The 144,179-nt window shown below is 46.6% G+C and overlaps 2 protein-coding genes and 2 long non-coding RNA genes across 7 annotated transcripts; 3 read left to right on the plus strand and 1 right to left on the minus strand.

Annotated features, from left to right (window-relative positions):
* The first annotated feature begins 8,231 nt into the window (after positions 1-8,231).
* Positions 8,232-20,895, plus strand: LOC144095220 (migration and invasion enhancer 1). The gene is made up of 5 exons (XM_077629006.1): positions 8,232-8,244; positions 10,405-10,491; positions 11,600-11,676; positions 17,932-18,065; positions 20,565-20,895. The coding sequence occupies exons 1-4, from the start codon at positions 8,232-8,234 to the stop codon at positions 17,998-18,000; spliced, it is 246 nt and encodes an 81-aa protein (XP_077485132.1). The 3' UTR covers positions 18,001-18,065; positions 20,565-20,895.
* Positions 20,896-27,706: 6,811 nt separating this feature from the next.
* On the plus strand, positions 27,707-35,987 carry LOC144136655 (uncharacterized). Its single transcript, XR_013315652.1, has 5 exons — positions 27,707-27,933; positions 29,439-29,536; positions 31,866-31,942; positions 33,281-33,353; positions 35,676-35,987. It is a non-coding gene; the product is annotated as an uncharacterized LOC144136655 (long non-coding RNA).
* A 5,689-nt stretch (positions 35,988-41,676) lies between these two features.
* On the plus strand, positions 41,677-49,028 carry LOC144136659 (uncharacterized). Its single transcript, XR_013315653.1, has 5 exons — positions 41,677-41,815; positions 43,620-43,717; positions 45,092-45,168; positions 47,836-47,908; positions 48,722-49,028. It is a non-coding gene; the product is annotated as an uncharacterized LOC144136659 (long non-coding RNA).
* Positions 49,029-55,754: 6,726 nt separating this feature from the next.
* LOC144136656 (CTD small phosphatase-like protein 2) lies at positions 55,755-100,444 on the minus strand. 4 transcript variants are annotated; one of them, XM_077669176.1, is made up of 13 exons: positions 100,293-100,433; positions 81,696-81,887; positions 78,946-79,017; positions 73,531-73,690; positions 71,405-71,482; positions 70,893-70,982; positions 67,982-68,135; positions 67,068-67,179; positions 65,760-65,846; positions 65,518-65,660; positions 63,630-63,756; positions 62,956-63,051; positions 55,755-62,819 (listed from the first exon to the last, which is right to left on the minus strand). In XM_077669176.1, exons 2-13 carry the CDS (start codon positions 81,867-81,869, stop codon positions 62,754-62,756), a joined length of 1,359 nt encoding a protein of 452 aa, XP_077525302.1. In that variant the 5' UTR covers positions 81,870-81,887; positions 100,293-100,433; the 3' UTR covers positions 55,755-62,753. The 4 variants fall into 4 exon arrangements, with proteins under 4 accessions (XP_077525302.1, XP_077525301.1, XP_077525304.1 ...); XM_077669175.1 differs by lacking the exon at positions 100,293-100,433 and adding an exon at positions 82,338-82,841 and having other exon boundaries at positions 56,472-62,819; XM_077669178.1 differs by lacking the exon at positions 78,946-79,017 and having other exon boundaries at positions 56,472-62,819; positions 100,293-100,444.
* Between the last annotated feature and the right edge of the window lie 43,735 nt (positions 100,445-144,179).

Below are 144,179 nucleotides of genomic sequence, written 5' to 3' on the forward strand. Positions count from 1 at the left end.
CAAACGGTATACAAATAGCTGCATGATATACAGGGTGTCTTACCTACGACTTTACACAATTTTAGAAACAAGTTTTTTTAGTTAGAAGAGCGCTTTTTTTCGGGCTAGAAATGTCAGTGGTGTAGTCCATCAAAATACAGATAAGATGTGCTAACTAGAAGGCCGGTTAAATAATATTGAATAGTTAACTTTTTAACTATTAATGTTAGGCTCTTTAACTATTGAAAGGCGTGTAGCCCACCATAAGAATTATCCGCACCAGTTTTTAGAATTTCGAAAACACGGTTACCCTCGGCTCTGTGTCCCTACAAATTTTGGCTACATCGCGCCAAAATGCATGCGCTTTCGAGAAGGTAAAGCAACCTCTCCACTGCACGGAACTCGATGAACTGTGTCCCTACAAATTTTGGCTACATCGCGCCAAAATACATGCGCTTTCGAGAAGGCAAAGCAACCTCTCCACTGCACGGAACTCGATGAACTAGCCGAATTTTGTTGGGCCACAGCATCGAGGGTAACCGCGTTTTCGATATTGTAAAAAATGATATCAATATTACAGTGGGCTACACGCCTGGCAGTAAATCAGGAGCATAACAGTAATAGTTAAAAAGGGAACTATTCAATATTAGTTAACCAGCCAGCTAGTTAGCACGTCTCAGCCATATTCCAATGTACCACACCGCTGACAATGCTATACCAAAAAAAAAAAACGCTCTTCTAACTCAAAAAGTCTATTTTTAAAAATCGTGTTAAGTCTTAGGTAAAACAACTTATAGACCTCACCGGAACCTATGCTCGACATAGCCTATGTACGCAGGCAACGTTAAGGTGCACTTTCGCCAGTTAAGGCTGTCGTAGCTCTTCGTCTTCGAGCAGAGAGTCGAATTTGGAGACCCGCGCGTTTAACGAACTTCACAAACTGCAGCACTTCGATCACCTGAAAGAGGAGCCAACAGCGGTGCAAGGGTGCGGCAGAGCGGGTATTAAGTGCCCTAAAGGCCCTGCCTACCGCGGTAGACGTGGTTCGCGACCTCTACATTCGCTGGAGCGTGATCCATTACACGACGCAACGCTATTTTAATGACGTGCGCAAGGCAGCAATTTCCGAAGACTGCCGTCCATTAGCAGCGGGCCCTGATCGGTTGAAACTCCCAGAGCGTGCAGCACGTGCCGATGGTTTGTCGGTGCGCCCGCCGACAAGTGTAACGTCAGCAATTATGTGTCCGCCCTTACAAATTTTTTTTCGAAAGTCTATAAACTATCCATAGACTTTTTGTCTACAAAGTCTATAGACTGTCTATAGACAAATCTTAGGGAACAGTCTACAGGCAATACAAATGCTACACACAGTTATGGACAATCTGTAGATTTATGGCCATACACTCTTAGTAAACTTCTGTCTATAGACAGTCTATAGACTATGAATAGACAAAAATAAATATATATAGGAAGTCAATAGAGTCTGTACGAAGTCTGCAGACTGTCTATAGACCATTTTTATAAGGGCGTGGAAACTTTCTTTTTTTTTCTAAGAGTATTTTCCGCATTGTTGGGAGATAAGCTACCTCCAATTATAGGTAATGTACCTGCATTAACTATTGCTGAAGTTTCTTACTAAAGTGTTTTCTTCAGTGCTGGCTTGAGTACAGCGCTGAGGATGGAATAACGAACAAAAGCATTGGAGGACTGCTATGCTGCGCTTATGAGTTGACGCGATAGCGCACGCCGTTTGGTGCGTCATCTGATGCTGATGCGACTCTGAAGAATTTTTCTTTTACAGGATTCTTTTATTAGGACGACGATATACACTGATACTTAGCATCAGCAAACATTGGCGTTCCATTCTGAGCAGTTTGACACCTTTGAAAGCAGTTTTAATTTTTTCACTTGTTTCAATGTTCAACGTGGCAGGTCCCTTGTCATCAGATTCTTGGCAGTTGGGGTGTGCTCATACTTCGCGTACGATGACATCATCAGTGTATCAGTTTGCGACGCCGGCGTCATGATGCGCATCTCACGAAGTTGTCCCAGGCGAAATCATGTCCAACCAGCCGCGCATCAACAGCGCGCTGTTACGAATCTACCTGTGTCTAACCACGTGGGTGTTCAACAGCGTTTACGGTCGTTTCTTTCCCCATTAACCATGTTTTGCGGAAGCAATTTTTGATGCACTTCGCTGACAGTCCCATCCTCACTGCCTTAATCATTTCCACGGCGGCGAACAAAGATATCCGAACTGGAAAGTCGCTACCTGTTGTGTTAATCCCTATCAGCATGCGCTGTATGCAGCGCCGATGCTATAGCTCTCAAGATGTCCTATACGACATCTTGAGCGCGTGAATGAAGCTTATGTCCAGTGGATGAATCGTACACTTAGCATTTGGTTGCGAGAAGAGCATTTTCACCGCCGTCAGAGAACGCAACGCGTGGTACGTCGCAAAGTTGTCAAGCGCGAGCAGGAACTTCTATTTCTTTCGCTATGTCATGGCTGAACTCAACAAGCTACTCGACGAGAAAATCACCCATCGCTTTTTGAAACTTACGCCTGATTGCACGCTCCTCGAATAACAACACAAAGTGAGGCATTATGCAGGCCTTTTTGGTAGGCCTGTAGCGTACGAAGGCGAAGCTTCCAAAGTACCCCAGTTTGCAAAATTTGCCGATGACAGAGGACAGCCGCCGGTTGCAGCCGTTCATCCTCGTGCACAGAATCATCCTAATAAGCACTAGAACTTTCTTGGACATCCTGCGGACGTTCAGTACGTCCACAGGACGTCCTTAGGAGTTTTAATGTCCATTGGGATGTTAACGTGAAAGTTTGCGACCAGCGCAGGTGTCATCTTTCAAGGCATTCGTTTTCGACGACAACATTTGGTAAAACTGAGCCGTGGCACTGTTTCGCATTTACTAATGTATTTTTAGATCTCCACATTCTTTCCGAGGGCGGGTGTCACGGGGGTTCGGAGGCGCTCTTCAAACTCCGCGCTCACCGGACGCGGATTTTTCGACTGCGGGACAGAATTTACGGAGCCTCTTCGTTCGTTTTAACCGTCTTACGCCGCCGCTCTTGTTCATTTTGTCGGAGACGCAGTTTCATTGCCCTAATGCATATTTTGACGGTAGCACCGCCCTCGTTCGTAATGAGCGAGCGTTCGTCATAACTGTGACCGTTATAAGTGGGCTCGACTTTTCGTTTGTGACTACGCCACGATGATTTGACTCACTGGTTGGTCATGCGTCTACTATAGATAACGATGGTACTGCAGCCTTGCCGCATTTTAAGCCATCCTTGATTGTGTCGAAGCGTTTTTGTGAAACTCACATCACAAAGATAGCGCGTGGCTTATCGAAAAGCGCCGTTCGCAACTAATCAGCTTCATTTTCTTGCTTCATTTCGAGCTTAGCCCCAGTAAACTCCGAATCCCAAAATCTAACCAATTCTCTGTTATTTATTGTTTTTTGTTTCGAGTACAGAAAAAAAAAAGCGCCTTGTCAAATGCAAAAACCGCGCTCTTGATCTGGATGGATGGATGGATGGATGGATACGGCTGAACCCTTTACATCGGGCGGTGGCTCAAGCCACCTAGCCATGTCTTGTGAAATTTTACTCCTGTCTTGCTTTTAGCCACCAATCAGATAACCTTCGCTTGGTTACTTCTAACCTCTTAAAATCCACTTTCCCTTCACTATCCCTAAACCCCAATGCCTTGGGTAAGTCAGCCCCGCTGCCTTCCACTGTAGGGTGAAGCCCTTTACAGAAAAGTATCAAGTGTTCAGCCGTTTCCTCCTCCTCTCCGCACGCAATGCACAAAGTGTCTATCCCCTGGTACCTGACTCTATACTTCTTAGTCCGCAAAACTCCAGTCCTGGCCTCAAACAACAAATAACTTCCCCTACAATTATCATAGATATTTTCTTTGACAATTTCCTGTTTAAAGGTCCGGTATGTTTCTAGTGCCGATTTCGTCAGCATCCCTGTTTTCCACAAAGCTCTCTCTGTTCCTTTAACCTTTTTCTTAACCGATAATTGCTGATTTGCCCCCTTACTGCTGTCCAGATATTTGCTTGTCGATTTTCTAGTTCGCTTTCTCCATTTCGTGTCAACATTCCTTATATACAGGTATCTGAAAACTTTCCTAGCCCACCGCTTTTCCTCCATCCTTCTCAATCGTTCCTCAAATGCTATCTTACTGCTAGCCTCTCTGCTCTCGAAAGACGCCCATCCCATATCACCCTGTACCCCCTGATTTGGTGTATTGCCATGTGCTCCCAAAGCTAACCTCCCTACTCCCCGTTGCCTAATTTCCAGCCTTGCTTGAACATCTGGCCTCATACACAGGACCGCATTCCCGAAGGTCAGGCTAGGGACCATCACCCCTTTCCAGATCCCTCTTACCACCTCATACCTATTGTAATTCCACAGTGCCCTATTTTTCATGACAGCTGCATTCCTACTAGCTTTATTCATTACATATTTTTCATGCTCTGTCAGATACTCAACACTGTTATTTATCCACGCCCCAAGATACTTGTACTCATTCACTACCTTTAGCACGAACTCCTGTATTCTATGCTCGCCGCCCTCTTCATTAAATGTCATGACTGCAGATTTTTCCTTACTATACTTGAAGCCTAATCTATCTCCCTCTGTACTGCATATGTCTAACAACTTCTGCAGGTCTTCCTTGTTGTCAGCCATTATCACTATATCGTCCGCATATATTAGTCCCGGTAATGTCTGTTTAATCAATTCCCCTTGCTTGAAAAAAGATAGGTTGAAACCTAGTCCGCTCCCCTCTAGCTTGGCCTCCAAACCTTGCAGGTACAACATGAACAACAAAGGGGACAGAGGACATCCTTGTCTAAGCCCCCGCTGTATCTCTACAGGCCCTGATACATTTTTTTCCCATTTTATGAGCACTCTGTTACCTCTATATATATCTTTTAAAAGATTAATTACTCCATTTTCCACATCCAATGTGCCCAATATGTCCCACAAATGCTCCTGAGTAACGTTGTCATAGGCTCCCCTAATATCCAGAAATGCTAGCAATAAGGGCCTATGTTCCTTTTCCGCAATTTCTATACACTGTGTCAATGAAAATAGATTGTCCTCCAACCTCCTTTGTTTCCGGAACCCATTCTGTAGTTCCCTAGCACCCCCTCGTTCTCCACCCAAGCCTGCAGTCTATCCTTTATAATTTGCATCACCACCCTGTAAACCACAGACGTCACTGTTATGGGGCGATAGTTACTTACGTCTGCTTTGTCCCCCTTTCCCTTATATATCATGTTCATTCTACTTAATCGCCATTCATCGGGGACTTTCTCATCCACTATCATTTTGTTCACTACCTGTATTAATGTTTGCTTGGATTTTGGTCCTAACTTCTTTATCAACATAATCGGGATACCATCTGGTCCTGTTGATGTGCCACTAGGAACCTTCTTCTCTGCCCTTTCCCACTCTCCTTGCTCAAGTGAAGCTATTGCTGTAACCGGTCTATCCTCCTTCGATAAATTATGTACCACGTGCTTTGCTGAAAATTTTTCCGTCATCCTTGTTCCTATGTGTTTTATTGCTTCATCCCCTTCTAGTCGAATACCCTCATCTGTAACAATAAACCTTTGTTCTAGCCTAGTTTTATTACTCATTGCATTTAGATGTTTCCAGAATTTTTGGGCTGCTTTTCTATCCTTTTTATTTACTTTTGACATCCATTGGGCACCCTTTCTTCTAATTTTCTCATTAATCAAATAGGATGCGTCCCTTCTACACTTTATGAAGGTATCCCATTTTCTGTCTACTTCGGGTTTTGGTTCCCCCCTCTTCTTGGAATATCTGTGTTCCCTGGATGCTTCCTTGCGCTTTTCTATTGCCCTCTTGACCTCCTCATCCCACCAACTCTTGGGTTTGCATCTTTTCCCTTTTAGCTTTACTCCCACCTTAGCTAGCTCTAGCTCCAGTAATCGAGTTAATTTGGTATAAGTCCATTCTGTTTCACTATCCTCAAAAATTACTTTCTCGATTTGTTTGGCTGCTACTTCCAATTGCTTTTCTGAGTAAAAATTTCCCCCTGATTGTTTATCTTGATTCAGTCCTACATTGCTTTTTCTTCTGAAGCTCAACTTGATACGCTTGTGGTCACTACCTAGACTTCTGGAACCATCTTCATCTATGCTCATTACCCCTAATCTGTTATACATCCTCTGTGACATTAGTGCATAATCTATCGTCGAGTGCAGACTCCCCGCCTCCCATGTTATGAGCCCTTCACACTTCTCGGTGCTGTTGCATACAACTAAATCATGCCTGTCACACATGTCCTGCAGCATGCTTCCTGTCGAATCCGTGTACCCATCCAGGTCTTCTATGTGTGCATTCATGTCGCCTAATATAATTATCTCGCCCTGTCCTCCTAGCTCATCAATGTCGCTTGCAATACATTCTAACATTTTCCTGTTTTCCTCTTTGGCATTAACCCCTGTCCACAGGTATACAAAGCCAAGGAGTGTTTGCTTGCCTGCCACTGTTCCTTTTAGCCATAAATGTTCCCTGCATCCCAGTCTAACCCTTTGAAAATTCATACTTTTATGAATGAATGCCCCAATTCCACCTCCCTTTCTGCTGCCCTCTGTTCTATTGCAATATTCCCATGCGTAGTCTGGGTTACAGGGTGGTTGCTCCACGTCTCTAAGATGTGTTTCCGCTAAACCATATACCATTAATTCCTCCTGTCTTAACTGTTCTTCTATTTCCTCCCATTTCAGTCTATTCCTGCCACCTTGCATGTTAATGAAACCTATCTCTGAATTAACTTGGCCCTGGCGCTTGCGTCTCTTTCTTCCCCTATGGTTCCAATGTCCGTTTGATCTTAATTCTTCCTTCTCTACACTGGTTCCTTCAGAGCTCTGGGTCCCCCCAAAAAAGCTGTTGCCTGGCGACCTATCCTACTACCCACCTTCTTGCCAGTGGCACCACCGTAGTGGATGCCATCCTGTGCAAAAGGGTGGGGCCTAACCTCTGACATTCGCATAGAGCGCCACGTAGCGGAATCAACGCGTGGTAGTGCCGCGCCGCGGTGACACTCGCTTCTACACACTAAATTTAGCTCTCATCTTTCATCTTTCATTCCATCGCACGCTCTCGCGGCTCCCGCGCCCTCGCAGTTTTTTCACGTTCCATCATTCCTCAGAGATCACTACCAGCGCCACCCGCCCTGCCGCTGTGCTGCGCGTGTTGGCATTCGGTAGCGTGAGCGAGCTGACGTAGAGGTAAGGCTGCCCTGGTTCGTGTTTTCAGACAGGGAACCAATATCTAATGTTCCTGATTATTACTTTCTTCTCTACAGGTATTCCTCAGTGAACTTACTAATTCTGATCGAGAATGGCAGCAGGAGCTACACCAGTTAAAGTGGTTGTTGAGTACTGGTGAGTGCCGTCCAACGTTTGTGGCGTCGCGTTCTTTTTCATAGCGAAGCGTACCCTAAAATTAACTTGCTGGCCATTCGACTGAGTTGATTGGTACCCTGAAGCAGGATTAATGGTTGCTCACGGAGTGTGCGTTTACTTGAAGTCCTACAACGCTGCACGCAGCGGCTCGGCTCCTATTGCAATGTAATTCACGCGCCCTTGTGCCTCAAGCCAACGCCTTGAATTGTGTGAGGCGTGAGGTAGCACTTTATGAGTCGTGGTTCAGCTTTTGTTTTCTAACTTCCGGCTATTCACTATGCCGCTTGAGGAAAACAGGTGCCCTAAAAGACGAGGATAAGGAAAAAAGACGTCGTATTTGTTATGTTTCTTTTCGTGTTCATTTCTTGGCACTATTCTTGTTGCTGTTCTATGTGCTGGCATGTTTCCAACTCCTCTGATAGCTGAGGGTACAGTTGCCCTCATTCTCTTATCGAATCCCCTGAGCAGGCTCACGTTGCTAGATTTCTGCAGAACCTAGGAGAGCAGGATAAAAGAAATGCTGCCACCCTGCTTAATGCTGGGCATGTTTTCAACGCCTCTAATAGCCTGAGAATAGAGATGTTCTCGTTTTCTTAGTCATGGACTCCCCTGGACAAGGACCGGTACTGCGTTGAAAATATTTTGCTGCGCACTTCTAGTCGTGCATTGATTTCTAGTCCTGCATTACTTCAAATTTGACTGCACTTCTCATAAGGGGTAGAAAATGTGGCTCTACCGTAGAGGAAGCTACGCATTACACAGCGGGGTGGCCTGCTATAATGAATATAGCCTGTGAGGTCTGAAATATTGGTTAGAGCACTCTCTAGCTCATATAAATGAAGGGGTTCATTGGATTTAGAACACTTATCTGAAAGCTGCAGTAAAAAAATAATGCAAGTTTTTGTGTTCGTGGTAAAGCAGTGTTGGCTATTGATTGGCTTTTTTTTTATTGGATTTTAATGTCCTGGCTTGCAGAATATGTGGTTTCATTCTGTGCACATTTTGAGTGTTTGTCACTGGAATTGGGGCTAACATCTGAAATTTTTTGAGGTATTGATGAAGTGGCATGCTAGTATTGAGAGAACAAACAAAACACATCCTTCATGGCTGTCTGCCTTGAAGGGAAACTGTAAATGGAGGTGTCAGCATAAAGTCTACAGACCACATGGCAAGAGCAGTGCTGCTCAGTTGAACAGATGGGATGGGGCTTTAGCACACAGCTTACAAGGTGAACCTTGGTTTGGTTTGATTTGGTTTGTTATGGGGTTTAACTCCCAAAGTGACTCGGGCTGTGAAGGACACCGTAGTGGAGGGCTCCAGGTAATTTCAGCCACCTAAGATTCTTAAACATGCACTTACAGCACACGGGCCTCTAGAATTTTGCCTCTATCGAAACGAGACCGCCGTGGCCGGGATCCAACCCGCATCTTTCGGTTCAGCAGTCGAACACCAGCGGTAGAGTGCGGCGGCAGATGAACCTATGTCTCCCATCCATGTGGATTCATGGCCCAGAATACCAAAATTTGGTGGTTGTCTTCTGTTTTTTATGTCTTTATGGTTTATTGGGGTCATATTCAGGGACATTGCTTTGGGTGCATAATTTCAGCCTGCACTATTTAGTCAAGACAGTGGAACCAAATGCCGGGAAAGAGATCTGCGGGCAAGCAGACACCACGTTCAAGATGTGAATGCTTGTAAATTGCAGATCATGACATCAGTGACACTCTCATTACTGCTGCCGCTCATATGACAAATCTGCAGAAATGTTCCAGGCCATGCTCTGCCACAATGTATGCAAGAAAACACACAGTATTCATTGTGTCTGATGTAACACACTATCAGAAATGCTGTCACATGGCTGGACACTTTTCATCTTTTCATTTGGTAAGGTACTGCACTCTGTGTCATGCCTTGTGAAAATTCAGGTTTCACTTAAAGTTGCTGTGCGAGAATTTTTGGCCCCCGCAAGCAGCTCTCTGTTCTCACATCTGTGCTTACGTGCTTTCAGACCCATTATTTTTCATTTGTAATACCTCTTCTTACTGTAGAAAAGTGGCAGCAAATGATGGGGAAGGTTTTTATGCACCAAAGCAATACGGCATCAAAATTTGGTCGCTATAGCTACCCTTTTCTATGTCTTTACTAATCTGATTTACGTGTACTGGGGTCATATTCAGGGATTATTACTTTTGGTGTATACTTTCAGCCTGCGCTATTTGGTCAAAGCAGTAGGGGCGTATGCACCGAAATCTTAGTGCGTACGCATTTCTGCACATTATCAAAAAAACCTGCCACAGCTAGGAACAAACCTGCAAACTGATGTGAAGTGGCCTGTCGGCTGTAGTCACTGTGGTGGGTGAGTGTTGCCTTGTGAAGGTGCAAGAGCATAACAGCTTGTTTCTCATAAGTCACATGAGCATTCGCAGTGACGGTTGCGTGTACTCTGTGAAACGTTAATCAGTCACACTGCTAAATACTGTGTCCAGGCATCTTATTACATATTCTAAGGGAAGGTGAATTTATCTTCATCTGAAATGTATTCAAAAGAAATATTTGTTAGAACTAGCCTGTTCAACCATGTCATTTTACGTTTTCTCATTCCTATACAAGGCTTTGGAATAGATTGGAATAAGATATTGTAAACACTTTTGCACATGGTTTGTGACATGCCTATGAAATTAGCTTTAAGTTTTAAGCTCTGGCAAGGTGACCGTAATATTTGTGCAGTGTTTACATGAAGTCCATATGTGGCTCATAGCAGTAAAGCACCCTTATATACCAGTTGACATTCTGCTTGGTTCCAGCGGGTTTACAATTAGGTTTCATTGTTTACTTTCTAGAACCCTTGTCATCAGCATAATTTTTCACCGGTACTTGTATATTTTTCCTTTATGTATGCACAGCTTTTAATTTAATGGCTATTTCCTCATTTCTTTTCCAGCGGTGGATGAGGGTACGCCCCCAGGTTTGAGGAGTTGAAACGGCAAATCCTCGCCACATTGCCAAATGCCACCGTAACTGGCAGCGTGGGGCGTACATGTACGTATGTGGCTAAACTGGCTGCTGATATTTTGATTACCCTCACCAGATGAGAGTGCAAAGCTACTTTCCAGTGCAGTTCAAATGGCTTGCACCTCCCAGTCCCCTGTGCGGGCCATGTCCTTTCACTAGCAGCTGGAATTTTTTTATGAGGTTTGTGCAGCATCAAGAAAACTAACATTAATTCTTGTAAACGTGCGAGGCTGGGAAACTGGTGCTGCCTGTGTTTATTTCATGTTGCCATTGTCTCGTATGAAAGCTACTGAGCTTCAAACGTTGGTCTCATCTACCCTCTGTCCTCAGTTGCTTTTGCCATGGCAAATTTTTGTTTTATGCACGCTGGTGTATTGGTCGTACAGCAAGCTTCAAATTGTCTATGTTGAAGGGAAAATGTTGGGGAATTGTGTACTGTTTCCTTCCCAAGTTAAACTTGGTTTGTTTTTCACAGAGCCGCTCTATTACAAAGCTGACAGTTGTTTCTTGCTTTCTGTTTGTCTTCTATCAGTGTACACAAGGGGCATTAAAAAGGAGAGATCAGCATAGAAGTAGCATGTAGGGAACAAGAGGAAAACAAATTTTGGGCACATTTGCATTTACAGGTGTCCACAAAAGTTTTTGGAACACGAAAATTACAAAAATGCATATTTTCCAGGGTTGCCTAAGAAAGCAGCCAAGAGCTGAAGGCTGTATTTTCCACTTCCCTGTGTGACATGCACAATGCAGCGCTTAATACCTGGCCATACCGCAGAGCAATGAAGAAATACATCTTTTTAGTGGATTCTGTGGTCCGAAAACATCTGTGAGCACCTGTACCTGCATTGTACTGCCAAGACGACATCAATACTCGTGGTATCATTTCAGGCTGCTATGCAGGCATGTGTGCATGGAGTTCTGTTAGACAAAGGTTTATTGTCAACCTCTTTTTATCTGTGGTTATACTGTTGCGTTACTGTTAAGAAGCTTTCAATTGAGCGTGCATATTTAACTTAGCCGCTTTTAGTGCCATCACCTTGCATTGAACATTATGAATGTATACCAGCTCTATTACAAGCTCTAGAATTCTGGAATTGTCTAAGAGTGCACTAACTGTGATGCATCCTTGTTGCAGCGTCCTTTGAAGTGGAGATCAATGGTGTCAAGGTATATTCCAAGCTTGAAAAGGGTGCCTTTCCTGACTTCACAGAGGTGAGTAAAATTTGCGTTCATGTCCACTTTGAAGGCTACAAGCATAGAGCTGCCTTGAATGCACCATATGTCGATACTGCTGTGATCATTTCGAGATACTACCTTTCCTCGTGGCATTGCCGGTACACATTAGTACACCATTGGTACATTGGTACACTTGTCTTTCTGTGCCTCTCAAGTGAAGAATGCTTATTATTTCCATTGTGAGCAGTTTCTGGTGGGGGATGTACATATATTCAACAAAAGTCTCTGGAATATAATCTCTCCAGATAAGAATGATCCAGTGAGGGGAATTTTTATATATTTTTATGAGGATCCTGCCAAGGTTGAGTCCGGCATTTTGCCAGGCTAGTTGGTGTAATTCTTCAGACGTGGTAAAGTATTGAAAAAAAAAAAAAACATGCACAAGACAGGACACAGGACGAGTGCAACACTGTCAACTGATTTTATTGGAAGTTTGCAAGTACATATTTGAAGGAAAAAAAGATATAAAATGAGCATGCGCAGCAAGATGATAGGTAACACTTCAAAGACAATGAGGCAGTATCTTATAGTCTTGTTTAGGAATGCCACCTCACTCTTGTAATGCAGAGCTGAATTGTAGCTGATGCAGTCGTGCACTCTTTTCTTTATAAAAGTACACCTGCATCAGTTCCCGCACGATGGTATCTCAGCTTTTGCCTAGAATTTTAATCCTATTCAGACATGGCCGACACGTTTTGCAAGCCCGGCAATGCTTGGGCAAAAGGAATGGCTTTAGCAGACTTTAACAGGCTTTACCGCACAAGGCTGATTTTGGTTTCCATCAAGGGAGGGATGAGGTTGACCAAAGGCCCTTTTCCAACCATTTTGCTCCAGAATGGCCAAGTACCAGGCCAGACAGAATGTTGTACCCATTAGAAAACCTGTGGGGGCTTAGCAGCGTTGGGGATCTTAGCAGCGTTGGGAGGCGAATGCTTTAGCACAAAAAAAGGGCAACAGTGGGCTTTACTGCACAATGCAGATTTTAGTCCCTCGCAGATAGATTTTTCATCAAGGGAGAATGAGATGCAAAACTTTGCTGAAGCGACTGCACCTTGAAGTACTAAGCACACACAGCTGACACAGAAATGCCAGTCACACAGTACGCACTGCGAGCATTGAGCAATGATGCGTAGCTGTAAATAAATCCCGTCAGCCGTGAACGATCTGCATGAGTGCATTTCCCGTGCTTCCGCATAAGGATTTTGCTCGTTTTGCATGATACAAACATTTTTCTCGACCCCCTGGGATTTATACTGTCAAGATTCTGCTGTATAAGCATCTGCTATTTGTAGCACATTACCCCCCAGCTGTAACCAAAACCAAACAAGTTATGTGCACATATGGGGGCACTGTCAACAATGTAGATAAAGAAAGTATAATGCCAGGAGCTTTTGTCTTGTAATGTCTCTACATTAGATTTTAATGGTTTACTCTATCTTGCTGTTCTTGGCTGTAAAATGCGGTGCATATTTTTTATTTTTGAAGAGCATTCAGTGACAGTGCTTTTCTCTTCACCCATACAGCAATGCTGTTCTGTACTGTTTTGTGTTCAGTGATGGCAACAAAACCCACATTGGCATAGCTGAAGCTTTGAAAAGTAGTGAGAGATTGAACGAAATGCTGGTTGGAGCAAGTACTGTGTCTCACAACCCCATCAGACAGTGGCACTTGCTTCTTTAGGCCTAACCTTGCAGGACACCTGGATTGAAAATGGAAGTTAGCTGGTATTGCTGGTCAAAATATGTAGTTCATGTCGTGGCCATGATTTTGGTAGGGCACTGGGTGCCCAATGGTTTTACAGAAGTGTCTCATGGTACAGTTTCAGTTTACAGCCGAGTACCTTCAACGTTCTCGATCGCAGTCAAACTCAAAAGGGTTCGGCCTGTGCTACACAGCAAAATAGATTGTCTTCAACAGGTTTCATAAGCTTGCAGCAAGCACTTATGGTGCTTCTGTTATCACCAATGATTTCACATGTATGCACAGTCAGCTTTCAAGGCGAACTTAAAAAGTTAAAGAGCAATGTGTTTATTTTTTATGACTGTAGCAATCTCTTTTGAAATCACTTACATCGTTCTGGACACACTTGTGCAATACTGTCACACTTTTTAGCAAGCAGTTGTCCGGCCTTTGTATGACCCAGCAGAGTTGATGTTCTTCTTGCTGAAGTGTTATTGTTGACAGTATATTTTTTTAGTTTCGTAAAGCATGGCGCATTTCAAAGTTGATTATCTTTTGAGTGGCTGTGCTGCTGTCTTTTTATTTCTCAGCTTTTAGCAGAAAATTCCCAGCGTCCAAGAGTACTAACTGCTTCCTCTTAAGTGTTTTCAAAATGTACTGCTCTCTTGACTAAATAGACTACTGACTGTTTGCTTGCTTGTTGGAGTCACCACTAAGAGCAATGCTTAGGTGGCCATTTGGTCAGTATACTGTTAGTTCAAGCTATTTATTTGATACTACCAGTTATACTCCTGCGACACGAGTGTAACTCCCTTATTTGCTTTCCATATGTCTGTCGGGCTGGTTACTCTACATGAATTGTATGTGCTGCAAAAACCCATCCTTGGAAATTTAATAGGAACGGGCCATGTTGGAAACGCATTATTTATCTGGAAAGGGTATTTTTCGAGTAGTTTCACTTTTTGGTGTGCCAGCATGCGCTCGTGGATTTCATACTGCTTTGCTTAGATAACTAGCAGCATTTTTTTTTCCTGCACATACACCCTTAACCTACTGCCTCCTGCTATACCTATTGCTTTCTGCTTCTCAGTATGCCCACTGTAGTTCCAAGCATCAAAGTATAAAATAGCCTTCAAAAATATTTATGGGACATCTACACCACCATGCATGGTGTACAAATGTGGCAGCTGTGGTGTTTCATTGCAAAGCAAAGCCATGCCTGTGCCAAGCTAGGCAGCCGCACTTGATCATGATGAAGCACAAAGAATGGCAACAACACATAATGATCATCCACGCGCAAGAGAGAAAGAAATGCTGGTTGGGGCGAGCACTGTGTCTCACAACCCCGTCAGACAACGGTACTTACTTCTTTAGGACTTACCTTGCAGGACGCCTGGATTGAAAATGGAAGTTAGCTGGTATTGCTGGTCAAAATATGTAGTTCATGTCGTGGCCGTGATTTTGGTAGGGCACTGGGCACCCAACGGTTTTGGTGAAGCACCACTCTAAATGCAAAGTTTCTGTTTATTTTCTGGTGTGCTAACAAATGGTGGTTAATGACTTGTTGCTAAATTACACCGAGAGCAGTTTTGTACATGTTACAGAAAAGTAGTAACCAATTACAACAGCATTTACTTTATCTGAGGAGGTGGAGGGGAGAAGGAAGAGTTGTATGCAGTGTAACTGATTTCAGTGGTCAGTTACAACATCCAAGAAGAGCAATTACAAAAGAGTCATCGATTTCTATTGCATTATTTTCCTTCCCACTTTTATAAGCATAAGGGGAATATGCACAGACTGAAATGAGCCAGCACAGCTTCTTTGATCTGTTACCCACTGCAATTCATACATATGCCGTTAATTTTCACCAGCAGTTGTTTTTCTAAGTTTTTATCAATATTTTTTCCATGTTTCCTTGTGAAAACATTGGCAGAGACATTGAAGGCTCCCTCCGTATGCGCGCTGAAGGGAAGGGAGGAGTTGTAACATATGAGGACCTTGCGCGCCAGCTCGTTGTTATGCAAAGCACTATGCTTCATTGTTTGCGCTCTGAGGGGTGAAGCTCAAGCTCACTAAACTTGACATTTCTGTAGTGCTGTCGTGAAAAAATGCGAACTGCGGAACATGGGGCTAGTCATTAGACTAGCCCCATGTTCCGCAGTTCGCAGGCTGCTCGGGCTGTTGTGTGCAAACATCTTTGAGAGCATGCCTTTTTCGCCGCACAACAGTTGTCTCCCTATCGTGGAGGAATATTCTGCGCATACAAGTGTTTTCCGAGCTCAGGTTCTCAAAGTTATACCAGAGGTTGAAACTTGTTTGTCGAATATAAGGTAATTCATTGCTAGTAATCGATGACTGAAAAAATAACTGGATTACTGAAAATGTTACCCCTTCCAAAGAGTATTCAGTGCATTACAAAGTTTGTAGAAAATATAATTTATTACAAGTAATCAACTGCTTGTAACGGGTTACATTCAACTCTGACTGAGAGTGGCTCATGTTCTCATGTTGTGCATGTTCAAAAAATTAGCTGCAGTTCAACTACTGCTGAAACTGGTTGGAAAGCGAAAGCTGGGGTGCATCGGGCAAGTACACGTGGCTTGGTTTCTATGACGTTGAGTGCGTTCTGCATACTTGATAGGCAACGCGCCCACCCTGCCAGGTCTCGGTTAAATTAATGGTTGATTGCGAGTGGTTGGTCACTCAATGAATGCTGTTTTTAATGGTTGTTTTTAATAATAATTGGTCTTTGGGGAAAGGAAGTGGCGCAGTATCTGTCTCATATATTGTTGGACACCTCACTGTAATGAAAGGGATAAAGGAGGGAGTGAAAGAAGAAAGGAACAAAGTGGTGCCGTAGTGGAGGGTTCCTGAATAATTTTGACCACCTGGGGATCTTTAACATGCACTGACATCAGCATGTGCCTCCATAAAAACGCAGCCGCCACGGCCCAGGAACTCCGGGAACTCCAGATCAGTAGCCGAGCGCCCTAATTGGTTGTTTCTAAAATTGGTTTAGAAGAAATGAAATGGCGCAGTAGCTGTCTCACATATATAGGGGGACACCGAACCGGTTTTGAGGAAAGGAAATGGCGTAGTAACTGTCTCACATATATTGGTGGACAAAGGAACTGTGTCTTAAGGGGTTTGACCTCTGGCTCACTTGAAGGTCAAAACCACAAGCACCGTGAAATCCTTATGAGGTAGGGCCTAGTGAAGCTTTCTCTTCAAAAAAATTACGGAGGGCACTAAAGACTACTCACATGCTTTGAATGCAGTAGCATTGTTTTATTTATTTTTGTTTTTGTTCCTCATCCTTTTTAATGACACACCTACTCATTAGCAAACAGACGTAATGCATTGGATATACTAGGTTCACCTTTGTTCACCAAGAAGCAAGGTGGATTTGGTGGCCTATGGGTTGCATGCTCGTCTCACAGTGTAAAAGTCCTGGGTTCAATTCCTTGCACCTTTGGAAATTTTATTTCTCTTTGATACCACGGCGACGTCATCTGGGATTTATTGTGACCACTTTTGCGGTCAACAACACTGAGTTTCGTTGCCAATGAGCAACATCATGCTTGCTCATTAATAATCAGCTTGTCTAATGTCAAGTCCCCCTACAACATTTGCTGTCATGCTCACTTTGTCTAGTAGACTGTAGGTTAGGCATTGGCCTTGTTGGGCAGTTCCCAAGAACATTACCTCTATGGGAACATTGGTTGTCAAGCCTGTCAGGCTGTACTGGCCCAAAGCATGCGTAAGCAGTCTTTGTTGCCTCTCTCAGTTAAAGTGCCATTTTGATCTGTGTTCCTTAACGCTACTCGTGGAGATGCAAGATCTCTTCATCAAGTGACATGCACTGAAGTGTGGTGCTTCCAGCAGCCAGGTGTAGACTTAGCCAGGGAACCTCAGCTGCCATTCAGTGCACAGTCCTTGAGATGCAGCAGCAACATATTGTTGGCATCACACGACAATGTATCTTTCAAGGGCACTGTGATCAGAGGCAGGTATCATATTAACAGCTGTCACCCTATTAATGGTGTCTTTTTAGGTGCAGCAGTGCCTGTGCTGATTCTCCAGATTAGAGTTGTTATATTTGTGTCACTGAGTGTAGTATGGACATTTTTGTGCTTTTTAGCGGTTGTCAATACCGTCAGTTCCACATGACTATGTCTTATCAACTTGTGGCACTGTGGAGCTTAGAGTAATATGCACACATAATTGCATGCTTTTCAGACAAAAGGGAATGACAAAGCAAACTAATATTTTGCAAGGCGAATAAACGTCTATTTTGTGCAAAGGATATTAGCTGTAGTTGTCGCCGTGTTATTGGTTTATATATTAAGCAGCACTTTACCACATGAGGTGCACACAGTTATAGTTGCATGATGTTAACCAGTCTGACAGGGATACTTACTGTTCATTCTTTGTTTGGTAACAAATGCCATTGCTTGTGGCCATGTGATGCTTTGAAATTGGCACAGTACGCCACTCATCTGTTTGTAGAGGCAAAGCCTTGTCCGCTGCTCTGATTGCTTTGCCAATTAGGTTGTCAATCGAGCTCTGGAGGCCAGCCAAGGGAAAACTGTACAGAAGGTTACTGGTGCACAGAAGTGACCTAAGGCGAAGTAGGCCCTTTCTGGGCCTACCACATGCACCTTGGCTTTGCTGTCTTGCATGCCGTGAGTGCCCAGCAGCATGCTTCTGACTTGCTCCTTTTTCTTTTTCTGTCTTTCTTTTTTGCATGGTGCATGCCTCTTTTCTTTTTGTTTGCATGTCATTTCTCATGGCTGTCTGTGTCACTCTCTCGGTATGTTGGTGCCTTATTCTTACATGCTAATTTGTGGCGCTAGTAATGACACTAATACTGGAAAATTTGACTAGAATACAAACTGAAGCAGCTAATTGGTAGGTGGTATGCATTGATTTACAATTGGCAGCGAGAGCCTAGAAATAGTGACGGAATACGTCTACTTAGGGCAGGTAGTGACAGCTGATCCGGATCATGAGAGGGAGATAACTAGAAGGATAAGAATGGGGTGGAGCGCATATGGCAAATTCTCGCAGATCATGAGTGGCAGTTTACCAATTTCCCTCAAGAGGAAAGTGTACAACAGCATAATCTTACCGGTACTCACCTACGGGGCAGAAACGTGGAGGCTAATGAAAAGAGTTCAGCTTAAGTTAAGGACAACGCAGCGAGCCATGGAAAGAAAAACGATAGGTGTAACGTTAAGAGATCGGAAGCGGGCAGAGTGGGTGAGGGAACAAACACGGGTTAATGACATCCTAATCGAAATCAAGAGAAAGAAATGGGCTTGGACAGGGCATGTAATGCGAAGGCAAGATAACCGCTGGTCCTTAAGGGTAACGGAGTGGATTCCAAGAGAAAGTAAGCGTAGCAGGGGGCGGCAGAAAGTTAGGTGGGCGGATGAGATTAAGAAGTTTGCAGGCAAAGGGTGGATGCAGCTGGCAAAGGATAGGGTTAATTGGAGAGACATGGGAGAGGCCTTTGCCCTGCAGTGGGTGTAGTAAGGATGATGATGATGATGATGCATTGATGACTGATGTCTTGTTTACGACTTCAAATATGTTTGCAGGATTTCAAATGGACCTGAAGTACCCTTTGAGCTTTTTCCTACATTGCTTTCTGTTCCTCACCTTTATTCTTGGTTTCTTTTATGTCTGTGTCAGGGTGGCTCTGTTTCCCCAAAAATGGATTTGCCAGCGTTGTCCTGTCTGCTTGTATAAAACGGGGGAAGGGAGTTTCCATGCACACATCATTTTCCTTTTGCGGCCTGCACTTGAGTTTAGCTATCAAAGGCCTTTTTTGTGCTGGTTGCTCTGTAGGCATAGCTTCTCTTCATTCACCTCCTGTCCAGCTTAAAGCCTCAAACAGAGCACACTGCAGTACAATGAGAAACGAAATTGCGCTATCTCTACCTCAGGCAGCATGTGACAACAGGTTGTGATGTTCTCGTGAAGGTGCAGCCTTTCGTAGGGTTGGGTATGTTCCAGTGGTGCTAAGCTGTTGGCATACACTTTACCTTTCCTAGAAACATTTAGTACTTCTTTTAGAAAGTTTTAAAAGATTTTAGAATGCCTAACCGTGTTTGCAAGTTTTTCTGATGCATTGGCAATGCTGCTGTCATCCTGCATGTTCAGCTGCTGTTAGCTTCTCCGAGATGCCTTCCGTGTGTATACAGCATCATTATATATAAACAGCTATTGAATGCCATGAAAACCAAAAGGTGAAACAAGCAAGGCTCGTTATCAATACTTTTTTTTTGTTTGATGCCCATTTCCATGCACAGCATTGTGCCTATGTAGTTGAATTGGTTGAACTGTGGTTGCAGCAGCTATTTTGATGGCATGCAGGATGACTTTGTTTATTGGAAGTTTTGTTGCTGGGATGTCAGGAAGACAAGGCAGTGGCAGTTGGAACCTTGTAGCGCATGAGAAAGCACTGTGTTTCAAAAGTTAGTCGGTCATGTTTTTTTAACAGAAGCACCGTTTTGCAGTTTTCACATAATAGAGATCAGTGGGTCCTGAAGCCTTTTTTTCCTGCATAGCAAGGGCGCATTTGGCTTGGGAGTGGGGGCCATCATTGGAGCATGTAACTCAGTGCAACACTGATGCCTCTCTCACTATGGTATTATGCTAAAAGGGAAACTGAAGACAAATTGAAGTTGGCCTGTGATAATTATTTCATTGTAATGACAAAAAGGATACTTTCACTGAAAAGAAAGCTTCACTACAGGTGTCACTACAGTCGGCCATTTTCACAAAAAAACTCTGGTGACATCAGCTTTTGTTTTTTTATTTTTCCCCGGATCTCTCTGAGGCTATTTAGGCCACACTGCTATTTGCCTTGAGCTCGTGATTTGGAGACCTTTTCATCATTGACGTCACAAGTTTTAACCAAGTGGTGGGAAAACGTATTTTGAAATCCCATTTTGTCAGCAATAAGTGCATCTTTTCTGCCGAACTTGGGTCAACATAGCCACAAAGAGCCAAAGAATCGGTTACTAAAAAACAAAAATGGGATGTAGTTATGTATGCACTTGTAGTGTCTGCTTTAAGGGGCCATACTGCCATAGCATTTGCAAGCTTCATTTTGCAACAGTTGGTCCAGGAGTTGGCGATTTTGACGTTTTTTCTCTTCTCTTCTTTTTCATTAGGTTGTCCACATAGCCATCGATGCTAACAACGGCATGGAGGTGAAGCCTTGTGCTAAAATCGGATCGAGAGACTGGTGCCTTCTGTTGTAGCATGGCGCCGTGGTGGACATTTTCTCTCCACCACATTTGCTCTTTTTGCTGACCCTGCGTTCAGTGTTTGGGACTGTAGCTGAAAGGCCTGGAAGGCACGCCCAAATGATGGCCTGACTCGAAATCCTTGAAAGGGTCTCGCCTGAAGAACAGCGGGCTTCCACCTGAGGCTACTTGCTCTCTGGACACTGTTCTTATGCGCGGTCAGTGTGGAAGTAAATGCACCTTGTCTGTTTTTGCACTTGGTGTGCTTATTTGTAAGCAGCACTTCTTGTGCATACCACTACACACTCACAAAGTTAAAGCAGCCCAAGTAAGATCTATCACTGCACTGTGCAGAGTGTGTTCTGCATTCTCCACGATAGCACGGGGCAATTAAGCTTTCTAAATAGTGCCCTTGCAAAGATCACTTGTGCTGAAGCAGTAAGGAACTGTTGCTTTGTTCTTGACAAGTTGCTTCATATAATCATTTTGTCCTCGATGTATTAAACAGCTGATGATCACCTTTTCCAGCACACGTGCATAATGTAAGGTCCTGGCCAAACGCCTGCTCTGCCGCCGCCAGGTAATGAGGCAAGCCTAGGATGGGAGCACCAATCGTCGCAATTGGGCCTCAAGCAAGACAACAGTGCCCTGCGGCGGCCGGCTGCGAAGCTCGTGTCGCTTTCTGTACCGCGATTTTGTGGAGCATGCACCAGTCCCACGGGGACGTTTGGCTCGAGGGAGCGGGGAGGCGGAGGAGGGGAGTTTACCAAAAGCGAATGTGCTGCCAACTAATCGCGTGCATCATCGCTTATCACGCGGAGCTTGCGTGCGGGGGGGGGGGGGGGGGGGGGGGGGGGGGGGGGGGGGGGGGGATCATGTGAGCTCCGTTGTGATAAACATCCGACCCCGTAGCGCTCGCCTGATGACGCGCTGAAACCGGTCTCCATCGGCGGGAACCGGTTTTTCGGGGGGGGGGGGGGGGGGGGTGCTTTATTGGGACTTTTGGATCAGGAATGCTTGCATGGAGGAAGCGGTGCGGTCTGCCTGGAGGTAGGTCAAGCACAACGCGGCGTTTAGTTGACCGCTTCCACTAAAACCACTGGCGCAGCGCATTTACGCACGTGTCTGTCGACGTTGCGCATTCCCAGCAGCGGTAAAAACAGCCTTCGTCGCGCCCACCTGTTTCCAGACTATTGGAAACAAAATGTGCAAGAGCTATTCAGGGAACGTCGCATGTGCTGCGTCCGACGCCGCAGCGTGCTTGGCACGGTGTCTGTTTGCAAACGAGTCGCACCGTCCTTGACGCTCCGGAAGTAGTGCTGCTACATCGGAGCAGCCCATATGAATCCGAACTGCAATATCTGTTATATCAGACAATGGGCTGCTTGTTTCCTCACCGCCGTAAATTCTACCCTGCCTGCGTCGATGTTCATCCCTTCGATATGAATGATGTAAACGTATTTGACTTCAGCGCGCTTCATGCATCGGTGGGGCTTCTGATGGGTCCCTCTTTTTCAGCGAAATTCGCCAGTAATTTTTAAAAGATTTTTGAGGTAAAGATATATCCGTAGCGCCATAATAGATGCTCAGTGGCATGTGCGGCTTAAAACCGTCCCGCAGCGGTACACACATGCATGGGCTATGAGGGACGCTATAGTGGAGTGCTCCGGATAAATTTTAGACCGCCTGAGGCTCTCTAACGTGCGCGGATTTTGCCTACATCGAAGTTCGTTCGCCGAAACGGATTCGTCCCGCGGCATTGTCGAACGTCACCGCGGTGGATTTTTGCGACCTAGTATAATACAATGTAATCTAGAGGCCCGTGTATTGTGCGACGTCAGTGCGCGTTAAGTAACTCCAGGTGGTCAAAATTCCCGAGCCCTTCACTACGGCGTCTCATAGTCTGAGTCGCTTTGGGACGTTAAACCGGCATAAACCAAACGATAATGCAGCATAACGCGATACGCCTCCGCGGGTAGTCAATGCGCATGCGCAGATCGCCCAGGGAGCGCCAGGTGCCTGCAAACTGCGAGCCCGCCGGCAGCGTCGAGACCAATCTGCGCGTACGCACTGACGACGCGTGGTAGCGATCGGCTATGCTATGACCTGTCATTGGTGGCGGAACTAGTTTTATGGTTGCCTAAATGTTAATAGTTGCCTTTCTAACTGTTACAGTTAGGCGCCTGGCTGTAATTGATTTGTAGCTCGTCGCAGCTCGCAAGTAATAGTAATAATTGGTTTTTTGGGGAAAGGAAATGGCGCAGTATCTCATATATCGTTGGACACCTGAACCGCGCCGTAAGGGAAGGGATAAAGGAGGGAATGAATGAAGAGGTGCCGTAGTGGAGGGCTCCGGATGAATTTCGACCACCTGGCGATCTTTAACGTGCACTGGCATCGCACAGCACACGGGCGCAAGTAATAGCCGCATCAGTTTTCAGACTTACGAAGAATGAATACTCTGCGCTGTGACCATCCCGCGCGTAGTTCGAAAAGCGCGTGACTGTGGCGCGCACACGGTGACGCCCACGTGACCCCTGTCCCGTCCGTCGCTGCTCTGGCTCGAGTGAGACGGATAAGCACGTGACGCTTTCGCCACACTAATACAGCACTCAAAGGCCACCATTCCTCTTTCAAATTTAACTACTGCAAAATGTCACCATTTTATAGACGTGGCTATCGTACATGAGATAAGCCTCGATCGTTGTTTCGCGAAGAATTTGCAGCAATGGCTCCGTGCCCTATACACAAAAAGCCGCAGTCGTACATTGTATTGTGCTAGAAAACTGCACCGTACAAATCGGATATGAGCATTCCTTCAGGCAGACTCAAGGCGCCGACCTTTGGGGAGCACGTGCGCTTTTATTGCGGCTGACCGTTAAAATTTAGTCTCACAGGCGTCGAACATGAACGGTGCGTCGCGGGAGTGCCTTTCAGAATGTTGGGAGTGTTTGTGGCGTTTAAAAATTCACTTGAATAAAAAGGCAGTTTCTTCAGAGCGAGTCAGCGATGGCGGACATTTAAAAATAGTATCCATCATGTCATCAGCCCAGCTGCGTCCGTCCACCACACTACATGATAAGGGTCTCTTCCATCGATCTCCAATTAAAACTGCCCTACGCCAGCTGTGATCACCCTGTCACTTCGCTCCAAGAGTAAACACCCAGCCAAGTGCCAACGGAGGTGTGTGTGTGTGTGTGTGTGTGTGTGTGTGTGTGTGTGTGTGTGTGTGTGTGTGTGTGTGTGTGTGTGTGTGTGTGTGTGTGTGTGTGTGTGTGTGTGTGTGTGTGTGTGTGTGTGTGTGTGTGTGTGTGTGTGTGTGTGTGTGTGTGTGTGTGTGTGTGTGTGTGTGTGTGCTGCGCTCCCCAAGGGACTTCCCCTGCTAAGCCTGCCTCCTTAATTGGCAGGATGTAACCTGCACTTCCTTGACCTTTTTACACTGGACCATTTCTCTCCCTGGGCCCGCCCCATTCTGATGAATGGCTTCAATCTCCTAGGTATTTCATGCTCATGGTCCGGGTCTACGCTGACTATGCGGCAGGAACTAGAGAACCCGAGCTAGGGTAGGGAAATGTTTTTCTCCCGGGTACCGACCGATGATACAATAAGTACAAGTTTCCCCTGGCCTGGTGCTCGGCTTAAGACGGTGAAATGCTTGGGAAATGGGTCTTTGTCCCCACCTTGAGCCAACGAAAATACCTTGTGTCATGGCGCTCTTAGGCCGCAGATGCCCTTGCGCCATAAACATTCACTATCATCATCATCAAATGTTTTTCTCCCTCTGTCTTTCGAGAATGCTGTGGCAAATGCCCGTCAAAGGAAGCCCTTCGGTCCATGACGACCGATTCTCGTGACGTGGTCAATCCCCTTCCACTTTCCAAAGCACCTGCGATGTCACTCAAGTTGGTGACGTCGATCAGATTGATCTCTCCACCTTGCGACGCCTAATGTAGTGTTTAAAAATAACCGTTCGATTTGTCTCATCTGTTTTCTAATTTCCGCCTCCCAGAACTATGTCGAAGATTAAAGGGGCTGTAATAAAGTTGTGTTATGCCCGGGATGTTAAAGGACCCCGCTTCACGAATATCCTCCAGCAAGAATTCTACAGCGCAGTAGCAGTACTAGGCGCTTTTTTTTTTATTTCGGGCGTACGCGTGCATACAGTGCTTTGTGGCAGGCGGCCCTCCTGCCCATCGGGTTGCGGGCAGCCTGCAGGCCTTCACTTGGGTGAAGACTTTTAAGGTAAAACTTTCATGGTAAGACCTTAGGTGAAAGGATGCTTCGCATTCACAGCACGTAAGTACCTAAGTGCCCACCGTAACTAACGCTGTTCCGCGATATTCTGCACTTGGCCATGCTAAAGCGTCTGCTAATTTCACTGACACCACAAATTAGACGGAGTTGGCCATCCCTTTGAAGGGACCCTGAACGAGCATCTTATAGTCACGGCAAGAGTGTTGGAGACCAGATCTCATGATCAATTTCATCCCAAAAGAATTTCAGCTCAAAGTGTGGCAAGAATGGCAGAATTAAATTGCACAGCATATAGCTTTTCCCATCTCGCTCATCCTGACTCCTCCCTTGCCCTCAACGTCCACCATCACCGTGCTAGCGAGCGCCGAAGGTGGCGCAGTTATTTGGCCATAGCAACGCGCCACCTAACACTGTCATGGTTGGTGGTGCTGGTTTGTGCAAGCACTGATCCCAACGCCAGCCCCGCCGCGGTGGCTCAGTGGTTAGGGCGCTCGACTACTGATCCGGAGTTCCCGGGTTCGAAGCCGACCGCGGCGGCTGCGCTTTTATGGAGGAAAAACGCTAAGGCGCCCGTGTGCTGTGCGATGTCAGTGCACGTTAAAGATCCCCAGGTGGTCGAAATTATGCCGGAGCCCTCCACTACGGCACCTGTTTCTTCTTTCACTATCTCCTTTATCCCTTCCCTTACGGCGCGGTTCAGGTGTCCAACGATATATGAGACAGATACTGCGCCATTTCCTTTCCCCCAAAACCAATTAAATTAAAAAGCTGCAGTATCATGTCACGATTACGGAGCCTAGAGAAACGAAGAAGACTTTTGTGCTCTGTGAGCACTGTGCGCTGCGCAGGACTACCTCTTGCATGCGATAGCTCGCCAGGCTGAGCTCTGGCGCGGATCCTTTTAACCGTTTGTTGGATGTGCATTATAATAGGGGTCGCACCATGGTATTTTTTTTTTGAAAATTCGGTGGTCTAATTCTTAGGATGCTTATTTCAGAACACAGTTTTCGTTTTTTTTTTGTTAATTTTCGTATCAAAATTATGTCGCAACCGTGCGTCGTGCATCCTTCCGGGTGTTGTCATACGAGTTCTCGTTGCACAAAGCAAAGTTTGAGTCTAGCTCGCGACAGGTATTCGAACTGAGTGCCCGAGTGTTTCGATCGGGCTTTTGTGGAACCAGCGCTCAGAGGCGCGTCTTCCGTTTCATTTCTCAGTGCACAACCTGCGTCGAGCTCGATCACTCGTGATGACTCGTACACCAATGCTTTGTCCTCTTATTTTTTTTTCTTTTTCGGCAACAACGTCGTATTCATGTGCGGGCCACTTATAATTTATCTTGGCTTCTCAGCATTAAATTTGCCTGTAATTAACGCACAAATTGTCGTAATTACTGGTAAATTGCTTATATATATATATATATATATATATATATATATATATATATATATATATATATATATATATATATATATATATATATATATATATATGTACTTGCAGAAGGAAATGCTATCGCCAGATAGATAAAGAGAGGAGGGAAAGGCAGGGATGTTAACCAGAAAGGGGTTCCGGTTGGCTATATCGCCAGTTAAAAGAAAAAAGGTAACGAAAGGTAAATGATGGACTTACGTTGAACAAAAGCGCAAGTTGATGGTAATTTCTAAAAGATTGGTTACGTGTTATCGGGGTTGCTGTGCTAGGTTGGGCGGGGGCCATTGAGTTTCTAAGAAACAAAACGGAGCATAGGGGACATCACGTGGTCTGCGTGCTAACGACAGCGATATGGAAATGCCGCTCAGCCGTTGCAGCCAGAACATGGCACTTTTTCGTAACACTTCTGCGCAGTTTCGAGTGGCCTCGCATGCAGCGAAAGCAAGTGATGACGGCGTGGCGACAAGGCACGCTACTCCAACACTGACTTCCGCGCTTTGTTCCTCCGATTCGATAGCCTGCTAGCTGCGCCGTATATGCCAAATATTTACTGACCTTTTTCGATTAAAACCGAATACTGAATTGGCGTATTTTCTTCGTTCTTTTTTTTTTTTTGGTTCAATCCGACCAGTTCAACCCGTGCGCGGATTCGAGTCTGCCGACGATGTAGTATGTTTATGGCTGGGAAGCGCAGGCAGGACTTGCAAACTAAGCTCTGCCTATCAAAATGGCGTGTGTGACGCGCTCCATATGGTGCAACCGTCACTGCTGCCACCCTCTGTGCAGAAACATTGTCTCGTACTACGTATGTGCGTACGAGATACAACTGGAAGTCGAAAGGACACGGTGACCAGAGCACGAAAAACATTTCAAAAGCGACACCGTTTTTGAGCTCGTGCTGAAGTTCGCATATGTGCTCGCTTGACATATGCGCTTGTAATACGCGCTGCTTATCGTTTTGGCTGGCGCTCTTCCGAGTCCCAACTGCGCGGCTAGGTCTGCTTTTCATAGAGGGGAGGGGGGTTAGATTAAAGGCGCAGGATCACTCACGGTGGGCGTCTATGACTGAGCTCCTGCGACTATACAACGCGCCACAATTAAGCGTTTTCGTGCTTTCTCATTTCGCCTTTATCGAAACGCGGCCGCCTGGACCTCGATCGTGCCCAGCAGCCGAACGCAGTGACCGCCGCTGGCTGGACTTTGAAAATTATTTTCCTGCGAGTCAGGTTCTCTGGAGCTAATTATACTTTGTATTCGTTGCTCTAGTTACGTGTTCTGTTCGGATTCGACGAATCGCCGCGGACACGCCCTATGTACGCCCTCCGAGGAAGCAGCGGTAGCACCGACACGCCGTGCTTGTTGGCTTGGCCCGCGACCGCAGGCTGGCTGATCAGAGGAGGAAAGGGAGAGGAGGTTAACTTGGCGGCACGCCCGCCCGCCCGCGCTGCCGGCACCAGTCCGCTAGCAGCAGCAGCAGCATTCTTTAACCTTCCTGCATCGGCGGCGGACGTTGGGAAGCTTGCTTTCACCTCATAGGTTCTGCAAGAAGCCTCCTATCTAAATCCAGAATGGCAGGACAGGCGCCAGTGAAAGTGCATGTTGAGTACTGGTAAGTGCGTGCGCCTTTGTTTTTGTCAGCGCGGCACACAAGAGTGTCGACACTTGTTTCAGGCCGTCCTAGCTATGCTTCTAGCCGAGCGAAATGGTCAGGAAGAGAGTTTCGAATGATCAAGCTTGTACTACGCATGCATTTCTATCAGTGCAAGAATCGCGTGCACGATCACGCGTTTTCTGAATGGGCGTGTTTATACGGACCTTCCGTGCAGCCGTTCGGTCGCGCAAGGTGATCGATTATTAATTTTCGGCGAATATTAGTTGATATAGTCGCTTAGCTTCCAGATGACTCAGCCAACGACCGTGCGCATTTCGGCATACGGTTAGTCGAAAGTCGAATTCCATCACATGGCCATAAAAGTCGACCGGAAAGAAACAGAAGCAAGCGCGCGCAGGTGGGAAAACGATACGCGCGTGCCGGTCGGAGCGCGGCTTTCTGCCAAGGTTTGCAAGTGCGCAGCTGCTGAGTTGTTGAAAAGAGCGATGCATCTGGCGAGAAGTAGACACTAACTATATGATTCCGCTGCCGAAGCGCGTGTTAATACCGTCACCTTGTGGAATTTAATTGTTATAGGTACGAATAGAACAACCATTCGGAGCGGCCTAATTTTTTTTCTCGCAGTACCCATAGGGTAGCCAACTTATCCGACTAATAACGCATCTCCAGGCGTACCTAGCGGCAACACAATGGCTGATTTCCCCTAAAGTGTACATGCCTGTTCCGCAGCATGTCGTTGTGCCACTTATGATGAGCACTGAACGCAAATGATTACATAACGTACACTATTCTTCATCACAAGTTGCATCAGCTACATCTAACTACAAGTTTTAAGGCTGTTCTGTTGAAACATGGACTGCAAGGTTTTGGATGGACTGCACATTCAGTGCACAGAGATTCCGTGAATAAAGCTATTCACGTAAAGAAAAAGTGCACCTCAGATAGCACTAAGCAATTATGAATGTTGCTAACAAGTGAAAAATGCTATGAAAGACAATAACATATATGTATAGCATAATGCCCAGAAAACTATATATTACATCGTTCGCAATTTCCCAAGACCACTTTGACTAGGTTAGTTGAGTAAAAGTAGGCTGAGGCAATTGTGCAGTGCATACAGTCTTTCCAGGCTCTTTGCTCAGCATATTTGTTATTGTTGCCCTTTATAGCATTGTTCTTTTGTTAGCAACATTCTGGATTGCTCAGTTCTGTGCACAAAGTGTTGTCTTCCATCCTTTCATGACACTGTTCTATTTCCTGTGTCAAGCATTTACAAGTTTCCCGAAAGTTGTTGGTCACTTAATACACTTGATAAACAGGCCACCTTATAGGGTGCAAAAGTTCTTTCAAGTTTGATAATTAATGTTTAGGACATTCTTATGTTGTCTTCTTGCTCACTGGTTCTCCCTTGTATTGTAGCCATGTGTGACATAGTTGCACATAACTGTCAGTGCTTTATATGGGAATCAACAAAACTGGTTGTCCACTTTTTTGCTTCCTAGTGGTGGATGAGGTTACGCCCCCCGTTTTGAGGACCTGAAACGGCGGATCCTCGCAAAAGTACCCCATGCCACTGTGACAGGTGCCACAGGGCGTACAAGTGAGTGCACGTTTGTTGTCAGTGCATGTTTGCAAACTTGCGGCTTTTTAATTGGCTGTCCTAACTCCTCTGTTAATTATAAAAAGTTCAGTTGTATCTACAGCTACAGCTACAAATACTATGTGCTGCATAGCTGGCCCCTTTTCAGTACTTGGGCATTGGGTGCAAGAAGTTGTATGTATATTCCAGATTCTTACAATTCAATTCTGCCACGGGCACATGCAACCATGTTTTTCCATCTGTGTCGCCATTTTGTCATTACAGTACATTGGTCATGACAAAAGTACACCATGGAGGAAGGAAGGGAGTGGCAGAAATGGAGGAGTAACTTAGCTTCGTTTTGAGCCCAATCAGTGAAGTTAAGGGGACATGCCTTACAACAAATATGTTTTGTTAATATTTGTGCCAGGCGACTGAAAAATTCACAGTTGATAAATTTCTGTCCTATCTTTTCAATTAGAACATCTGTTGTCAATTTTGGCCGCTCTTGCTTGGTTCAATTTTTGAAAGTCATTCATTTGAAATATAGGGATATTTTTGTGCACCCATTTGGCGTCACTATAGACATACGACAGCACTGAAAAATATCTCGTTTTACTTGCTGTGATTCCTTTTATGCAGTGAGGGAAAGTGCGCCATGTTCAGAATTTTTTAATTAAAAAAATTATTCTGTTTAAAATCTCTTTGATGGGGCTGCAATGGTTGTAAAAAAATTGGGAATTCCTTTTGCTATCAGAAATTGAAATAAAATAGTATAACTGTATTCTGCATATAATAAAGTAAATTTGTACCAAATTTCATTGTAATGCGACAAGCACAAGTGGAGGAATGTCATACACAAGCACTGATGTTGCATATGAAAATATGAAAATGATAACAAAGAAAATGCGTACCAAGTGATTTAAAAAGACAGTGGTCATGAGGCTTCTGGGGGCATGAAAAACACTAACACTAGTGTCCAATTTCTGTTTTGAGGTATGAAACTGGCTGTGGACGCTTCCAAAACAAGACGGTTTTCTCTACTTGCCTGCAGTGTCGCAGTGACAGGAGGCACGGCTTTTCAAATTTGTTGCCGTCATGAAAGTAGCTCAATGCTGCTCATTTTAGGTCACTTGGTGTGTTTACATCACAGTTTATAGCAATTTCTTGCCTATAGTCGACTGTGGACATGAAACAGGAAGGCTTACATATAAGAAAACAAGCAAAAAGATACCATTTTTCACCCGCGTGTCCCCCTTTAAGAACATTGCTGCCATGATGCATGATTCGCAGTTCATGTAGTGCTCACCGACGGAGTGATGCTTCTCAGCAATTAATTTAGAGGCCACAGCAGTTAAAAATGAAGTATTGCTGAAAAATGAAGTGTTGAATGGGTTGTGAACCAGCGCGTGCAGGTGAACAGAGATCCTGGCATTAAAATTTTGGGTAGATTCATGTGTTTAATGAAGGAAGAGGGCACAAAACTACCGTTGGGAAAAAATTCTTTACCATGGTACCCACGCTGCAGATCAATCTGCATTAACACAAATTTTTTACTTTTGTATATGGGGAGGGGGGGGGGGGGGAAATCTTGGCTTTCAGATCCTGTGAAGTACTATGGAGTGTAACTGAGTACACAAAGCTTGCATTGCCTAAAGCAGGTATTTGTTTTAATACCTCAGAACATAACATTTTGACCTTACTGAAATGATAGGATAGCATATTCTGAAAGCTGAAGCTTAGTGTGCAAATAGCAAATAACGGCCTGATCAAAATGCATAACCTTGTTTTTCTTGCTTTTTTGCATTGTGCAACCATGTGCAGGTAATTGAGGAACATTGTTTCTGCAAACCATTGAAAATTACTTTTAATAATCAGTAGGTGATCATGCTGCAGAGATCATTGCTTGTAGAGCATGGTGAGAGAGAGAGAGAGAGGATAAAGAGGAAGGAAGGCAGGGATGTTAACCAGAAGGGTGTTTCTTTTGGCTACCCTCCACTGGGTAGGAGGTGTGAGGGGATTGAGAAGAGAAGGGGTGAAAAGCACAGTCAATGTCACTCAAGCCAGTCGCTCTCAGAAATGGCGTAGTAGGCCTTGAGGGCAGTTGACTGCTGTAGCCACAGTCCGAGGACCTTATCCTCTGTTAATGAACAGCATGGTGAAAAGTTGCAGTAAAAGTGGCTTGAATGCTTCGTGACAATGCACTCTGAGCAGGTGCAGTGAAGATGATCCGAAAGCACAACAAGCACTGATGCAATCTGAACCGCAGTTTTGTCCTGCACAGATAAGCTGAGTGCAGATGTCATTGTCCGCAAAATGAGTTTTACTGTGTGCATTGTCACCATTGCAGGGTCCTTTGAAGTTCAGATCAATGGTGTCGCGGTTTACTCCAAGCTCAAAAATGACCGCTTCCCAGACTTCGAGGAGGTGAGTCTTCATATTTACATTTCACATTCACAAAGCAGCGTGCAAAGAAATGCTCGCGTGCACCTTCATACTTGCAAGTGCCTACCATTTTGTGAAAAACTGATTTGTTTGTTTGGAAACCGAAATATAATCTCTGTGTTGATAAGCAGCTTTAAATGCCAGTCACAATATTGTGTGGTTTGTTTTAAATACTGATATGTGAAGGCTATATATGGATTATAATATATTTTACTCTGAATCTCAAACTTTGTAGTGGCTGTTTGCTGCAGTAGACCAGTAGTCAAAGCAAACAAATTGCAGTTTCAGTTTTTATTCTAAAGGTCTCTAATATTTGGGCAAACTTTCATTTAAAGCAATAAAGTTAAGCAACGTTTTTGCCATTGCACATTTAACATGGTCTAATCTTCAAGGACCGAGAGCACAGGCTTCATAGTGTCTCTTTATTGCCTGTATACACGGACACACTTTATTGTTAGAGATAAATTTAAATTGCCTGTATACACGGACACACTTTATTGTTAGAGATAAATTTAAATCTCTGTAAAGTAAGTTTCAAGGTAATCACCATTCTTGCTTGAACTGAAACTTGCATATATTCTTGGGACAGTGCTTGTTGTAGAGGCTACAACAGTGTTTATTGTAGAAGCTACAACAGTGTTTATTGTAGAAGCTACAGAATCCACATTCTGCTTGAAGAGGGGTTCACTTTCAAATGTGGCTGACAGGAAATAGGGATTTTTGTTGTGACCTTAAAGCATGCAACCTTATTTTGTTTCAAATGGTAGCAACCACTAAAGTGAAAACTGGGATAATTTTTGAGAATACATGATTGATTTCACTGTAAAGACACATACCTGAAGGAGGCGATGGAAACTTTCATGCCTGTGCTCAGTATTCCGTGTCCTTATTATGTCGTGTTATTGCCAAAATCAGTGATGCTCATTGAAATCACCATCACCACACTGTTTTTTATAGATGCTAAGAAATTAGGACATATTTTTTTGTTGTGTCTTGGAGGAATGTAAAGAGCAGAATCAGTGTCATCATAGCATTTTTTTTGCCCTTGCAAGTTGCATAATACTTTGCATGCCTATCAGCTGCACCATGCAAAACATTTAGCACTCAGAAATAGAAAGCCAGCGGTGGAAATTCTGCTACATTTACTGGACACACGTAAGTCTACTCTTGCTTTAGTTCCATTGTGGGTGCATCATTCGCATGGAGAAAAAAGAAAAGTTTCATCACCACACCTTCAAGTTAATGCTTCTGCAGAGAGTCTAAACATGTCTAAAAACTCAATGACAGTTTTTCTGCCATTTGTTTATTTTGTGTGACCAGGTCGTCATTCGAGTTCTGGAGGCCAGCGAAGGGAAGCCTGTGCAGCCTGTCACCGGCACACAGTAGTAGCCAGGTCAGAACGCCCTGCTTTCATTATACCTTGTGCATGTGAATAGCCAGCCAGCGGCAAGTTGCTTCGGTTGCTGCTGGCTTTTACCCATTACAAATCTCCAAATGCAGATTTGACTAGTGCTGCAGCGCAACCCATGACTTATCCATCTATCTCTTTGTTTCATTGGTTCCACTATAAGAACTGTGATGAGACAAAAATGTCCCCCTCATGAGTGGTGCACTATGAGAAATGTCATTTATATGTCAGTCATGAAGCAGAGCATATGTTATCTTTGAAACCCAATGCCAGGTTGCCTTAATGCTAGGGGGCTAGATATGCTGCTGGCACACAATGCTGATTGTGCTTCCTGCTTCTAGATATACTTGCAGATAATGCCTATCAGCACTCTGTTTTAAGTAAGCAGATAGTTGTACTTTTTTCGTTATGTCTGTAAACGCTTTGTCTAATAGTGGCTTTGCTGGCTTTTAGCCTTTGGTTTTCTAATACTGCAGGCAGCAGTTGTGCAAATCCGTGCAGTTACTGGCCTTCCCCATGTGCAACCAGTGACAAAACAAGGCAGGGCATGCAACAGGCGGCAAAGTCCAGCAAAACTGCATTACTGCACCATCTGAGGTTGCTGTTCTTGTGTTGAGACCTCGGTGTATGCACGTACTGCCCTTCGTGCTCACAGCCGTACCTCTTTCCACGGTTCCGATGTGAAAGCTGGTGAAATGCAGTGCTAGACTCGAGACATTGCTGTTTTTTACGCATGCATTACAGTGGTGCATAACGGGCCTGAAGCGTGTGCGGTTTGCTCTGCAGTGATTAGGCAGATAACCTTCCTCACCTGTTGCGACGAAGAGCTGGCTCAGTGTGCATTATAGCCTCCCTTCATTGCTGTTTTCGTGGGTTTAAGGGGAACATCTTATCTGCAAATGAGAACAAGCATGCCGAAAAGATGCATTGAGTCAAACATCTTTAGTGCGAAAGCACTACACCACAAGGTCTAACCAGCTCACAGAGTTTTTGTGAAGCTTGGCCTTGAGGGTGACCTTGGCTCATGGAGAAATAAAATAAATATAAATAAACATCGCTACGACTGGGCTTCGAACCGGCAGCGATGCAAACAGATCAGATTTGCTAGCCATATCAGGAAAGCACTATGCTATTGCTGCAGCCGGTCACGCCGTGTGTTAAACTGCAAGACACCCTCGCGCTGTGCATCGCACATCATCATCTTCATCAACTTCCATCTGCGGCGTGAACAGATCAGATCAGCTTACCATGATTGGAGCTTAACCTGGGTCTAATATCGTCACCAGACGTGCTGATGACCCAGCAAAGCAAAACCATTCGCCAGCCAGGATAAACACATTCTTTTGCACATCTACTTGGTTTAAGTATGTTAAAACCCTACCACTTCTTTCTTTTTGCGAATAGTCCCATACATTGTTTTATGTGTCACTTGTAGTCACGACTCCTCCAAGCAGTCCAGCCACATCTGACAAAAGTGAAATTGTAATGCGCCCTGCCTGATAAACAAAAATATGACAGTGTGTGAGCCTTGATAAATGCAAGAACGTTGAAAAAAGAAAACTTGCAGGAGGGTTACCAGTTAATGTAAGTGTGCAGCATTAGCTAGCATCACGTTATAGCTGGCATGGAGGAAGGGTGGAATGTCAGAAAACAGGGTTCAGTCTTGGTGGGGGATGTGGGGGGAGAGGGCGGGCGTTGGGTAGTTGGGTAGTGTGTTCGATGTCCTTGAATAATTCACAGCTGTCGCGATCAGTAACTCTCGACATACAAAGACTGCTTCTACTGGGAAATGTGGGGTTCCTGGCTGGATGGGCTGAGTTTATCTGCAGACTACCTGCACCATAAAACTCGAGTAAGATAAGCTGACAGGTGATGCTGTGAAACATAGGAAAGTGTCACGACAAAGCTAACATTGCACGCTTCATTTCCCTTTGTGCGCTGCCGAATTACGCGCGCTACATGGCGGTTAAAAAGATGCGACCCCTCGTGCCTAGTGCAACTTGTCACCAGCTTGTAATACTCAAGTTTAGGAAAAAGGCGTGGTTGTGAGTACGAAAAGGAGGTACATACGTACAACAAGATCTCAACACCAGAAGTGCATCATCTGATGGCCTGGCAGTGCAGTCCTGCCGGATTTTGCCTCCTGTCGCATGCCTCTGGCTATTTTGTCTCTGGTTATACATATACCGCCACAGCAACTGCCAACAAATGTGATCAGTTCGATGTATATTTACATCAAGATTCGTAGTCGTGCATTTATTCCTAGTAAAATAACCACACTGTACTTCTTTCTTCCCGGTCTCCTAGGTTTTAAAGCGAGCTCTTGGCACCAGCAACGACTGCTAAGTGAAGCCTTGTAAAAAGGTTTTGCTCTAGCAGTATGGGCTGTCTGTCATGAAGCTGCGCTCCCTGCTGGGCATTTGCTCTGCTAGTCGACTGCATGGCTGGTGTTTCTAGACGGGAGCCAAAGGCTGTGGAAGGCGCACCAATGATGGCTCGGCCCCAAATTCCGACAAAGGGCCTTGCTTAAAGACCCTGCGTGTCCCAACCTGTGACTGTCTGCTCTTTTGATGCCATTTTCGTGTGGTCCTGGAAGAAGTAAATGGATTTTTTATTGCATCATGGGTCATGGTTCTTTACTAGGTGAAGGCTATTTGGTGAAGCATATTTAGAGGCACACAATGTGCGAGAAACAACGGTTGAAAAAGCACTTGCTCTGTTTCGTTTTTGTTCACTTCTCTCGCGTTGTGCACCTCAGTGAAGATTTTCTTTACAAGTGACTCATATTAGTCTGAAATCGCCTGCTGTGAGGGCTCAGTTGCTGTGGAATTCGGCTGCTCAACTCTGTCACAGGATCTAATCCCAGCCACAGCAAGTGTTTCGATGAAGGCAAAATGTAAAAATGCCAAATTACTGCGCAAGGCTGGTGCCGTTTAAAGAGGTTGGTTCAAATAAATCCAGTGCTTTCCACTATTGGTTCTTTCATACGACTTTCTCTAATGCAACATTGGGATATTAAGCCACCTACTGTGAAATAAGGCTGGAGAGTCTGCCATGTATTGCAGACATGTTGACAAGTATTGGACGTGTTGTAAGAGACTGTACATGGGCTGAAAGCATATGCGCTGCAGAAATTACTTGCAGACTGCCACCTTGCGAGCAAAAGCCTCGTGAAAAAAAGTTCTTAGGTTCTTAGGCGATCCTCGATGGATCGTTTGTATGTGTTGGAATTATCTGTTGTAGCTCTGCCTTAGGGGTATGACGCAATAGCGTTAATGCCCATATATGCAGAATTGGTCATTCACTACTTGACGTCCATAGATCGCTGGTAGTTCACATGCCAAGGCAAGGGGCATAGAGAGAAAGCTGGCAGCACTGCACTTCATCCACCACAGATAGGTGCAGGAATGCCGGGAAGACGAGGATTCTTACTTGCCTTGGTTAAGGCTGTGCGTAAATCGTAGATGCAGCTGTTAAAATAAGACTCGAAGAAGTGCTGCGAAAGTTTTTGCACCAGCCTAACGACAAACTTTCATTTGCGTTAAATCTATTAAAGAAATAGCTTAATCTGGGCGCAAAGGAGAGCATCACGGCTCAACTAGCCATATTGAGGTACAATCTATGCTTTCGGCCTAACACTAGCCAAGCCAAGCACAAAATCTTGTCTTCCCGGCATTCCCGCGGTGGATGAAAAGAAACTCGCATAGACAGTGGCGCTAGCTTTCCCTCTGGGTAATATTTAGAAACTATTATGTTTTGGGGGACAGAAGTGCGCGATTCTATTAGAACGGACGGTCGTCTGATAATGTCCCTGGAACATTGCTCCAATCTTGGGTTGATACGCGAAGAAAAGCTCCAGCCGCCCGCAACTGGCAAAATCCGAAAAGAAAAAATTGCCGGCGCTTTATCAAAGTGGCGGCATATACGCCGCTAAGCACCCCAACTTGCCGACTCGTCGTACTTCCAGACGAGCACCTCTTGGCGCGCGAAAATAGATGCGCCACTCTGGTGACGCATGCGCAGTGAGCGGCTGCGCGTCCTGTGGCCGAATTACGACAGTCGCAAAACAGTCTCAGAGCCCGCTCCTATTGGTCGGCACCTGACCACATGGTCAGGGTGTGGCCGGGTCGACTAATAAGAGCAGATAAATGGAGGGAGGGGACATTTAGGCTCCGCCTGACAAAATAGCGTAATGGGTCAATTCCCATATTGCAGAATAATTGGTCGTTCTCTACTTTACATTCATATATCCATGGGAGTCGTCATAACCCTCCTGGCGCAGTGGTGCAGTGGTTAAGCGATGCGTTACTGCCCTGTGACGGCAGGTGCTGCCATCGGTGGGCCTTCTGAGACCCAGATTGCTCCTCCCGAGCAACCACTCGACCAATCATTAAACTGCCACGTGCAGTGGTGGACAGTTCGCTCACAATCCGGTGGGCAGGTTGCGATGACGTCGCAAGGTAACGTGACCTTGGTGGTCCGCCTGCCTTCTAGGTTGCTTCTCAGGATTTTTCGTGAATTTTTCGCTTACGGTCAACGGTTCCGGCGTCGCTGACACCCGATTTTCTACGATACGAGCTCCTTAACGCTATCGCGTTAATAGAGAGTTATAGCATAGTGCGAACCGCTACCGTGATCCGCTTCTGCGAGGCGCCACTGCGCATGCGCAGATCGTCCTGGGGACGACAGATGGCGCCACGTGCCCGTCAGCTGCGTGCGCGCCAGCCGCGTCGGGACCAATCAGCGTGTACCTAGCGGTATCGGATCACGCTATGCTATAACTCTCTAAATAAAAACCTTTATAGCATACCGTGTTACCGTTGCAGCTACCGCAGCACCGAAGCACGCCAAACGCCGGTGAGCGCGCTCTGATTGGTCCCGATGCTGCAGACGCGCTCAGCTGCCGGGTACCTGTTGCCGTCAAGGTGATTTGCGCATGCGCATTGGCTGCGCGCTGACTCCCAGTATTCTGGTAGCGGTAACACGGTAGACTGTCTTATGTCCGTGATAGCGATGCCTTTGCCGTGGCTGCTCTTACCCTCTGCAGGAACAATTTTTCTCGGGACGAGGTAATATAAAGGAATACCGAGAGACACGATGAAAAGGAGAGCACCATAAACAATGTGACAGGTACATACCGCTCTTGAGCATGTGCTGAGGGCTTAACAGAGCTGCACGTGGCGTAGTCAGAAAAGTTCTTCGGGAAGTGCTCAAGCCAAATGACGACCGGGGGATGGGGGAATATCGCAGAAAAAAAGTTTTACCAAAAATGAAAAAGAAAAGGTAGGGAAACGTAGTAAGAAGATTCTCTGGTTTCCGCGGTAAAGCACACAGGAACTCCTCCGAGTTCCTACCTACTCTAACGATCTCGCGCTTTTTACAAACCATGGGACGTCAAGCGGCATATCAAGGGCGGGACGAAAATCTGGATTAGTTGGCCAGCGCGCTTTCCAGTCCGGTCTCTGCGGGACAGCATGGAGCTATCTGACGTCGTCATCGGCGTCGTTGTCTGTGAGCGAAAAATCCCCAGAGAAGCAATCTAGGAGGCCAGAATTTCCCGGCTGCCACTAAATTTTATTATCAGTACCTCAAATGCCCCGGGAAATTGGGTATTAGATGAGGGATGGGCTGATTGATCATTTGAACAATGATCCGATGGTGGCCTTGAATTGAGATGGATTGGAGTGGCGCACAGAATCGAATGGCAGATTATTCCAGTCCCGAGCAGTTTTGACGAGCGAAGATGAGTTGTAGTCTGTGCTGAAGGAAGGCAGACGACTTTGTGGTGGCTGATATGTCTTGATAAGCGATGAGCTGGTAAGATGGCTGAAACATCAAGTGATGAATGATAAAATTTGTGAAAAAAGGCAGAGCCTAAAGATGCAACGTTTCAATTCGAGATTAGTAAGGTGTGCCTGAGATTTAAGAGCAGTAGGCTTGAGTGATAAGAGTAATCTGGAAGAATAAATCTGGCTGCGCGATTTTGAACTGATTCCAGAATTTTGCAAAGGTTAGATTTGTGAGGGTGCCAGACTGAGCACGCGTATTCTAGCCTAGGCCGAACAAATGTAAGATAAGTTACATTTTTAACAGAGGCAGGGACGAGGCGCAAGCGTCTACGCATGTAGCCAAGGGTGCGATCGGCATCTTTACATGTTCGTTACATGTGCCAAGCGAGTAGAAAAGGTGACGCCAAGGTATATGATATAACAGAAAAAATTTCGGAGACACAGATGACATACCTGGAGGGCTGATAGTGCTGGCTCTTTGCATGGTTTGCAAACACGCTTTCGCGCGTGAACAGCGCATTCCACCCAAGGACGGCGCCAGATCTTCATAGCGGGTTCGGGAGACGTGATGCCGCTGTGGCATTGCTGCTCACAAATATAGAAAAATAAAAAATGCATAAAATGCAGCGGCTACAGCTTCACACACATGCTGATCGGCGAGGGAGCCTAATGAGGGCTGAAGGAAGCGCTCGGCATTTTTTTATAAAGTTCCCCAAATTTTTGGAGTGGGTGACGCCAGCCCTCGGCTCCCCTTGGCGTCGTCACTGATTCCACCGCGTAGCGACTCAACTGCACTTAAGAAAAGTGCAGTTAACTTTCGCTGACAAAAACTAATCCACAGCAGTACGCAGCAAACACCTGCATTTTATAACACCAGACTACGCCGGTGCCTCAATACATCATTTAACTGTTACGTGGGCTAGGAGAGATCATCGAGGGTTCAAGACTGGTTCGGTGTCATCTGCTGCGCGGGTGTACGCGTTCGGGAGTGCCCCCACTGTGATGGTTTCGCGTGTAGCTCGTAGGCGCCTCTATCTAAAAAAGAAAAAAAAAACGTTTTTTTTTTCAGCGTCGTTCGGTGCTGCGTGCAGCTTCGCATTTCTGGACACCATTTTTGTGTTGTGGAAGTCTTTCCGGGAACCTTTGCGTATTGCTGATTCACTTGATAAACCACTCCTTAGCCTTTTCTTTCGGGTGCCAATTTTCAAAGCTGAAAATGACCCTGCTTTCTCTGCGTTCTAATCCATTTCACACATGCATAAAGTAGCCACGTGCAGCTTAAGGGCAAACGAGTACGGTGTCCATTAAAAATGAGGGGGGAGAGGGGGGGGGGGGCAGCCGGACCATAGCATAGCCATATAGTGTGATGTGTGACTCTAAACCATAGCGAATGAGCGAAATCCTGCCGGGTGCTCGACGCCACAAATAAAACTGGTGGCCTAGCTATTCCACTTGATGTCCGGGATCAAGGCATGGCTGCTGCTTCTCTTTTTCTTTTTGTGGCTCTGCAGTGGAAAGTGTTTTCATTATAGCGAACTAGAGTTTACTAGTTCACTACAGTTTTCAAAAAGAAGTCGATGGGCCCCGCCATAGTGGACATTAGTGTAATTCAGAGACAGAATTTCGATACTTGAAATTTCCTGTCAAATTGCGACTGTCAGTTTTAACAATACCAGCTACGCCACCTCCTCTTGTCTCTCTATCCACGCAGTAAATTTTGCAGACGAATGGGATCAGATCTTCGATCCATTGTTTCCTCATGAGCATTACTCAGGCCGACATTTTGATGGGGGGAGGGTGGGCTCGAGACCCAAAAAGAGCCCCCCTCCCACCCCTTTCGGATGCGCTCCTGCTTAACATGCATACAAACTAGCAGCATTTATTCTTCGAGCAAAGGTCTTCGCCCTGGCAGCCGTTTCTGCGGCCCGCACAGCTGGCTTCTGCGTTTCTCGTGCTGCTTGGTCACTCTTGAATTGCGCTCCTAGCTCCGACTGCACGCGCTTGTATACATACTTGGCCTCACGAGCTGGGGGAGGACGGATACTCTCTTAATACCCTCGCAGTGGACATTTATGAAGGAGCTCCTAGAGCTTTGACAGAGCACTAAGACGCTTTTGTGTTTTCGCATTTCGCTGCCATCGAAATGCGGCCGCCACGGCCGGGATATTCGATCCCGCGACCACGCCCAAGACCTTGTGCGGCAGCCGAACACAGTGACCGCTTAACCGCCGTTAAGAAAAAAAAAATTTGCCTGCGAGCTCGCTGGCACTAGTTCAGTTTTCGTTGTTTTGTTCTGTTCCGATTCGACGAATCACCGCGAACGTAGTACGTACACCCTCCGGCGCTCCGTCACTGGCCGGCACCGCGCGGCTATCAGAGGGGGAAACGGAGAGGAGGCAAACTTGTCGGCGCCTCGAAGCTGCTGCAGCGGAAGTTCCTGTGGTGGTGGCAAGGCCAGCGGCAGATCCAACGCATTCCCGCTTAGCTGCGTTGTTGTCGGCGGTCATTTGAGGTGAGGGCAGCGCAGCGCCCTTATGATTTAAGAAACGGGCTGGAAAGTTTGCTTTCTCTCATTTACAGGCTTCCACAGGTACCGAGGCACTTATCTTAGTCCAGAATGGCAGGACTGGAGCCAGTGAAAGTGCATGTTGAGCACTGGTAAGTGCACGCGCCATTATTTTTGTCAGCGCGTTCAAGAGTGCCGGCATTTGTTTCGGGCCGTCCTATGCTTCTAGACGAGCGAAGTGGTTGGGAAGAGAGTTCGAATGAACGAGCCGTACTGCCAATGTGATTTCGATGAGTGCAAGAATCGCGTACACAAAGTTCGTCGGAAACAGTTTGGGGAAATTGACATGCGTGGGGACCTTCAGTAGAGCCGTACGTCAGGATGGCGCTCGCGCCGAGTGCGCACTTCTCGGTGCTTTTAGTTGAATTCCATCACGTGCCCATAAAAGTCAACCGGAAGCGGACGCCGGGAAGCGATACGCGCGTGCTGGTCGGCGCTTTGTTTTTTGCCAAGGTGTCGCGTAAAAACACTAATATCGCATTTGCATCTGCGCGCGCGCGCGCAAAAGCGGTCAGCTCGAGCCTACAGGGCTGGGCAACCTTGGCTAGGTTGCACGACTTGGCAAGTTTGTTGTCGGAAAAAGTTGGGAAAACCAGTCGGCGCGACCTAATTTTAGGGCGCAGATTATAACCGCCCGTTCGTGGATTGAGCCGCGTCGCCGCCGTCGGTGTAACCGTGCCAAACCATAAATAAATGAAAATAAACATTGCCGCAACTGGGATACGAACCCGCGGCGCCGCGAACAGATCAGATTCGCTGGCCTCTGCACGACAGCACTAGGCTATCGCCGCAGCCGATCACGCCTTGTGTTAAAGTGAAACATTCTCGTGCTGTGCTTTGCACATTGTCGTCTTCTTTTGCTAATACTGTTATGAAACTAATATACACGTTCTTACGCACTATGCATTGCCCATAGTCATCTTCAACAACTAATTCTAGTATCGAACTAATATTGTCGCCAGATGTGCCGGCGACAAAGCAAAGCAAAACAGTGAACTTACAGAGCACGAGACACCAACAGAGCTGTGCACAAATTTCACATTAGGGAGAATCGTTATTGTCAATTTTTTTTTCTCCTAGTATCCCTCTGTAAGCCAACACATCAGTGGCATTTTAACAATATAGTGCTACCACAGTTGCCGGTAACCCTTGAGTGAACGTGCATATGCTAATAATTGGTATGAGCACTCAGTGCAAGGGATTATGTCTACTTACATTTTTATTTGTCACAGATTGCATGAACTAGAACTGTAATAGTTCGGTGGGCATTCTACTGAGGCAAGCTTGCTGAGCAGCATGTGTTGCAAGGATTTGGATCGACTGTGTGCTCATCCAGTGCAGAAATATTCATGTTGAAAAAGTGCGTCTCAGATAGCTCAGACAGCACTTGTTGCTAAAAAAAATGAGAAATGCTATGAAAGACTATTGCATGTATTTCACTATACTTTCACTCTGCTAACAACTAAGTGAAACTGGTATCATAGGGAATTTGCAGCTCATGTATCTTTCCGGCATCTTTCCTAAGCATATATATTGCTATCTTTCGTAGCATTTTTTTGTCAGCAACATTCTGAATTACTCGGTGCTCTATAATATGAAGTTCTTCCTCCCTTTCTTTAACTCTGTTGTTTCTTAACTCTGGCAGGCACATACAAGCATCCTGAAAATTGTTGGTCACTTAATTGACATGGTAAATGGGTCACCTTTTTTATTTTCTGTGGTTAGCTGAGGCTCAAGGTTCTAAGTTCGGTATTTGTTATTGGGCATTCTTCTCACATTACTTCTTTGCTCATTGGTTCTCTCTGGTATTGTGGCTATTCATGGCATAGTTGTGCATATTTGCCAGTGCCTCATGAAGGGATCAACAAAGCTGGTTATCTGTTTTTTGCTTCCTAGTTCTGGATGAGGTTACGGTCGCCGTTTCGAGGACTTGAAACGGCGGATCCTTGAAAAAGTGCCCGATGCCACTGTGACAAGAGTAAAAGGGCGCAAAAGTGAGTGCATTTTCCTTGTAAACATGTGTTTATGTACTTATAGATTTTTAATTGGCTTGCCTGACAAAAACTCGGTTATTTATCAAAGGTTCGAATGAAACTACTGCTGTGGTGCCCTAAATACCAAAAGCTGGTCCACTTTCAGTGCCTTTGCATGGATAAAGGAAGTTGCATGTATACTCCAAGTTTTTCCAATTCCATTCCACCATGGACAGATGCAGCCATGTTTTGGCCATTTTGTCAGTATAAGGCATCGGTCACGGCCAAAGGTCACCATAAATGAAGGAAGGGAGTGGTGGAAATGGTGTGTCATACTGCCTCTTTTTGAACCCTACTGTCCTTGTTTGTAGCCATTAAGCCAAGCAGGAGGTTTGCCAGCAGTGAAGTTAAAGAACATAGCTGCTGTGATGAATGGTTCTCATCAGAAATCGGGGGAATAATTTTTCTTTCAAAGATGCACATTGATGCCGGAAATGAGAAAAAAAATTTGATTTTATTACTGGTGGCGATATGTGCATAAAAATGGTGGTCGGCATGCTTACTAGATTGCTGTTTTGTAAAATATTATTTACTGTGTTTGCTATATGGCATGAATAACCAACCTATTTGTGACGTGAACTATGCTAACTTCATCTGAGACAACTTGGAAAAAAGCTGTGAATTTGCAGTGTACACATTTGTGTACAAAGATGCCTTAAAGGGTTAAATAATTCAGGTCAATTTCTGCGTACCATGTTTTCCATGCTGTGGATCAGCCTGCATTTGCTAAATTTTTGTTGGGACAAAATATAGTTTACTTTTTCAATATAAATTTCTTGCTTTTGCAAATAATGGGGGATCTTTGCTTTCAGAGTATGTGAAGCACTGTTGAGTGCAACTAAGTACGCAAATCTTACATTGCTTGAAGCGAGCTTTTGTGTCTATACCTCGGAACATATAATTTTATTCAGTTGAAATGGCAGGATAGCATATTCTGAAAGCTTAAGCTTAATGTGCAAATAGCAGATAATTTCCAAATTAAAAGACATAACTTCATGTTGCTTGTTCTTCGTATTGTGCAACCATGTGCAGATGATCCATGGACCTATTTCTGCAAACCATGGAAAATTACCTTTAATAACCAGTTGATTTATATACTGCAGAAATTATTGTACGCTTTGTGCAAGAAATTGGTTGTAGTGTGGTGGGAAGAAGCACTACAAGTGGCTTGAATACTACTTTGCGGCAACATAGACTGAACAAATGCAAAGAATGCGATTAGAATTATTGATGCAGTCTGATGGAAATCTGATGCAATCTGAATGGCAGCATTGCTGGTTGCAGTTGCCACTGTCTGCCAAATGAGGTTCACTGTGTGTATTGTCACCACTGCAGAGTCCTTTGAAGTTGAGATCAATGGCGTCTCTGTGTACTCCAAGCTCAAGATTGACAGCTTCCCTGACTTTGAGGAGGTGAGTTAAGACTACTTCACATTTACAAACCAGCCTGCAGAGTAATGCTGGCATGCACCATCAAGCCTCTGAGTGCCTACCACTTTGCAAAAGCCAGTGTGACTAAAATCCAAAAAAATAAACGATGTTGGCCCTAAGGCACCAACCTTGGCTTTATGTGGCTTTGCTGGCATGCACCATCAAGCCTCTGAGTGCCTACCACTTTGCAAAAGCCGGTGTGACTAAAATAAAAAAAAATAAACGATGTTGGCCCTAAGGCGCCAACCTTGGCTTTATGTGACTTCTGCTGATATCATGAAATCTGAACTGCGACACCTTTACTCTGAATCTGAAGATGTGTAGTGGCTGCTTACTGTAGCAGACCAGTAGTCCGAGCAAACAAATTGGCATTTGCAATTTTTATTCAAAATTTTCTGCTACAACAAAAAAAGTTGAGGGGGGATCTGGCACTTAAAGACTATTTCCATTATTTATGCATGGAATGCTACTAGATTTGACTCAAACATGTAACCTTTCATACACATTTCAGAATTGCATTTTATATTTAGCTTGCTGTTACGTTACAGTTGCTGAGTAATTACATTTGTAAAGTCATCCCTGCGGCACTCAGTTATTAAGAAAAAATGTGCATAAATTTTTCATGTCAGATGTTTACAAAGCCCATTTCTGTGCAATAAAGCTATTGGTTCTTTTTTTAGGTGCCCAGTACTCGTGAAAATAAGTTACTTTAGCATGCATATTTACACGAAGATGTTTCGTACAAAAATGGCATTCTAAAACTAATGCATGTATGCATAGAAAGATCAAGAGCTTTATTGCGCTTGTTAATGTCTTGGGATTCATTTGCGAAAAACCTCATCATTCTACTATCATTTGTTATGGAATGCTGAAGGAATGAGTGATAGCAATCACAGAAAAAGTGAAAGCTGAGAAAATCAACCTTCAAGTTTTATTCCCTTGCTAGCCTCATTTATTGCTTTGTGGCATTGCAGCCAGCGGTAACTATGATCTCACCTTTTCATTGTGGTACTGAGATGGGTGCTCTGTCGTTCGAAACCCGTGGGATCATCCATGCTCTGGGACCACAAGGAGCACGATGCGCTCACAATTTTTGACAACCACAAATTTAAAAAAATTGTTTTTTGAATTTCTTTTTCAAAGTCTGGATAATTTTTCGTTGCGAGACAGATGGAGACCTGAGGATCATTGAAAATAAATTTAGGTATTGAAAATTTTGACCAAATTGGCCATTATATTGGCTGTCTCCGTTCAGGAACATTCTTGCCACTGCACTTTTAACAAGGTCTACTTATCTAACACTGATAGCAGAAACAATGTCGTGGCTTTTCCTTGCATGTGTAGATGCTTGCACTTTGTCATTCAGAGTTAAATTTAAAACTCCCTGTATGAATCGAGTTTTGAGGTAGTCACTATTCTTGCTTGGACTGAAACTTCCATATAGGTATTCGCCCTCATGACTGTGCTGGTTTTCTTTACGTAGCTTAGCTTGTAACTTCATATAAAAACTTTGTGCAGAATAACACAGGACGGGAGGGAGAAACACGCACACACACACACAAGCGCACTGTAACTTCAGGTGCATTCAGCTTTAAACCAGTCATTGCACAGTTCTGTTTATTGTTGCAGAAGCTACAGTATACATGTTCTGATTGGAGAGGGAATGCTACCTTGAAATGTGGCCAACAGAAACTGGTTAAGAGGTGTTTTGCCATGTTTGAAGCATGCAACACTGTTTTGTTTCAAATGGTAGTGACCACCGCAGAGAAAACCAGGCTAGTTCGTGAAAGTGCATGACTGTTTTTCACAGATGCTAAGCAAGTACGACAAATTTTTTTTTGTGGTAGCTTGCAGAAAAAAGCAAGGAACAACCTTAGATTAGTGTCATCACAGAATTTTTTTTTTGCCCTCACTAATTGCATCCTACTTAGCGCACCTATCAACTGCACCATAAGAAGCTTTTTAGCGTTACTCAACCCACGTAAGCGTGCTCTTGTACACACTGTTGCCTTCCTTCGTATGTCTCGTAAAAATTCCCTCTCGGGTTTCACACAGGGGTGGCTTTTGGCGGTAATTTTTGTTTTATACTGTGTTTGGGTCAGGTATTTGCCTGATTTAGTGGGAATGATTGGGAAGTTGGTATTACATGCGGCAATGCCAGACCAGAAAGACTCCTTCACCACAGCTGTACAGACATTTCTTTGTTGGCGGGGGAATAATAAAACCAGATGAATAGAAGATGTGATACAGAGTGCTCCCCAACCCTCCAGGGGCGAGGAATGGCGCTACTGGCAGAGCTGTTGCAAAAATGTCTTTTGTTTTGTTATTGCTGCAGGTGATGTGGAAATCTGGTAAATTCTCATAGAATTTCTTATGTACCCAGGAAGAATGTAGTATAAAACAAATATTAACCCCAAATGTCACCTCTGCATAAAATCTGAGCATGCACTTTAGGAATGCAACAGAGTGCTGTGAGCGGGCACTTTGAGCACTTCAACAGTCTGTAGTTCTATTGTGGGTGCATTGCTTATTTGGTGAAAGAAAAAAGTTTTATCCACATCTTAACGCTAACACTTCTGCAGACAGTCGAAACATGTCTGAAAACTTTAGCATCTCATTTTCTGCCGTTTGTTTATTTTGTATGACCAGGTCGTCGCTCGAGTTCTGGAAGCCAGCGAAGGGAAGCCTGTGAAGCCTGTCACCGGCACACAGTAATAGCCAGGTCTGGACACTCTGCTTTCATCATACCTTGTGCATGTGAATAACCGGTGGCAAGTAGCTTCAGCTGCTTTTGGTTTTTACCCATTACAGATCTCCAAATGTAAATTTGAAGTGTACTGCAGTGCAACCTGCGATTTGTCTGTTTGTTTCATTGGTTACATTGGAAGAACTGGAATGAGACAACTCATGAGCAAAGCACTATGAGAAACATCGTTTATGTATCAGCCATGAAGTAAAGTACATGCATCTTTGAAACCAGATGCCAGGTTGCCTTATTGCTAGGGGGCAAGGTATGCTGCTAGCGCATAATGCTGATTTTGCTTCTTGCCGCTAAATAAACTTGATAACTCCTATCAGCACTCTGTTTTAAGTATGCAGATAGTTATACTTTTTTTTATGTCTGCAATTGCTTTGTCTAGTAATGGCACTGCTGGCTTGTAGCCTTCAGTTTTCTAGAACTGCAGGTGGCAGTTGTGCAAATCCATGTAGTTGCAAGCCTTCACTGTGTACTGTCGGGCACAAAAGTCTCCAGTATGTGCAACTAGCAATCTAGCCACACAGGTGCCACTTCGTCCAACTACCACCTGTAAGCCCAACTTGTACCTCCATAAGTATGGCCTCAAGCCACCTGCCAATAACAGCTATTTGCTCTTGGTGCCACTCTTTTGTTCCTGATGTACATAAATTGCCACAGCACCTCTCAACAAATCTGTCTAATTGAACTTACATTTACATCAAAATTCGTAGTCATGCTTTTATGCCAATCAAAGAATTAAAGTGACCGCATTGTATTTCTCTCTTCCTGGTCTCCTAGGTTTTAAAGCGAGCTCTCGGCAACAGCAATGACTGCCAAGTGAAGCTTTGTCAAAAGTTTTTGCAAAAGCAGTTACACTGTGTCGTGAAGCGGCGCTCCCTGCTGGGCATTTGCTCTGCTAGTCGACTGCATGGCTGGTGTTTTTAGACGGGAGCCAAAGGCTGTGGAAGGCGCACCAATGATGGCTCGGCCCCAAATTTCAAAAGGGCCCTGCTTGAAGATCCAGCGTGTCCCGACCTGCGACTGTCTGCTCTTTTGATGCCATTCTCGTGTGGTCCTGGCAGAAGTAAATGGATTTTTTATTGCATTGTGTGTCATTGTTCTTTAATAGGGTAGCAGCTTGGGCTCTTTGGTGAAGCATATTTAGAGGTCCATAGTGTGTGAGAAATGACTTATCAAAAAGCGCTTGCCGAGTGTTAAAATTTCCTTCGTTTTTGTCGCATTGTGCATTGCAATATTTTTTGTTTGTGAGTGACTCATAAGTCTGAAATCGCCTGCCATGAGGGCTAAGTGGCTTTGGCATTCGGCTGCTGAACCCACAGTCATAGGACCCAATCCCGGCTACAGAAACTGTTTTCATGAAGGAAAAATGACCAACTGTTGCGCAATGCTGGGTGCAGTTAATGCTGTTCAGGTGGTCCAAATGAATCCAGAGCTTTCCACTGCGTTTTTTCTCATACGACTCCACCTACAGTGAAATAAGGCTGAAGAGGCAGACGTATTGCAAACACGTTGACAGGTATTGGACATGTAAAAGGCTCTTTTTGGGCTCAAGAGATAAGGTGCTCTGCAGAAATGACTAGCAGACTGCCGCTTCAAGAGTGAAAGCCTCATGTAATAACTAATTTTATGGAAGCGAGAGGTGTGGATTCATTCATCACAATACTTCGTTCATTTTGTTCCCATGATTGATGTAGCTTTCCATTGTAGTCACTTCGGTTTAAGTTTCCAGAGCTCTTTTCATGGTCTAGGTGCATCTGTGACTCCCTTCCTTTTCAGGATCTGCATCGTTTCACACATCTTCTATGTGCCATTTCACATCGTTGCCTTTTTTTTTTCATACAGTATGGCACATACCAGACAGAGACAGGTGTTTCTCTTCATAGGTTTTTCTCACCTGACGCTATCATCATTGGTAGGTCACCTTTACCAGTCTACTTTTACTCGAGTGCAGAAAACAATGAAAAAGAGATGACCACCATGGTGGTTTAATTACTTGCTTGTTTGGCTGGTAAGCACAAATTTGCTGGTTTTAACTTGGCTGTGGCAGCCACATTTCATTGCCAGTGAAATGCAAACAAATCTGTATTGAGATTTGGTGGAGGTGTTGAACTCTTTGTGGTCAGAATGGATAGTCTTATAATACGGCATGCCTCACAGCGTTCTTTTGGCATGTAAAGGCCTATCAACTGGAAAAACATTGCTTTTAAGGATGTTTGAATTTTTTTGCATTGATTGCAGATGTAGAAATGAGGTCTGGCTTTTATCTGATCTGCTGTAACAAATTGTAGTACCCCAATTTCACAAGGCAACTTAGTAGTTGCTGTACACTGTGCAAGTTTTTCTCGGCACCAAAGACCTACAAAGAAATCATTTAAATTTTCATTAGGGATGCTTCTTGAAAGAGAACAGTGCCATAATATTACAATGTTTCATTTATTCAGTTGACTGAATGAAAGACAGCATAATAAAAGCGTGATCATGTCTTTAATTACATGGAAACGGTAGCAGGGGCATAGAAATATACACAGCTGGTTTATTGACAAAGTGAACTGCAACAGTGCAGTCGCCACGAAGCATGTGAAGTAACAATAAGATGCGAGAGAGGAACAGCTTGAAAAATCTTAAGCTTTGTGTTTTGAAAAAGCATGAACAGTTGCTTTTCTCATTAATGATGCTCTTGCATCATGTATACGGATTCAGACAGATGTATAGATTTGTCTTCCAGCGTACAACCACTACTGCTGTAATGGGGATATGGGCAAACATTTTTGCACTGGCCACGGAAACGTCCTGTGCATGGTTTGAAATTTGCATGTGGTATGGTACAATCCAATCGCAGAGCTTCAAAAAATGGTGCAAAAGCAGCCACAACTTTTGTTTTCAGCAGCTAAGAATGTTCAAGACATGCTTAGCTTGTATCGCCTAAGCCTGAAAAATTTGACTGGCAGGCAGTTATAGTGTTGAATTCTATGACAAGATCAACTGTTCAGAGACATTTGTTTAGTACCCCATAGACTTCGTGCGAGGTGAAATCTAACACGAATCCAACTCGTGCACAATGGTCAACACAACCCCTAGCAGTATTGTACCGACTGCCATTTCGCAACAACAAGTGACCAATGCGTTTTTATGGCCGAGTTGACGTGTAATAGAAGAAAGCGAAACAGAGAACAATGACAAAATTGAGAGCATTAATTGAAGAGGTCCATGCATGCAGGCGCCCCAGCCTGGCAAGAGAAATGGTGAATTGCCACTGGCCCTTCACATGACATGAAGTTGGACACATTCTGCTTAGCCTGACAAGTTTTTCTGGAGCATGAAATCTGTAACTGCTTGCTAGGAGCATTTGGCAGATTCCTCTGCACAACAAAACATGAGTTGATAAAACCCACTTCAACTGAATGGTTCACTAAATGTGCTGTCAGGATTTTCGAAAATATTTTTTTTAATGTGCTCATCGTTTCCTTGCAAACTCCTTGACACAGACACTTGTTTCATTACTGATTTACTCCTAGTGCTTGAATTCTCTTGTAAAACACACTTCTGCTATGCTGAGCAGACTGGCAATGTCCTGTCTTGAAGGGAGTCTTGCTGCGTCTACCAGTGCAAGACAGCAAAGAAGAAGTGTTTCAACAGTATTCAAGAAGGGATGTGGCAATTGAAACTTTTGATTATTTGTGGGCAGAATTCAGCCATATCTTTAACACACATGTAGCTAGCTGTGCCTCGATCTGAACAAGTTTAACTGTAGGGTGGCTCACCATAACGGTACTTAGACTATAAACCCAACTGTGAAAGTTGCTTGCGATCTTTATGTTGATGCGTTCATATTATTCAATGCAACCTTTTCGTTCTTCAGCCTCTGATGAAATACAGGTGAAAAAAAATTTTTTCAATGTTGGTTTCTACGCAAGTGAATATCAAATGTTCTTTCAAGATATTTTTGGGTACTCCAGAAAGTCCTAGGACCTACTTGCAATAAAAAAGACAGACTCTGCTTGTAAATATTCAATAGTTCAAAAATAGTGGAGGACTGAGTGACTACAGTGAAAGAAGACATGAATGTGGAGAAAAGTGACGTCAAGTGGTTACGGTAAGCCACTTTTAAGCTGTTCTCAGCCCATACTATAAGGTGTTAAGCTGCAATATTTTGCAAAGATTATCATGATTGGCCGACTTGAGTGTCCATCGCAGGCCAAAGGCCTCTTTTAATGACTTCTAGTATCTCCTGCTTCCTCTAATTATGCTTTGCAATTTCGTAGCTTAAAAGTCAAAGGTCGAGAGGTATTATAAGAAAAACATTCAGATGCATTTGGCCACTTTTTTTTCGCCACATCCCACCTTAGTGAAGCAAGCACAGTAGTGCAACTGCAGTACATAAAGCAAGTGGAGCACAACTGGAGTGCAACATTTGGGTGCTCCTACCATGCTATGCTTTGAACCAATTTAGATTTCCACAGGCTTAATCCTCCACTTGTGCATGGGTGGCAAAACTTCTTCTGAAGCGTGGCGCACAGCAGCTTGCCTTAGGATATCTCATTTGTGCTTTCAATTACCCCTTTCAGATGCCACGTACGCGACCACGTACAAAGCGGATTTGCAGTTTTTTCCGACTGTGTGTTACACCCGGCAGTGATTTCTGTTTCAAACACATTCGGCACTTTTCACATTCTACTGGGGTTCTTTTTATATCGGCTATTGAGCACGGCCAACATTATTCCTCAAAACAGTGAGCATAGCAATTTATAACCCATAACATGTTTTAATTCTAAATTTCTAGAATTATGTGCTCAATAATAATAATAATAATAAAGAAAATTTATTGCATGATCTCTTGAGCACTCGTTTAACAAATCCTGGTGTTCCGAATGTAAAAATTTCCTACCAATTTGATGCTTTGTACACAATTAACAGCTGCTGTTACGTGTCACAAAACTGATAGACAGCTTAGGTGGAAAAAAAATTTCCTGAAATGGCAAGTGTCATCAAAAAGGGTCAAGCGCAGCTGCCACAAAATGCGCCAACAGATTGATGCAGCGTGAATGTGAGCTTCAGTACTTATGGAGCAAACCCATTATTTAGTAGCCAGTATATAGCTAACAGCCAATTGTTTCCTAACCTGTCCAAAATATCAGTGTATCAACCTATATAACAAAAGCATAGCTGTCCTCATCACAACTGAAACTCATTGCACAAAAAAGGCACTCTAAAGAGCAGCCTTGCATTTCTCAAATGTACTGCAAGATGCCTGAATATGTAAACATGCACCAATGTTACTTGAAAAGTACAGCTCTCAGTGGTGGGAGAAAAATGTGCAGAAAGCACATTTTTTTGTTACGCATGATGTGCCTGTACATTATGTGCAACGTGATGCAGCTGAAAAGATACACGACTTCGTGGCCAAACAGGCCAATGCTGCCCATGTCAAATTTGTTCATTTGCCATTACAGCCCTCGAGTGAAGCTTCACAGTTTCTTGCAGCAGTGTTACTTCCCCCAATACAGATAATTGTGGATTTCTCATTTTTGCAGCATTCTTTCAACTCGTACTCATGCCACATGCAATCAAGAAGCAACATTAAATGCCTAATGCCCCACGCTGGCCGCCCCATTAATTTTGGAGCTGTCATGTGTCTAGATTTTGTCATTATGTGCAGTGATGATGGTGATGCATGATAACTAGCTGAAAAATTTCACGTTTATAAGTGGAGTCACAAGCACACAGTGCTGTCAATAATGTTGAAATGTGACTTCAAAGAAAGAAGTTAGTTGGATCGCATTTGACAGGCACTTTCTAGTTACAGATAGCAGCTTTCTGCCAGCCCTCAAAAGAAAAGTACATAAAGAGTTTTATCCTGCCAGTAGTTACTTGTGAGACCAAAACATGGGGGGGCTTTGACAAAAAGCTTGAAAGCAAATTAAGTACAGCGCAGTGGAAAAGAAAATGATGGCATAAGCTTGAGGAACAGAGGGTAACAAGTATTATAGAACAAACGAATTATCCTTGTGGAATCAAGAGGAACAAACAGACCATGGTTGGACGCATAATGCAGCAAACAGATAGCTGATGGTAACAGTTATCTGTTGCAACACAGCAGGGAAACAGTGAATTCCAAGGGGAAACGACATAGCCGAGGCCGACCAAAAGTTGGGTGAAGAGACCTTTGGAATCAAACAGCAGAAAATGTTGGACAAAGAGACACACACAGGATTGGCTCTAACGAATTTTAAAGATAAAGCTTTACTGCTTCCCTCCATAGCTTCTTTGCCATGTGCGCGAGTTTGACCTCGAACCGAGGAGGAACCACATGGCAGCTATGATGTCACTCCGCCGCTGGAGCGCTGGCTTCTGTTTCTATAGGCCGTCGGCGTTCATTTTGTTCATTGGCATTGACAACCTTCTAGGCTCCCATAATTTTGAGGAAAGGAAGGGCGCATAGCTGGCTCCCAGGGTCAGTGGACGCCTCAAGAGGGGGGCCAGGCCAGTTACTGTGCCATTCATTTCCTCAAAACCAATTTCTAAAACATCCAATTTTCTTCCCAAGCAAAGGAAAGGTGCATAGCTGGCCCCCTGGGACAGTGGGCACCTCAGTGGCATTGGCAAGGCTGTGGGTAGCAGAAATGCAGCACTGAAGCTGTAGATCCGTATTCGTTCATTGTGTTCATTGCCATTGGCATCGACAATGTTCTAGACTCCCATGACTTTGAGGAAAGGAAGGCACATAACTGGCTCCCTGGGACAGTGGACACCTCAGTCGCCCTTTAAGGTAGGTGGCAGTGGTGAGAGAGAAACGTGGGCTGCATGCATTAGCGCTGATGTTGTGGGAGACATGCAGCACTGCAGCAATATGCTGCAGCGTTTATTGGGTGACCAACCTCTGGCGGTCAACCATTAATTTAACTGCCAGGGTGGCAGGGTGGGGAAGCTGGCTATCCAATGTGCAGAACGCACTCAACTTTACAGGCGCCAAGCCGCATCTACTTGCCCGATACACCACAGCTTTCGCTCTCTAACCAGGCTCAGCAGTAGTTAAACTGCACCTAATTTTTTTCTTGTCCAAAGAAAGGCATGATAAATATAGCTGACAAAAGGAAAGAAAAAAGCAGCAAAACCAGATAACATTGGCATGAAAGCATCGGCAGCAAAAAGAAGGGCAATTGGAGAGCATTAAACAAGGCTTTCATCCTGTGGTGGACATGATCTACCTGATGATCAAGGTAATGCCGAACATATCTGGCACAAAATGCCGTAATTCGTGGTTGGCAAATTGAAAAGGTAGCCATAATTCCATAAGTTGGCATGTAAGCCAGACTCAAAAGCATCGGTAAAAATGGCTTCAGTTGCAACAAAATAGTTTTCCAGATAATTGAAGGTTAGTTGCTATGTGATAAGAATGTTGTGTCTAATGAAGTTACACACTGTTTTGCGTGAGCAATGGGACACCAGTATGCATTTCTTGGGCGAATGAGCTGAATTACGATGAACAAGGTTGAGTTCGCACATGAGGCACAGCATGGATGGCAATAAAACTTGTAGCATTGGGCATCTAATGTTATTCTTTGCATGTATGTGACACAAGTGCTTACCTCTTACAGAAGCGCCCTCTCTATTACCAGAAAAAACGTGCACCCTCCGTGGTTGCGAAAAAACAAACTGCAACAGCACCTTCCCAAGACAATCACGTCTAGCCTGTTGGGGTATGACAGTTGTGATAAAAGAGAACTTGCTGAAACAATGGGATAACAAAGCAGCTCTAGCACATTGCGGTACTTCGCACTACACTTAGCACACCGAGTAATGTACACATCCAGAACGTTGGCCCCCCTTTATTCTCTCCAAGTATAAAACATGAAATATAGCTAAAAATGACATCTAGAGAATGGTAGTACCAGCTCTTCATTTCCAAACTAGGCTACAGAGATTAGATTACATGGTCTGGCCGTGGCACCTTTGTGTTTGTGAAAGAATGCCCTGCAGAAGCCAAGGAAAGGGAGACATTCAGAGAAAGGGTGATACAAGTGAAGCGCGCACCGATGCCCGCAGCACTGAGTGCAGAAAGTTTACATGTGACATGCTTTGAGAACTGCACAAGACTGGGCAATCATAAAATATGACGCGCCCGTGTTGTGAATCTTTTTTTTTTTTCTTTGAAGACACCGACATAAAGTGGAAGAAGGCATAAAATTAAAACGTGAAGCAAAACACCAATTTAGGAAGGAGCACAGTTCAAGACACACCTGTGCCTTGAAAACAAGTTTGCAACCAGACCCGTCTTCGCACTTGGTAAAAAGAACGAGCAGAACTTTCTGGTTCTCTTCACGAACAAGCAACAACACAAATTTAGTGTGCCAAGCATTTCTGCTGTCTTAAAGTGCCTTTCGACTCTAGCGCTCCGGCCATGCCGCGGAGCCAACGACCACTCTTTGCCTGATTGGTGTGATCAGTACAAACAAAAAGTAAACAGGCTAATGATCCTGCTTTTTCGGTGATCCAGTGTGTAAAGCAGCACTCAAACTTTCCATCTCTGCTCTTTCTTTTCCCCTACTTTTCATACCTCAACTCTCTGTTCAATTGCACATTCTCTCACACTGTTCCAACTACTCAATGGAACAAAATATATATAAGCAGGCACAATACCTTGAAACACACTTGACCCTGCCTGAGACGTGCCCTGTATATGTCACCTGCTGGTCAAGGCTGCAACTTTTCTGGCCAGCAAAGCACACAAATATGGTGATAGTGAGATCCTCTGATAAGCATGCACATTTTAAATATCATAATGGCACTCATAAACATCTTTCATCTCCAGTTCCACTAATATTTATTCCCTGGCTTCCTGGCTTCACCAAAAAGCTCTTTAAACTCTCCCAAGAACCAACAGCAGCAGCACACAGACAACAGCTATGCTCGTAACAATGTGCTGTATATATAGCTAACAAACAACAATCTAAAGAGACAGCCTTTTTGTCAGAGCTACAAAAGCACACATATTTCCTATAATTGGTACACAGTAATGCAATGCACAGTAATAACACACATAATGGTACAGTGGCAACGGGTCAAACTGCTGTGATCACTTTCTTCATTTCTGCACACTACAACCACAACCAGCTGCTACATCACAAATATCCTGAGCCATCAGCCAACCCTGTTTCAGTGCATACCCGATACTTGCTGAAAGATGGGCACGAGTTTTGACAGACAAACACCAGTACATTTTGAAAGCAAGAGCTTCAGTTTTTCTGCATTAGCTGACTATTCTCAGGGCCAGTGAAGAAACAAAGCGCAGATATTTCATGCAATTTAGTGCACTCAAGGTACAGAAACAAAGCCAACTGTTGCTTTGCTAAGGAAAACGAGCATAAATGCATCTCGTTCCTAATTGCTAATTCATTTGCACACAAATTTTGCTCTACAAAAGACATTTGAAATCGCATTTTGTGCACAACACCATGTTTGTTCATGTTGCTTGCCTGTTTTGTTCAAGATAAATGAAGCAGTTCACTGTCTGAAACAATGCACTGCCAAAAGTGTTGAATTTCTCAGCTTAATCATCAAAAATTGCTAGGAAGACATACTTTCCACCACTTGCCCAATACTTTTGATGCATGCCTTAGCCTCTGTACTTGCATAGTGGCACAACTCGTCTCTAAGCAACTGCACACCAACAGTTGAGATGAACCATATTTAACACTATTTCGATTTACCTTGGGTGAACTGTTAAAAAATAAACAAGCTTTGAACCTTGAACTGGGGAAGCACTGTTGCCAGATTTGGTATCGAGCTGAACCCCCTTCGTATTGTCAAGCTGGCATACCCTTAATGCTATGTGCCTGTATAGCAGTTGAACAGCAAAATTTTAAAACAGAATACAAGGTTATATTACAGGTTTTATGAACAGAACATGTCAAGATGGTTCCTGTTGCGCCATCATATGTACCAAAGATGCAACACTTGCGTTCAGTGCTTTGTCCTTGTATTACTAAAGGCTACTGGTGCCATCATTGTTAGGGCAAAGTGCAACATGTGAAAACCATCTTAACCAATAATTAAGTGCCTGCAGCGGCTCAGCAACTATAGCTGTTTTGTGCCCAGCGTAGTTTTATGTTGTTGTGGCTAACAAGAAACTGTGTGGAACATAGCTTTACTGCTTCTCTTGCTGCGTCACTCGTGTAAGCCATCAAAACTCATCCCAATCTTTCAAGCCAGCCAGTTTGCACCACATATCATTCAACATACCAGTCAGTACTAACACAAAATACTTGCATGACATTTTTTCTCAAACCAAGCACATAGCGATGCACTGACTCAGCAACATGCACTGCAGAAACCAATCACAGCAGTAAAATGAAAAAGTATGATTCATTTCTTAATTGGCATATATACCTAAATCATAGCGCAGATGACCTTGCATTTCCATGCATTTTAATGTTCACAGAGATGCCAGTAAACACACCATCAATTCAGCCTGTGTATCCCATATGTCATCCAGCAATGCCCCACAGGTCTAGAAATGTGCTGCCGATTGTTTATTTAGCTCCCTTTCTACACCCTTTAAAAGCCGTTTTAGCATAACACTGATCATCAAGAACTTATCAAATTTGTTCCTTTTTTTTTGCTGTACTTTTATGAAACCATTTGCTACATAAAATTGTTTCTTAAAGTTTACGACTTTGAATAATGAGGGTTTACAGTAAATGTTTGCTAGGCGACATTCACATTAATTTTTTTCATTTTGGTTTCCGTTCTGCAATTTTCGTTCGTCTTCACGCAGAAATTACATACAATGAAGAATTTTGAACTTTTTCTCAATTTCGTTACATCCAGATTTAACTGTATTGGAACTTTTTTTTCAGCAAAATCCACTGTACGTGCTCCTGGATTCTCCTGTAATTGCATGCCATACTGGACAGCGTTTTATTAGCAATGGATAAGGCTTTATGGTAAAAAAGTGCCAATACAACTGTTAACTTTTTCACAAATATGCCACCTGCATTTTGGTCTTGACAATACCGAGAAAAATTTGCTTGCGCGCACAAAAGAAGACTGATCAAACACCCCAGGCATATGGGTAGCGCAGCTTCCTTGATTAATATTTTACTGTGTCCCATACACTAATCGCATCACTCCACGTGCTCCACTAACCACAACTCTGATTAAGCTCTAACTGAAACCATACACCTCGATTTTCATTTCCCAGCCATGCATACATTTAACTTAAAAGCAAATGGTTAGGCAAGGACTGGTAGCACATCACAGCTCACCATCTTTTTATATCCTTAATTTCTTTTTCTCCTTCATTCAAAATGTCAAACACAAATGTGGGCATGTTACAACAGCTCCTGTCATGTTCCAATTAAAAAATAACCAGCACATCTCGGGCTCTACACTGCAATGATCACTTTCACGGACATCCAGAACACACCCATTTGCCAGTGCTGCAAAACTGGCAATGACAAAAAAGATCTGAGGATCAACGAACTTCATTCCACCGCCACACTGAAGCCACACTGCTGCTGAGTGCACACAAGTGCACACATGTGGATTGAGATACAGAATAGTCTCCTTAATGGTCCAGCCGAAACAGTCGTACTGCTGCCTTTCTGCCAACTGCTAGGATTTCTATGTTGTCCCCATTGATGAGAAACGAGAAAAGCAGTCCCGTTGCGAGCGCAGCTCGAAAGCGGACTCGGCATAGAGCCAAACATACCTAGCAATGTTGATGAAATGCTCGGGCAGAAACATGACGACATTCACGAATGCCCTTTCACTGTGACAAGGCACCATGCTGGATGCTGCATCATGTAATTTCTGTCACCAAAACAGATCGCTAGAGAATACAGTCCTGGCTTCGAGGCAGCCAACAAGAGAAAATAAAGATATGAGTCAGGTTGGTAGCAGCAGATCCAAAGCAAATGTGTCCACACAATGCAATGTTTCAATGAAATTGTGCAGTTTAATTAATTAGTGAAACAAAGAACTCTCTGCTACTAATGCTTGCACAACAAATAAAACAAAATGAAAGCAGTCTCTAAACATTTGCACTGTTTTTGTACATGTTTTTGCTGCAGGTACAGTATGTCAGGTTCCAAATGCTTATCATGAGAAAGAATTTGTCTTGTCATTAATAGCACTTTCTTTTTTGGCACATAGGATGTTTCGACTCTAGAAATTTTTCAGCCGGCAGCAAATTTTTGTCTCGAATCGCAGTTTTGGGCACTGTCAGTATAGTGACACAACACACTATGCACTTTGGTGGCATGTCTCATAAATTTCTCTAGACTAAACTCTGACAACAAAAAGGCATACAAACCTAGCTCTACATTTCCTGTTTCCATCGAGGTTCAATGATTGCACCACAGAAAGATAAACTTGCAATACAATAAACTTACAATAAAGCACTCAAGCTGACTATTAGCCTTCCATGGCCATTAAACCAGGAGTAAAATTCATCCCCTTTCTGTCATTTTTTACATGAATTTTTGATTTCTTTTGCTCTTCTCATGATTCTGAACTCTGCTCTCAGAAAGAAATAGCTAGTCTCCGCCCCCATTTTTACAGCTCTATGTCAAAAGGTGTTAAATATGCACAGTCAGACGACATGAATCCAGCCCGAGAATAATGCGCTTCTCACACCAGGCACAAGCTCCACAACACACTAAACAAGTCTGCTATTAACACTGGTGCCATTGCACATGCAACACTGGGCTAAATATAAACAAACAAGGATGGAGAGAAAGAGCAAAAAAAAATAATCTCTTGAAAATAGTAATCACCGGTTACGTATGCTACCTTTCTCAGCCTTGTAACACTGACAAGGGTCTGCAAAAAGGGCCCATCATAAAATTTAGCAAAATTGTACAAACAAACAAAACTCAAGCTGCTCCCAGCACAGCCAACAAAGCACGCTATGCATGAAAACAAAGCGCAAAAAGAAAGCGAAAAGAACTGCTACAGCCAATTCACATCAATTCAACATCGACTGACAAAAAATTCCCTCAGATGCATTCAACATACTAAAAAATTCCTCTAGTTCTCATGGAGAAAGACAGCTCTTAATTTTAGCCTTTAAACAATCAAATCTTGGTGGCAGGCTTCAAAGAAGAAGATACTGTTAAAACATGACCAGCTAATGTGATCGGAAGCTAGAGAGCTAAGCTGCCATTTTTGTATCTGATCTGAACATTAACACTCTGAGAGCTCCTTTTAAAAAACTAAAATACATGATGCAGACAATGCTTACAGGCTGAAGAATAGTGACAACAGAGATCAACGAACCGTGAGCCGCCAGCTAAAAAAAAAAAAAAAAATACACGAACAAGAAAAGAGAACATGCACATAGCACCAAGCTCAAAATAAACATAGATTTACGACTAAATACAAAGATGTCAAGGATTAATGATGCAATCAAAATAATTACTTTAGGCAACAGTGCCGCACATGGACTGCTGGCCAAGTTCCCTCGAAGTGCCGGCTGACGGCGGGTCGACACAACCCTTGCCGTACCAGTACCAGTCAATCTCTAGTGCAAGAACGGCCCCGCGATCCGGCTGGTCAGCATTTATGTTCACACCTGAATGCAAAGCTTGCGTGCATTCTTCTTAGCAAAATCCGAAATTCTCCTCCGTCCTCCTCTACCAGTTGCTGAGATCAATAGAATTCAGTCGAAAACAAGCACAGTGTCTGTGTTCGCTTTTTTTTTTTTAGCCCTGAACTCTTGTTGCACCGTGAGGGGGAGGGGGGGGGGGGCGCAGTTACAAAATACCAGCTTGATCATATGTTAGGTACCCAACTCACAACAGACTGCCACTGAAGTGGAAAACGTGGGCTGCTCCTGAATGCAAACTGTGAGGTACACATCGGAGAGCATCATTGTCTGTACAGCAGCCGCCTTCAAGTGCAAATGAGCAAAGGTGCCTCATGACGCCAATTCTGAAAGGCCCCTTTCAGTTGGAAACTGAGTAACATGTGCCGCTTTTGCAAGCTGCACCAAGGTCAAACGCGCAGAAGCAAACTGTACAACCCTTACTTTTGCCGCAGTCTATTTAAGCAGCCATTATAAATTCAGCCTCACGCACTTAAAGAAACTGTCTTAGCACACCCATTCTATGTTTCTGCACCCCTTTCTAGTGCCAAACTTGTCTTTTCTTAAGCAAGTAATATTGCACTAAAGCCAACAAAAATATGTGCAGCTAAAAATAACAAGTATGCATTGGATAAAAGCCTCGTACTACAAGAGGTTAACGCAAAGTATCCAATAAAACAATAAACACCCAAAATTGCAGACAAACTATGGACAGCTTCTCCTGTCAAAATGAAGAACAATATAATGAAAAGGCACGAACTTCAACAAGGAGAGAAAGAGAGAGGGAACACTCATTCAGTTCATCAATGTTCCGATAGGAAAACTTGTCACCCTCCGGATGAGACAACAAGAGGAAAACAAGTCCTCCTGTGGACTGATGCTCCCTTTCCTCCTCTTGTTCAAGCTTGCACTTCAAAGAACCCCCTTCTTCTCTTCTACCATGAATATTGTGAAGAGAAATGTAATCATGTTCCCAAGCACTCAGCGCCCTCTCAAGACGAGATTATGGAGCATGCATTCAACAGCGGAATCCCCATAAAAGCTATATGTATAGTAGTGAGGCGCCACGATGTAACCAACTGTTGGCATGACAAAAAGTGGCACAAACTACATATTTACAGAACTGCCTGACGATGCTTTCCTGTGTAGCTTTGCTTTTTTTTCTTTTTTCCTCTCTTCCTGGCACGGGTGGGCTGTTGTGCTGTTGAGGTGCGCCAGTTTCACTTAGTCCGGAGGAAGGAAGCTTGCGAGGTGGTACTTGTTGCAGATGTGGGGCCGCACGTCATCCCTCTGAGAAAAAAATGTGCAAGATAGAGCCAAGCTAATGTTATAGCACTTTAAAGTGGTCAAGGTATTTGTTTTTCTATATTTTCTCCCTTTTTTTTAGAACATGCAAAAAACGCGACATCATTCAGGGCTCACTCACCATCGACACCAAGCTCTCGAGAAAGGGCAGAAGCTTCAGGAGTTCCCTGTCGCTCCTGTCCATGAACCATGACTCGATGGGGATGCCATTTTCCAGCTGTAAGGTATGGTGAAGACATAGCTTTAAAATTTAAAAAACTCGACTTGAGAGTTAGTCATTTCTCTCACCAGCAATACCTTCTAGTCAAATGCGAATATGTGAAATTTATCAAGCTCACTTGGCACCATATCACCATAGACTGATCAAATATCTATTAAGTGACAGGTTACTGAGAGCTACATACTCAATAGCTTGTACCCAAAAATAAACAGACAGCCAAGATGTTAGTCCAAAGCTATAAACTGGTCAAAGGATCATCATCATCGGTTCAGCTATGTCGACTGCAAGAAAAATACCTCTCCCACAAGGTTGCGCCAACTGCGGCCACTCTATCCATGCAAATTCTCCCACACCTCAACTCACCACTCGACTCTGCCATACCCTGCTAAGTTTTTCTTCTCTTGAAATCAACTCCGTTGCCCTAACACACCATCGGTTATCCATTCTCCATGTTACATGTCCTGCCCATGCCCATTTCCTCTTCTATTGCTTATCACCTAAAGATGTGTCTCCTTTACTTTCTCTACTCATGCACCCTTTCGCCATGATCCACAACTAGGTGCTTCCCAGCCTACCTGGTAGCCAAATGCTTGCGGTGAGTTGTCGATGATGATAGTCTTGGCAAGGTCTCTGCCCAGGATGGTCAGGTCCTTGATGTAATTTCCACTGACACACACACAGTGCTCCCTGAAGAGCCGAAACCTAAACAAGAGTGAAAGCATGTCACTGTAGCAAACAAGACCAACAGCACAAAAACCTCATGGCACAAATATGCACAAATAGATTCCAAGCTAATGGTTGGCTAAAAAAAAAATGATTAACACCGAGCCTCCTAACATGCACAGAAAACTAATCGCTTTGCAATTTTTCCATACTCTGATTTCGAGGTAATTTGCGATTTGCTCACTCCCGCATCCATCTGTTACCTCACACTTCAGTCTGCACTGATCACACGCATGAAGTACACCCAATTTCGACTCAACAAAGAACAGTTTAGAATTCGCTTCTTGCACTCTCATTAAAGGCCTATCCATATTACGGACAAAATCGTGGATTCCAGGTGCAGATGAAGCCCCATGAGCCCCGGCACCACTGGTCCCGCCTCATCCGTGGACAGTGCAGGCAGCAGCTGCAAGCACACGGTGGACCCCAAAAGCAAACGGTGGAGTGCATAAACTGGAAAATTCTTGAAACCACTAACCTCCGAGTGCTGCCCTGAGCATGCCAACTACATTTATCTGCTGACACAAAAGCGCCCAAACTCTAGTGTGTGCGTGTGCATGTACATGTGTATCTAAAGACAGTACCAGTGATTGACATTATTAGTGGGAGGGAGCGTGCATTTATGAGTTGTACTTCTAGAAATGCAGCAGACTGCTGCCGGAAACTGAGAGGAAAAAATTGGCAGTGGCTTAGCTCGGCTATGCCAGGATATACGTAGCGAAAGCTAAGGCATAGCTTGTTTAGCCTTGGCTAATCTTGATTGCAAGTCCAGATTCGTCTGGTTTTCTGGCTAGTTGTTGTCACGTGGTTGGTCGCGTGGTGCGGTGCGAGCACGGTGGGAATGCGAATTCGTGGCCAATGTAGCTTTCGCTACAAAAGCCACGTGCCTCTTTTGTCTTGCGAAGCCTACGCCGTCTGCAGACGAGGCAGAGCCAGTGATGTCAGGTCACATGGCGCTCTCTTTGCTCCCGGAGTTCGCGATTTTATCTATTGTGTGGATAGGCCTTAAACAATTGCAGCTCTAAGCTCTGAAGAACAAAAAACACAAAAACTGCACATCTGCGTAAGTATCATGCTGCTGTTCAAATCAGATATGTTTGTGGCTGCACAATGTATTTTTTCCGTTCTGTTCTTGCATATATATTTACACATCTCATTCAGTAAACAATTTTGCAGTAACTCGACCGACTGTTCACAATAACCAGGTAGAGAATATTCAGGTATTACATGAATCTCAGCATTAATTGTTTAAAGTACACACTGTAACTATGGTCTTGGTACACATTTCACATCACCTAATTGGCACTTGCTGCCATGTTCAGAGGTGGCAACATTTGTCAAGAATGAAATAAACACATGAGGATAAGGTCTAAGCTACAAGGGCCTTTTATAGAAAAACAAAATGTGCTTACTGGTTCATTCTGCAAGGCTACAAAAAATGCTGGCTGATTTTAGCCCAGTTTAAGGAATCACGAACAGGACTTCTTAAGACATTACTGATGTACAAGCAATACTGTCCAAATGTACTGGAACGAAACAGTGTGAAAACACGAGACTACAGAAAGAAAGAACACAGACACAGTGCTGTGTCTGTGTTCTTCCTTTCTGTAGTCCCGTGTTTTCAAGCTGTTTCATTTCAGTATCATGAATCAACTAGCCCAACAACCGTTCCTTTTGTCCAAATGTGCGAGGCTCATTTTCAATGGCAGACTGCAGGCTTAATGTATCTAAAACACTCACCTGATGAGCTTCCGCTCAGGGTCCAGGAGATTCAGAAGCTTGTCTGCATACACCTTCTTAGAGGCCGTGAAGAGAATGACTTCAAATATCTTGGACACCCGCTCCAAGAACTCGCGAAAGAAAGGGCGTGTCCGAACATAAACCTATCGAGAAGAAACAAAATGAGCATACTGGCTCATCTGACAAAGCTTTTTTCAACAGGCATCGCAGCAGATCATCAAACTGAAAGCAGCTCTCCCTACCTTGTATTCTACATCCTGGAAGGTGACTGGAAAGGTGAAGGTTGCATCTTCCAGTTCCACCAGACTACAGTGCACTAAGGTTTCATCCTGCAATAGAAGTGGTGTAGTTTTAGCACATTTCTACTCATTTATTCTTTCACCACAATTTTTCCCTGTATTCGGTGTGTTACTGTACCTGAAAACAACAAATCCCACCCTAATCCCTGAGCACATCATTCCTCAGATTTCTTGTTGTTGTTGACATCCGATACGAAATGTGATTACTATATTTACTGCGGAATTTGCATATTTTTTTTTCTTTAAATTAAAGCTTCAAAATGGGGGTGTGCAAATTACACAAGATTTTGCGAACACGTGCTTAAATACTTGACAAAGGCCATAACACACTATATACGTGTATGACCCCCCAAGACGTGCAACGTACAACACAATCGCAAAGCTAGCAGTCAGTGATAAAAGTCCATAAAACGATGCCCTCAAGCATGACCCGGCTGACAAGTGGCAAATCAAACAGCAAACGGTCCGGTAGTTTCTGATTCCGGTGCGCGCCGAAGGTTCATCCGGGAATGCGACAGCCAGTGTGAGCGAGCTGGGCAAACAGCGTGCAATTTTAGTTTTTTATTTCTAGAAATTTAACATCCTTTTTTTTTTAAACATAGTATCCTATGGGTGTTGCCATTATTTCTTTCCATTATAATGCTGTTATCTTGTTCATGGCTATTTAGCTAGTGCTGACTCGTCTCCACTTGTGTGATCTCGGGAAGGGGGGGTGGGGGGGCGGGGACGGGGCGTTATCAAGGCAATCTAGGCATGCTGGTTCCGGCGTGCTAGTCTCACACACCCATCCAGAAAAGCCGGTCGTGCTTGCCCCTCACATGCATCAGGTATAACTTCGCTTTGGCCTGGCCTTGGCAGTGATATCTTACTTAGAGCGACGTCCCCTCCCCACTTGCACCTTTCGCAGTTGCACCAATCTTCCCCTGCCTGCTTGCACACTCCCACGTGCATGCTGGTGGTCTGATGCAGCAGAGACCGTAAAATATGCGAGTAAATGTTTTTTTGTATAAACCCGGGTGATCAGTTAGGGATGTGCAAATTACGCGAAGCCGCAAATAACACAAGTAAATATGTTACTTTAATCACATGAACTCTTGTGAAAGCTAGAATCTGGTTATGAATGAAGATCTGCTGGTGCCTCGATGTGCTTGCTCCCTCTGTCCACTTCACTTTGATTAAGCACAGTCACATACGTATGAAACATTATTTCCCCCCAAAAAAATAAAGAGAGAAAAGAAGACACCCCCTCACCAGATCCAACACGAGAGAGAATTCCGGGCTGCTTCGTGTCCTTAATGGCAGGGCAGGACAGCGGGCACGCATTTCGGGAGTTAGTGGGGGCAGGTGCTTGATGAAGTAATAGCTGCGCAGAACATGGAGACCAAGAAACCCACAACAACAGCTGAAGCTCTCATTCCCAGAAAAAAATTAGTAACAACACTACAAATAGTTCTGAGCCTCCACCTTAAGAAAGGAATCGACTGTCAACCAGGCATTTCACAAAAGTGTGGCTTCTTCCGAGTACCAGCCTTTCAAGTCACTCTCTTGAGTCAGTCAAATCTCTGATGCAAGAAGAAGTTTGCCTGCTCATAATTTCACCATGTGACAGGAAACAGCCTTTCACAATCTGCACGAGCGATTGCTCACAGACGGACATAATGACCACGATTTTTTTGCTTTGCTCAGATATCACGCCACTCACTACTGTTTTCAGTGAAAATGGAAATGTCAAAGCTGCTTGCCAGCTGGTGTTAAAATTCACATTAGGTTCCGTTAGTTAGTTCTTCGTTAGTTGTGGAAACTTTTATGTCTGTGCCCCTTTAAAGTACTAGCATTTACAACAATGCATTTAATTACTGCTCTTCAGTATGCTCAGAAACACTTCCTAGTATGACTAAAAGCCCATTCTGCCACTGCTCTTGTAGCAAAGAAAATCGTTAGAGGCTTGAACTGCAGGCCCCCTGTGCTACCGCAGCTTGCAAACTTGACGCCCCGGTTCACATGGCATTATCTCATCACCATCTTGTGCTCGTGCCAGAGGAGTTTTCACTCCTTTATAACGTCTCTCTGCGACTAGCCATGAGGCATACTCACTCAGATTTGAGGAAGTAAAATGTACTGTTCTCTCTAGGGAAGAAGTTTATGCAATAAGTGATTAGGCTCACGGGTCAAAAGTGTCCCAGTCTTCGGCCACCTTGGCATCTTCAGCCGTAGCACACTCGGTGCTGTACACCCCGGTTGTTGGCTCCACATAAGGACACTCAGCATTGACGTCGGACTTGAGGTCAACCAGCTGGTCCAGGTCACAAGACTGCAGCTCTGAGGTAATCATTCACAAACAGCAATGCAATGCTATTTACCAGGTGTCATGCAGGCTTCAATATGTGTGTAACTTCTACTCGAGAGAGACATCGCAAAAAAGCAAAAAAGAAAAGAGAGAAATAGAGGAGATGGAAAGAATGTGTTATGGAATCTCAATAATGCATTCCTGCAATAATACGAATGTGTACATGACCGAGGTCAACCAAGAACTGCCGGCACTCTGTGCATTCTAATGCCCTTACACATGCGCACACCACATTAGAACAAAGCAGCTTAGTTATATGTTCGACATGTGACAGGAAACACTTTGAAATGTCGAACCTACGCGTAGTGGAAAGTGAGCAGTCTGGAAACAACCAGATTACGAGACTGAATCAAGAGCAATAACGCTTTTTTTGCAGATCTGTAATGTCATTTCTCAATAACTGTTAAAACTGCAATAGCTCAAAAAATGATTTACCATAAGTGCTTAATAGAACTTTTAACTGTGTCTACAGTGATAGACTACCTTTCAGGATATTGAATGTGTAACCATTGCCAAAAACAGAGTGTAGGCCGGGGCAATGAGGACAAATTAAAGTTAGCCCGTATTGACAGATTATTGCATTTAAACAACAAAGATGCTACTGCAACTGAAGTGGAGCTGTTATGAGCTAGAAAAAGGCTAGAAAGCGAAGTACATGTGCTGCCACCACTGACTGATTAGACAATTGTAAACAGCGGTGTGCTCTGACACAGTATTTTGAGTATGGATCCCAGAGGCTAGGCTATAGTATCACCATTCGCCTCAGAATGGTGATCAAGGAGTCATTTCTGGTGTAGACGCCATGCGCTTGAATTAAGTGGCGCGAAAGTCTTTAAATGCAATTTTCTCACCATTAATATCACAAAAACCCGAGTATAATACTTTTTTTTTTTTTTCACAGATTTTAGCATTTCAAATTTCTGCCTCACATCGTATGCGGATGCAAACAATTTTCAACCCAAATTGACAGTTCCAGTCTCGTTTTTACTCAGTGCTATCATCATCAGGCTTCCAGCGAGGGGAGGTGCTATCTAGAGGTGGCGTTGGCTGTTCCGATGGTTTTGACTATGGCGCCATTTTACCGCGCTTACCTCGCGATGACCATGATATCGCAAGCAGGATGATAGCACCTCACATGATGTCAGGACAGCGAAAGCAGTACTTGGCTATTTTTAAAGAGAAAGTAGTCGTAGCTGCTGAATACATTAGCACCGCGTCAAGCACTGCTATATGGACTAGATCAGGTAGAGAGAACGTGCAGTTATCGCTGCTGGACAATTTAAATGGGCCTATCCAGCTCGCTCTGCAGTTGAATTATGGACGCTTGGGGCCAGCATTCTTGAGGAGCTCGTCGGATGTGCTTTCAAGAAATGCGGGATATCGAATGCACTCAACGATGCCGAAGTAGAGTTTTTATGGAAAGATATCTCTGACAAGTGTTTGGGCTTGTTGGTTTAAGTTCATCTTGAAAACAGCGCAGAAGGCTGGGCGAGAAAGATAAAAAGATATGCGCTCGTGCTGTTTGTCTCATCCTGTCTCATCCTAGTTGCGCCTCGCACTGCGCACATGCACAGACCAGCTGGTCTGTGCATGTGCGCAGTGCGAGACGCAACTAGGCATGAGCTCAGAGCCCAGATCTGTACATGCCAGAGATTGGTTCACGTGCTGTTGCCCCATACACACGCTGAAAGTGGCACACCGGTTTACAACAATCGGAACAGTGTGTGGTTGCTGCGAGTGTTTTGGCAAATGTGGGCTATTCTTTCCTCCACGCCGTGAAATTCTCTGATCATGCGTGTCAACACCAGGCACATGGAGGTGACAGCCCCTTTAACAATGCCTGAAGCAGGGTGACGCTGGACACGCATGTCGGGCAATGCACGGTATGCAAACCTCGCGAGTGTCCATCGATTTACTGATTCAAGTGAGAATAGCCATGCAAATAAATGGTTCCGGTGAGCTTTTCTCACTTGCATTATAAGCAGATGAAAACCTTTTTCTCGTTTCTGCTATCCCCGAGTTACACCTAGTATTCGTGTTCACAAAGTGAGCGGACGGGCTTACGCCTTCTCAATGCGAGCAGTCTTAATAGTCTCGGCAGAGTCTTTTTTTGTCACCTAAGCTAACCTACTAAAATCTGTGTTTGGGCTAGTTGGCTCATACTTGAATTAGAAGGGGGAAGATTCTGTGTGATCACCTGCCATGACTTTTGTTTTGGACATCACCCTTTGGCCGTGTAGATAAAAGAACTGTACTTTTCTTCTTCCTTTTTTCCTTCTTATTTTGCCTTCGTGCATTGGCTCCCTGATTGACAAGCAGTTTGTAATGGCTTTATAATGTGTGGGGTCGCTTCACAGTAAACAGCTAGTAGTCGGCACTCGTCCGGTCTTCTGCGTTTCTGCTGTGTTCCGTGTTATTTTTTGCGCTGCCCTCTTATGATTCAAGAAGCATACCACCAGACGAAATTACAAGCTTGAGAATTTCGATTTCTCTTGTTTGTTTAACACAGTCAAACACTTTTACTGAAAGCAGTGCTTTTAAAAGCTGGAAAAGGCGAAAAAGTAAAACTGGATAGAGTTATTCTCAGTGCCCCTATAATGGTGACAACTTGACCCCCAGCTTTTCTGCTGACTGCACATACAGCTTGTACAATTGCATCCGATGTTTCTCAGTGGCTTTTTCCAGAAATGCAGTCTCAAAAATGAATTCTGCTACTCAAAAGAACTTACCGTCCACTGGCAATGGCTCCTCATCATCAGGATTTGGGCAAGGATCAACCGCAAGACTTTGGAAGCCCAGCTTTGTATCTGTGGTTGCCTCTGGAAGGCGCGAGACACAGAAGTCACTTACAGCAAAAATGGACGTGACAGCAGGTGGAAATGTCTGCCAGATGCAAGCTTTTACTTTGGAATGAACCGACTTGGAAAACTCGGTCAAAGTTCGGCACTTGCGGTGCCCTATGTTCTGAGTATACTTGTGCTCTTCTCTTTAGACGCAAAATGTTTAATTTGAGTTAGACATAAGGTGCATGAGAGAAGCATGCAATCTTTGGAACACAAGGCAACTGTACAAATGGGTCCCAACGATTCCCATTTTATTTTAAAACAAGCAGGAACAAAAAAAAATGCACACAGAAGAGGTCAAAATCTCAAACTGCATTACGAAATTAATGAAATTAACACAAATGAAAAGCACTTGGCAGTGCTGCCTTTTCAGAACACGAGTAAAGCTGGCGACATACCATTGAAAAGCTGGTAGACTGGCGAAAAGAGTGCGTCCTCAGGGCCTGAAGGTTCTGTCACCTCGATGGGGTTGTCATCTGGTGATAGCAAGGTGCCAATGTGACAACTGCCCTGTGCCACCAAATCTACAGCCACACTGCACTACTGTAAAACCTCATTAATTAGGACTTGAAGGGAATGAAAAAAAAAAACACTGCCAAGGACTGTTTGTGTGAATGTTAAATTTATTTGGTGAAAACTTGCGCAGTGGTCATCTTCGATTAAGACGAAAACTCTGCGACAACGATGATTTTTTGCAGTTCTGTCAAAAAATGCTTGAATTCGCGAACACTACTGGGAGTGCTGGAAGCAGGACTGCGCCATAAAGGTAATGTCTCCGCGGCTTCTTCCCGTGTGGCGTCACATGTGAGAAAGCTTCACCACACAAACAGCACATGAGCATGATGGAGTTTCGGCATGCTAGAAGAATGGAAATGCCACGTGTACGAAAGTGAGGGAAGCGTGCATTGGCAAATGAAGTGGCATGCAACCTTCAAAAAAAAAAAAAAAAAAAGCCTAAGAAAAAGATAAGCAAAAATGCAATTATATTGTTCTAAACGACATGTAGCTGTGGACTCGGTTGGCTGATTTGTGCGACTGACAGCCACTGTCGCTGCGGGCTCGCAGTGACGCCTCGAAAGCGTAACTAGGTAACCGGACTTTATCGGCCTGTCAACGGGGACCAATAATTAACAAGCCTAACACGTCAACATGCCTGCTGTTACATGCATGTCAGAGGGGCATAGGGAAACAATGTAATAAGCAGTTCAAGCCTGAGGAGGATGAATATTTGGGCGATCGCTTGTTGAGGAGGTCATACCTCGACATGTCACTACATCGAGGGCCCAGCCGAATAAATCAATGCCAACCCCAGGGCGTCCAAATAAACGATCTTCTGATGCCATAGTCTTACATCGGCGTTTGGTGAAAGTGCGGCGACAGTTGGAATGATCAAAGTTAACGCGGGTCGAATTAACGAGGTTTTACTGTCGTGATAAGCATACATAAAAGCTTCACGTGAACTAGAAACAAGGACCCATTCAGACAACTATGGGTTTTGAAAATGTGACTATAGACTAAAAGAGAGGTCTCAGAAAACAGAGTAAACATCTAAGTGAAATGGTTTTTAGGTTTAAAGAATAAAAAATCTGCATCTAGTTAAAGGAAACAAAAAACTTGCTTCATGTTTGACGTGCACTCTTATAGTATATGTATATATTTCTTAATCAGCCAGACCAAGTGTACCCAGATGCAACACTGAAGCAGAAGGCACGATGCATAATGACTAATTATGCCTTCAACACACAGTAACTACATGTGAAGTCTCAAAACTTGCAATACCACATATATCAACCAGTCCTGTGTTCGTTACAAGAAAGCATCTTGACCAACACACATTATTAACTGCCCTATCTACCTGATTCCGATTTGGACTCTACTTGGAAGGAAAACAAGAAAGGAAAAGAGGAATGAAGTTTCTTCGGAATGATCACCAGTCTAATGGCATCAAGAAAGAAGGGATTAAAAGACAATATAATCGGATGCCCAGTTCAGACCGTGTGAATATGTATTGTTTACATCGGTTCAGGTTTTTTCTGATCCTCAAATGAGCCCATTACATTGAGCCACACATTCCCGAGAAGGTGAGCTTCCCTTCACCGTTTACCAGAGAGGCATGTCTTAATTAAAGTATGCTCCACGTGACGAAACATAATTATGGGTACATAATAAACTACACTTACTACAAGGAAGCATATGCTAAGCATTGCCTGTGCTTTCGCCTGAACATGGTGCAACAGGTGTAACAGCTTTGGTAATGATGATCAGGATGATGACCACTTGAAAGGCTCTTAAAGATGCAGTGTCCTATGTACACTGAAGACCTTTAGTATGTCACATGAAAATGCTTTAGGCAAGAATACACACAAGCCTTTCATTTGTATCTATGCATCCCTTGTAAAGCTGACAGAGGTATAGTACTTGGGTCACAATGCCCACAACTACATCTGTTTTTTCACTTATATATATGCGCCCAAAACTTGTTAGGTGCTTTTAAAAAATAAAAGAAATTCTGCCAAACACACACCTGCTGCAAAGATGCGTGCCTTTTTGCAGCACTGACGGCCAGGCTTCTGTCGGGTCTGCTGAATACACCGACCGCTGGTGATGAGACTGGTGTCACTGTCACAACTACCAATGCCGCCAGAATCCCTCCGTCTTTTCAGCAGCCTTTTTTCTTCATTGGTCTGGAGCGATGAAAACCGCATGAATCAGCGTCAAGAGTGAAGACTTCAAAACAAGCAAGCCCATCTATTTTTTGCACTTGTCGCCCAAGCATCGAGTGCTCCTTATGCTCTGAATGTTCCAAACAAACCTCAAAAAGTCTGATCACCAGATGTAGTATGCAGAATATCGGTGGTGAAGTATCGAGACACAAATAACCCTGAAAAGAAAAACCCTGCTTGCCGATATCTTTGTACCAGGGGTCGAGGGCCTGTCAAGCTCCGTGGCTTTTTCCCTCAACTCCTTTTCATACCGGTCGGCATGAATAAAGATTATTATTATTATTATTATTATTATTAAAGGTGCAGAAAAACCATGCCCTTAAACAATAGGCTGCTAGCCTGCCTTCAATTTTACAAGTCACACCAAACACAATAGATTTTTAATTTTCAGAACCAGAAATGATCGACAGCAGGATCCAATATTTACTGGGGTGGGAACATTAGCTTTACAGGTGTCTTTTCTTGCTTTGTGGGTGGCAGTAATGACTAAATCACAAACATTTGAGGTAAGTGTTCCTTTCATCTCTAGCAGTCAGTTCAAACTGCCATGACAACAGAGCCAAATGTCATAATATACATAAAACATTCACGAGTGCACCTGCCTGTTTCCTGCTTAATAATAATAATAATAATTGGTTTTTTGGGGAAAGGAAATGGCGCAGTATCTGTCTCATATATCTTTGGACACCTGAACTGCGACGTAAGGGAAGGGATAAAGGAGGGAGTGAAAGAAGAAAGGAAGAATAGGTGCCGTAGTGGAGGGCTCCGGAATAATTTTGACCACCTGGGGATCTTTAACGTGCACTGACATCATCGCACAGCACACGGGCGCCTTAGCGTTTTTCCTCCATAAAAACGCAGCCGCCGCGGTCGGGTTCGAACCCGGGAACTCCGGATCAGTGGTCGAGCGCCCTAACCACTGAGCCACCGCGGCGGGGCCTGCTTATGACCCACGTCTGGTTTTTGTGCTGAGTTTATCCCATCATGCAGCACCAATTAGCCCAGCAGCATGCTCTCCTAAACTGCATTTCAAAGTACAGCGGGCCTTTTGTGTGTTTCCTGCTTCACTTTTGCTCATACTATGCGAGTACTCTGACACATTTGAACAATGCAAAGCTTCATGGAACTCTGAAGCAGCATTCTTGCATGTTTTGCAGCGCACGGTATATTGAGCCCTCTTTAAAGTGCCTGAACAAAAGGAAAGATTAGCGCTACATGGATTTAAAAAATGCGCAAGGACCGCTGTCTTTTTGGTCAGAGAGTGCTTCCACTATGCCAGTGGCTTTAAAGCGACCCCGAGGGGAATTTCGTCCCATTCTTGTTCTTCTAAGTAAAAATTGATTCTTTGACTCTTTGTGTGTATACTGATGTTTGTCCAGCAGCAAAACACGCATTTATGGGTGAGAAAACTGAAGTGAAGTTCAGAATTTTCCTACTACTTCCTTCAAACTCGTAGAATCTACAATGAAATGGACTGATAGCCACCATTTTGAAATTAATGGCGGTGTGTGGTGGAATCTGCATGAAAATAAATCGGCTTCGATGCATTAACCCTTTAACCGCCAATTTATTTTTCGAAAAACGTACCAAAATCGACAATTTTTTTTAAGCGAACACAATTTTCTCCATGTGATTCTGTTTGTGAAAATATATTACTTCGATCATTTCTGGTAAAAATTAACACAAGAAGTTTAAAAAGAAAAAACTGTTTACGAGAATGGCTTTCCTACAGTGCATGCCGTAATAATAGGCAGAATGCACTGAAATATGGCGTATTTATTTCATATTATATGCTGTGACACACAAGAAAGTGCATAAACATTGCTTCATCCTAAAAGGGAACAAAATTTCTTCCCTAGTATTCAAAGTTTGTGTGGTAAATCTTGAAACACGGTGTTGCACAAAGCGCGACTTTGCAGTCCTCGCGCCACATTCTCGTTTCTTTGCGTGGCTTCTTAGCTTCATCCTTCGAACGGGAGCGTGTGCATACAGCACACGCTTGCTTTTTTGGTGTTGGTGGGGTTTTTTGGGGAAAGTGACGGCCTTTGAGCCTTGTCAGAGTGCTGCCGGATCTCCGACCTGCTCCTGTTTTGGCCAAAGAGTGGAGGTACTTGTCAAGTAATAACTCCGCAAGTCGTACTCTGAAATCCAGGTGGCGCAGTGTTCCTACAGACTTCTTGTAGAGGCAAAATACATTGAAGATGGCTATGTCAAAAAAATGAAGAACAATTTCTTATAGTGAATCTTCCGACCTTTGCCCAACGATGGATAGTACGACATGCTGATCAGTCGACCCCGCCCATTGTGTTGTTGTAGTCGAGAGCAATTGCAGGCTTCGAAACTTCTTCATTCTTGCGGTTGACAACATCTTGCATCATGGGTGAATGAACTTTGCTTAAATATGTCACAAGCTTCGTGTCTCTCCATTAGAGGGCAAGGCATTTCCCATGCTGAAAGGCAGCAATATCACCTCTTTTCAGCTTGATGTTTTTGAACAGAGGCATGTCCTTTCTTCCAGAACGAGCTGTTCCATAGATATCGTTTTCCGCTTGATAAGAATATCAACGAGTTCCGGGGAATTATAGTAGTTATCAACCATTAAGGTGTATCCTTTGTCAAGAAATGGCCCCATAAGGTCCAGCACTACCTTGGTACCCATCGCTTCCTTGCCGTCCATATCTACCGCCCCTTTGCCAGTGTACACTATCAAATTGCAGATTTAGTCGCTGGAGGATTTGCACAGTAAAAACATTTTCAAGCCAAACCTTGCACGCTTTAGCGAAAGATATTGTTTCCATGCTAATCTTCCCTTGTACAGCAAGAGGCTCTCATCAACGGACACATCCTGTTCTAGCACGCAGGATGCAAGGAATGCCTCGTTCAGCCTTGAGATCACGGGCCACAGCTTCCAAAGCCTGGTGTGTGGGTAGGTCGCTTCATCCACGGTTTTCATGTCGGTGAAATGGAGGCAGCGCATCAACGCGTTGAAGCGGTTCCTGCTCATGGCCTTCCTGAACACTGGTGTTTCCAAAACTTCTTTTGTAGACCAGTACATCTCCACTTGAGGTTTACCAACAATACCCTGCAATATTATCAGTGCAAGGAAGACCATGATCTCATCGGGGTCTGCCGGTTTCCATGCAGAACGCTGAGCAGCAAAGTACTCTACCGCATAGTGGTTCGTCTCTTTTTTCTCGGGACACTGCCACCACCGGCATTCCTCATGAATGACACCAGTGTGAAATGACTCTTTTGAGCCTTGAATTACGCGCCAAAGGCACAAAATGCGTTTTTTTTACGATCAACTACCGCCCTCTAGTGTTCAAAATCGCAACCAATGCAACTGACAACCGTAACACGTCTTTCGAGGTGGCAGCACCGCAATATCGGGCCGGACGAGTGTGACTCGTCATTGGAGATTTTGGTACGATCTCATGACGAGTACAGCTCTGGGTTGACGGTTAAAGGGTTAAGCATTTTGCCCCTGAAATCTACTGGTGGTGATGACACCTGTATTTCATTTTTCGGTCTTTCCCAACTTATACAGTATTGGGAACTTTTATCGTGAAGACTCAAAAATTTTCCCGCCTCAACCGCTGGCTCGTTTGCGGTGAAATTGCACACAGAGCTTGCGTATTATGGTAAATTTTGTATTGTAGCAAGTTTGACAACGGTACTTACTTAGTCGAGCCATGCATGATGCAAAAACATAATTGCCTGCGTCGAGATCGGCGAACCGAAACCCTCAAACGCCGTTTTTTTCGCCGAAGGGCGGCAGTGGCGCCATCTGTTTTCTGCTGACACCCTCTGATGGTTTCGGAGAGTCACGAAAGCAGACGATAAGAGCTGAATTGGATAAAGTCACTCCACAGAAAAAGAGATCATATAATATTCTTTGAAAGGTAAAGCCTCGTTAAATCAGTTGTTCTGATATTTTTTTCGCTCAGTTAGCCGAAAATGTTGGAAGCGCTTCAGTTGAAGCAGACGAAATGACCGGAACTGTGTAATCAAAGGGCCCGCGCTCCTTGCAACGCTCGCCTCGGCACCTTGTCATGACGCTTTCCACAGCAGAAAACAGATGGTGCAACTGCCGCCCTTCAGCAAAAAAACGGCGTTTGCGGGTTTCGGTTTGCTGATCTCGACGCAGGCAATTATATTTTTTGCATCATGCATGGCTCAGCTGACTGAGTACCGTTGTCAAACTTGCTACGATACAAAAGTTACCATAATACGTAAGCTCTCTGTGCAGTTTCACCGCAAACGACCTAGCGGTTGAGGCAGGAAAATTTTTTAAAGTTTTCGCGATAAAAATGCACAATACTTTGCGTAAACACTTTCATTTTTTATGACAGTGGTCCTTTCATGACCAGTGTGATATCGGTTATCAGCGCAAGCACATGCTCATGACGTAGGCCGTCCTGATAAGTGCTATAAAAGCAGAGGCATCTTTGAATAAAGCCACTTTCGTTCCTGCCCTGGCTTCGCTGCGTTCGCGTCTTTCCTCGGCCACGACAGAACAACCAGAATGTGCTATGTTCCTGAGTGCCTCATTGAGTCGTCTGCGTCAGTGTTGCGCTGCATACAAGAACAGGCTATTTCCTCCCATATATTTTTGCTCTCTAACCAAGATGAAACACAACCAAGCCAAGCAATGTAGACTTCTAGCAAACTGAATTCTTCACAAGTTCTAATGCAGGACTCTTGGCCCACCTAAATGAAAATAAACTTGGATTCAAATACTTGGCCAACAAGACCATGCACTGTATAAGGACATCTTGATGAGTGAGCAACTGTTAACGTAATTCCGGTCCATACCACATGAGGCAAAGAGAAGATCAACCACCGTTAACACGTTCCCAGTGCTACACACACGAGGTATTTTTCTGAGTTCTTATATTTCAACTCACTGCGCAGCCACTAAATGAAACAAATTACCCAGACGCTTTATGATTAGGCAACATTTAATGAAAGCACTAATCTTGCAGCCTAAGTTGATATAGCTCCATTCAAGTGGCACATCGCTATCGGCTAAATAGAGCTTTCAATGCTGTGAATTATAGCATTTGAACAGGTGTCACGTACAGTATACCGTTTGTAAGCCCCCACTGTTTGATGGTGATCGGTGTCTGAAGGCGAACACATCTCTCTTCTTTGATAAATGTCTCAGTGTAATCAATCTTCTCTCCATCACTATACAACAAACAGCAAGTCCCTACCATTGAGTTCTTCTTCCTCAATGGGCTGGTGAACCGCTGCTTGTCCAGTTTTCTCATGGCTGTGAAGGAGCCCTGAGACGTGAAAGTGAAAACCAAATTTGGAACACACCACTAGGACATATCAAGCAAGCCTTTCTCTCAGCAGATCTCTAGACATAAAGTCTGCTCGATAACACCCAAGACGATAAAGATTCCTGTGCCAGTGGTCGATGAAAAGAATGGCAAACATAAGCATCAAATAAATTACTGAAGTATCCCAACAAAAGCAAGCCAGCAGCAGCTGCTCAGTGCTTTCATGTTAGAGGATTCACGTGGGCGACCCTCCTCTCCCCCCTTGAGTGTTCAGCGGCTGTGCGAGCCGTGCACGCAGCGAAAGAGTTGAAAAGCGAGTCACCGGATGTAGCGGACGGAGGTGACAACCCCTCTGCGGCCCAGGTGACCCTAGTTGTTTCCCGTGCCTGCTGCCTGCGCGCGATTGAGGGAGGCTGTCTGCATTCAGTGGGAGATCCCATTAAACGGTCTTGCCTGTGGGCTAATCCTAGGTGTTCCTTGGTGGGCTATTCCTTGGCTGGTTGGTGGTTCGAGCTAGCGAAGTGGGGGCCCTAAGTGAAGGGTCCAAACCGCACTAGAAACTCCACAAGTGATTAACTGGTGCCAGGGGTGATTTGCTGGTGCTCTCATGGTTTGTTATCAGGATTAATCACTTTCAGGGATCCGCCAATTTCAGTGCATGCCAAGTGGCTGCAGCCACATGTCTAGAGTACACCTAGAAATGTCACATAACTGTTGAGTGCCCTTGACATTGGCAGAGGAATGCAGCAGACTCATCATTGCCTACCAGACATGTTGAGAGCACATTTGTGCAGAATACCGAAAGCATCCATGTGCATGTAGTTGACAATCAAGGGCAAGGCAGTCATCCCTGCTAGTGCACATCTGACAGTAGTGCATGTCATGGCTGAAAGGTGTGGGATACACTGGTATCCCCTCCTCGTCCCCCGCGCCGGCGGCGATCATGACTTACACGTGCGCGCTGGCCACCAGGAATGTGGAGAGAAGGCACCCCTGCGACTCTGCTCATTTCCGCCCCAGCACTGACGTGACGTCACGGCAGCGCGCTGCCTTCTGAGAGGGTAGCACGCCTAAGCTTGACGGCAACGATTTGCTGCCAGGGAGGCAATGATCGAGGGGATAAAAGGGGGGAACGCGCGGCGGGAAGGGACTCTCGTTGCCGGACCTGACCTGACTGCCCCACGGACCCCTTCCGCTGCCCGCCAGCCCCCAAACACCAACGCCAGACGACGTCAACGACCTGGTGAGCTGCTGAACATCTATTTTACGGATAGAACATTCTTCCGCAGTGTGCTTTACCTCGCGTTAGGATAATAAACTGTTTCCTAGCGTGCCCTGCCGTTGCCTATTTCGCCTGGACCTGCCGTGGCTGCGACTCTGTGCCACGCGTTGGGGAAACGTGTTGCGTACTTGAATAACGCCCGAGTGTAGCTTGCAGGGAAGCTCGCCTTCCCGGCCGGCTGGACGCAGAGTGACCCCATAAAAAGACGCTGAGGTCAACGTGACCCAACTTTTGCTCTTGGAAAAATCAATTCCATGGCTCTTTCTGGATATGTTGGTGTTTGTCAAGGAACAAAACGTGCACTTATTGCCGAGCAAATTAGATTTAAAAAATTTTCTGCCACTCGATTCAAATTCCTGATGTCAAAACTGAAGTGGACTCAGCGATCACTGTCTGGAAGTGAATGCTGATGTTGCCTACCCTCAGAGATTCGTGTACAAAGAACATTCTGGTTATACTGCAGTTTGCTACAAAGTGAAAACGACCAGTGGTGGTGACACCCGTGTTTTATATTCTATCTTTCCTATCTTATAAATACTCCGTTCCTAGTGAAAATGCACCTTTGTTAAAATCCAGTAACCTATCAATATAGCCAGCTTCAGTTCATCCTCAGTGTGACTTCAAGTGCGGTCCTATTACTGCTGCCACGAGATGTGCTGCCTACTATGTCATGTAAAATGTCATTCTATATTCTCCAAAATGGTCGTATCAATAAGAAGCACTCTCCCTTTACGAAAGCCCAAGAAAAATGTAAAACAAAGAGTACATAACAGTACATATAACAGGCTCACAGCCAGGGACAAAAGTCTCTGGACTGCATGTGCCGTAAACGCAGCCGATAGCTCTACAATTAGCCGCCACCTAAGACCACACTGGTAGAGGTAAAAGGCAATTTGACTTTTACCTATGTAAACACATAAATGCACAAATATACACACAAACAATCTAGATAAACTTACAAACAGTATGTGTCTACTTCATGCACAAAAAAGCTCAATTTAAACAGGATCGGACCACAATGGGAATTACGGCATAAATTGCTTGCACCTGCTGGCCCTAGATTACTGCATCCACATGGAAAGCATGTGAATTTGTTATCAAAATGCTCTGAGGACATGTGGACATTCACGGAACATAATAGAGATGTCTACTCTGCAAAAAGCAAAGTGAAGACTTTTCTGCTCTATTTGCAAGCAATGAGGCTAGTATTATACAAATCCATTAAGAGATATATTCAAAACACATTCCATGTTACAGCCTAGCACATCTTGGGTGCGATGTCTGGGTGTTCACTGGTTGACTATCAGATATACCTTTGGCTAACTAGCATGCATGGCTTCTTGACCTCCTAACTGGCTCATAGTGAGCCCCCCAGGGCTGCTCGCTTCATGCTTACATTGTTCCCTCTGTTCTCTGAAGAGCCACGCATGCCTTGGGACGCATGGCACCTGGTCACAGTGGCAAGGTCAGCACGATGTGCCCTGTGCACCTCGTGCGTGGTGACGGCTGCTGCTGCAGGCTCGGCCCATTGGTGGCCCTCGCCCGCTGTGCGCCGGCTGCCTACTGGCATAATGGCTCCATGGCTGTCCTGCAGAGCACAAGGGCAACAGTGGCACATGTTAGCACTGAAAAGAAACTGCATTACAGGAATGTATGTATATATGTTCTTTGGTTCATTATAATGACATATACTTCCTAGACAGAAAGAAGTGCAAAATTCAGACACCATGCATGTACCAAGAAAACCAAAAGCAAGCATTAATTTGCATCCTTCACTGCACAAATTTCAGGATTTCATGCCTTCCTTGCCCAGCAAGCAACTTGACTATGCATGGCAGCTGTGTCCATAAACTAGAACTTGAATGCAGTATCTGTCCTGGTTAAATATCAACATCTGAGGTAAATTACAAATGTTATCCCACTGTTAGATAATAATTCCTTGAGCCCAGGATCATTTGCTGAACTTGTACACATGCCGCGTTCCACAGATAGATTTGCGTTTACAGAGGGAGGCAGAACGCGATATCACTATACTAACCTGCATCAGCTATTCACCTAACTGAAACGGCAAGCTTGTCAGCAGCCGCTAACAGCGTTCCTCAAAATTCCGCGCACACAAAATAAGCAGACCTAAATGAACGCACATCCGGGCCCGCGGACGCTACATGCGGCGTCGCGCACCGAGCCGATGCGACTACTCCCTGGTCGATCAGCGATGTACTCAACACACGAACGCAACCCACGAACGCGCGCGCACATTTTCGCGCCATTGCTCTCTCCCCCTCTGCCCAGCACGTCCAGCCCATCTTCCCTCCCGTGAGGAAACCGAGGACGCTTGGCCAGCCAGGCAGCGTGGTGCGCGCGTCCCTCGCTTCCCCTCACACCCCCAAGGAGCCCCACCGCGTGCGTAGGCGGCGATCAATACGCACGACACCGCGATTACGCCCCGGTCCGCGTCGCCGCCGGAGGGACCCCTGGCCCGCGTGCCTCGCAGTCGGCGGCCCATCGCACTTCCGCGGATGGCGGCGTCAGACCGCCTGCTGCCGCCGAGACCGCCCGAGATCGAAGTTGTTTCGCTTCGCCCTTTCCCAATCTCTCCACAAACTTTCTCTCCCTACCACTCCTGCATAGCGCTAGGCAGCCTCTTGTCGGTCGACTGACTACGCACGCCCGGCTCAAAGCCGCCGCGCGAAACTCGAGAGGCGGCGCGGCGCTCGGAAAACGCGTGGAGTGCGCGTCGCGCAGCGCGTCGAAGATGCGAAGATTTACATTGGCGCCCACGTTGTGCGACCGCGCTCGTCCCTGCACGTGCCACTCAGTAGTATGCACATGCTCAGGGGGCACAAATATCGTTTCTCCGTACATTTCGCTGTGAACGTCAGTACTAAACCCGAGTGCTGCAAGTGCGTCCCATGCCGATGTTTTGAAAGGCTTGCGCCGACCGGAACTTAGAAAACACGCCTGCAAAGCATATGCTCAAAAACGGGGAAAAAAAACAAGTAGAACTCCCGAAAAAAAAAAAGAATCTTGAACCAACCGAAATCGAAGCGCCTCACCTCGAATAGTTCCACCAATAACGCGGACATTTAGAGCAGGATTTAGCTGTGGTGGCCAGGGTTGGTAACTTTTTTTTTCTACTCGCGGTTCCGGAGAGGGGGGATTACGTAAGTGCGTATGATATATGTACTGTTTTCATTAGCGGTAATAAAAGTACTATTATTATTAGTGTTATTATTATTAACCGCTAAATTGAAAACGGTGGCTATGAGGCTATGAGGGACGCCGTAGTGAAGGGCTCCGGAAATTTCAACCACATGGGGTTCTTTAACGCGCACTGACATCGCACAGCACACGGGCCTCTCGAATTTCGCCCCCGAGGAACATAGACGGAATGGCATTCTGAACCACTTGAGGTGGCGTGTTGGCGCACAGAAACCCTGTACCAGGCCAACAGATAGACGGCACAACCCGAGCCAAGCTGGAATCGTGTGCGTGCACGTATGTCAAAGGAACGGGGCAAGTTCAAGCCACAACATCCCACGGGAACCGCCTATGCGAATCGGGACTCGGGCCCGAATCTCGGGTGTTCAAGTCCATTATTCGGCACGCAGCGCCGCGAGCGAGCCGTGGCTGCGCTTTACGCTTCATACCTTCGGTTTTAGGCAGCGGAAGCCAGACCCGAAGTCGTCGAAGCACGAACGACGAATTAGCAAATATGTTCGCATTCACAAGAACAGCGGCTCCGCGATTGACTGGGGTCCATGTGCGGCAGGCAGCCTGTCGTCAGCAGCCAAGGACACGAGGACCAAGGGGGTCCAGCCAGCGCGTCGAAGTGGGAGGTACCGAACCTGCCACCTCGTGCTCAGCTGCAGCTGAGGCAGCGAGGTCAAGCCATCCGCAAGCCAGCCCTGAAAGTTGCGCACGTCCTTCCACGGCTGTTCACATGGGCGACTCGTTGCGGCCGCTTGTCTGGGACTCCGAAAACGCAGTGAATTGACCGAAATCTGTCGCACCTCCTTGGTGTGAACGCGCCCTGAGCGAGATGCATCAAGGGAAGACAAATTTGGGTGGTAGGGTGGCCGCAAGGAATCTCAGAACAAGGCTAACTGGAGATCTATCCATGATGCTTTTAATTAACGCAACCTGGTTGAAAAGATGACGACCGCAAGGTTTCCCGCGCTCTCTTCGCCGGCGGCGGGCCAGCAACGCTTCCCCGTAGGGGAGTCGACGCGGCGTGGAAAGAGGCGGCAGCGCATTAGGGCGCGGCGTTCCATCGATCCCTCATCTTTCCCTGATCAATACCGGCCGCGCAACAGGGCTCGCCCCCGTCGCGGACAGCTGCAGACGGCGGAACGAGCAGCGCGCGCTCGATGCGATCCTGCGGAGGTACTGGCGCACAGGAGGGCAAAGGCCGGACCCGAGGGGCGCGGAAAATAATGATCGCGCCAACCTGAACGAAGCACGCTACGGAACGCTACACGCGGAGCACGGTGAAGATCAGCGCAGAAAAAATGATAAACACTAGGTATTCTTATCACACAAAGTGGCAGCGAGATGGCTGTGCACCCCCCCCCTCCCCTCCCACCTTTGCCTGCCCCTTCCCGCTCTTCAGACCGGCCCGGAGTTGGCAAAGTTGCAGCGAGTAGTGACGTGACGTGGACACGACTTACGCAACATACGCATATGAAGAGTTCAGTTGTCACGGAGACCTCCATTTTTAGGCCGCAAAAGGAAAGCCGATGGCATGACCAATGGTGCTAGCCAATGAGAATGCTGCCTAGTGGGTCTGGAAGTGAGTACAGTGCACCATTAGATGGGAGAGAGGGAAATGAGAGAAGGAAAGGGTAGCGCTCGCAACATGGCTATCGCTGTCGACTTGCGCCGCGAGTCTGCGAGCTTGCTTGCTCTTAAGGCGTCGTGTGAATGTGCGTGTACTCGCAGATGACACAGAAAATCCCAGCAATGGAAGAAAAATAGGGTTACGTCATAAAGCGGCCGTATGACGCACACAGCAAGCCGAGCACCGCCACTTCAGACTCGCCATTGACCGACCTGCATGTGGCGCCAGTGTTCCGACATTCGTAGGATAATTGTGACGCAACCGTTTGTCGTATACAGCGTTCCGGGTGGTGTCATACGATTTCTCGTTGCATACAGCTTACAAGTGCTATAGCCATGTCGGAGGCTAGCTTGCAACCGGGATTCGAACCGACGACATATATACATGCACCTTCGACTGTACGCCTTCCCGGACCTTCCTATCAATATTGTGATGCAACTGTTCGTCGTACAGCATTCCGGATGGTGTCATACGCGCGTATAACACCGCCGCCATTGCGTGAGGCAAAATGTAAGGTGTACGGAGTTTCTACCAAGTATTCGTAGCCATGCCTCGTAGTCAAAATCATGATTCAGAGATTCTGCGACGCTTCATGACTCACCGCTTTAATGATTTCGCATTCTCACACGTAAGCAGTCTTAAGCGTCTCTGCCGTTTTTTTTTTTTCTGCGCGCTGTTCTCTCTCTCTCCGGCTCTGTTCTTACACGTTCAAAACAACGAAATAAAGCCTTCCTCCACAGGCTGACAGCGCCACACCCCGGCAGCACAAACACGCGCCCTGCAGCCCAAAGCCACACTGAGCCACACAATGCAGCGGCCCGTCCAAGGACAGCGTCGCGGCACAGTTGTTTTTTTCCGTTCCGACGGCCACGCCGCCGTGGCGAAAATGGCGGCGACAACGAGAATGAGAACCCTTCGGTCTCACCGCCGCCGTTGGGCCCCAGCGCGTGCTTGCCTTCCGACACACACACGTGTGCCGCGGCATTGTCCCCTCCGCGAGAGTGTGGCCCAGTTCTCCGGTTCCGCGGAGAGTGCATCGCACAGCGGTGTGGAAACCGAGACGCCGTCGTCGACGTCACCGCCGTTCGCGGTACGCGACACCGTCGCTCGCGCGCGCTACCAAAGACGACGAACCACGCTGCTGTGCACGTGCCCGGATGCGAAAGCACACGTGGCGCCAGGGCAGAGCGACTGACGCCGCCATTACCGCAGGGTGGCTGTATGGACACGGTTTCTCCCTCACCTGCCCATCGTCTCTTCGGGTGCACGGGCAGATGAGGCCGGAAACTGTGTGGGCATTAGGTGACCGCAGCGGACACAGGGATGGTTAAATTGTAGATCAGGAGCACTACGTAAGACCCACCGCGGTGGCTCAGTGGTTAGGGCGCTCGGCTACTGATAACGGAGTTCCCGGGTTCGAACCCGACCGCGGCGGCCGCGTTTCCATGGAGGCGAAACGCTAAAGGCGCCCGTGTGCTGTGGTGGTGGTGGTGAAAAACTTTATAAAGTAGAGCAAGCCTTAATTGTTACATCCTAGTGATGGGATTGCTCTTGGATGCGTGTCGTGGCGGGAAGGTGATGCTTCTCAGCGACTTCCAAAGCCCAGTCCACTAGCTGCCGTTGGGCAGCCGGGTCAGAACTGGACACCGCAGCCTCCCATCGCTCGAGGTCTGTGAGTTGCCAATCGGCTGGTGGAAGGAGCTCAGAGCAAGAATAAAGAATGTGTGCAAAATCCGCTTTCGGAGCGCCGCAGAGGGTGCATACTGGCGTGAACAGTGCCGGGTGAACCAGGGCTAAGTGGGCAGGGGAGAGGAAGGTGCGGGATTGTAGCTGTCGCCACGTCACCTGCTGCAATTTAGTGAGACTCTTGTGCGGAGGGGGATACGTTAGCCGCTGCTCACGGTAGTGTAGAGTGATCTCGTGATACGCGATCATTCGATCTCGAGCGTCTGTCAGTAGTGCACGTTGAAGATCCCCAGGTGGTCGAAATTATTCCGGATTATTATTTCTTCTCTTAGTCCCTCCTTTATCCCTTCGCTTACAGCGCGGTTCAGGTGTCCGCCGAGATGTGAGACATACTGCGCCATTTCCTTTCCCCCGAAACTTTTTTTTTTACTACGTAACTGGTCCTACGGTAAAATAATCTCTTCCTGCCTAAATTTCTTCCTCCGTACCCAACGCGAAGTTCTGCTTCGAGGCTCATCTATTTGCTTTCATTATATTTTTTTCAGTGCGCTAGCACTAGGCTTCCAGGCAACCGAAAAGCCTTTGTCAGGCAGTTTGTTTTGCGGTCCCCGGTCTTGTGGCAGGCTGGCCGCCGGGTTGTGGACAACCTGCCAGGTGCATGGAACCGTGGCAGGTGGCAGTTCAATTAATGAGTCGCGAGAGGTTGCTTGGAAAGAGGGACTCCCACAAGCACCACCGATGGCAGCATCTGCCGTCGCAGGACAGTGGCGCGTCCTACTTCTATCTTCTACTTCATCTTCAACTTGTATACTACTTCTTTCTTGCATGCTGTGCCATGTATTTCTTTGTCCAATAAAGAGTTCTTTTGCTCAGCTTTGCCGAGCAACCTGCTGAACAACTTTGCTGTGCTCTTCGCTGAGTAATTTGTACCTAATGGCATTTTGCTGAGTCATTCTCAGTACCTTTCTCTTTTGCTGACTCATTTGCGATCATTATTAGTCATTAGCAATTTTAATCATTTTTCCCCCTTGACAGCTAGCCACCTTCCGGCCTCTCCCACTTTTCCCTAAATGTACAGAGGGAAATTTCCCTCTCTTTTCCACCTCCAAACCATGGCAGGCGGAAAACTGTCGATCCGGTGTGTGTATATATATATATATATATATATATATATATATATATATATATATATATATATATATATATATATATATATATATATATATATATATCCATGTCTAGCAAGCGTCAAAGTCGTCGGGCCGCCACTTCGTCCCGAAATTCGTTTGGAATTTGTGGGCCAACCGTTTGCCGCACAATATTCCGGATGGTGCCATACGATTAAGCGTTTCGTGCACCATAAACTTACTAGCTAAGTTAGAGCCTAGCTCGCGGCAGGCATTCGAACCGGCGACCTATGTTAGGCGTGTTAACGCTGCCTCAGCGTCGGCTCATTTTTCATTTTCTCAAAACCTCTTTTTTATTTTCTTCGCACAGTCCCTCCTTTATCCCTTCCCTTACGGAGCGGTTCAGGTGTCCGCCGATATGTGAGACAGATACTGCGCCATTTCCTTTCCCCAACGGCCAACTCAATTCACAACGGGAGGCACGACGTCGTTCGAATCCCGTTTTGCTGCGCGCTCACACGCGTGATATGCGCTCATCCCGCGTGGTGCGCCAGCCCCAACTGCACGCACACGTGCACCACGCAGGCGTCTCTGCGCCTACTCCCGTTTATGCGCCCATCAATCACACCAACTGCTCTTTCCCACCTCCCCTTTAAACGGAGAAGGGAGACTTGGCCGTTCTCCCCAATCGAGCGCATCGACGTTAATTGCCCGTAACCTTGCAACGCCCTCGGGCTAATCGGGGGAAATCGAGTTAACGCGAGACGGATGCTCTCATCGGCGAACTGCAAAGCACGCTACAGACGGCCCAAATGAATGCGAGGAGCTTAGCCACAATGGAGTCGTTTTGAGAGGTGTATTGCGGGGAAATACCCACGGCGGTATATACCCGGCCGTATGCTCCTTTGACTGAGCACGTCGTGAACTGCGGGATGGTTTTCGTTTCGCTTTGATATGCAGGCTGTGTAATATTTCTCCCCTTTGAGTGATGATGCGCTGTCATCGTGCAATCTTGCTTTCCTCGCTCTAAATAAAATGCTCTGTACACAACCCCGATCGATGTCCACCCACTTGGACAGCCTTCGCTAAACAAATATACAGCCCGCCAAGTTTGACCGCGGGCCACGCAACGTCGCTCGTCTTGCTTCGCCAGCGCTCTAAATTTCTTAGAGAAGCAATGGAACTCTCATCCTCACCGCTGCGGAGTCTAGAACCTCTGCGAGTGCTGCTGGAGCCCCACTACATGGTCTTCTGAAGAAAGTCCTTAGGCTGTATATTTTCGGCAAAGGTTGTACGCACTCGCGTACACACACAAAAACCCCGGAAGGTTCATCGAAGACGCGCCGTAACGTAAAACCTCCTCAGTCTCAAAAACCTTTCAAGCCTAGTTATCACCGCCTACGCCGCCAGCATTCTTCATGTGCTGCTCAGGATGAGCCAGCAGCCAGCCCAAAGAGAAAGGAGGACCTCCACGCTGCCCGTCGAGGGACAACAACGGACCCTCGCGATACGAGATGAGCTGCGGCGAGAAGGAGAGAGAGAGAGAGTGCATAAGGAAAAACAAGAGCGGCGGAAAGAGAGAGAAGACAGAGACGTGCAAAGAGATAAAGGAAAACAAAACAGTTCAGCGGTACGCGCTCGCTCGCTCGCCCCCTCCCCAGGCCAGGCCTAATCTCGATCCCAAAATACGCTCGTGTTGTACACCCCCGGAGAAGCCAGCGAGCACCCTCGCAAACAGCGCGCCATCGCGGCACGCGCGCCCCGTCGTCGGTCGGCTGTCCCCGTTCGGGCCCGGCCGCCGCCGACGACGCCCCCTCCGTTGAGGTGAACCCTCTCCCCTCGCCGGTTATCGCCGCGCGAGGCGATGAGACCATTCTCGAGGCGGGCAGTGCGCCGCGAAAGTCGAGGGGAGGCCCCCCAGCCCGACCAGGTTGTAGCGGCGCACCTCGACAGGCTCCCCCCCACCTGAGCAACCCCTTGTCGTCGTACTAGGAAAATGATGCAGAGCTGGAGAATTCCTGTGAGCGAACGCAACACTAGCCATAGCGGAACTGTGAAGCGAGAACGGCGAGGACGCTACGACAAACAACTCCGAGGACCAGGTCGGGAGCGAGGTTAAGGCGGCTGCACAAGTAACTGGAAGAGGATGGACACGGGCCTGCAACCCGAGGTCACGTTTACAACGTGAAAATACAAAGGATGCGCAACGCTTGATCGTCGTGAAGTGCACGTAGTACATTGTTCTTGCTTCAAAGCTGCGACCCTCGAAACGACGAGTCATCCTATCAAGAGACGCCGCGGAAAATTTGAGAGAGAAAAAATAGAAAAAAACGCACGGGAGGGCCCCTCAAGGCCAGTACTGGGAGAGAGGCCGACGCCAACGTTCCGCGTCGTCGGTGCGCGCTCACCGAAGGTCGTCCCCAAGCGGTGCCACACACAGAACACAAAAAGCCGCTCTTTTAACGTGGCGGCTGCTGGCAGTGACACTTTGGCGACGCTGTACAACGTGAGAAGGGCAATGGGGAGCACGCCAGGGTAGCATGCGACGAGAGCCAGAAACTCAGGAATGGGATTATAAGGCGATGGCGTGAGCGTACACAGTTTCACAGAGCCTGCGACCACGGGCTTTCCGTGTGGACCGCCGCCTCGACCGCACCCGAAAAGTAACGGATCGGCTGGCTGCAGTGCACGCGAGCCGAAGGGCATCTACCAGGCGGAGGAGCGCACACGCGGTGTTGTTGTTGTTGTTAGTGGCTCTTTATTAACAAAATAGCAATGGAAGGAAAAGATGTTTCTAGCCGCGGCATCTGCCATCGAAACATGAAGCACCTGAGCTGCGACTAGCGGGAATAAAAGGACAGGGAGAGGGAAAGAAAGGGGGGAGCGATAGTGAGAAAGCAAACAGCGTCTTTCGGGACGTTGCCCTAAATTTAGACTGGGAAAGCAAGAAAGTCCGCCGCGGTGGCTCAGTGGTTAGGGCGCTCGACTACTGATCCGGAGTTCCCGGGTTCGAACCCGACCGCGGCGGCTGCGTTTTTATGGAGGAAAAACGGTAAGGCGCCCGTGTGCTGTGCGATGTCAGTGCACGTTAAAGATCCCCAGGTGGTCGAAATTGTTCCGGAGCCCTCCACTACGGCACCCCTTTCTTCCTTTCTTCTTCCATTCCCTCCTTTATCCCTTCCCTTACGGCGCAGTTCAGGTGTCCAACGATATATGAGACAGACACTGCGCCATTTCCTTCCCCCAAAAACCAATTATTATTATTTATTATTAAGCAAGAAACCGATGGTCCGAAGGACTGGATTCCAAGGGAAGGCAGTAAGCGTAGCAGGGGGCGGCAGAAAGTTAGGTGGGCGGATGAGGTCTGCGGGGATAAGGTGGCCGCAGCTGGCACAGGACAGAGTTAATTGGAGGGACGTGGGAGAGGTCTTTGCCCTGCAGTGGGCGCAGCCAGGCTGATGACGATGATGATTTCACAGCGCTGGCCAAATAAGAGGCGTTGGTCGATCCCACTACGTTCGGAGTCGGAGCAGGCTCAAGCAGGGGCAGTGACCTTTGATGCTCGCTCATAGCTCACGCCATCCCCTGATCCAGCACCACTCGCTACGACACCTCACCTTCAAATCTGCGATGGCGGCTCGTCAGTCGATCGCACAGCGGCCCGTGAGCGAGCCGCCGCCACACAGTCGCTGGTTACTGAGCCAAAGATGGGTGACCAAGAGCGAGTTACACCGAGACCTGAAACTCGCAGCGCTTCTGGTGTATTGCCTGGTTTTTATCAGCCTCGCTTAGTTTCAAGACACTGCTCTCTGGGTCTGCGGCCCCTTCCCCATCCGTCCCTCGCCGAAGCTATCAAGCTATAGGACCAGAAAGTGCCCGTAAGCATCAAAGGCACCGAAAACATTCCATCAACCAACCTCGACGTGTGTTGATATAGCTAAGCAACAAGTGACTTAAAAATGGCAGTAAGCGCGAACAATGCCGGCGGCGGCGATGGACACACGGAAAATGTCTCGTAGAGCGGACGCCGACTCCAATATGGGCTCTGACGACGACCAGAGCACAAAGTCCCACAGCATGGACCCCCACCAACTCGTCCAAATTTCCACCCTTTTGACCAGACTCACGACGACGCTACAGGTTGTGCTTTTGAGTTGGCAGCCTTGTTCGCGCTAGTACGGAGCAATGCCTAAGCATCTGATATTTTGCTACGTTGCGTCTGTTCAAATACTGCGCTTTTCAGAACCATAGACCTCGTAACTGTTGCACGCATCGGAGAAAACCTCTAAAAATAGCTTTTTAATTTTTTTTTCTGGGCGTTAACTGCAATAAGGAACCAATCCAATAATATACTTTTAGAATCATACCGACAGGAGAAAAAATATGAGCGACTAAAAAAAAAATCTGGGGAATTTTTGCAAGTTTCTTCGGGAAATGACTTCGGAGTTAAATGCATCAGTTCGAATAAACCGGAAGTTCGAATTAACCGAGTTTGATTTAATGAGATTCCACCGCGCATCTTCAGGGTCAATTCTCTCCTGTACGTCAATGCCCGGCACACAGTTTCGCTCACAGGATGAGCATTTAGAACGCATTCGCAACGACGCCAGAGGGACAGGCGTTTTTTTTTTATTTAGTGCCCAACGGCGGCTTTGAATATTCACAGCTTTTTTTATGCTAATAAGCCGCCGAAAGACGAGCTAAGCTCTCTGCGAGCTATGGCAAAACGGAATCCATTTACGCGTTTTCCTGCTTTCGTGCATGTCTCGATTCTCTCTCTCCCTTTAACGATTCATGACTCACAGCCAAACCGCGCAGCTGGGCGTGGATCCTGTTGCGCCGCGCTCACGCATTTCCATCGGGCTTGCGAGAAAACACTCCGGACGCATTCTTTCACTCGCTCTGAGCAGTATATAATTATAATTGGTTTTGGGGGAAGAAAATGGCGCAGTATCTGTCTCATATATCGTTGGACACCTGAACCGCGCCGTAAGGGAAGGGATGAGGAAGGGAGTGAAAGAAGAAAGGAAGAAGGAGGTGCCGTAGTGGAGGGCTCCGGAATAATTTCTGAGCAGTATAGTCGTGGATTCGAGAAGAAACGACTCGTTTCATAATTCGCGTGGCAAACCAAGGTGCGAACTCGAAATAGAGCGCAAAAAGCAAAACAAAAAACGACGAACCAACGAGACAAGATTAAGGAAATAAAAAAAGAAAGGAAAAGCACGTCTCGCACTCCTGAATGTGCACGAAGGCAACCTTGGCAAAGCGAAATCTGCGCACCGCGGCCAGCATACTGTAGTACAAGGCAATAGTCACAGTTTCCGCTGCGGGTAGACACAGACCACCGAGGCAAAAAAAAAAAAAAAAGAGAGAGAGACAATGCAGATTAACACTCTAACGTTGGGTGTAACTGCTGAAGAAATGCATTCCTTCGACTGCTCACAAACTCCCGTGCACAGTAAGAAGACATACTACATGTCAACGTTAAAATGAAGTGCATAATATTACATGTTGTGTGCTATATCACTCCAATGGTTAAAATTTGCATGCTGTAGTACTTCTTTATGTAAATCCTTTGTTGCTGCTGTTTGAGTGCACCAAGTCGTTTTATTAGTGCGTATGCCATGTACGGCGCTAATGTAGTGACTATATTGAAATTGCGTGGACGGTTGCATATAACGCGCACCCTCCACCTACCCGAAACCCAGCTTCTAAAGTAATCCACGGTGGCGTCAAAGTTAAAAGACGACCACAAGAGAGCGGTTACCATGGGGGGGGGGGGGGGGGGGGGGGGGGGAGGCGCTTGCTAACGCGGGCCGCCTCGGCCCTAGCTGCGAAGCCGGCACGGGTGGTTTCGAATATCGTCAAACGTCGGAGCGCGCTCGAAGTGATCGGAACTGCCCGAGCGGGGGGTGGATGACACACTGCAGGGGCCGGATGCTCGACGGATGTGACGCCCCCGATAGCGCGACGCGAAGAGCACCTGCGAGAATCGCTGACGCGAGCTCGTCTTTCCGCCGACGACCTCGATTTCCTGCAGAGACAGCCTGTATACTCGCTGCGAGTACCGGCCCGTGGGACTTGTGTACGCTCATGATTAGGGCAGGAGTCGGTGATTGCGGCGGCCCGTACGACAATAGGAATTTCCCGATTTGCGAATAGATTATCTGCTTCTCAGTAAACAACTTCGGATTCGGTTATGTAGGTCTTCAATCGTAGGTGTATAGTCGGTGCTACCGAAGCGGCGACATACTGCGCTGGGCGCAAGCTGATGATGATGATGGACTCTGATTGAATGGCACGTACCCACGGTGGGGGATTGGCCAGGGTACATTGTTGATACATATACACACATGGGTAAGGAGTGGAATAATTGGATAATTTTGTGAAGAAGGCGCAAACTTGGAGAAAAAAGGTGAAAGAAAATTTTAAGAACAACGACCCAACAACGCGTACAAATGCTCACGGCAATTGCAAAAAAAAAATGAAGCCGAATTTTTTCTAGGTGGGTCCAGAATCGCCTCGAAATAAGTGCGCGGAAGGCAGCTCGCGGCCGCTCGCGCACACAGGTGGGAGCGCGGTCGACAGCAGCTGATCGGTAACCGCGGTAGCCATGGCAACGGCCAAGTAGGCGGTGCTGTCAGGAGCGGCAGGTTTAAACCAGGCGTCTTGTACAGGTCGAAGGCCCGGGGTTTAGCGCGCTTTCTCTGTCGACGGCTAGCACTTTTTCGCTTCGAAAGTCTCCAAGCGCGGCTGCCAAAGGGGATAACTGGACCCCTTAATGTGAAACCAACTAAAACAAGCATACATGGAACGCAAACGACAACCGACGCTGACCTGCATGCCGCGGTTGCTCTCAGCGGCTGAGCCCGAGGTCGCGGGTGCGACGGCCACAAACGGAAGGAGGCGAAATTTAAGAACACACTCCCATGTGCTGTGCGTTGTCATTGTGTTAGTCAGTGTGTCGATATTAAGCGGGAGCGCTCCACTATACAGCGCCCATCTCTTCCCTCACTCCCTTCTTCCACCCTTCACTCACGACTCGCTTCGCTGTCCAGGTAAAGTGATCGAGACAGTCACTGCGCCTCACCTCTCAGACACAACCATTTCACACTAACTAGACCCCCGCCCCGCCGCGGTGGCTCCGTGGTTAGGGCGCTCGACTACTGATCCGGAGTTCCCGGGTTCGAACCCGACCGCGGCGGCTGCGTTTTTATGGAGGAAAAACGCTAAGGTGCCCGTGTGCTGTGCGATGTCAGTGCACGTTAAAGATCCCCAGGTGGTCGAAATTATTCCGGAGCCCTCCACTACGGCACCTCTTCTTCCTTTCTTGTTTCACTCCCTCCCTTATTCCTTCCCTTACGGCGCGGTTCAGGTGTCCAACGATATATGAGACAGATACTGCGCCATTTCCTTTCCCCCCAAACCAATTATTATTATTATTATTATTATTAGTATTATTATTATTATTATTATTATTATTATTATTATTATTATTATTATTATTAACTAGACCCCCCACCCCCGTGCACCACTCAACGACAGTGTGGGAATCGTCAAACCAGTGTTAACTTCCATCCTAGTGTTTCAATTCATGCCTTTCCAAGTGTCGCTCTTCTCTGCACTCTAAACAGAAAGGAGTTAAAAGGGGGTAAGCTGTTCTCTAGAGCACCCATTTTTATAAAAGGGAGTGCGCTAGAAAACAGCTTATTCCCTTTTTACTCCCATATAGGCGCATTCGTATTAGAGTGCGCCGGCCAATCAAAACGGCGCTAGTGTTCGTTATACAGGTAGCAGCTTCCTTGGCGGGACGGTGGGCAGTATAGAACAGAGGCAGCGAGTGCGCGCGCGCAGAGCCGTCCGACGCGCGGTGCCCATGCGTGGAACGCAGTCCGGCACAGAGCCAATGGCGCCGGGGGGGCCCAGTCTTGTTTACACTTCGGTTCGGACAAGAACGAACGGTTCGCTGCTGCAAAGGCCTGCGGTTCTTTACGAGCGCGCTGGCACGCCAGTCTGCCGACGCGGCGCGAGCAAAAAATAAAAACAAGCAGAAAAAAGGAAGCCGGGGCCTGTATGCAGCGTTGCGCTTCGCTTGGCGTGAGCGGCTACGGCCAACTACGTTCATTGGCGAACCAAACACACACTGCGATCGGTTGCATCGGCTGAAAGGAGGAAGGGAGAGGAAAGGGGGGGGGGGGCGGTGCCGAAAACAGGTGATAAGAAAAATGCAGAACCAACCGCGCGGTTCTGCTATAACTTTCGAGCGGGAGAAAAGCGGCGTGCGCCGGCTCGCTGCGCGAAGTCGCGTCTCGGTTTTCGAAGGGAGGCCTGGATGGTCGGGGATCGACGTCGCGATCGTGCTGCGACACTATACTCACCTTGCGGCCGTCGAGACCGCTCAGGCAGGCACCTCAAGAGGCGACTCGGGATTGGCCGGTGCCTTTCTCTCCGGCCTATCATAATTTGATTATCATTTCCGATGGCTACCACAATGGGCCAATGACTACGACCAACAAGAAACATGCCGGCCAATTGTGAGGGGGAGGAAAAATTTAAAAGTAGTTTTTGGGAAAAGGAAATGGCGCAGTGTCTGTCCCACATACCGGCGGACACCTGAACCGCGCCGTAAGGGAAGTGATAAAGGAGTGATTGAAAGAAGAAAGGAAGAAAGAGGTGCCGTGGTGGAGGGCTCCGGAATAATTTCGGCCACCCGGGGATCTTTGAACGTGCTCTGACATCGCACAGCACAGGGGCGTCTGTTGCGTTTCGCCTCCAACGAGACCCAGCCGCCGCGGTCGGGTTCCAACCCGGGTACTCCGGATCGGTAGCCAAGACCTGGTTCCATTCCCAGGAGGAGGATGGTGTTATAAAAAACAACTCCGGTCTTGCCCGGACTAATAGATGAAGAAAGAGAGTGAAAGAAGTGCAGAGACAGTCGGCAGCAAAAGTTTACGGAATGCGGCTGGGCTAAAAAAAAAAAAAACTGGGCGCGGGTATGAAAGGCAGGCTATAAACTGATTGCAGGCATGACAATATACGTGCCTATTGCATCCGCTGGGAGTAACACTATAGGGTCGCGAGGCAGCGCTATAACACACTTTTTTCCCTAGCACACGCATCTTGTAAGCTTTTGCTGCCGACTGTACATAGAAGGCACGGAGGAGAACGTTACAATTAAGGAAAGGCGCGCTAGCTGCCGCGTGCGCTCCTAAGTCGCGCCTTGAAAAGGAAGCGACGAAAGGAGCGAGAACGATGTTGGGAAGCCGTCGCCGCGCGCCCGCTCCACCGTTGGAGCCGCGCGTGACGTCACGCGGATGAGCAGTTGTGCGCATGCGCCGATACCATGGTAACCAGAGAGGCCCCACGGCCCCACAGGTGCGCCGCGCGCTTCGCCGCCGCCTCGCCGCACGCCGCTCTATCACCCGAACCGCGCGTCGCTTGCGCAGCATTGCGTGCAAAAAGACTCCGGAGATGTAATGGGCGGTTGTATCACGACGTTTGACATGGATGCAGAGAAGGAGAGTCCAGCCGCTGCTCAACGGCGGTACAGACAAGAGGAGATTAACTCTTCCGATCAAAGAGATAATGAGCGCAAGAAGGCGAAGAGAGCAGCGGAGACGCCCGAACAGAGAGAGGAACGGCTTGCCAAACGGAGATGCCAGACTGCCGAGCGTAATAGACGGCGCATAGCGGCCGATATGGAGCCCAATGTCTCTCATTGCTAAACATACAGTGACCACAACATGCTCAGCCAGAAAAACGTACCTCTCGCTACGTACCCCTGGCATAGCTGGGCTAATCCAATTTTTTTTGCGTTGCCCCGGGTATTCATTCGCGACACTTTACACTGCGCAATAATTCATACGGTGCCATTCCATGCAGCCGACACTCTTGCCCAGAGCAGCTCAAACGCAGTTGGATGATATGCCACATGATGACGACGTGAGGTGAATAAATTTAAAACGCTGCTGCAGCCAGCAGCAGCAGGCGCTCAATGACCTAGCTTTTCCGAGAACAGCGCTTTCCATTTGTTCTTTGTTAGATGAATAATTAGCAGGCTCCCGTTTAGATCCGGGCGATAACAATTGTCACTAGAGCTAACAAGCAGAACTACTAACACTTGTTTTTCAGAAACAATTACGTCGGTTTTGTCTCCACACTACTCTGTCGCTCTCGTCCACCGATTCCTTAGTCTTTTTTTTTACTTATTTCTCCTTTCTCAAAGCTGGCCTAACGTTGGCCGTTACTGGATCCCAAAGAGTCTACGATTTCTAGTGAGGGCCCCTTAACTGGGACCTGGAGGTCTTGACAACGTATCGCAACATGCTCTATCGTCATCGATACGCGCGCTACAAGTGGCAGTCGCAAGTGAAACTATGGGTATGTGAAAAGACAGGGCGGACTTTCGATGGAGAATTTCGATGGAGGCGAAATTCTAGAGGCCCGTGTACTGTGCGATGTCAGTGCACGTTAAAGAACCCCAGGTGGTCGAAATTATCTGCAGCCCTTCACTGCGGCATCCCTCATAGCCTGAGCCGCTTTGTGACATTAAACCCCCATAAAACAAGTCAAATAATTCGTTTGGCTACTGGAGCACACCTTTATGCTTTTTTTTTTCTCGATGTAAACCTCGGGAATCTCACTGTCTGGCGGCGCTCTTTTCAAATGACGCAAGCAGAATATGACGTGGCCTGTCGAACAGTAAATGCGAGTGCTGCATCAGAACGCGGCTGCGTTTACGCAAATATTCTCGGCGAACGCATGTGTTCGAACGCTTGACGCTGCCCGACCCAGATTGCTTTACACAGTACGCGTTTCCCAACAGCACCCGCGGCGCTGACACGCGAGGTGCCAGGACACAAAAAAGAAAATCAAGTGGGGAAGGTGTGTTTGTGTGTGTGCGGGGGGGGGGGGGGGGGGGGGGCTTTTCGATCAAATGCGTACCAACGAATAAAATGTGGTGTTATGCCAGGGTATGCAACAACGTCCAATAAGCAAAAGCGCGGCTGGGCCACCATAACCACACATGTCGGTTGGACTAAATAACTGGCCGCAGGGCGCTATTGAGAAAGCATGCAAGGAGAACGATCCGTCAAGGAGGTGACGCCAGTGACAGCGGCAGAACGCCTTGAGATCGGGCGGTCGATGAGTCACCTGACTCGACGAGCGTCCAGCTAGGCCAATAACCATCGAAGCGCGCCGTTAGAAACAGATGGTTCCAAAAGACAGCTGTTTTAATCCCTCCAGCGCTTGCGCGCACTGCAGCCGCTACGCTACAAGCGATGCAACCGTAAAGCGCCGGAGAGTGAGTGAGAGAGCGCGCGCGCAAGAGTTCAACGCCACAAGCCATGTGCATATACGCAATGACACCGTTATTCGCAAAAAAAATAAAAATAAAGAGCGGTTCGTCAAACGAACACCTTGTTCACGCTGGTGCAAAAGAATGGAGCCGGCACAGGATGCGTTTCTTTATGTGCATATGAAATCGTAAATTCCAATCATAGCGACGCTTCCCGTCCCACGCCGCCTAAATAGAGGGGTTATTTTTAGGGCGACGCCTAAAGGGCTCCTCCGTTCAAAACCACGCTCCCCGCGTCTTGGAGGAGCGCGTTCCGGTCCAGCGCTTTACTTTCGGATCGGCACCCGAAAGCGAGCATGTTGGAACATGAAATCACGGCGCAGCCCGGTCGCGGCACCCAGGTGAACCCGAGACACCCTCCGCTCGTTATGCGGAGCCCCGGAATCGATTTCGAGACAGCGCTCATCGACCTGTGCGGCAGGCCCCACACTGCCGCCTACCTTTTAACATCGCGCGTTTCCGCTGTCGCTCGTTCACACCGACGCCCGCGTCCGTGGGCAGAAAAATGAGCGTTCGGCTTCCACAATACCCGACACTGGATACAATACGGCCCAGCGCTGAAGCGAACACATAGGAAGTCCGCCGCGGAAAACTCGTCCTAGCAGACCGAAACAGCTGCGACGCTTGTTTGTTTGTTTTGGCGAAAGTTTTGAATCTCCAGACTGCTAGCGTTCGCTTTTGGGCGGCGAAGACGCGAAAAGATAGCGCCAGCGCTCGCGTCGCAGACCTTTGTCGTAGCTGCACCTGAGACACGAAGCCGAGTACGAATCGTGCCATCGAGACGGGGAAAAAAAAACAGCCGAGAGACCGTCTCCCGCCACAAGTAATGGCGCTAGGCCTAGGCATCTGCATCAGAATGTCAACCTTGGGTGCCGCGCTGTTAGCGGGGGCTTGTACCGAGGTTTGCGGTGCAGCCACCTGCACCGCAGGAGGGCCGCAACGTCAGCCACTGAATGAGGCACAAAAGCATGCTCTACTCACCTGATATTACGCGTAGAAATCGGCCCACGGCGAGCTGACGAAATTTTCAAGAAGTTCGGGTTGCTTTCGCGCCTCGTACCAGCGCTACGGTGCCCGGATGGAAACGCACACACATCCATTGAAACGTACGCACAAACAGGTGTTGTGCGCATGCGTCGCCTCAGTGCACGTCACGACGCCTGTCGGGAAGGTTTCGGTTTGGGATTTGCCGGTCGATCGCTCCAAAGCGACAGCTCGACCGTTCGTAGCCACTCATTCAGCGCGGTTGGCGTTCGCGCTGCTGTGCGTCGCCCAGTGGCGATGAGGGCTTGCTCTGAAAGCCTCGGTTTAAGTAAACACTTCTTTTTATTGGTTCAAGAAAGTTTTCTGTCTGTTCAGGTGCTTGATTCGCCAAGGACCCGTAGCACGGCGCTATTTCTATTAATGAAATAGCGTCCGACTGCTACCCTTTATCGAATTATACCGTAACTTGTGAATCCATAAAGACGCAGTTTATCCTTATGGTGCGAGATGCAGTTTTCCATACTCTATTCTATGCTACGGCTCCAGAAAAACAATAATAAAAAAATCATGTATCAGTTATTTGAAACTTTGTGAGTACTAGTACAGTATACTGCATGTATTCTGTGCTCCTTCAACGTTCGTCCATCTCCGCATCGTTGTGTTATTTGTGCTGTAATGCCGTATCACTATGTCCGCGGATTACACCGTGCAACTTAATTTGCTGAAAACGAAGGACGATGCTTGCCGTTGATTTCATTACGAAGAGGGCTAGCGTTTCTCATTAGAGAAGACGATCGTTCATAGAGAATGTAATAATCTAACCATCACATTCACTGTGAAAGGTGAATACAACATATATCAGTGTCAACAATTAAACAAAGCCAACAAAACGAACTCTGCCAGCTGATCTAAACTTTGTTGGAATGTGGCGCCATCTGCTGCGACAAGTTGAAGCTGAGTGCGCAGCTTTCTTTTCAGTTCTGTACGAGGTGGCGCGGCAGTCGCAGGTGCCGCAGTTTAGAAACCAGTTTTGAGCTCTATATCCTCTGGACACATTTCTTGAAATAGTTTGTGTATATTACCTCTCCCCTGTCCTCTCTTCTTGTCCCCTCACCTCTTTCATTTCATTTCTCCACTCTGCCTGCTATCCTTTATTTCCGCTGCCCCAGCTCAGGTGTTTCATGGCGATTTCAACTGGTCGTGCTGGAGCAGCTTTTCTTGCTCCGCGACGACGAATTAGAGTTCCACTGGTCGACATGGACGGTCTGCGCGAATTCCGCTGGTCGTTTGGAGCAACTGCGGAGCGCACTAGGTTGATCCGCCGACCAGCGACGGATCTCACCGGAACTTGTAGTCGGCGATGTCGTCACTTCCGAAACACGTGATTTTTGGTTATTTTTAGCGCGTGCAGGAGTGTAAGCGGGAGACACTGAGCGCTGTTTCGCGCGCGTATGTCGTCTGCGTTATCTGCATCATAGCGGTTACAACTCTAAATTATGGCATCGTATGGAATAGCAATAGCCCTCGCGTTGTCTGATGACAGCTCGTCGGAATCTGAGACCGCGCTCTCAGACAGCAGCAGCGACAACGAAAAGTACCTCTTCGAAGCATTTTTCGAGAAACATTTCGCAGAAGTCCCTGCGAAGCGCCCTAAACTGATGGACTACATCACTAATGTGGTGCACCTGTACTCCGACGAAGAGATAAGTACGTACGCTATTCCGTACATGAAAAAAAAAAAGAAATATATGCGGCGAATATGCATTCAGGCCTTGTACAGCAGTTGATATATATGTTTTTGTACAGTTCCGCAGGAACTTTCGTGTGTCCAGGACAGTGGCGATGTTACTCACCGAAGGTTCTGAGGCGTCCCCCGTGAACCCTCGTTCCGACAACGGTGGTTCGCCGGCCAAAACAGCCGAGGAACACGCCCTGACTTTTTTAAGTGCGCGGGACAATTCAGATGCACTGATGGTGAACCAGCGCGCGCTTCAGCTCGGTTAACTGTACCCAGCTTTAGCAAATGCAGTGTGAACCATGTTTATTCGCAATATAAACGATGTGCCAAATAACAGTAAAGAAAGCTTCTGTGCCCGCAGCCTCAGTGTCCGAAGTGAACAAAGCGCTGCAGTGTTTTAAGTACGATATGTTGCACCTGTGACTATTTCATTCGCCCACGCGTTTGTGTTCTCAACCATAGTTGTATCTGAAATTAACTGCACATGCATGCATAATAAAGATTGTCAACTTCACAGCTATAAAGCCGATTTTTGAAATTCCGGCAATTGACTGAGATTTGTACATTTAGCGTTCATATCATAATGCAATTTTTTTCCCCTGCTTCTCAGGTATGCGGCAAATAAGACTTGGTTAACGAACGTTGCTGGGCGTTTTCGGGTTGGCGAGACGGCCGCATCCCGGATTAATGAACGCATGATGGAGTACCTGCGGGAAGTGGCCAAGACAGTTATTTCATTTCTAGCCGACTTGGAACAGCTGGCGAAAATCTTTTAGCAAGTAAAACTACTCCTCAGAACGTCTTTTAGAATGTTTTATTGCAAGTACAACGTGTACAGTACACCTTCTTTGCACAACCGCCCTAGTAACTCCACACCAAGAAAACAAAAATACTCAACAGTAGCACCAAAACAAGTTCCACTTTTGCTAACTGTAATCAACTGCAGACAGAATCCTAAGTTAATGCATGTACAATAGAATGGCATATGCTTAAAATACTGATCACCACACACTGTTCATTTGCAGCTATCAAAGTGCAGTTAGCAGTCAGGTAAATGCATTGTTCAGTAACAAATGCATCTGAGATTCTCTTGACTATATTCAGGTACAAGTAGTAAAGTGAAGCGACATGAAAGAAGTATGTAAACAATGACTGAGCATAAAACAAAAAAAAAGAATGCAAGATATGCAAGCACTCAATAGCACTCTGAAGTTGTACTCGAGGAGAAGCATGCTAAAGCAGATCAAATTAGCAGACATGTAACGTACCCTGATCTGAAGTTGTTCACCTAGCTTGAAAATGCTGTGAATAATATGCAGCTTGCATATTATTTGTTAAAAGAACATTAAATATACATGCCATTAGTGAGAAAATAAAAAAAAATATCGCGAAAGTAAACAAAATACCACTGAGTGCGAAAGCATATTAAATCACAAATTAGCACTTGAGCAAGTTCATAAAAATGCAGACTAGCTTTCAAAGTGCCAGGTTGGTGGCCACATTATAATAACAGTTTAATGTGGAAAGTCCTGGGGAAGCATATCTGTCAGGGCATGTATATTAGGGCATGTATATCACATTTTCAGCCAGTAGGTTGTGTCTGAAAATAATGCAGGCTTAGAATATGGCCTCATATCGAACAATTGACTAAGATGAGTAACGTATGAACCTTTCAGAGTTGCGTCTCCTTGTTGTTACATTTTTTGGTAAGGAGAGGCATACACGAAAAATACGTCTATGGGTTGTAAATTAAGTTGACCTGAAGTTTTTGTTTCTTTAATGCAGGTGTCTGACGTGCCTGGTACCATTGGGTGCATCGACGGCTCCTATATTAGCATTCGCTGCCCGGCGAACAAAATCCGGTCAACATATATCAACAGACACATGAGCATCTCACTGACGGCACAGTCATGCTGTGACAACAAGAAATTTGTGGAGGTTACCGTAGGAAACCCGAGCAAGATCCATGATGCCCGAATGTTTGAGAAATCAAGATTCTCAAAAAAGATTGCACAGGTCTGTCCGGATGGAGGATTTCATGTTCTCGGTGATGCTGCCTACCCGCTCAGAGAGTTTCTATTGACTCCTTTCAAAAATTATGGAAACCTCAGTGAGAGAGAAAACACATCTAACATGAAGTTGTCTGGTACGCGGGTTCGGATAGAGAATGCTTTCGCTGATTTGAAGGGTCGGTTCCGCCAGTTGCTGCATGTTGACTTCTTTGTTGTAGGCAAAATGAACAAGTTCATACTGGCATGTTGTGTTTTGCACAATCTCTGCATCGACTCGGGAGACAATACTGTGCCACCGATTACGGATGATGGGTCATCGAATGCAGAGTGGAAGAGTATGCCTCCCGATGACAGTGAAAGCTGCAGTCCATTTACAGCCACAGAAGCTGCACTCCGCCGTCAAGGAGAACTGAAGCGAGAGGAAGTAATGGGAGCCATGAACCCGTGAACAAGAAAAAAGCAACCCTTTTCCCAAATTTTCTGTCAAAGCTTTTGCTAATATACTCTCAATCTAAACTGAATGCCTTGCGGAGTAATTCTATTTTTTCTCTGTGCATTTTTCTCTTCTTTCTTCCTTAGCTTTTCTTTTTTTTCTCTGCTACTGCTTCTCTTGCTGCTTCCCTCCCTGCTCTTTTTTTTTTTTTGGCCTTCTGCTTCTCTAGTTCTTGAATTCTTTGAAAAAATAATTTTATTTCCCTCATTCGAGCTGTGCTCAGTCTGTGTCGTCTTTTCTCAGCAACCTCATCTTCTTGTGTGGCTCCTTGTTGATTAGTGTCCACATAGGTCGGTTTTGAGGGCTCGGGCGGCAATTTCTCGGAAACAATGCCTTGGGCATGTATGTCAACCTCGGGCTTAAGGCTGTCGTCAAGCCACTTAATTTTCTCCAGTTCATCGTCAAAGGGCACACCTTGCGGTAAATTGCCCGACTTGCTGTTGCCGGCTACGGCGGTTCTTTTTATTTTGCACACGGTCTTGTACCTGCTGCAGCACTGCTCTCCTGTTCTTACTACTCCTAGAGTTTTTTTTCAGTTCCATGGCAATATTTTCGAGCATTGCTTTTTTTTCTTGAATTTCTTCAGAGGCCCAACTTGTCCAAAGTATGTGACATATAAATCTAGAAGTAATTTAGTTCCTCCTCCTGTCCATTCGCAGGTATGAGCTGGAAAAAGAGACACACTAATTAATGCCCAGCCACACTCATAAGCAGGCTGGTTACTATCATGTATAATTGCCTGGAAATAAACTATTATTATTATTATTATTATTATTATTATTATTATTATTATTATTATTATTATTATTATTATTATTATTATTATTATTATTATTATTATTATTATTAGAGAGCTTTAGTTTCACGTACGTAGAGCTCTTACGGGTGACCAGTGCGCATGTGCACAACGCAACGGGTATGCGCGAGTCTCACGTACGTACGTGAGATTCGAATTTTATGTTGCGGTGTTTGCATTGCTTGCGTACGTAGCGTTGACAAACATGGCGGCACCCTGCCCGCCGCTTCACGGCGATAACAGCTTCGTCGCTAATCCCTCGAGGCGATATGGTGTTCTAAACTGTTGTATTCGCCTTCGATTTGCCCATTCTTACCCTCGCATAAGGTTTCAAGCGACAAATAGCTTTTGTTTTTCAGACAGAAGGGCGATTTTTCAGGTGTTAAGCCTGACGAAGTAGCGTTGGTCGTCGTCATAGCAACGGTCTCGCTATGAATGGCTTCGCTTAATGACTTGTCTTGGATGATTTTGGCTACAACCAGTGTCTGTGTTTCTTAGTAGATGGCGCTAGGCGTAACGCGCGGCGTGTTTCGCGTACGTGTTTCAAACCACCTGCGTGCACGCTACGTAGACTTCTCACGTTTGCGTACGTGAACCCTCTACGTACGTGAAACTAAAACTCTCTATTATTATTATTATTATTATTATTATTATTATTATTATTATTATTATTATTATTATTATTATTATTATTATTATTATTATTATTATTATTATTATTGGAAGGAAATCCAATGTCCACATACCACGTGTTCCTTGAATGCCACTTGTTTCTGCCCCCTGAGTGTGGCCATGCGAGGGGCCAGGCCATCCTTCCACACCAGGAACTGCAGTGGTGCAAAAAGTTTTCTTCTCTGTTGATTACAGTGCAAATTTTAAATGAACTAGCAAGAGGTTGGGTGCTTCAATATGTATAATACCCCTGTCACACGGGCACTCTAAAGGCACTTTGAACTAATGCTCCTTTACGCTCCCAAAGGAGCACTACTTCAAGGGAGTTCGTCCGTGCTACACGGTCGCGGAACGACCTTCGCAAGAAGTTTTTAGCTCCCTCATCGGCGAAAAGCGTTATTTAAATTGCAAACCTCACTGCACATGTAAATACATAAATGTCACATTTTTTAGTTAATTAGTTTTATAACCGTATTATGTTAAAGCAACGCAATTTTAACTGCAATAATGACATGATTTTCCAAATACAGAGCATAACATCACAGTGCTGGCCACACTGAGCCCAACTCGCTCGTATATCTGGAACGAGAGTATGGCGTGGTGAGACTGCCACAAAACAAATGATCTTATATTTTAAAACACCACTAATCTTATGAAGTGAATTTATAAAACGAAACTTGAACGTTTCTTTCTTCAATTTATTTATGCTGTAACTCGCTGGGAGAGAGAGTACTCCCTTGAAGCCTCAAAGGACGAACTCGAGCTGCCTTGTTTCGAAGCTTCTTTGAGCTAGGTGTCCTTTGGCGCGTCCGTGTGGCAGCGCGCGTTCGTCCTTAGAGTAATGAAGCATTAGTTCAAAGTACCTTTACAGTGTCCGTGTGACAGGGGTATAAGCCAGTCTATGATGGCCAAACATAGTAGCTTGCTATAAGATTGAAGGACACAAACAGTGTGAAATAAAACAGTTCTATGTTTGTACTTAAATTTCAATCAATTATCTCACCAACTGTAAACTTATAAATTAAAGAGTGGAATCTGGTACAAGGCACTCATCCATAAAATCTATCGCGTCAAGCAGTGAGAGACTCAGTTAGAACCCTTCAACCAAAGTAGATTAGAGCACACTTACTAATTTCTGGTGACACCTCCGCATTACCAAGCTCTGCTCCTACCTCTGCAACAATATTCACACAAAAAGGTTGAGAGGGTATTCTGGACGATACAAATATATGACGCTACGATGAAATATGAAGGGGTCTCTATAATAACATGAAGATGCCTTAAGGACAAGTATTTCGATTGTGACCGCTGATAGCTTTAGCGTCTCACAGCGCATAAGCAGCGCCGCAGATAAGGGGCTGCACCTGTCAGTACCACAACGACGTAAGCAAGCCAAAGGATAGAGCCGCAGCGGCTACCCTGCTCCGGCCGTTGCCCGAAAAAGAAGCTGACATACAGGGTCTGTTTGCAATCGTTGCGCGAGGATAGCAGTCGGTATACACACTTCATGCCGGCTGACAGCTAATGACTGAGTAAAAAAGATAGCAGTCGGTATACATACTTCATGCCGGCTGACAACTAATGACTGAGTAAAAAATCTACCTGGGCGAGTTGCTAAACCATCGCACCGTACCGTACTATAAGCACTCTGCAGACATGAGATATATATTCATTTATGAACTTACCTAGAGCATAACTGTGCTCCTCGTTGCCTACGAGAGAGAGAGAGAGAGACAGAAAGGCAGGGAGAATAACTAGACAGGGCCCGGTATGCTGCCCTACACGTGGGAAGGGGAACGGAGAGAGAGATAGAAAGGGGAGAGAACAAAGGGAGATCACTTTCCACATGTCCGTTGGCCGTTACTTGCAGGGTACACAGGGCACACACTGACAGTTCACAACCTTGCACTCAGTCCTGAGCCCCTTAAGAACTTGAGAAGTGCCTTCAAAGCTGTCCTCTGCGATGAAGGCTTACTCCAAGGACCCAGAATCTTGGCTTCACTAAGAGGCAGAAGATCTAAACGGCGGAGTGTTGCAGCCAGAAGAGCACGCTCACGCTGAAACCGAGGGCAGTTACAAAGAAGGTGTTTTATTGTCTCGTCGCACCCACAGATCTCACACGCAGGAGAGTCTGCCATTGCGATTAAGTGGGAGTAGGCATTTGTGAACGCCACTCCCAGCCACAGGCGACACAACAGCGTAGCATCGCAGCGGGAGAGGCCGGACGGAGGACTGAGTCGGAGTAAGGGGTCTAGACGGTCCAGACGGCATGTGGAGTTGCTAGTAGAGGACCATGACGCTAAAAGCTCTCTTCGGCCAAGCATTCGCAGGTGTCTTGCATAAAAGACTAGCAAAAATATTTTCCTTCCTTTCTTTTATTATTTTAATAAAATCTACTTGCTACTACTACTTCTCTATATCCTCGGAAAGCGTGGCGCACTCTGGCTTTTTAGTTTTTTTCTTTCATGTTTTTACTGTTCCTGTATATGCTTCCATAGAGTTGCTTACTATTAACCAGATGAAAAGATGCCCCACCCCCCGTCCCCCTATGGGAGTTTGCAAGGAACTTCCTGGAGACCACCTCTACCACCATGGGCGCTAAGCACCATGGGGCGGAGAGCTACCGACTGCAGAACAACTTTTGGCCAAAAAATAATGAAAAAACAAACGTTGCTCGACAGTCAAGAATGTCCTATCATTCAATATCCTGTCTATAAATCGTAACAAACGAGCAGAAAAGCATGTAAATGCAAAGTTTGCTCAAAATATGCGATGGCTTGCTCTCCTATTGGCCAAGCATTGCAGACAACAAAAGCCAATATTTCGTGGTTAACAGGCGCAGTTTTCTAAAGAGATATGTTTCTGAAAAAAATATTGTTGCTTCAACATTTTAAAAGGCTTTTCCACAGCATTTCGGAAAACAAAAACCTTTTATTGGCATTGTGTGCTGTTGCGTTCTCGCTACTATGGCTTTTGCGCACTACTTATACGCCGAGTCGTCTGCGCGCGGAGCGCGCCGTAGATACGGAATGGGACATCTCTGTAACGCCACTCTGTGTTCCTGAAAAAAAGCCTACTGTCCTGCACCAAGTAGCTCATCGCCCCATGATGCTTTGCGCGCCCATGGAGGTACAGGTGCAGTGCCGTCAGCTTTCCCTCTAGTTAATAGTAAGAAACTCTATGTATACTCCTTGCGGGAGCATATGCAGAAACCCTATGGCTTTTAACAAAGCCATAGTAGCGCAGACTGGTGCCCATAGAGGAAAAATTCTGGGGGTATTTTGACGATCGAAACTGCGTAAGGCGAAAGCCATTCCGCGCGACTTTGGCTGCTACTGTTGCTGCCTCTGTGAATTATTATTAAAGACGAAGAATTTGTTTATGACTCTTTGAGCGTTAATTCGACTGAACCACTTGACGCTGACGCTTGTTTCACTTTTTTGTTATTATTATTAATTAATTACTAATTACTATCGCTTATTAAATATTAATAACTAAATCCGGCGTTTTTCCCGTCCATTCTGTTTTTTTCACTGTGTTGTGATGACTTCCTAAGGATGTGACGTTACATCGTTTTTTCGGCGCAATAATTAGAATTAACTAACTACTCTACAGTCATCAAACTTCGCTTCTAGGTTAATTTTTCCTCTATCTGAGGCAACCATTCTTTTTCTCCTATCTTGATTAGTTCTCGAGTTATTTCATTATGCTGTGACGACTTCCGGTGGATGTGACGTCCCACTGTCTCCGTGGCTATATCGACGTCCGCGCTATTTCGACGCAGTTTTGACATTTTTGGCTATCATATATGAACTAATTACTCTACAGTCATCAAACTTGGTTTCTAAGGTCATTTTTTTCTCCTCTACCCGAAGCAACCATTCTTTTTCTCCTATATTCATTAGTTCCCACTAAACGAAGCGTCACGGACGGACGGACACGATCGTGGCCACGAGCATGAGCCATTAAAGGCTTTCGCCTTAAAAGGATTGCCGGGCGCCGGCTGCGCACTCGCCGTGGCCCCGCCCCTGCCAGTGCGGGTGTGCAGGAGACGTCCGGTATGTACTACGTCTATTCTAGTACGTGTGCTCTATGCTAAAACATGTCCCAAGAGATTTAACTCAAAAATTCTGATAGTTGGAGGTCGCCGTTACTTTAAGAGTAGTGGAAATTTACGATCTAGCAAGGACACAGCTTTTGAAATATACTTGCAATATTGTTCCGCAGTTATGATTTGATGATTATGTGATCATATATGACGTATATAGCTACAGGCTTAACATTAATGCTATAGTTTGAGCGTTAAACTAATGTTTACGATGAAAGGAAACATTGTGTTAATTTTCAACGCTGCCGTACCGTTTCAATCTAATATGCAACGTTACACAGCTTACTCAACAACTTTAAAACATTATTACAACATTATTACGATATTTGGTGCTACCATCGCTAAATTTTCAACAGTTTAAAGGAAGGAATTTTTGTAGTACGACTGCAGTTTTCCAGACAATCTAGCTTTAAGAAGTTGTTTAAGAAGTTGTTTAAGAAGTTGTAGATAAAGAACACACACACACACACACACACACACACACACACACACACACACACACACACACACACACACACACACACACACACACACACACACACACACACACACACACACACACACACACACACACACACACACACACACACACACACACACACACACACACACACACACACACACACACACACACACACACACACACACACACACACACACACACACACACACACACACACACACACACAACGCGCGAGCGCGCGCGCGCGTTGTGGAGCAGTAAAGATAAGAAACCCTTATCTCTGAGTCAGAATAAAGCGCAGTTTTAACCTACTCCATTACCCTCGACTTTGAGAAATACGAAACCCCAAAGAGCCATTCCGGCTCAGATGTCCACATATCCATATATGCGGCGCTCAACCATTTTGAATTCGCCTGAAAAATTCATGCGTTTTTGTTGCAAGACGAATAGTTAATGTTCAAACAATTTTCGGCCAAAAAGAATCTTTTGATTGTCTGCGCACTTTTTTAATGTAATTCGGTTGGAAAACAAGGCACTAGAAAAAATTGTAAAATACTGGGTTCCTGGTCCACCTTTGAAGTTATTTTGCCTTAAATTTAAAAAAAACTGAAATATGCGAAATATGGGATAACTTTTTGTGCATTTTATTCTTTAATTTATTACACCTCTAACGCTGTTGGTTCCGAGATTTTTAAAGATTTCCTGGCCTGCACTATTTTTCCTTGTTGCTAGAAGGTCAAACTGGTTGGAAAAAATAAATTCGTTCCTAAATATTTGAACATATGCCCGACATAAAACGATAAGTATGAGGGTAAAGATTCTTGCTTTTTACAACCATTTCTGCAGACTGCCAAATTATGTAAGATACAAATGTTGATCACATGATTGCCATGATTTCGAATATGAAATGCAGGCTATTTAACTGCGGTAAATTTTCCTCCAAGAGCGATAAAAATTTTGAGCCGAGCATTTGATGCACAATCCACTGTTTACTGCATCTACTTCTCCACATAGCAAGTCGGCTCGATGGCGATGCATTGCGTGGAAAGATACAGTACTGTCCTCAAGCGCACATCTACGGCGATGTGGCAATGAATTGCTTCCTCCCTTTCCTGCTTCGCGTAAAGTTGGTGAAACGGTAGGCTTTGCCCAGTCAAGGGCTTCCCCGCAAAAGCAAATTTGAATCACATTTTTGATCTTAGTTCCCGGGCTCAAAAAACATGTTCGCTGGTGCAGTGTGGCAGGGCGGAATAAAATACGAGGCATGTTCACCCAATTTAATTTTGTTGTGTATCAGCATAAATCCACATTATTCGTTGCAAAATTTCGTTTTAAATTGGCGCTTATAGGACAGCTCCATTCAAGTAAATATTGATCCTCTTTAGTAGGATACAACTTTAAAAAAGAAAACAGCAGTTTGCAAAATGTACCATGGTCCGCGGCGTCCTGTATTAGTCCGCTATCCATGGAATCACAACATTAAACGAAATCAGCTTTTTAATGTTTGACTGTGTGACAAGCCGGATGCGTCAAAATTCTTGAGATTATAATTTCGTCTAACGGTTAGCTTCTTTTCTTTTAGGAAACAGGAAGAGTTGTAACAACCGACTACTTTTTTGTCGTGGAGGAATTCTGTGCGAAAGTCCTGAATGTGGGCGGAGCTTGACTGCAGACTTACAGTCTAAACTTCAACATAAAACAAAAGGTAACATTTTCCTGTGCTTTCCTTGCCTTCAAATACTTTTGGCTTACTTCATATTACTCCGTGTATACGTGTGAAATAGCATCAAACACTCATAGACAGATGCCGCCAAGTATTGAGGAAGAAGTATAGTCTGCGAGTTCTCTTTGCATGCAGCGAGCAGCGCTAGAAGACCGCCGCATAGAATGCGGAAAAGAAGCCCTCGCTCGCTGAGCATTGCCTCGCGCAGGTGCAAGCCGGGTGCGTAAGACCACGATCCTCCTCTCAAGAGAGGGAGTATTTGCTTCCTGCACCCTTCGTGTATTGAGATTAAGCCTTTTTGTTCAGCTAAGCTGCGCTCTCTGCGGCAAGCAATTCGGCCAGTTGTTCTTTTTCTTAAGGTTGGTTGCCCAATGCCCGTTCAATGCCGGCCGCGTATACGGAACCTATGATGCAGCAACGTCTACAGTCCCGGTCATAGGTAGCCCAAGAATCGAACCAACTCTTTGTTTCTTCCGGCGTTCTCTTTCCAGTCTTCTTTTTCTTTTTTGAGACGTCTTTATTTAGAGTGCCGGCTGCCATTGTAACCATGGGAGTCGCACCCTCGTCAAGGGGGCGCTGTCGTGTATGCTCTCCCCTCCCCGGCTTCGACAGGAGGGAGGCGCGTGAAAGAAGGGGAACAGCCGTGTGCCCCAATGTTATTGACCTGCGTTCGTTTTCTGTGCAGTCACGCACGTGTACAAAAAGTGCCACTGTAGCCTTCAGTCGGTAACAACCTCCGTGCGCCCGATCGGGTCTTATTGCATGTGCCTACCCACGGCACACGCATGCGCGGAATTTTTCCGTTTGCAGAGATGGGTCCTTAACAGCCCCTTCAGGCCACGAAGGAAACGAAAAAAAAAGAAAGGGAGAAAAAGACGCCTAAGGTTGCTACTATTCAAACGCTTTCAGCCGTGATCCCCATCTTGAGGCGGTCTAGCATTTGCTGGCGTTGGTGCTCGAGCCTTGAGCTTCATTCCGCAGCAGCCTTGGACTCTGAGACAACCATTCATTCTTTTCTCTTTCTAGCCTTTGTCTTCGATATGCACATGCTTCTTCGTTTTATGTAACATTGCTTTGCGGCAATATCCTTATAAGGGGGCTGTCGTCGAGGAAAACAGTGCCATCGTATATGCCAAGACCGAAAGCACGCGCGTTAGCCTACTCGCCAACAATAGTGTTATTCAAGTGGGACTAAACCCCTATAGGGATAGGAAGGCTAGGATCCCGAGGGAGCGAAGGGAAGCCAGAAGCAGGTCGTTTCCACGAGAGATAGAACACGGATGTCCGGTCGACACCTTAACGAAAAAAAATAATAATAATGCTAACGGGGCACCAAGAAATTCATGGTCTAACTTATTTTCTCTTCCCGAATTAAGACGGCAAATCTGGCTTTGGGGACTGGCCTGTTTTCCGCATTTCAAAAAACTTTCGACCGCTATAAAACGCAATACATTGTAGCTATAGCCACTAGTATGCTTTTCTCTAGACACCCTCTATTCTAGTAAATAAGAAATTTCTGTTATTTTACTGTCTGCAGTATAGTCCTCTTTCGGCGAAAAAGCCGTCGTGTGTGTGCGCGCGCGCGTGTGAAGCATCCACTCCAGCGCCCCTAGCGGATAGGGGCAGATCGGGGCACCTTCCAGGCACCCACCGGTAAAAATGCATCTCCCCCATACGAGCCTCCATCTGCCACCCAACTTCACCCTCCATCAACCAAAGCATCGATCCACCCACCCAGCCCACTATAGTAGCCCACGGCGGAATCAAGTTCAAGGACGCAGTGGGAAGGCGGCCAGTGCCATACCCAACAATTATGTACAACTCTGGCGAGCATCATCGGACGTCGGCTATGAAAGCATTAAGGCAGGAGGAGGAACCTCTCCTTACATTCATATATTGGAGTGCCCCATGCAGTCGCAAAAGCTGCGCCTTGAGCATCACCTCGGACGAATCGCCAACGTCTATTGACTTCCTTTGAAGGCCGGGAACTGCAGTTAAAAGCGCATCTGCTACGGAAATTATTTCAGATAGCATAACAAAAAATTTTGATAACAGTGAAACTTTCGCAACGTCCCGAACCTGCACATAATTTTTAAATTTTTTTTAGAGACGTGGCCCACGCCAGCGACGGTCACAGCAGGCCATTTAAGAAACAGATAATTCTACCAGCTGCAGAGTAAGAAGTACACGTGTGCTAAAATAGTTTTTCTCCAGAAGCAGGTACGGGAAAAACACATGCAAAGAAATAGTTCGCTTCCTGAAGTCCTAAAGCACCGCGCGACGCTGAGTGACCTTCGACGGCCCGCCACATCCACCATCCCATCGGCGTCATAAATTTTACACAATTTATGCAATTTTTTTTCAGGTGTGCATGCCTGTATAGGCGTATCCACCTCTAAGCTGTCGAACATCACACGAATTACCTTCCCGAAACACAACTCCGAAAAAAAAAAAAACATTTGTGCAATCGCTAGCATGGCACTCAGACATCGCACCCGTGGAAGAGCACATGGACTAACTCGCAAGTAAAGGTGTTTAGCAGAGCACTGGACTCAGAAAAGAGAGTACTTAAACTGAATGCCAAGTGCACCCCCCAAGAAACGCACGTAAAGAGCCCGAAATATTGCGAATGAAGTCACTAATGACAGAACTCTTCAATGTTATAGAAGCTACAAATTTTCCGGTTGAAGTTATGCCAGAAACACCACAGGCACGAAGAAACAGAAGCGTCCGTACGGTTCCCACCTTTTGTGGAATGCAGGCAGGTTGCTCAGTGGTTATGGCGCCCGACTGCTGACCCAAAAAAGGCGGGTTCGATCTCTTCCGTGGCGGTAGAATTTCGATGGAGGCGAAATTCTGGAGGCCTGCGTACTGTGCGACGTCAGTGCACGTTAAAGAAACTCCAGATGGGGGTCAAAATTTCCGGAGCCCTCCACTACGGCGTCCCTCATAGTCCGAATCGCTTTAAGACGTTAAACCCCCCTACACCATAAGCCTTAATATGTCGAAATGCAAAAAAAAATAAAAAAATCGTTTACATTATGTGTCATAAAGTTCTTGACCATGGCCGAATGCGCACACTGCCTCATTGCAGCTGAGTGCCACAGATGCTGAATGTGGTGCTGGAAAGAAACTCAACGGCATCTTGGAAGTAAATGAAAATTCGCAATCAATGGTGAAAAATATGCGGCGCCGTGGCCTGAGGTCCAAGAACACCACCAATGAAAGTAACGACTTAACGAAGGAAATCATGGCAAGCGTTTGAATTTAAGAAAGAAATGCGCTCGACGCGCAGCAGGTACACATGCATTTATTATTAACCTGGCCAAATCTCCTACTTCACAGCTGCGTCGTATTTGAAGAGAACAATTATTCAGATTCAACCTTTGAAACCTTTTATTATAAGAATGATCCATTTCCAAAAAGCTAAAAAAAAACTTGTTGAAAGGTCGAGACATTTTAAGAAGCACTTTGTTCTTTGTCTCGTAGGCTTTGTTCATCGTGTAATTGCTATCCCAGTACTTCACCTCCTTAGTTTTCAGAATCCGGAAAACGGGCCCGTGCACCAAATAGGATTTGTGAGTTTTTTTTTGTTTTTTTAGGAAGTGAAAATTGCTTTTCGAGAAAAGTCGTTCGGATATGGTTCTACTGCTGCCGATTAATCACTGTATATTTTTTACGTCAGTATTGAAAATGTCGGCCAGACATTCCTGTTCGATCTCGTGAAAATGCCCATGACATCAAATACTGTATGGTTGAGGATGTCATCGCATTACAATACACCGCGCAAGCGTAGCGAGCACGACTTCCTACATTTCGGTGAAGAGGAATTCGGGAAACCCAAGAGACCAAAAATATGAGCTCAATATTGATTTCTTTCAATCAGTTATATCAGTGAACGTAATGTTCAGTTCCTCACACGTTACCCGTAGATTACGCAGTAGTGGCAGGCGCTCGACAAATAATTTCGCACATCGCACTGGTTTCAAACTACTCGAGAGTTGCCAATAAGTGTTGTAAAAAAATAGCAGTATCAATAAATAAATAAATAAATAAATAAATAAAAGTGGCGTTGAACGCTCCCTCGACGCATATACCGGGTGTCCCAGCTGAAAGGGCTGCCGAATAGCCAGTGTTGTCGTATAACAATGGAGCCGAGTGAAATCAACTCAGTGCTGTCGATTGTCGCTGAACTAGTCTGCAATATATTTTTCGTTCCACAAAGTTAATTAAGTAAAGAAAAATAATGAACTAACTTTAAAGAATGCTGGCTTCGGGAATAAAGTGTCAGTTCAGAAGTTGTAGATAGTCGTGAAAAACAGCTGGCTGAAATGTTTTCACCCAGGTACCATTTCTGCGGCCTTGTTTACCGGCCTTAAAAGAGAGCCCGCGAAATACAAAAACTTTGCCACGTGACAGCTACTGACGCATACGCAAAGGCCCGTCGGAGACAGGTCTCCTGAGGAAAGCGGATTTTTGTTATATATAGATACCTCTTGGGACGCCCAGGTGCCACGCTTCCACGTGGTAGCTTTTGTGTTTTGCGGGCTGTAAGGCCGCTTGAAAAAGCTAAGAAAATGGTACATTGGTGCAAAAATTACAGCCGGCTGTTTCTCAAGGCGATCGACAACTTGCGCACTAGCTCTTTATTCCTATAAACAGTATTTAAAATGATAGCTAATTAATCTGTACTAATTAGTTGTTTCCAGAATGAAAACTACTGTTGACTATATTATGCAGGTCATGCCACTCTCAGCAGCAGTCAGTTGGTTTCACTCGCCCAAGACCATTCTACCTTTTTCAAGACTTGGTTACATTAGCTGGGACGCCCAGCTTACAGGTTATCCAAATCTGCATAGCAGCCACATGCTGCTCAAGAGCCGCGACATGCGTACACTCTCGCAGGATTCTCGAGGGGATGTAGCGAAAACAGCAAAAAGAAAGAAAACTGTGTGAGCATGCCGGCAGTGCTGTCACTGTTGGTAAAAAATGGCGGACGATTTAACGTGGTGAGACCAAATGCGAGTAAGGTGCGCTAGCACCTCGGCTTTCACTTCAGCATTTGTTCGAAGCTCAATTTTCAAGGTCAAGAAGGCTTCAGGCAAAGAGCGTTCATGCGTTAATGCCCATATATGCGAATTGTTCATTCTCTACTTTCATACCACTGTTTCATACCACTGCTTCATACCCCTGCTTCATACCACTGCTGGCGCAGTTGTGCAGCGGTTAAGGAATGCACCACGGTCCTGCGATGGCAGCTGATGCCATCGGTGGAGCTTGTGAGATACGGGTTGCCCTTCCCGAGCAACTTCTCGCGACAAATCATTAATTCAACTGTCCCCTGCTGCCATGCTGGGGCCGGACAGAGAAACATCGGCGAAATCGGCGAGTGGGGGCACTAAGAGAGCTCGCCTTCCTGCGTGACGCTGAAACGAACGTCTAGCCAATAGGTGACTGAGCCCCAAACGCATCGGCGTCGGTGTGTCCTGTCTCAGCAGCGCTGTTGTCGTTTTACTATGTTAGTGCGCATGCGCAGGAGTGTTGAACATTCTTTTCTGCCATCCTCGTCTCTTATCACAGTTTACACCACGACATTTACTGCACCTTGAGAAACATTCATGTGAGTACATTGAAATATACTGCATTTCGTCATATTGTAATCAATATTCCTTTGGAGCGAGAGCTCCACTTCTCGCACGCAAAGCTGAAGGTCTGTCTGCAGCCTACTTAGAGACTCTCGGCCCACCCTAAGGACTGCCGGTAATTCCTCCCCGCCTTCCCCTGCAGATCACCATGGGCCTCGACAGCATGACTAAGCGTCGATCCCCAGAAGCTGCCCTCCACCAGACCACCGCCGCATTCCTGGAAGAGTGCAAAGGTTCCATCCTCCTCTTCGCCGACGGGCTCAGTCCTGCCAGCGACCGTACAGGCGGCAGCGGCTCTGGCAGAACCACAGATGCGGCAGACCCGGACCTGCAGGCTCTCCTTACCAGGCAGCAGAACTGGCTGGTGTACACCTGGCAGCCGAATTCATCGGGACCATCGACCCTCCCGGCCCCGTGGCTGTCCTGTGCGATTCCTGGCCCGCCCTCCAGCTCCTGAGCAAGACCGAGATCACCCAGACTTCGACCGTCGCCCTACGAGCCCATCTTCATGCCCGGGGGGACGTCGGCTACCAGGTGCTTTTCCACTGGGTGCCGGGTCATTTCGGCATCCAGGGCAAAGATGAAGCTGACGCCCTCGCCAAGGCGGCCAATACCAATGGGTCGCCTGTGACTACCAAAGTAGCCCCTCACGACTTTGCTTGCCCACTCCCGAGGCAGTTGGTAAGGGCACTCTATCCCGACAAGCGCATCGCTGCGTACCGAACCTTCCACTGTCTCTCAGATAAGATCCCCCGCCGGGAACGAGCCCTCCTCCTACGGCGCCACATCGGCTGCTCCTGGACGCCAACGCGGAAGTTTGTCCTAGGCCTGCCCCCCACCCCTGCCTGCCCCTAGTGCGGCGATGCAGGCATCTTGGGACATTTGTTGTGTGCGTGCCGAACCTTTAACCAGCATCGCCGCCGGCTCTTTGCAGGTTACCAGGACCTCAGATACCAGCCGTCACGGAGGACCACCTGATGTTGCCGGCCCGGAATCACCTCTCCGCCCACCTTTCCTTGCTGGCCTACCTGGAGTTGACCGGACTGGACGCCCTTCTCTAGGTTTGTGGCTCACCACCTGGGCCACGACTGCAGCAACGACGAGACCTTCAACTGCATAAACCCCCAACCCTTCCGCACATCCCCTGTCCCCTCTCTCTGGACGCCAAGAGTAATCCCACTACTATAGTCAACATAACCCGCGTCCAAAATCCCCCTCTCGAAAATATCCCAAAATTACCACCACCACCGCCACCACCAAATGACGCTTGGATTTGACACGCCACCACCAAATGACGCTTGGATTTGACATCTAAACCCGCCGCGGTGGCTCAGTGGTTAGAGCGCTCGGCTACTGATTCGGAGTTCCCGGGTTCGAACCCGACCGCGGCGGCTGCGTTTTTATGAAGGAAAAACGCTAAGGCGCCCGTGTGCTGTGCGATGTCAGCGCACGTTAAAGATCCCCAGGTGGTCGAAATTGTTCCGGAGCCCTCCACTGCGGCACCTCTTTCTTCCTTTCTTCTTTCGCTCCCTCCTTTATCCCTTTCTTACGGCGCGGTTCAGGTCTCCAATGATATATGAGACAGATACTGCACCATTTCCTTTCCACAAAAACCAATTATTATTATTTGACATCTAACTTGAGGCTCGCCGCAGGTGTGGCTATGACGTCACACTACGCGACTTGTCGCAGCTGTTACCGCTCGTTCTGCCGCAGCGGCGACCGCCGCTCCGACCGCTCACTCTCGCCAGTTGGGTCACGTGAAAAACCACGTGATTCGCTCTTGCTGAATAAAGGTAAGTGCTCGCCGCCGAAGGTAACGTACCGGTAAAGGTAAAGGTAAAGGAAAAGTACCGCCGCTGCACCGCGATGCGCTGCGCCAAAGCTAAACCGTATCTAGCCATGCTTAATCGAGCTTTCGCTCCGTATAACGTTTCTCAGCCGAGCTGAGCCAGAGCCAATTTTTATGTGACACGACCCCCGTTGAATGATATCCAATTGTACATCGCACCAAAATACACGCGCTTTCGAGAAGCTTGCAGGCAAAGAAACCTCTGCAGTGCACGAAACCCGTCGAAAAAGCCAAAAATTGCTGTGCCACACCCCGCCATGGTGGCCCAGTGTTTAGGGCGCTCCGCTACTGATCCGGAGTTTCCGGGTTCGAACCCGACCGCGGCGGCTGCGTCTTTATGGAGGCAAAAGCTAAGGCGCCCGTGTGCTGTGCGATGTCAGTGCACGTTAAAGATCCCCAGGTGGTCGAAATTATTCCGGAGCCCTCCACTACGGCACCTCTTTCTTCCTTCCTTCTTTCACTCCCTCCTTTATCCCTTCCCGTACGGCGCGGTTCAGGTGTCCAACGATATACGAGACAGATACTGCGCCATTTCCTCCCCCCCCCCCCCCCCCAAACCAATTATTATGCTGTGCCACAGCGCCGATGGTAACCGTGTTTTCGAAAGTCTAAAACCTGATATGTCTATTACGGCGGGCTATACGCCTCTGAATAATTAAGGAGCATAACAGTAATAGTTTAAAAGCTAACTTTTCAGTATTACTTAACCAGCCTACTAGTTAGCATATCTCAGCTGTATTCTGATGTATTACACCTCCGACAATGCTATGACGAAAAAGAGCGCTCTTCTAACTCAAAAATCTTTTATTTAAGAATTGCGTAAAGTCTTAGGTGAAACACCCTGTGTATGCGCAGCTCACCATGGTGCTGTCGCGGGTGCGCGTAATGCCGCGCGACCGAAGGAGCACTGTGAGATTGTCCTAGGGATGATGTCCATTGGCCTGCAGGTATTGGTGATTTCAAAGCTCTCAAGTTGCAGTGAACTTGACGGCGACAGATCCCAGCGTCTACGGCCTGCCTATAGGTCCAGGGTTTAGGGCAGCATGGTCCCGTGCGCCTATGGATTCTCTAGAGGAGCAAGCAATGGCGATCTCGCGCCGTGCTTCAAGGCGCTTTCAACTTATCATTGGCATAAGCTCTCTTTTAGAACTTTCTTTTTTTTATGCAACGCTTTTCTTTTCATCCCAGCGCACAAAGCCAACTGCAACGAAAATCCAGGGACCAGCCTTTTGGTGCACGTATTTTTTTCCTTATTTTTGTTTTCTTTACTGAAAAGTACGGCTGCGCCCAGTAAACAAAGAAAATGTAACTCCTCCCAGGTACGCCGTGCGTTCCGGTGGTTCCGAATCTGGGTTGCTTATGTTTTTGTTTCGAACCCTTTTCAACTGGACAACAATTCATCATCTCCCGGTCCGCTCCTTCCATCAATCTGGCGCCGGGGCTTCGCGAAAGCCCTTCGCGTCTTCTTTTTTTTTAATGAAAGGTGGCGTTGCACCGTAGGCTCCGGCTGTCTCCCTTTTCCTTCCTCCTTCCCTATTTCGCTCCTTCCTTTCTTTTCCTCTCATTTTCGATGCGAAATACCCGCAACCCTTCCGCATCTCTCCACTGGCTGTTTTTCGGCAGCAGAGTGCATCTGTTTGTTTGCGGGGCGGCTTGCAGAATGCCCCATAATGCGCTGGCGGGGCTGCAAGCTTCCGCGCGCATGGGAACGCGGCTGGAGTTCCTTTCATTCCTGGGCGCGGAAAGCACGCGCTCCCCACGCTGTCCCCAGCTTCCCTTGACACGGCAGTAGCCGCGCAGCCGTTGTTCCCGCTTCCCTTCCACCTCTTTCTACCTGCATGCGACGAACGTACATTCGCGTGCGCCTACTATATATACCTTCCTCCCCAGAGCATGCGAGTCCCCGCATCTTGCGTCTTCCACGTCTGAACCCTTTGTGTTTCTTTTTTCTACCCTTCCTTCCCCTCAACCCTTCCCCATTCTGGTGGAGCGGCCTGCAATACTTTCTTCCTTTCTTTTTACGTCCGCACCGCGTCGCACGGTTGCAACATGGCGTGGCGGCGATCAGCGGTGACGCGCGCCCTGCCTCCTGCGCTCTTCTCGGCTGTTGCCCAACGCGCGCACGGCTCGCACCCCTGCATCCTCGGCGGCCGTTCTTTCACGGCTCGCCTCCTCTTCTCCCCACCCTCCCGACGGCCGAATAATGGGAGCGGGCCCGCGTATATTGGCGGTATCGCCGCAATTCGCGCGGCGCACATGCGTACGACGGGTGCGAAGAGCGCAGAGGGGGGGAGACGAAAGGAGAAAAAAAAGAAGAAAGGGAAGAGAAGCGAAGGAAATGAGACGTCGAGGGGTGAACGGCCGAGCGCGGCGGTAGCCGTAAGATGTTGGCGCAGTGGTTACGCCGAGGAGCGCCTAGCAGTGCGCCTAGAAATAAACACGACGCGAGGGGGTAAACGAGGCCCAGCGAGCAAGAGGAAGGAGAGGAGGAGGTGGAAGGGAGGGCGTTGATCAAAGAATGGAGAGGTTGTGAGAACGATCCCAAGGAAGCTCTCGTGGGAGCTTCAAGAAGACTTGGGAGAGCTCCTGGCGCTTGGAGGGGAATGCCCACTACTTTATGTATTTTGAGTCTTCGACGGCTTGCCCTTCTCTCCCTCTTTGAGCGGCTTTCAGCCCCAAACTCCGTTTTTTCTTTTACCAACTCCTCTTTGAAGCCCCCCTTCTTGAGCCGTGGACGTCGTTCTTGTCTAAGTGTGTGCTTTTGTTTCCTGCGGGCAGTATGGTTGTTTGCCCGTTAAGAAACGGAGGCATGCAAACAGAATCTTGTGGGGAGGGGAAGCTGACGGGTGAGGGACGTTGAACGAAGAATCGAGAGCGTTGGCCAACAGGGAAGCGGTCGAATAAGAAAGACGAAAAGGAGTGAGCAGAAAGAAAGTGCGCCAGCGGCAAGAGGAACCATGAGAAGCTCCTGCGGTGCAATGCACCTTGCCTTCGTATACCGGGCCACCCGTAGGACTGCTACGGCTATCGATGTGCAAGCTGTTACCTTCGTCCCTCGCTCACGCGGTTACCTTTTGTCCCTGATTCATTGAAAGCTTCGCTGCCAGCGAGGGAGACGTTGTTGGTCGATCTCGAGCGTGTTTCCCAAGAGCTTGACGTAGGCGGCCCGCGTATAGTTCGGCGCCCTCTCGCGTAAGGAAGGACCCATTGGCGATGTGTCGTCAAGGGTCTCCTTTTCTCTCCCCCATCACGGTTCTCCACTTAGGAGTGCCTATACTTGCTTAGGTAGCGTCGAGCCCCGGCTAGAAGACCCGCTTGTGTATCCAACATAGCGCTCTCGCGAACGTAATCGTGCTTCGGTCATGCGGACGTTATGTAGGAAACACGACTGCGTTGTTGTATTCAGCGCAACTGCAAACGTACGTGACGCAGAAGAGGCTGCGATTGAATACGTCTGCTCGGTCAGGGATTCATTTCGCAAACGCCAGCAGATTCATAAAGCGATGGCGGGGCAACGTTGAAACGGGTGAGGAGGAGTATTGGGTAGGCCGGGCGCTGCTGACCAATGGCATGACGCGTTGTTACGTCTCGCCTACCTACGACGCGCGGTATAGCCGGCGCGGATGCAACGGACGCCGCGGCTTCGTTCATCGCCGCCGCGACGCCTCCCGCCAAGCGCGTCCAGGCATGTTTCAGTGCCACGTGTCGTCGTGCGTGCGTGTGTGTGTGTGTGCTTGTTTTGCCCACGCTTGTCAAAGCGCGGCAGCCGGGGAGAGGAGCTCCTCAACTGGGAGGCGAGGAGGTCTGACCGGCGCCGGCCTGGCGGACGCGCCCGTCACGCCTGAACATGTTCAAGCGTCGCCGTATCGGATGACTCTTCCCAAGCCGTTCCCTCTTGCCCTCGACTCCGAGGGTATAAAAAAAGACAGCTGCGCCGGACGCGAGGGAGACTTCGATTCCTTCCTTCGAGTAACGTGGTCGCCCTGACCGGCTGCTCTTTTGCGATGCCAGAATAAACAAGTTGTTCTGTTGCCAGTCGAGTCATCCTTTGCCGGGACCTTCGGATGTTTCCAGCTTTGCCCCAGGCCGCCAGGCCAACGCTACCCTTGGGGCTTACAACCCAAATGCAACAACTGGTTGCCAGCGGTGAGATCCCGACAACGGAGGCCAGCAGCGAAGATATGCGGTCAACTGTATGCTGAGCAGCACAACGACCATCCGGGAGCAGTGCAACGAGCCCTGTGTGATGACTGGTTGCCTGCAGCGGAACGACTGCGCTGAATTCGTGGCTGCGAGGTTTGGTGAGTGCGGGACTTTCTTCTTCTGAGTTTTGCCAGGCTTTTGTTAGTGTCAGAAACAGAGCTGGTAATTGTGGTTGTCGTTGCTGCCGGGTTAGTTTGCGGCAAGACAATAGTAGGCAGTAGAGAAAGCAGCATTCGGAGCAGCCATGGATTTGAAGTCGTTGCGCAAACCGAAATTGCTGGAGCTTGCAAGAGAGTTGGGTCTTGATGTCTCAGACAAACTCAGAAAACCAGAACTGCTAAGGGCGATTCTTGAGTTGGAGGCTGAGGATGACGAGCTGTCGGAATGCCTTGAGACCATTGAGGAGAGGGAACAAAAAGAGAAAGAGGAGCGCGAACGTAAAGAACAAAAAGAGAAAGAGGAGCGCGAACGTAAAGAACAAAAAGAGAAAGACGAGCGCGAACGTAAAGAACAAAAAGAGAAAGAGGAGCGCGAACGGAAAGAACAAAAAGAGAAAGAGGAGCGCGAACGTAAAGAGCAAAAAGAGAAAGAAGAGCGCGACCACGCTTTAGAAATGAAGCGTCTCGAGGTAGAGATGGAACGCGCTCGTAATGGAAGTCAGGCACACGGTGCAGGAGAACGGGTATCGTTCAAAATGACTGACCTGATGCGGCCGTTTAAGCTTGGAGAGGACATTGGTTTGTTCCTGGTTAACTTTGAGCGAACGTGCGAGAAGCAGGGGTTCTCTCGGGAAACGTGGCCACAGCGCTTGCTCACTTTGTTACCCGGCGAGGCGGCCGACGTAGTCGCTCGCTTGAAGAGAGAGGAGGCAGAGGATTTCGACCAAGTGAAATCGAGTCTGCTAAAAAAGTACAGGCTGTCAGCGGAGGCGTTCCGTCGGAAGTTTCGGGAAAATGAAAAAGGCAGAAATGAGTCATATACAGAGTTTGCCTACAGGCTTATGTCAAACATGCAGGAGTGGCTCAAAGAAGAGAAAGCGTTTGGTGACCACGAGAAAATTCTGCAGTGTTTCGGGCTGGAACAGTTTTATAGTCGGTTACCTGAGAACGTGCGGTACTGGGTCTTGGATAGGCTAGACGTTAGTACAGTGGCTAAAGCCGCCGAGCTAGCCGAGGAGTTTGTGACGCGTCGGGCTCGCGGAGCTAAGGACGGTCAAAAGGGTGAATTTGGCTCCAAGTCTGAGAGGCCGAAGTTCACACCCATGAGAGCAAGGGGGGACACGCGTAGTGCGGATGCGAGTGAAAGCAGTCCGACCGAACGTAAGGAGACGGCGGCAGCCGAAGCCGAACGCAGAAAGCGGTTCGAGAGGAGGCAAGCGCGCGTGTGTTATACGTGCCAGAAGCCGGGTCACTTTTCGGCGCAGTGTCCAGAAACAAAAAGAGAAGTCGTGTGTTTGTCATTATGTAGCACTGACGAGAACATGAAGCTTCTCGAGCCTTACATGCGAGACTTCCTCGTGAACGGGAAAGAGTGCCGAGTGCTTCGTGATTCCGCAGCTACAATGGATGTAGTTCACCCCTCTTACGTAGAACCCGATATGTTCACGGGCGAGTGCGCATGGATCAAGCAAGCAGTGGAAGCTCATAGCGTGTGTCTGCCCGTAGCAAAAGTGCTTATTGAAGGACCTTTCGGAGCACTTGAGACGGAGGCCGTAGTGTCATCTAGGCTGCCCCCCCAGTACCCGTACCTATTTTCGAACAGGTCCGATCACCTCCTGCGCGAGAAGGGGCTTTTGTTTGGTGAGGCTAGCGTTCAGGCCTTAACCAGATCAGGAGTTCGGGAGCTCGCTGCAAAGGCGGTAGTTGAGGGGCCGACGTTGTCAAACAATGAAAAAGGGTCGGAGGCGCAGCAAGCTGATATCCAGAGCACGTCCGAACTGGATAAAATTGAGCCTGTAGCGTTGAAGGCACTAGGTACAGGAGAGGAAATGCCCGACACGGGAAAGTTAGAAGAGCTTCCGGTCGAGCTTCCGGGACTAGGCTCAGTGACGAACAGGGAAGACACTGATCAGGTCATTAGTGACTTACTCAGTAAAGCACAGCTGTCGCCTGAGCAGAAAACCGAACTACACCAACTCTTACAAGAGTTTCAAGGTCAGTTCTCTGAGAGGCCTGGTAGGACTTCTGTCCTTACTCATGATATAGAACTTACCTCGCCAGAGCCAGTACGATCCAAGGCGTACCGGGTGTCACCCCGCCAGCGCGATATTATGGAGGCTGAGGTAAAGAAAATGCTACAGCTCGGTGTTATTGAGGCGGGTGAGAGTGATTATACCTCCCCTTTGATTTTAGTTGAGGTACCGGGCAAGGAACCTCGTCCTTGCGTCGACTACCGCAGGCTTAATTCCATTACTAAGGATCAAATTTATCCGATCCCTAACATCGAGGAGCGCCTTGAGAAAGTTAGTAGCGCTCAGTTTATTTCCACCCTAGATCTTGTCAGGGGTTATTGGCAGGTTCCACTTACAGAGGAGGCTAGTAGGTATGCGGCGTTCATTTCACCAATGGGAACATTCCGTCCTAAAGTTTTGAGTTTTGGTTTGAAGAACGCGCCATACTGCTTTTCAAGCCTCATGGACAAAGTGTTGCGGGGACAGGAAGAATTTGCTTTACCGTATTTAGACGACGTAGCGATATTCTCCGCATCCTGGTCTGAGCATATGGCACACTTGCGGGCAGTGCTAACCCGCCTGCGCGAAGCGGGCTTGACAGTCAAGGCTCCCAAGTGCCAATTAGCACAGGCAGAGGTTGTCTACCTCGGTCACGTGATTGGACAGGGTCGTCGCCGCCCCTCTGAAATAAAGGTGGCCGCTGTGCGAGACTTCCCGCAACCGCGCACGAAGACCGATATTCGGTCGTTCTTGGGTGTCGCCGGCTACTATCAGAGGTACATCCCCAGGTACTCCGATATCGCGGCTCCCCTGACGGATGCTCTAAGAAAAACAGAGCCCCAAACAGTCGTCTGGAGCGAGACAAAGGAGAGAGCTTTTAGCGCCCTAAAGAGCGCCCTAACAAGCCAGCCTGTGCTACGATCGCCAGACTATACCAAAGGGTTCGTTGTTCAGTGCGATGCTAGTGAGCGAGGCATGGGCGTTGTACTGTGCCAAAGGGACAATGGAGAAGTGGAACACCCCGTCCTGTATGCTAGTCGTAAGCTGACCTGTCGTGAGCAGGCGTACAGCGCCACCGAGAAAGAGTGTGCGTGTCTCGTGTGGGCCGTTCAGAAATTGTCATGCTACCTAGCCGGCTCGAGGTTTATCATTGAGACGGATCACTGCCCTCTCCAATGGCTGCAGAACATCTCTCCCAAAAATGGCCGCCTCCTGCGCTGGAGCCTCGCTTTGCAACAATATTCCTTTGAGGTGCGTTACAAAAAGGGGAGTCTCAACGGTAACGCCGATGGCTTAAGTCGAAGCCCCTAACGTAGGAATCCGCCTCAAAGTTGTTGGTTACTGATGTTTTCTTCCTGAGGCAGGATTTTTAACATATTGCTTTTGTTTAGTGTTTCAAAGTGATTATGTGCTTTCTAGTGCAATTTTCCAATTTGTGGACGCGTTCTGAGTGCTGCTTGACTACTGTAAGGAACTAGGCAGTAGTATAAAAGGGGAAAGAGCCTGGCAGAGCTTAGTGAGGGTTGTCTCGTGCTTGCTGACTGAGCGGTTGCGTTTCGGCGTAGTTCTAACGCTTGCTGGGAACGAGCACAAAAATGGCAACTCTCCCGAAGTGACTTTACAGTGTCCTATGTGATCCTGAACCCGAGAACGAGGCCTTCTCTGTGCGCTGCGCTCAAGCAACGTCGAGGGACGATCGGTTTCGATTACGAGCATCATCGAGCGACATCCCTCTGGACAGCGGATGCAGTCCCCTGACCATCGGGATCTCCTTCTCCCGGCGGGGCGGTCTGTTACGTCTCGCCTACCTACGACGCGCGGTATAGCCGGCGCGGATGCAACGGACGCCGCGGCTTCGTTCATCGCCGCCGCGACGCCTCCCGCCAAGCGCGTCCAGGCATGTTTCAGTGCCACGTGTCGTCGTGCGTGCGTGTGTGTGTGTGTGCTTGTTTTGCCCACGCTTGTCAAAGCGCGGCAGCCGGGGAGAGGAGCTCCTCAACTGGGAGGCGAGGAGGTCTGACCGGCGCCGGCCTGGCGGACGCGCCCGTCACGCCTGAACATGTTCAAGCGTCGCCGTATCGGATGACTCTTCCCAAGCCGTTCCCTCTTGCCCTCGACTCCGAGGGTATAAAAAAAGACAGCTGCGCCGGACGCGAGGGAGACTTCGATTCCTTCCTTCGAGTAACGTGGTCGCCCTGACCGGCTGCTCTTTTGCGATGCCAGAATAAACAAGTTGTTCTGTTGCCAGTCGAGTCATCCTTTGCCGGGACCTTCGGATGTTTCCAGCTTTGCCCCAGGCCGCCAGGCCAACGCTACCCTTGGGGCTTACAACCCAAATGCAACAGCGTGTTGTTTCGAAACATGCAGGTGTAGCACGCGCCACGCGCATGCGCGTTAGACCAATAGTAGACCAGCCTTTGATTAGCCGAATGACCGCGGCGACGAGTCGCATGGTTGACTCTGACCAAAATGAACATAGCTGCGTCAGTGATAACTTGGCTTAACTTTTGTTTACGTCATCGTATACTATAGTCACTGTTAAGGATTTTGAAATGGGTGTCTCTTGATACCGTGTAGCCTGGTGCGAACATGACTTCTACAAATGGATATTGCTCATTCACTCATGGGATTCGTCGCACATGGCGGACGTCTTCTATGGGTGAGTATCGAAACTTTGTTCATGCGAGTGGTTTGTTATCAACAGCGCCCAGAACCGTGTGTTTGCGCGAAGGAAGACGCTGACCTTATGGAAGTGTTCAGGCCTCCAGATACATATTCTTTTTTTTTACGCTATAGAGCGCGAATAAAGAATGCCCTGCACTTTTGCGCACTGATCTATATGAACTTCATGTAGATGTCCATGCAAGACACGTTACGTCCATAGACGTTTTGCTATGAAATATGAAAATGTGTTGAGCTTTAAGCGTCAGACTTATTAGATAACACATTTTGCACATGAACAGCAACAGGGGCATCACGTTTCAAGAAGAAACGACGCTATTGTGAACTCCGTAATTGAGGTTCATGTACAATGTATTGGTCCTCTTTAAGATGGGAGTATCAATGACAGCAGCGCATAAACAAGCCACTAGGGGCCGACTGAAGGTCGTCAGTCAAAACTCTGTTCTGGAAAGCTTCTTTTCTATTTTACTTTAATTTCGTGGGCAGCGGTCGCAAAAATAGCATCTTTAGCTCATTTAGCTAACAGAGGCGCGAAAGCCTTTTTCTTTTTTTGCGTACTACATGGAAAAAAAATTAATGCAACATTCAGCACTGTTGAGCAGTCTTAATAGATCATGTGCCCGTATTTTCTTCCTGTTTTGTATTTGTTATCGTTTCTTAAACTAAAACTAAACATTTTGACAGATGTGCATGTCTGGTCGGGTTTGAAGACTTATAATAAACTCTAACACATCTCCAACCAAAGTTTTTTTGTTGGAGATGTGTCAGAGTTCATTATAAACGTTCCTTAAACTGCAGCACCACCTTGCGGCACATTTTACATCTGCCTCATTGGACTTTTTCTAGAGGAAAGCATAATACCAGAGCTAACTAGCAAACTGTGCATTATGACGAAACCGCAGAATTCATGTAACCGTCCCCTGTTTTAAACTTCTAGCGTGATCTAAAGGGTCGAAAGCAAGGACGTCATACAAAGTTCAGTATAACTGCAAAAAACTCTTGGCGTGACGTTGTTTCACCTTGGTTCTCTGCAGCTGATTGAAAAAAAAAAGTAACAATCATTCAGTCGCTAATCTGTGATTGTATACACATACCTATATGCAAATATCATCAAATCAAATCAAATCAAATCAAATCAAAATTTATTCTCAATAAATTTTACTGAAAAAGTATCTTCTGGTAAATTAAAGCCCATATATATTGTGCTTGTTAGTAGATCAGGCGGCACGTGAAACGTCGTTTGTGGGGGATATGAAGCATTATACAATAATGAAAATGATACATTTTCCAAGAAAATAAGTCTAACACAGAAGAAATGAACACTAACGTGACAGAATACACGTGAAGATCGTCATTTGCGGCCAGTTTAACGTCCCGAAGCGGCACATGCGCTTTGAGGGGCGGCGTACTGGAAGACTTCGGATTAATTTAGATAGCCTGGGATTATTTAAAGTGCGTTGCCATCGCACAGCCTGCTGGCGTTTATTTTTTTATATTTCATCTCCATCGAAATACGGCACTCGCGTCCAGGATCGAACGCGCGACATAGGGATCAGCAGCCCGACGCCAAAGCCACTCAGCCGCAGCGGCGGGTCCATCGTACAAGTGTACATGTGTGCACGAATGCTCATAGACGAAGTGTTGATGGTCAGTAGTATTTTTTATTGTTACGCGAATATCAGAAGCTGCATGCGCGTACGCACACCATTTTGAAACACTCGTGCAAGCTTAATGGCATGAAAGTCGACTAGCTCTAGATCTGCCAGCAGAGCGGTTGTTCAGGAAGCACCCTTCTGACGAGTTTTCTGCACGAGTGGATCGCAGAGATAGTACGCACTGCTTTATTTTTCTTACTTGTACACGTGGAATGCATTTAGTGACAAGTTTGATACGATTTATTTCATAGAAATTTACCTCCTGGTCATGTTTCCCTGATGTGCCACTCAAGTAGCGCGCGTCTGCTTCCCAGGTGGTCATCGCTAGTATACCTAATGAAATTTGAGATATTTTATCTAGATATTGCTTTTTCGTCTTCTAAAGCTTCGAATACCCTGAATAATTGTTTTTTGTCGGAAAGTGCTTGTTTTGATGAATACGCTTATTGTTGATAATTCTAACAAGAGCCAAACATTAGTCATTCTGTGTGAGGAACCAGGTAACCCAGCCCTGACAAGTTCATAATTCCTTTTGGAAGCGTGAGCGTTCCATTTTTTTTTTTTTTGCGCGTTGAAATAAACTGGGCTAAATGAACAGACATGTAACTTAACGCAGCAATATATAAGAGTACGGCCTATGACATATGCGACCTATCCTTAAGAAATCTCTCACAGACTACGGTCAGCAGTTATATGCCTTGTAGTGCAGTATTACATTGGGCATATGTATTCGAGGACTAGTCAACGTTTATAGTATACAAACGCAGAAAGGTTAATTAGCCATATAATACCCGCCGTATCATAAACTATACAACTCTATAAATACCGAAGATTTTCATTCATGCTCCCAAAAGCGTATCAAAATAGTACAGAAATGTGCGAACTGGATCTTCCAACATGCATTATGAAAGCAAAGTGCTTTCAGAGATGCGGAAAACCTTCTGAAATATCACTTACTGTAAAATCCCGGCAAAACAGCCTCACATTTCAACCGGTGTGCCGTTACCCATTCATATAAGCGACGGAGTTATTCTGAATTTCGCTCTTCGTTTATTATGCGATAGCATAGAAGCCTCATCCGAGCAAAAAACCGGCGGCGACCGTGCTGCGCTGTCCGGAAAAATCCTGATTGGCTGGCAGAAAGTTACAGCATCTGACGTCATCAGAGCAGAGAAATTCCGTTGGCTGGAGGGACGTGACGTCACAAGACCGGTTAATGACCATTGGCTGGACGAAAGTGACGTCACCAAAGCTTGTAGTTCTGTCGCATTGCCAACGCGCGACAGAAACAGGTGACCTTGGGTTCGCATACACGTGCCTGAATATGTTGTCACAGTTTTGTCCTTTGTTTTTCTTGGACGATGAGAAATTAGTCAATTAGACTAATTTTGTAATAATAATAGCACAATAATTGTTCTTTTTTTCAATCATCCTCCTCTCTGCATTTTTTCATGCAAGAGCTGCAGTGTCGATAAAATGACAAAACATGATAAATTTGATCTGATATTTGTATTTACTGGTCATCAGGGAGTTGAATTTCCTTTGTTTTCTCGGGATGGCATATCATAGCCATTCATTTTTCACGCATGCTACGGGACTTTGAGGTAATTGTTTCCCGATTTCGCAGCGCGTGTGGTCACGTAGTGCAGACGAAAAGCAGAAAGACAGCTGCAAACTCTTCACTGCAGAAAGCATGCAAACTCTTCACTGCAATAACCTGTGTCCTCGAAAGAGACTCGGTAGCGGCGAAGGGACCGAACGCTGTAGGTAGTCTTTAGGATCAGGACGATCCTAGTTCTTGGCCGCACATGTTTAGACTTTACGTTGCATTTTTGAAAAAAAATGTCCCGAGGATTGCACGCAGAAACACACGTGCGAAGTGGTGATGCGAGATCAGCCGCGCACATGCCATGCTCGTTATGGCAAGATTGAAGCAACTCGCGAATTAGACTATACGACTTTACATATATATATATATATATATATATATATATATATATATATATATATATATATATATATATATATATATATATATATATATATATATATATATATATATATATATATATATATATATATATATATATATATATATATATATATATATATATATATATATATATATATATATATATATATATATATATATATATATATATATATATATATATATATATATAGAAAGCTAGACAAGATAGAGTAAATAATGTAGATAACTTTTCTTGATACTAGATAACTTGTGGGGTTCCTCGTGTGTCGAACCTGATAACGATTACGCCAGGCGATCAATACGGCGACGAAAGAAAAAAATCATTAGAAAATACAACAAAACCTAGCCTAAATATTCTTGATTCCTATTTTCGTTTATTATTTCTGCTTCGGAGGAAGTAGAAGTTATCGTTTTCCAGTAAACTTCTTGGTGCGTGGCAAATTGAAAGACTCAAATTACCGCCCAGGACGACAATCTGAGGAGTACCTGCTGAATACAAACCCTATTAAAAATTATATTCCACGCACTTTATTAATGTTGCAGCTTACACTGGTAGTGAAACTTTTCTGCAATGTTGTCATATTGCAGACTTCGAATATTCAAAGCATTCTGACTTTTTTTCTTCTGATCGATCGTTGTTGTCCTCAATAATTTCAATGCGGGCACAGAATTCCAGTGGTTCTCAGCAGTCATGCAGGCATTGCGGGATCAGGGTGTAGAAGAGTCTTATGTGAAAATACTGAAATATATCTATAACGACTGCAAAGCAACCATAGTCCTTCATAAAGTCAACAGTAAAATTCCAATAGGGAAAGATGTCAGGAAGGGAGACACGATCTCGCCAATGCTATTCGCCGCCTGTTTCAGGACGTATTCCGAGACCTGGATTGGGAACGGTTGGGGATAAGAGGTAATGATGAATACTTAAGTAATTTACGATTCGCTGATGACATTGCCTTGCTGAGTCACTCAGGAGATGAATTGCAAAGCATGGTCAATGAGTCAGACAGCAGAGTACAACGGTATGTCTTAAAATTAACATGCAGAAAACCAAAGTAATGTTCATCAGACTCGCAAGGAAACAGCAGTTCACAATTGGTAGCGAGGTGCTGGAAGTGATAAAGTTCTTGAAGGTATTGGTGAGCGCTATAAGAATATGGTAATGGACGAACACACAGGACGAAGCGCTTATGTGTTCGTCCCTTACCGTATTTTGATAGCGCTCACCAATACCTTCAAGAATGCATTTCCAACAAGCCCCAGTAGTAGATCTTTTGAAGTGATAAAGGAATATGTCTACTTAGGGCAGGTAGTGACCGCTGGTCCGGATCATGAGAGGTAAATAACTATAGGAGGATTAGAATGGGGTGGAGCGCATATGGCAGGTTCTCTCAGATCATGAATGGCAGTTTACCAATTTCCCTCACGAGGAAAGTGTACAACAGCATAATCTTACCGGCACTCACCTATGGGGCAGAAGCGTGGAGGCTAACGAAAAGGGTTCAACTTAAGGTAAGGACAACGCAGCGAGCCATGGAAAAAAAAAAATGATAGGTGTAACGTTAAAGAGAACGGAAGCGGGCAGAGTGGGTGAGGGAACAAACGCGGGTTAATGACATCCAAGTCGAAATAAAGAGGAAGAAATGGGCTTGGACAGGGCATGTAATGCGAAGGCAAGATAATTGCTTGTACTTAAGGGTAACAGAGTGGATTCCAAGAGAAGACAAGCGTAGCAGGGGCGGTAGAAAATTAGGTGGGCGGATGAGATTAAGAAGTTTGGGGCATACGGTGGGCGCAGCTGGCAATGGATAGGGTTAATTGGAGAGGCATGGTAGAGGCCTTTGCCCTGCAGTGGGCGTAGTCAGGCTGATGATGATGGTGGTGGTGCTGCTGCTGATGATGATGATGTGATGGTGCCTCGGTACGTCATAAAAGTGCCAAAAACACTTAATTTTCAGACATGATCGGACTCAGAAAAGTGCCCGCCGTCGACACGTTTTAGCACTCAGGTATCCTCTCTTTTTTTTTTTTACAATTATTTCATGCTATCCTCCAACTTAATGCTTCTTTTGCAGCTCCTTTGCATTAGTCTGCGGTGCCAAAAGTCTTTCGGTCCTAAAAGCACTAAGTACCGCAAGTCATCGGCTAAGATACACCTTGTGCAGTCCCACGCCAGTTCCCTCTCGCTTACTTCACGAGACAATTAAGCTAAGTTGAGAGAAAGGAAGAGGTGCGACATCAGCCGCATCTCTTCCCCTTTGTGCACTTTGCCGTGAGCCTGAATCTATAGAACATTTTTGGCTGTATTGTCGCCGATTCATCTCACTGAGAAAAAGGTTGCTGGAGGAGCCCTTGCAGCATCTTGGTCTTAGTTTGAGCAGCCAGCTCTTGCTATCGTTTGGCGCCACCACATTTGGTTCAGCCACAGATCTGTTTGTACCGCTGTTCTAAATTTCCTGATAGAATCTCACCGACTGCCTTGCTAAGTGTTCCAACCTTTTCTTGTCTATCAATTATTACATTTTGACTAAATCATTAATATTTAATCCCTCTCTTTATTATTATTCTTAAAATTTTAAAATCAAAACACTCATCCCTTTTCTGTTCATGACGAAAAATTCACCGGTGTTGCGCTCCCACGTGCTTTTCCTTTTTATTAACTGCGTTCATGTGAACAGCCACCCGATTCTTGGCCGATCCCCCAGTGCGGGTATGTGCCATCTTTTGATAGACTAACAACAACAACAACATCTCTTCCAGCCTGACATCGCGCTGGGCGTCCTTCGCCATTTTTGGTGCTTTTACGTGCGTCTTTTTGTGTGTCTCTGTGTGTGTATGCTGGTGCGCTCAGCCTCCCTCTGAGCTTTCGATGCTTGAAGTTTCTGCTGCATACCATGCGAAAGCAAATTTCGGAATATTTTGGAAAGTTTCAGCTTGAAGGTATATCTAGTTTTGACTCTAGTTGCCGCGTCGGCGCCTCCACGGTTTGAGGACGATGATCTCCCGAGTTTTCCCAGAACTGGAGCTGAAAGCGTTTCACGCATAAAGATCTGCTGCCGCATGTCAGTGTATAATGTGTACTGAGAAGAGCCAAATGACAATATAGCCCTTCTTAGGAATATATTGCTATTTTCTAAGCATAGGCATGAGCTCTCATTTGTATGGCAAGTTCTCCGTTATTTTCGTAAATCAGGGGCCGATGTCACGGGAAAACGTATAACCTAGCACTGCGCATGGATATCTAGGCAGATAGCGCTCGTGCGAGATTGCATCGTTAAGAATGTTTTCAGCGTTTCCATGTGTTTAAGCGCTCACAATGTTTTCGTGCCATTGGTGTGCTTACCTCTTGCGTCGCAGACAGCAGAAATATGCCGTAAATAAAGAGAAAACTGGCTCTGAGAAAAAAAAAAAGGCGAAGCAATTGTGTTACTCTGAGTGGATACATCAACCACGCCGTCAGGGAAACGATGAAGGTAAACCTCGTCCTAGACCAGAGCAACTGCTCCGTAGTGGCACCGTTCACCTGCTCATGCATCTCCGTCTTCCTGCATGCATACCTGAAACCAAACTAGTTCATCCCGTCACCGCGCACCTTACAGTCGCGCCCCTGTCAATTCAATAGGCGATCAATAGCGTTTCAATATATGTCGCTCACCTAGCGGAATCCCCCCCCCCCCCCCCGTTTTTTTTACGGAGAGGGTGGGGGGGGGGGGTGCGAACCAAATGCTCTTACCCTCTTCTTCCCTTTTTCTTCTTTTTTTTTTTGGGGGGGGGGGGGTTTTGTGAGCACACAGTGAAGAAAAAATAGGGTACCTGCAGCATCTCCCGCGGCTTGAATTTTATTTTTTTTGACTGCTCACTGAATGCCCCAACCCTCCTCTTATTCAGCCTATTGTATGGAGCACTTTTTATGCCTGCGCACGCCACTCGTAAAAAAGTCTCCCTTGCGGCTGAAAGTGAAAAAAGAACATTAGCCGGGGAACATTTTTTGTGCACATAAAAGACGGCGCCTATTTTTTTTTTTTTCGTACCAATACAGTGTTTTCTTTGACACGCACGCAGTATCATGTCTCGTTCTCGCCGCTTGCTGTTTGAATTCTGTTGTTGTCGGGTCTATGTGTTTACTTACAGCCGCTCTCTTATGCAGATATCATTCGTGTCAAACATCCTTTCGTGTGACAGAAAGTGCGCGTGGTCTTATTGAATTTGTTGTTGTTATTCGGGGATAATGTCCTTTTTTTCCTTATTGTATGCCTTGCCCCCCCTCCCCCTGGCGGTACCTTTGAGCTTTTAGATCAGGTTTATTTTATGCATCTTCTTGTTTTTGTGGTTTACTGGGAGGCTTTTTTAGAGCAGGTAATTCGTGTCCCTTTACCTGCTCATAGTAGCGCTATAGCCTCGAACCGCACGCAGGTGTAGGCAGCGAGTCTCGCGAGGCATCGACGGTTTCTTGGCCGTGCGGTTGCGGTTTGCCGACACTATCAAAAAGATAAACCGGGTCCCCTTTATCTTGCAAATGAAGCGGCAGTGTGAGAGCGCCCTCTTTTGTGGTGCGAACACGCCTGGACGCGCTTTCTTCTGTTGCCGGAGTGTTTTGCGAGCGCACCTGAGAAGGTGTTGCCGAGACGGTTGTTTGCAATCGTTTGAAAGCCACTTAGCACTGACGCCGAGGAGTTCTCCGCAGGTGTTGGACAACACCTTACATCAGTGCCGGAAACCTCGGTTGCTCTGGTGTCGTGCAGGGCGCTGTAAACGTCGTTGATAGCGGGTTACTTCGGCTAAAAGCCCGTTTTAGCTGCTTTAAACACTTTTGACGCTGTACGGAGGATGGTTAGATTTGGAATTTCTAGATTCTTTCTGGAGCGATGGATGCTATATTTCGCGTTGTTGCTTTAATTTCGTGCCTTCATGCGTTCACCGATAAAGTTACTTTGGGTATTATAATTCTGGCAATGCCGAGTTGTATAACTCAACACTGTATAATATCCTGGTAATCAAGATGTCGGACGAAATTGCTCCACTTTCAGCATTTGGTTGCTGCTGACATTACAGAACATTAACTAAGAGTTATTGAAGGGCAGCTGAATCGTTTTTGAGAATTCCACGATATTCAAGGATTCAAACCCATATAGGCTGTAGGTAAAGCGTGCCAAGTTCCTTTGAGCTAGAATTTAAACGCATGACTTAATCAACGATTAAAGCTTAGGCTTCTTCTCACAGCTTCAGAAGAGTGCAAATAAGTTTGGTAATGACGTCACGAATGGTGAGATTTCACATTTTCGTCGCCTTCGCCCACATCTAGCTGTACGGTCGGATACCAACAAACACGGCTCCGCCGGCACTTCCTTCATGGCGGTGTTTTCTTCCTTCAAAGAAAGCATTTATGCGTAAAAAAATGTAGCGCCACTGCAGATGATGTCATAATACGTCCTCCTACCCTGCGCTGTGCGCTACTGAAAAACGTGAAAGCCGTCGCGGTTGTAATCGGCGATAACGTCACCATTCCGAATGCTAGCCCAAACCACTTTCCATGCTTTACCTGCAAGTTTCACACATATCTTTAGTTGCCCTTTAAGGAAAACGTGATTGATGTGAACATGAAATGACCAAATTAACCTAATTTCGGGACGTTTAAAAATTCACCAATGTTCGCGCCATGCAGTGCTGTATGCGGAATCAAAGATAGCTGTTACGCTCGAGTATGAGCGTTAACTGAAACACGAAAAATAAAGTTACTGTGGGCACTTACGGCTACTTACGTGTTGTGAATGCGAAAGCGTGCGTACGGGGAATTCGGCTGCGGCGAGGCCGTACTACGCTAACGGAGTGGCCAGCGAAGCTGATCTGTTCGCACCGCCCCAGTGGAAGTCGATGAAGACGCCGATACTCAAAGCCAGCGCAAGAGACTGCCAGTGATGAAGGAAGGAAAAATTCATGCGGTCAGTCTTGCGCGTGCGGGTGTTGTGCTGCGGTGATTGCGTGCTACTCTAATGCAGTGGCCGGCGAATCTGATCTGTTCCCACTGCCGTGGGTTGGAAACCCACTTCGGACGGAACTTTATTGTTCCTTTTTTCCTGAGGATGCAGGCACTGTCGATGACGTCATGAGGTCACATGGGCTTTGATTTCGTTTTTCTAAACGGAACGCCTGATTTTTCTGACTGATAAGCCACATAATGATTTCGCATGAGAAAGTATTGGCTGCTGAAAAATAAATGCAGGGGAGTCATATTAACTGTGACCTAGTCAACTACTTTAAGGAATGTTTGTAGGCAGCTACTCTCCCTGCCTCCTAGAAAACATCCGCCCCATTTCTCTTGCATCCTCTCTAGGCAAGGCCTTCGAGCACATAATTCTTGCCCAGAAAACAACGTACATGGAAGACAACCACCTTTTCCCCCTCACTATGCTCTGCTTTCGTGCGCATCTATCTGCGCAGGATGACCTACTCCAAGTTACGCATGCAGTGCTTGATGATACCATCCCCCACCGCACTAAAGCTATCCTAACAGTTTACCTCACCAAGGCATTTGACAGGATTCGACATGATGCCATCTTATGGGAACTGCAGGCGCTACAGGTAGCCCCTAAAACCTACCACTAGGCTCGTGCCTTTCTCTCGGGCCGCACTGCCTTCCCGACATGGTGGTAGTGGTTTTATTAAAAATAATAATAAAAAGGAAGGAAAAGATTTTTGCTAGCCCCGGCATCTGCCATCGATACTGAAGCACCTGAGCTGGGGCAGCGGAAATAAAGGATAGCAGGCAGAATGGAGAAATGAAATGAAAGAGGTGAGGGGACAGGAAGAGAGGACAGGGGGAGAAGTAATATGTACAAACTATTTACACAATAAGAAATGTGTCCAGGTTGTGCGCGTGATTAGTTCATTTTAGAGGAATTAAATCACACACGCGCACAGCACTGTGTTGGTTACAACTGGAGTGGGGCGTCCAGTTATTAATCGTTCAAGGTAGAACTCGCGGAGCGTTCGGTCACTGCGTGTAACTACCTGACGGAGAACAGACGGGTCGTCAAGCCCGTGTGTTCGAGGAATGCACAGAGGCTCACCAAAGTTCGCTCACGAGTGCGCGCACTGCCCTGCGGCCACAATAGCGTCTTGATGGAGTCTGGTAGTATGCCCTGCGCCCAAGCATATCGCGACGAGCATCGGCGAATGCGGCACAGTGAAGGAGCAGGTATTCTAGTGTTTCCACTGCACCGCATCCGTCACACACATCACTCGTCGCGATTCCTTCCTGACATAGATCAGATTACAACACCCCCTTATACACTCGGAGAGCTCGGAAACCCTTAAGGGGCGGTCCTTTCTCCCCTTTTCTTTAGCATTGCTCTCATCCGTTTAGCTCACAAACTGGCTCTATGTGATCCCACAACTAAAGCATTCCTTGTGCGCTGATGATGTTACCACATGGACCACTCATGAATCTGACGATGAAATTGAGGAAACTTCAGTTAGCATCAGACACCATCTCCGCTCACGCGTCATCCATCGGGCTCGAATGTTCCCCCTTTCACTACGCGCTCTTCCTAATTAGACCAACATCTCGCGCTAACTCACCCACCCAAATCGCTTTACAAGGATCTCCTATCCCCGTCACACTCGCCCTCTGCATCCTTGGCCTCCACCTGCAGGATTCTGAACAAAATGAACATACCCTTAAAACACTCAAGGCCTCCACGCAATCCGTGTTGCACCTTATACGCCGAGCATCCTCCCTTAACAAGGGTTTAGACAAAGCGGACAACATGAAAGTAGTGCACGCATTTACGCTTAGCCGCATTCTATACGCTACCCCGTATCTCAAATTGAACCGCACGGAAACCGAATCCGCGAAAGCCATGATCCGCCTTGCGACTAAGGCAGCCCTAAACCTACCTCGTAGCACTAGCACAGCCAAACTCATTGCACTAGGCATGCATAAATACCCTTGAGGAACTAGTTGACGCGCACCTTGCCTTAGACTTGCCGCGAGCGCTACTGGCCTCCATATACTCTCCTCTCTTCGCATCAACATACCCGCTTACCAGTCGACCCCTGTAGCCATCGCTTGACATATCCATATACCTCTCGTTGTGAAACCCCTTCCTCGAAACGCCCATCCCCAATATCATATCCCTCGCCGCGTAGCTCGCGCTAATGCCCTCCATAAGTATTACCGGCAAGACAACGATGCCATTTTGGTAGACGCCGCATGCGCAGCGCACGAAGCGGTAGCAGTTGGCTACAATCCAACCCAACCCTACCCCCCCCCCCTCCCCTAACTCACCGCCTTCCCTCGGGCTGTACGTCTGAGGAGGCAGGCTTCGAGGAGGCAGGCCTGAAGAGGCAGGCCTAGCCCTTGCGCATTCGGACGCTCAATACATTTTTAAAGACTCCAAAACGGCTCTGTCCAACTTTGCCACAGGCAGGACTCGCACACCTACCTGGCACTTGTTGAACGCCCCAACCCAAAATTTACCACGCAGGGTAGAGCTTCAGTGGGTGCCGGCTCACTCTGGGAACCCTGGAAACGAGGCTGCCAATAAATTTGCCCGAGGTTTGATTTGCCCGGCTCGGGACAGTCTAGAACCGGAATTCTCCAGGAAGCGGGCGCACACCTTTGTAGAGCTCACGCAAATACCCCGTTCGGACCGACAGACTTACCCTCCCTCCCCCACCTTTCTCTTACGCGCTCCCAACAGACCCGCTGTCTGTCATCCCCTGAGCTGTTATCCCACTATTGTGGCACATCCCCTGCATGCTCCCTATGCGGTGACCCTCACGCCACACTCTCCCACGTCCTTTTCGGCTGCCCTGCTGATCCTCCCCCGAAGGGACAGCACGCCGTCTCGAGCATGGGATGTCCTCCTCACATCAGCAGATCCGACATCGCAGCTTGCTGCGGTGACTCGGGCGTCCCCGACATGACCGACCTGATGCAGTGCGGGACCGCGCAGTAGCCCCGAGACCCAGCAGGGTCTGAAACTCACTTGCCAAAATAGTGTTTCCGCCTGTCCACGCAGAATTCTCTGCGGCATATAAGTGAGCGCGCATTGTTTAAGAGAATTTTATTTTTCCAAAGATTTCTACAATGCTAAAGGCTCTTTACACGAGTGGTCTGATGAGTCATCATTGTACAAGTGTCAGACACATTCAAATGGCATTTCATTGAACAGATTGAAGAGAAGTTTATTTACCACGGACCTGAAAGGGACTGGCATCCCTCGCAAAAAAAAAAGGCACAGAACGGCGACTAATGTCGCCCAACCTAAACTAATGACATGCTTTGGCGACTAGCGACAACCTACTTATGCAAAAATACACGTTGGCATAAAATGCACAAATACATAAGCCATGAATGTCCAAAAGAGTTCAAAAGAGGGTCCATACGCGCGGGGGGGAAGCAGGCGGGGCATGCACGCACAACACATCGCTCACAATCGCCGCACACAAAGAGCGCGCGAAACACTCAGTATGGCAGGAGCTGCACGGTGACGCGGCCCCTGCTTGTGTTGATGAACCGGGTGCTCCATCGGCGCAGGAATTCTTCCTCATCGAGGGTGACCCAGTCTAAGCACGCCTGTTCGAACAGGCGCGCTCTCACCCTCTGCAACAATGGGAACAGGGCCCTCTGGGGTTGACCCTGCAAGGAAGCCACGCCTCTCTGCCGCCACAAAACAAACGCACCCACACACAGCAGAAGCCGCACAAACGACTCACGTGGCCCGGTGCGGTAGTTCAAGGTGACAAAAAACATACGCGACATGAGCCGCCAAAACGTTCTAGCAACCACGCACTCAAACATGGCATGCTGTAGGATTTCATTGTTACCACACTGAGGACACCGCGAAGAAGGGGCGATGCCCCACGCTGCGACACGGACTCCCGTGGGCAAGACCCTCCAGCCTCGCAGCCAGCCGAAGTCACGAACGTCTGGTGGAAGAGTGCTAGACGTCAAATCTCGCCACCGCACCCGCCTGCCCCGTTCGAGCTGTTCTGGTGCAGCCTCCTGGATAGCGAGGAGCTCGCAAACACGGGAGGCCTGTGTCTTAGTGGCGTCGACCTCGGGCAGAGCGGCTGGGAGAGACTCGGCCGCCTGACAGACATACCTAAAGAACCTCGGCTGCTGTTCGGCTGAAGGACCTGTTACTTGACCAAAAAAGAGGCGCCGCGACGTCCCAAGAAGGTAGGTGAGAAGTCCCCTCCCCGGGTAGTCGGCGACGTTGACCAGGTCGCGGACGCCTCGGACAGCTAGAACACTGCACGTTGTGCGTAAATCGGGCAAGCTGAACCCGCCGATGCGTGTGGGAAGGCGGAGGAGCGCGCGAGCGACGGTCTCCGTCTTTCCCGCCCAGAAAAAGGCGCCACAAAGTGTGGCCGAACGACGCGTGAATGTGCGCGGCGGACAGGCGACGCGAGCTGCGTAGAAGAGTGGCGCGCACACAGATGATCTGATTATAAAAGCGCGCTCAGACAGCGACAAGCGAAAACGCGCTGCCACTGCGAGACGTCGCTCTGCGGTCGTTCTTAACTGCGACCACGACTCGCGAGCTACCTCTCCTGAGGAGAGGAACACGACGCCAAGAACATTAACCGCCGAGACCCACTCCACGTCGCCCAGCAGGTCTGACGTAAAAGTGCCAAAGCGCAGAGCTTTGCTCTTGCCCCTGTTAAGCAGGGCGCCGGACAGCTCGCTGTAACACGCAAAAAGCCGTAAGAACGCTGCGTAGCTGTACTCGTCCCACAAAAACAGGGACACGTCGTCAGCCTACGCCGACACCTTCACCTGACCTTGGCCAGGCAAAGGGAACCCGCGCACCGATGGACACTCCGCTACGCAGCGCAGGAGTGGGTCTAACACAACACGAATAGCATAGGTGACATGGGACAACCCTGTCGTATGCCGCGCTCGATATTGAGGCGGTCGCTCAACGAGCCGTTAAAAAGCAACCGAGCTGCAAGGCCGGAATACAGCCGCGCTAACCGCGCCACGAACTCGGACGGAAAGCCGAAAGCCCCGAGAACTCCAAAAAGGTAGCGGTGCTCGACTCGGTCGAATTTAGCCTGATCAAGTGAGACGAAACAACCCGGTATTCCCGTTCTCGAGGTGAACGTGAACAAGTCACGCGTTAGTGCGAGAGACGATAACACCGATCGTCCGGGCACACTGCATGTCTGTGCAGGGCTAATGAGCTCCTCTAAAACCGTACTCAACCTTTTAGCCAGCAGTGACGCCACAATCTTGTAATCTGCACTAAGCAGTGTGATCGGGCGCCACGCCTGCGGGTCAGATGGGCTCCCGCCAGGCTTAAGGATGAGCACAATACGGTTTTCTCTGAAGGACTCCGGCCTCTCGCCGTCCCTGACGAAGGCGTTCACCATTTGCAGTAGGCGTGAATCTATGCGCGTGCTGAAATGCTCCAAGAACCGTCAGCTCTGTCGTTTTCCTCCACATGTCTTCGTATTCAGCGGAAAGAGTTGTGGTGGGTAAGCTCTAATATACCTTGCCAAGATGCTTACAATATCAAGAGGAAGGCTTCCGAACAGTAATCAATTAACTGCCCTCAATATGCCGCACCATACTCTTAATCAGAACGAACAGCCTATACTGCGAGTACAGCGCAAAATTATCTCCTTATTCATCATCTTACTTTGATTCTGTTCTACAACGGTCTAACA

The sequence above is a fragment of the Amblyomma americanum genome, chromosome 6 (genome assembly GCF_052857255.1).
Source record: "Amblyomma americanum isolate KBUSLIRL-KWMA chromosome 6, ASM5285725v1, whole genome shotgun sequence".
NCBI lineage: Eukaryota > Metazoa > Arthropoda > Arachnida > Ixodida > Ixodidae > Amblyomma > Amblyomma americanum.

What these genes read in the sequence shown, in the direction of transcription:
- LOC144095220 (XM_077629006.1), top strand. An exon ending in TGGCAGCGTGGGGCGTACAT is followed by an intron (nt 10,492 to 11,599) that starts GTACGTATGTGG and finishes TCCTTGTTGCAG; the next exon opens with CGTCCTTTGAAGTGGAGATC. An exon ending in CCTTTCCTGACTTCACAGAG is followed by an intron (nt 11,677 to 17,931) that starts GTGAGTAAAATT and finishes TTTGCCAATTAG; the next exon opens with GTTGTCAATCGAGCTCTGGA.
- LOC144136656 (XM_077669175.1), bottom strand. An exon ending in CAGAGAACAGAGGGAACAAT is followed by an intron (nt 79,018 to 81,695) that starts GTAAGCATGAAG and finishes TTCACGTCTCAG; the next exon opens with GGCTCCTTCACAGCCATGAG. An exon ending in TCTCTCTCGTGTTGGATCTG is followed by an intron (nt 65,847 to 67,067) that starts GTGAGGGGGTGT and finishes CTTCTATTGCAG; the next exon opens with GATGAAACCTTAGTGCACTG.